We start from the raw sequence: 110643 nt of genomic DNA, 5'->3' as shown, positions 1-110643 counted from the left end.
AGCGTGGCAGTGACAGGAAGGGATTACCAGAGGGTCCTCTGGCTACAGCCTTCCCCTCCCACTCCCACCACACCGCACCCCTGCTGAGTATCCAGGGGAATCACCTGGATGCTCTCTGGTGCTCCAGAGACCAGGCTGACCCATGGAAAGCAGCGCAACAGGTTCACAGATGTTTTCCAACACACGCAAACGCGCACTCACACCTGCAGGGAGGAGCGGCTCCTCTACTGTCAGCGTGGGAGCCAGCCTGCCCCAAGTTGCCCAGGCAACAGCCATCTCATCTCACCCACACAGAGGGGATTTAACGCTGTTGGAGTTGGGCTGAGGGATATAACTCAGCTGGACTGCAAGGCCCTGGGTTCCATCGCTACAACAGAAAAAAAAAATGAGGGAAAAAGTTTCACAGGATTCCAGGGTGACTAATAGGCTCCTACCAGCCCAGCCCAACATTCATTTTTTTTTTTGGTTCCCAAGAAATTAAATAGGTAGGAGGGTAGCTGGGTAGATGAGTAAGTGGGTGGGAGGGTAGGTAGGTGGGTGGGTGGGAAGGGATTCTACAAGACTTAAGTACATATTCTATCTGAAATCTGAAAGTGGAGTCATGAGATGAGGGTGGGAGGGAGAGAGAGGAGAATACATAAATTGACAAAAATATTTAAACTAGCAAGGGGACCCCAAGAATTAGCCCATGAACATAAAACAAAAGTGACACATAGCAATGCACACACACCTTCAATCCCAGCACAGGCAAGGCAGAGAAGCCAGGACTGTTTCACGGAGAAAAGAAAAAAGAAAAACAGGCAAAAATACCCCCCCGCATGCACCCCCAAACTTATTTCTAGGGTCAGAAAGAGGAAGCCTGGGCAGTCTATTTTTTCTGCAGACAGTGGCTTCAGGGGCTTTGGGGAGAGACAATACTAAGGGGACTGTTGAAAAAGGCGCTTGCTGCTACCTTGACAAAACAGTCTTCTCTCTACAGCATCAAACCATCTGTGTTAATCCACTCAGGCGAATGTTTTCCCGTCCTTGGGGAAAGAACTGGGTGTGGTCTGAGACTGGCTGTGACGGGTTAGGAAGTCCAGATCACGACACACGTGGTCTGAGGTCAAGGTGCTGGATGCCACTTGGATGCTTCGTGGCTCTGGAGCTCCCGGCACCTGCGGTGTGCGTCACTGTGTTGAGACACTGCTGAGCATTCGTCAGCCTTGCAACACGTCCTGGGGGAGGACACCTGAAACCGAGGGATGAGGAAAGGCTGATGTGCCTAGTCCTGCTTGAACACGGGTGGTCTGTGTCTCAGCTGAGAAACCAGCGATGGACCCAGGACCAGATCGCACTGACAGACGAGGGGAGGCAATAGCTCAGTCCATGGAAAACTTGCATCTGGAGCTCGGGCTGGCGTCCGGAGGAGTGGACCCTCACACTTGCCGGCCTACAGGACTGTGGCATCACTTGAACCCATGTAATTCCTTCCAGCCAGCATTCTTCTGCCCTCTTTTGCGGGCTTCCCCAAGACTGTGGTGGAGTGTTCAGAAGTGTCTGTGACTTTGCCCATGACACCATTCTTCCTATAATTCTCATTTCCTCACATTTGTTTTGTTATTTAAGCGTGAAGACATGCTGGGGTGTTGTGCAGTGGCAGAACACTTTCATGATGTGTCTGAGGCCCTGGCTTTAACTCGCAACACTTCAAAATAAATAAATCAGTAAGTCATCCACACTGGCTATGGTGGTGCACACCTGTGACCCTAGTGCTTGGGAGTCCGAGGAAGGGGGATTTTGAGTTCCTGGTCATCCTGGACTTCACAGTGAGGCCCTACCTTAGGTACACATCCATGTATACATGTGTGAATACAATTTTAAAGTCAAATATCCCTGGGAAGTCTGATGGAGAAACCCATAAAGAACTGTTGAGCTCTGTGCCCTTTTCCACAGCTCTCCATTCAAAGCCTTAACTCCTAGCCTTTTACCATCAAGTCCTTTCTTTTTGTTTTTTGTTTTTTGTTTGTTTTGTGTTTGGAGACAGGGTTTCTCCATGTAACAGTTCTGGCTGTCCTGGAACTCGCTTTGTAGACCAGGCTGGCTTTGAACTCACTGGGATTTGCCTGCCTCTGTCTCCTGAATTCTGGGATTAAAAGCTTATGTCATCATCGTTCAGCCAATTGCTTTTTAAGATTTGCTTTTATTTTATATGTGTGGATGTTTTACTTGCAGGCATGTCTGCACCACTCCCATGCAGTGTCTTTGGGCGCTCCACACGCCATAGGTCCATCTCTCCAGCCCTATGGTCAATTTCTTGTTCAACATCTACATTCGCAATGGATTTACCCTTTCAGGACAGGCTCTGAAGCTACAGAGAAACCCTAATCTAAAACAAAAACAAAAACAACCCTGTCCCCACTAATAAAAAACCTTTACAATGGAGATACCTACTGCTTTTGAGGGCAACTTGACTTTTTCTCTGTAACTTTTCTTCTGCTTACAAAGACACTTCAGGGCTTATTACAAAGATTTGGAAAATTGAGTAAGGTGGTACCTGTTTGTAATAACCAAAGTTTAGGCAGCAGGATAGCAAATTCCAGGTCTGACTGGGCTATGTAACATGGCCCTGTCTCCAAACACTGATACAAAATTATATATACATAATATATATAATGCTAAAAATACTCTACAGTCCTGTGGTCCCGTGTATGAAAATTTGTTGCTGGTTACCCTGCTCAGACACTTGGGGGAGGGTTGAGAAGACCCAACACCAATGACTCAGGCCCTGGGAGTCAGTGAGTAGCAGAGCATGCTGCACACTCATTTATTAAGGAAGTTAGACCCGCCTTTATTCCCCCTCCCAAGGTCCTATTGGCTCAGGCGGCTGACTCTGCTGCGTTGTCCTTTCCTCATTGGTGTCTCTGGACATTGAAGCAGGCTTGGCAGCTTGGCTCAGGGAGGAAGTGCCCTGGGTATGCTGGCCACAGTTTCTCCTACAAAACAGTTTCACCACTGTTCACACATAAATTCTTTTAGTTTTAATACATATTCTATATGCAGATGTAGACATTTTTGTATGATTTCGTTTATATGATGAACTTCATGTCTAGCATCTTGCTATCTGTGGTGTGGGGTGTGTGTGTGTGTGTGTGTGTGTGTAAGGTGTGTTCTCATGGATATGCAGGTATTCACAGAGGCCAAAAGTCAACCTTGGAAATCATCTTCAGGTGCCTTCCACTCTGGTTTCTGAGGCAGACTCATCACTGACTCAGCTAGGCCACCTGGTCAGGGAGCCCTCCGGATCCTTTCTTCTTCACCTGCCCAGGGCTGAGATTACAAAACCATGACACCGCAATAGGCTTTTTTCTTCCTTCCTTCCTTCCTTTCTCTCTTTCTTTCATCTTTTTTTGGTATGTTCTGGCAATTAAGCTCAGGTCCTCAAGCTTGCCAGACAGGCAGTTCACAGAATGAGCTAGGGAGTGAGTCTTGTTGATTGCTGTTTTAAGGGTTAGCAAATTACCATATGTCAGTGAAGGACAATCAATGTCATCACAACAGCTCAGGATGAGTCAGATTTCTCTCTCTCTCTCTCTCTCTCTCTCTCTCTCTCTCTCTCTCTCTCTCCCTTTCTCTCTCTGTTTTTTTTTTGTTTGCTTGTTTTTTTATTTTGGAGACAGGGTTTCTCCGTGTCAACAGTCCTGACCATCCTGGAACTCACTTTCATGACCAGGCTGCCTCTGCCTCCCAAGTGGTGGGTCTAAAGGCATGCGCTACCACACTGCCTTGAGTCAGATTTCAAAGCAAATAAAGCATCTTGCTAGAGAACTTATATCTTGCGGGTGGGGGGGTTAAGTGAGTCTTGAGGTTTTGAGTCATCAGAGAACATATATCTTGGTGTGTGTGGTGGTGGGGTGAATCTTGCCCAAGAGGGGGGCACTTGTGGCTCTCGAGGAGAAACATTAGTATCCATTAGTTCCCCTATCACCTTAACCCTGAAATCAGAAGCCAGCTGAGAGTCATGGGTCTCACTTCCTTGTTACCCAAAGAGTTTAGTTAAAGTGTAGCCTTCCACTCCACAGGCAAAGTGTTCCTCTTCCATGCCCGCCATAGTCCCTTTTCTCTCCCCTTCCCCACACATCCGTAGAGTGTCTGAAATCCACTAGTAAGGCACTGGCTGTTCATGGTCACCGCTTTGACAACACTCCCCAGGATGCAAGCCATGAAGAGCACCGGGTTTTGTGAGCCCTGCGGCTTCCTACGCATTTCCAGGTCGTTTCAGTGTGTTAGCCGAGTCACCGAGTCACCCACCTTGATCATCTCCAGCCTGCTATGAATTTGACTTTGGTGAGATATTCCTGAAATGTTGGCAAGGCTCGTGCACTGAGCCGGCAAGGTCTGTGCAAGATCGAACAGTCCCTTCAGGTTTGGGAACCAGAAGGACAAGGCTGGCCTATTTAGTCTGTTGTTCTCTGGCCACTCCCAGATGGCAGGCCGGAGGACTTCTTTATTTCCTCGTGCAGACTGGCATCTGAGAACTGAGGATGTACTTTAGAAACACAGAACTGCGTCTTGGGGGGCTTGTGGGTGCCTCTGGGCTTTACTGAGAAGAACCTCAGGAAGGTTTTTCTTGTCCACTCTTTGGTGGGGGACAAGGGAATGGGGCTGACCCACAAGAGTGGATCTGGTAAAAGATCTCAGGCTTTAGAATCAGACAATCGGATAAATGGATAAATTGCTAACCCAAGCTGCGGCTCAGATTTCCCACTTGGGAAGGGAGTTCGGTGACGCCCACATTTCCTGCCTATCATGGGACTGTGAGAGAGAAGTGTATTTCTGGCAAGAACACCTGAGTCACAGTCCCCTCGGTGACCACTCTTCTACACCCTTGCAAACCCAGCAGAGTTTTACCTGCTTCGTGTGACACGCTGTGGTTATGCCTCAGAAAGCACAAGGACTCAACTTTGCTCTATAGTTTCTCCTTCAGCAGAAACCTCTTGGTTTTAGGAAAGCCATCGGGTATCTTTGTCATTTGCTGTTGTTGTTTCATTTTGTTGTTTTGAGACAGGGTCTTACTATGCAGCTCCAGTTGGCTTTGAACTCACTATGTTCACCAGGCTGCCTCCTGCCTCTGCCTCCCAGATGCTAGAATTAAAGGCGAGGGCCACCATGCCTGGTTCGCCCTTATCTTTTCCTCCAGTACTGGGGACTGAACTCAGAGACTCACTTTTACCAGGGATTACTCTACCACTGAGCCATATCTCCAGGCCTAACATCACGTTCTGTTGGAGAGTCTTGTGACTTCTTTTCCCAGTCGTCGGTGGGCTCCTCCACTCAGATCCCCACCTAACATGTTTTCCTCCCTCGTGTTTGAGGCATGCAGAAATAATCCAGCTTTTAAGACTACAGCAGAGCAGAGTAGGCTTAGTAACAGAATAGTGAGCAGCCCCAGCTCTCTACGGTATGAACACCAGGTAGGAAGTGATACCTGCATAAAAATGAGGTATAAATATTCAAGAAATGCCGTGATCCTCATTTCACAGATGAGGAAACAGGCTCAAGGAGATTAAGGGCTCTCTCCGAGCTGGAGCACAGATGGCAGGTCACCTAGGTCGCGAAATTCATCCTTCTACTTCCAAGTTCCTGTTGTTCTGCAAGAGCTAAAATGTGCAGGGCGATGGTGGTGCATGCCTTTAGTATCAGCATTCAAGAGGCAGAGGCAGAGGCAGGGGCAGGGGTAGGGGCAGAGGCAGGGGCAGGGGCAGGGGCAGAGGCAGAGGCAGAGGCATCTCTGAGGCCAGTCCCATCTACAGAGTGAATTCCAAGACATCCAGGGCTACACAGAGAAACCCTATCTTGGAAAACCAACCCCCTCCCAAAGAGCTAAAATATCCCTCTTTGGCCTTGTCCAAAGAACGCATATGTGCAGTTATGTGCCAGTTTTCACACACACTCACTAACTCTCTAGACTTTAGTGGACTTCTGAAGTGGGCTCTAAAGTGTGGAAGATAATAAGCACCTGTCTATTATCAGTGCTTTGTTTTGTTTTGTTTTGTTTTTGAGACAGGGTTTCTCTGTCTAACAGCCCTGGCTGTCCTGGAACTTACTTTGTAGACCAGATTGAACTCACAAAGATCTGCCTACTCCACCTCCTGAGTGCTGGGATTAAAAGTGTGCGCCACCACTGCCTGGCTAGTACTTTTTTTTTAATTTTATGTTCATTGATGTTTTGCCTGAATGTTTGTCTATGTGAGGGTATCAGAAGCCCCAGAACTGGAGTTACAGACAGGCTGAGCTGCCATGTGGGTGCTGGGAATGTAGCTCAGCCTAGCACACAGGAATCTTGGGGTTCAGTCTCTAGCACTGTATAAAATGGAGAATGTGGTGTGGTGCATGACTATAACCTCAGCACTCAGAAGGTGGAAACACCTCTCCCCCAGGTCATTAATTAAAGGTCATCCTTGCCTATAGAGTGAGTTTGAGTCTCCTAGAGGTCAGAAGAGGGCATTGGATGACCTAGAACTGGAGGTACAGGCAGCTGTGAGCTTACTAAAATATCTCTCTAGTGCAGGGACAGAAAGATTTTAAAACTGCAGTCTGAGGCTGGCAGGATGGCTCACTGGCTAAAGGTGTTCGCTGCTGAGCCTAATGACTTGGGTAATCCTCTGGGCCCACACAATGGAAGGAGAATTTATTGCCACATGTTGTCTTCTGACCTCCACACATGCACAGCCAGACATACATACATACACACACACACACACACACACACACACACACACACACACACAGCAAATAAGTATTTTAAAAACTAGCAGTTTGACTAAAAAAAAAAAGGATGAAGTTATAGACAAGGAGGGCATGGTTGTGAAAGAAATTAGGGCCTTTAAAAAGAAACCAATGAGCCGGGCGGTGGTGGCGCACGCCTTTAATCCCAGCACTCGGGAGGCAGAGGCAGGTGGATCTCTGTGAGTTCGAGGCCGGGCTGGACTGATAGCCTCCAAAACAATATAGAGAAACCTTGTCTCGTAAAACCAAAAAAAAAAAAAAAAAAAAAAAAAAAAGAAGAAGAAGAAGAAAAGAAACCAATGAATTTGCATTGAGACAATTGAAAAGACACTTTGAGGTCACCTCAAGAAGTGCCCACATTAGACCCCACATATTGCAGACTCATGGGTATGAAACAGAAAGATTCTGGGCTGGGAGATCCAGGGGTCCTGCTCACACTGGGCCACCTATGGGAGCTTTCCCCAAGGGTTAGTCTTTCAGGCACTCAGAGAAAACTCTAGTCAAGGTCCGAAGGAAGCCTGGCAGACTATTCTATCTTCACATAATGATTGTTTTGCAAACATGCAAAACTCATGAGTTATGATGTCATGGAGATTTCTACCTCTATTTCAAAGGAAGGCTTGAAGGCCAGGCACCATGTGACAATCAGGGTCCTACAGACAGTCCCCAAGAGGACATGTAAAGTTATGGATGTGAAGCCTAAGCTGAAGTGGAGAAATGCCAGGAATTCCAGAAACACAGGACAACTGGCCAGTAAAACCATAGGGAATGAGTTGATCCTGCCTGAAGGGAAGGGCGTACGCACTGTAAGTGGCAAGACCACATGGCTGGAACCAGAAGTCACATCATGACACCATGTGGCCTAGTAGGGTGAGACATGGAGCTACAGGAATTAACATTTGTTTTTCAAGTTTTGGTCTTTCTTTAATCAAACTATTCCTTCCTGTGTCCCCATTCTTCTGGTTGAGACAGGGAAGTTTATGTTGCCTTATTGTATATTGGGAGCATGCAAGTTTTGGGTTTCATTTTTGTTTTTCTTTTTTTTCTAGACAGGGTTTCTCTGGGTAACAGTCCTGGATGTCCTGGAACTCACATTGTAGACAAGGCTGGCCTCAAACTCACTGAGATCCCCATGCCTCTGCCACCTGAGTGCTGGGATTAAAGGTGTATGCCACCACTGCCCATCATTTGTACAGAGGTTTAAAGCCAATGTTGCCTTGAGTCTCAGAGGAGACTTTGGACTTCATTTAGTTGGTTTTGTTGCTGTTTGTTTTTCTATTTTATGTGTTTGTATGAGTGTGGGCATTGTTGTACCTTGTGTATAGAGGTCAGAGGACGACTCTCCTTCCTACTATGTGAGTTCTAGGGATCAAACCCTGGTTGTCAGGCTTGGTAGCAGGTGCCTTTCTTAGCTGAGCCAGCCCTGGACTTGGGCTTTTGGGTAATGTTGGAACTGTAAAGATTATGGGATTTCTTGGAGACCAACTGAATACAGTTTGCATTACAAAGCAATTACAATGGCTTTGGGGAAGATCACAGTGGATGCTATAAACGGCTACGTTTGGGTATCAGACTGACAAAAGGACCAGTGATGGCTATCTTAATGTCAACTTGAGAATCCTGAAAAGCACCCAGGACACTGGTGAAACTACGGTGGCATGCTGAAACCATGAATCAAAACAAGCCCTCCCTGATTAAGTTGTTTCTATTGGCTACTTTGGTCACAGAATGCAGAAGTAACCAATAAGCTGTCCCCTGACCGGTTCCCAGGAACTGAAGGAAAGGAAGTGAGCCATTCACACTCAGCAATGGACAAAGGTGAGCTCTTGGCACGCACTGTCTAGAGGAGCTCCATCCTTCCTGGCTTCTTTTCCTCTTCTTGTTTCTCATTCCCACCTTCCTTTCTTTCCTCTCTTCTCTTGGGGATCCTGGATCAGCCTTGGTATAAACATAATGCAGGTCTGTCATTCACCAATCCAGACACTTCAGCTATCTTTGATGACCTTCACTTGGAAGGTTAACTAAACCCTGGAGGACCATAGTGAAGACGGGAGGTCTCTGACTTCAAGGTCTGAGTCCTGAGGTAGAGAAAGCCACACCTCGTCTCAAAAGTATCAGTCAGAAAAAAGCATGGGGGAAAAAAAGAAAGAAAAACAATGTGAGTGTGGCTATCAAGGGCCACTTCTCTGGGCAATGGTAGGCCAGGTTGGAGCTGCTGGAGCCTTCACGGTGCAGCTAAATACTCGCGCCTCCATTCTCAGCAAATAGAACTAGGAGATTACCTGTTTTCCACCCTGTTCCCCACTCTCCAACCCACAGCTTTGTCTTTTCTTTTCTGTGTCTGCATGCTGTTGTGTGTGGTAGGTGTGAGTGTTGTATATTCATTCAGAAAGCAGAGCAGGACACTGGATGCCTTCCTCTGTCACTCTGCAGATTATGGCTTTGATGTGGATGTGGTCTTTTACTGTGTCAGTGAGGATGGCTGGTCAGAGAATTCTTGAAATCTGCCTATCTCTACTCCCCTAGGGCTGAAGGATGAATGTGGGTTCTACTTGGTCTGGGATAGTTAGTGGTGGAAATCGTGTCTGTGGCTCCCTGTGGTAGCCTCAGGGTGGAGAGGAAGGCCAACAGTGGAGAAGGATGCCTGCTCTGTACGCAATAGTACTTGAACTTGAATCCCCAGAACCCATGTGGAAAACCAAGTATGGCTATGTCATCCTTCCTGTGGGAGTCACCTGTCTCTTGCCTTCATTTCTAGGTCTTCTCCAGCATGCTATCCTAATTTGCTTTGTTTCAGGACTGGGCAAATAGCCAGCATTGGGGAAATACGCCCATGTGCTTGTCCCACACTGCTATCAGGCCAGCTGCCCGTGGCTAAGGGACCATAACTATATTCACTCATCTCCTTTATGTTTTTGATTTGGGATTATATCCAGGCTTTGATATAGTTCATAAACAAGTTACCCAGAATTTCTCCCATCCATTCTATTCCCACCCCTCCTCTTTTCATGTACACTATGCCTCTTCTCCAGCTCCACTCTCGTTAGAAGACTTGGGTGACTGAGTCTTTGAGAAAAACTAAGTCGCAGTAGATGTTGTTCTTTTGTTTAAGTTCCAGTGGTTTGATCTCGATGGCACATGAACCAAGAGATACACCAACCATGGAGTTTATTAAAGTGGGGGAAGCAAGAGGGGACGAAGGTAGATACTAAAGGAGAGAGGGAGGCAAAGGGTGAGAGAGAAGGGGGCAAAAGGAAAGAGCGAGCGAGCGAAAGAGACACAGAGACACAGAGTGAGAGGGTAAGAGAAGAGAGCAAAGACAGCGTAAGTGGGTGGGGGTCTGTCTTTTAAAGGGGTCCTTTGCACCTGTGTGCAGACTAGAACTCATGGAACCCTGGGCTGACCAGGGCATTGCTAGTGCATTCTGCCACGTCACAGGGGCAGGTCAGCATAATGCCTGAATCCTTACTTTTTCACCTTTACATATTATTAAAAAGGTGAGGAGTTAGGCATGGCAGGTTAGGGAATAAGGATGTTGAGTTCTCAAGACTACTTCCTGCTGACCTGGGGGGCATTGACCAACTTTGGGGGACCTGAGAAAGCTGGGGTGCTGCCACGTCCTGGGGTAACTGGTTGTTTCATCGTAGTTCAGGCTGTATAGAACACTCTGGCGCCTCTTAGACCTGGCAAGATGTTGGCAGAGCAGAGTACAAAGTTAAGGAAAAAATTTCTTAGGTCCTAGTACTTGAGGGGAGGAGGATCATAAGATGAGGAAGGAGTTCCCGAGATACGGGAAGGGAGTCCCAGGACCAGGGAAAGGTTGAATGATATTTATTTGGAGTGAACCTGACCTGTTTGGATGGGTCCAATTCAGCTCCCTGGAACTTTGTAAAAACATAAGTATTAGACACATTAGCAGCATATTTATGTTAGAAGCAACTTGGCTGAAAGCATTAACATTTTAGAAACTGACAGATGTCTTTAGGACAATGAAAAGCACCTTAATTTTGACCTTGCAGTTATCGTATAGTGGTATAGCATGTAGTTTAGTACCCTATTAGAGTTTTGGCTGAAAGCATTATCATTTTTTGAACTGACAAATGTCTTTAGGACACTGAAAAGCACCTTAATTTTGATTTTACAGTTATCGTATAGTAGTATAATATAGTGTTTTGTACTCTGTCAGAGTTGGATTAGTAGCTTATTAAAACTTTATTGATCAGCCGGGCGGTGGTGGTGCACGCCTTTAATCCCAGCACTCGGGAGGCAGAGGCAGGCGGATCTCTGTGAGTTCGAGGCCGGGCTGGACCGACAGCCTCCAAAACAATACAGAGAAACCCTGTCTCATAAAACCAAAAAAAAAAAAACAACAACAACAACAACAACAAAAAACTTTACTGATCAATGTTAAGACTATGAGCAGCAGCATGACGAAAGAGAGAAATCTGGAACATGTTTCTTTTGGATGACTCACCTCACTTTATTTGTCATGACTTAAGCCTTTTTATCCTCAGACTTCATAACTTTAATTCATACACCTTACACTTTCACATAGGTAAACCCTAAAATACCTGTTCCTGAAATCTGTTTTGTGACAGTTGGAGCTTTGGCTGCTGCTTTAAGCTGGCAAAACTATCAGTTGTCAAAAGTATCAGAGATCTTGAGAAGGACAAAATTTTACCTGAGTTAATGATTAAAGAATGACAGAGATTTAGTAGCTGGCTGCATGTACAGCCAACTCCAAGGTCCTCCATAATTGTTGAGGATGGGGGCTTTAAGGACACCTGCCTTCTGCTGATAGTGTGGGACCTGTGGATTAGGAACTTTAAGAAGACTTGCTACTGTTGGCCCAAGCAACGTGGAGAAAGTTGATTCTACTGTCCTCTTGTCCATGGCTTGAAGAGTCCTTTGAGGCAGTTGAGGTAAAAGGCAGGATTTCTCAGTGACTAGTGTTACCACTTTTGTGGGTGGAGTTCTTTAGTGCCCACCAGTCTTCTTGGAGGAAATGGGCTGATGCCAACTGCTGGCCTGTCTCTCTGTTATAAAACACTTTTTAATAAAACATTTAAAATGTCATATTCTCTAGATCTCTGAGCATTTGAGGGCTATCTGTCTGTTTAGTATATCTCAGCAGACAAAATTTGTCTTTAGTTACTTGCCATAAACACATAGGTGGCTAGGTAAGGCTTTATCCCTGTAATTAATTTGTATGGCTACAAAGTAGAGAAAAATTCCCTTTTGTAATAGAAGCTTAACCTTTGTAAACAGCTTACAGGAGGATTGGGTGGTATAAATATTTTGTTAATTTGAAATATATCTTTATAACCTTAAATATTTACCATCATTTAAAGTTTTATAACAATTTGGAAATATTTGAGACTTAGCGCAGTTGAATTTAAGTTGCATAGTTAGCTTACATTTTTAAACAGCAGCTACATGTATGCATACACATGGATATATTAAACAGGACTGGGTAAAAGTAAGAAGAGCCAGAGTGTGATCTCAGATTCTTAAGTTGCAACAAACAGACAGGACATTTAAAGAAACAGTAGACAAAACCACTGCAGATGGAACAGGCAAAGTCTCTTCACTGTAATCATAAACTGAGTTGTTAAGAGTATAATAATAAAACTCGTACAGAAGGTATACAAATAAATACTTATGACTTTGAATAGGACATGGTTTCAATGTAACCTCATAATTCACAAATGGAAGAAAGATAAAAAAGAACTTCATTCAGAAATTTTTGTTGGGGGCTGAGGAGAAGGCTTGTTGGTTGTGTAAGCATGAGGACCCGAGTTCAAATCTCTGGTACCCACGTAGAAAGTCGGGTGTGGCTGCGCATCTGCAACCCCAGTGCTGGGCTGCATAGGAGCACTGCTAACTTAGTTCCTGCCTCAAGGAAATACGGTAGTGAGGGAGCGCAATGGGAACCACAGGGCAACCCATCTGTGTCTTACCTACTTAGGTCATTACCATGCCTGACACAAAACTGGTAACTGGTATATGTTTGCTTAATGAATAAGTTCTTGTCCTAATTTTGCTGAACATTGTAATATTTAATAAATATATAATTAATGATTTAACAAATGCATATTACTCACTGCCCTAATGCTATACCTTTAATTTACCAATGGCTGACTGTGCTGGCTGGTTTTATGTCAATTTGACACAAGCTATTAGAATTATCTGAAAGGAGGAAACCTCAATTGAGAAAATGCCTCTGTAAGATCTGGCTATAGGGCATTTTCTCAATTAGTGAATCAATGGGGGAAGGCTCAGCCCATGGTGGGTGGTGCCATCCCTGGGCTGGTGGTCCTGGGTTCTATAAGGAAGCAGGCTGAGCAAGCCATGAGGAACAAGCCAGTAAGCAGCACCCTCCATGGCCTCTGCATCAGCTCCTGCCTCCAGGTCCCTGCCCTGTTTAGTTCCTGTCCTGACTTCCTTCGATGATGAACAGCGATGTGGAAGTGTAACCCTAATAAATCCTTTGCTCCCCAACTTGCTTTTGGTCATGGTGTTTTATCACAGCAACAGAAACCCTACGACATGATAAACATTGCTGGAACAAAGATTCTGGGAACATACTACAATTAATAACCGCAGAGGTCAGGAATGTCAGATTCTCCAAATACTTAACCCTGCTGGTCACAACACTGTGTGGCCAACATTTCTAGAGGGCAGCTGGCCAGCATGAAGGTAGCTGAAGTAGAGCGAGGCCTGGTCACTGGAACCCTGCTGTTCAGTTCCCAGTTCCCTCCCTGAGGTCAGCTCTGATGGCCACACAGCTCCTCCTGATCCTGCTTCTGAATTGTCCCTGTGCCCTGGTGTTGGTACAACATCCTACATGGAGCAGACTTTCCAGAAAGCCACAACTGTGGGTTGTTCCACCTGACCTGATGGAAGGAGACATCCATCTGGCCAAGGTCCAATGGGAGGGAATCCATGGACAGAGGCCAAGAACTATGGGTGGGGAGGAGGTAGCAGGTCCTGTCATCCTTGTCTTCTGTTCCACTGGGTGGGAGACCACACCCCACTTATCCAAGCACCTTGAGAGGTCAACTTAGGCAGCTCCTTAGGGTGCTGGATAAGGCTCTTCCTTGCAAATCTCTCTGTATGTTCAATGTGGCATGCTGGTGTGCACGAGTGAGGTCAGAGGTCAATGTCAGGTGTTCTCCTTGATGGCTCTCCACCCTCCATGGCCTCTGCGTCAGCCCCTTGAGGTAGTCTCTTGAAATCTGGAGCTGCCAAGGCAGCTAGAGTGCCTATGAAGCCCCCAAAACCCCCTGTCTCTCCCTTCCCAGGGCTGGGATTACAGGCATGGGCTGCAGTGAGCAGCTTTCTAAGATGCAGAGCAAGCACTTTACGGACAGAACCACCTCTCCAGCTCTCACACTGGTCCCTTAGAAAAGCTTCTAAGACTCCTTTTAGAATTGCTGCAGTCACCTGCAAGCATCTTCCTAATGGGAGCAACTTCTCTCTGCTAAGTCGTTTAGCAGAGTGGCGCCTTGGTGCATGGGTGATGTACAGTGCCATGGACCACAGCATCTCTCCCTTTTTGTGAAGGAGAGCTAGAGATACAGCTCAGAGGCGGAATGCTCTTACCTAGCACACGTGAAGTTCTAGGTTTGATTACAAGTACAAGGGGGAAAGAAGGAGAGGAAGGGGAGAGGGAGGGAAGGAGGGAGGGAGAGAGAGATTGAAGTCATGGAACAGCAACAGTTTTCTTAGTCTCTGCTAGGGTGTGGGTAGGTGGCTGTTTAAAACACACCAACAGACAAAACAGACTTCTGCGACCTCAGTGAGAGAGGGCAAGTTCTCCTGAGGGGATAAAAGGTGTTTGCTTTCAGACTGGGCCTGACCTGAAGTCCTATATCCACCAGCAAAGGTCTGGAGGGTGTTTGGGGATGTTTTGTTCCCAGGTCTGTCTGGTTGCCTACTTTCCAGTTATCCCTGCCTTTCCACCACTCTGCTTCCTCGCCCTCCTTCTTCCTAGGGTGCCATACCAAGACCAGGGCTCCATGGACCAACCTCCATGGTGAGCAGCTCCACCCTATCTTCCACTTGCCTCTGCTTCGTGGTGAGGTCCTTGCCTGAGGCACCGTGGGGAATTGTAGAGACAACACATTCTGGCCCCTTCTCATCTCTTAACCAGACTATCATGGTTTCACTCATGCCTGTGCAGAAGCCCCTACTTGGCAAGAACCCTGCCATCTTTTTTAACCCCTCTGTTCCCACTAGGAAGGGATGAGAGAAAGCCACAGAGGGAATTTACACAGAATAGACCCATGGCTGCCTGGTTCACTGTGGGCTGAAGTTAATTAAAAACAATACATGTTTTCTGAATGAAGGAATGGCTAATGAAGGGAGGAAATGTTTCCATTCAGTCACTCGCCCTGTGCAGTATAGACTCAGCTGTCTGGCACTGATCAATTGTTTCTCTCTAACCTAAAAAGGGGAGGCTGAGCGCTCCCACGGACATCTCACCCCCTGCATCTGAACTGCATTCTCCAAGGACCTTGTCCTCCCGTTCTTCCAGCTGCCCACTCCTGTGACCACACCCTGTGCCTCGTCATCAGATGAAACTGCTCCACCTCTGAAATCTGAAATTCCTGTATCCCACTCTCACCACAACCTGCCGCTCCTCCCACTTCCGGCTTGCCTGTCTCTGCATCTCCCCTTACCGTGTACACAGACCTCTGCATTCTGTTACCGTCAGCTCATCCCTTACCATGGGGCTTGAGCCTGGGTGGACTGGGCCACCCTCAGTACACGGATGCCAGCAGCCTCCAACCACTGTCTCTTCAGCACACAGCTCCCATGCACCTACTCTGCCAGTCACCCCGCCTTGGTCCAGCAAAGGCCTCTTATTTAGGGCTCTCCTCCTGCATCTTGGCCAAGCCGGAAAGAGCCACACTGCTGGGCCAACTGGCTCCACTTTTGGCACAGGACCTTTCCCCTACCCGTCCCTTTCCCTCGGCCACTTAGCTATTCATGCATTCAGCAAATACATGCTGCACACTTGCTTTGGGTCAGCACTGAGACTGTGGGAACACAGTTATTGGCATCACAGGCCCTGATCTTGGGACTGACCTCTTGATGGGAGAGGCAGTAAACAGATGCATAATCACCATCAAAGAGCAAAATTAAGGGATGTAGCTCAGTGGTTACCGGAACTTTAAAAAGGGCAGAGGAAGACTCACAATTTCTGAGAGATTCAGTCTCTTTAGTGTGGAGGGCTTGGTGGCATGCCTGGGTGGCAGTGGGAATCTGGGTGGGAGGGTCTTACTTTTCTTTACAATTATTTTTATTTTATTCTTCAATGTTGGAGTTTTGCCTGCATTGATGTCTGTGAAGCGTGTGCATGCAAGTGCCTGAGGAGACCAGAAGAAGGTGATGGAACCGGAGTCACAGAGGGTTGTGAGCCATCATGTGGATTCTGGGAACCAAACTTGGTCCCCTGCAAGGTCAACGAGTGCTCTCAGCCACTGGGCCATCTCTCCAGTCCCCAAGGTTTCTCATTTGTTGAGGACCAGGAAGTTAAAAGAGCTGACAGAACCAGGCACAGGTCCCAGTCAGAGAGGCAAGGGCAACTTTTAAAGTCCAGGCTGCAGTGACCTGCACCTGCCAGTCAGTCCACACCCCTCAAAGGCTTCAAAACCAATGTCACAAGTTAGGGACTATGTTCAAACCCTGAGTCTGTCACAGGGAACATTTCTGACTTGAACATAAAACCATTTCTGGAACTCGGGACCTTCTTGCCTTCCATTTGCTAAGTTCTGGGATTACAGGCATGAGTCATCATGCCAAGCTGAGGCCCTGGGTTTGATCTTATCATGGCAACCACAGAACAGTGGCTTCCTGCAATTGTGTGTGTGTGTGTGTTTTAAAAACTGGTTTATTTATTTTTTTGGTTTGAGTGTTCGGCCTACATGCATACTGTATGCCAAAAGAAGGTGCTGGAAACCCTGGGACTGGATTTAAGGACAATTGTGAGTCTCCATGTGGATGCTGGCAACCTAACCTGGGTCCTCCACAAGAGTAGCAAGTGCTCTTAGCCACCGAGCCATCCCTCCTCTCCGGCCCTATTTTGTTTGAGACAGGGTCTCAGATAGGCTGGGCTGGCCTTTGAAGTGTTTTACAGCAGAGGATGACCTTGAACTCCTAATCCTCTTGCCTCAGTTTCCTAAGTGTTCATATTACATACTGGAGCTATGGAGTCAGGCCAAAGCAAACAATAAGCAAACAACAGAAGAGTGGCTTCCTGAATTTAAGAATATTTAATTTAATGTTATTACTATTGTGTGTAAGTGTATGTGATGTGTGCATCTATTGTGTGTGTGGAAGGTGGGGCATGCATGCTACTGTGTGTGTGGAAAGTTAGAGGACAAATTTTGGAGTCTGTTCTACTTTTTTGTTTGTTTGTTTTTTGAGTCAGGGTTTCCTAGTAGCTATGCCTCTTTCTACTTTTATATGGGTTCTAGGGATTGAACCTAGATTGTCAGTTTTGGCAGCAAATACTTTTATCCACTGAGCCCTCTCAATGGCCTTTTTTTTTTTTTTTTTTAGTTTTAGCCAACCAGATGTTTATGTACTTGTTGTGGTTAGCTTCCCAATCCCAATGACCACTCATGTAGAAGACATTCGCATGTTTTTATTGGCCTTACATATACTGACTGACATTACTTTATTAGACTATTTTATCTTTATTGAGTACGAGGAGTTCTGTTTGGTTTTGACTTTATAAGCTCTATTTTTGTTTTTTTACAGTCCTGGAGATTGGCCTCAAGATCTTACATACTAGGCAAGGATTCCACCACCAATTACAGGCATTTTTATTTTTTTTTTCAATATTGAGGCAGTATCTCTCAAGGTTACCTAGGATGGCTTTAAACTTGTGATGTATATCAGATTGGCCTCAAACTTGCAATTCTCCTCCTCCAGCCTCCTAAGTAGTTAGGGTTATTGGTCTGTGTCATCAAGGCTGGCTTTCCTTCCTTTCTTTCTCTTTTTTCTTTCTTTTCCTTCCTCCCTCACTCCTTGCCTCCCTTCCCCTCCTCCCTCAATTTCTTTACAACCCCCCAATAGGATTTCTCTGTGTATACCTGTCTTAGAACTCACTTGGTAGACTAGGCTGGCCTTGAACTCAAGAGATCCACCTGCCTCCTGAGTACTGGAATTAAGGGCATGCACCACCATGCCCAGCTTAATTTTATTTTTAATTTTTGTATGCACGTGTTTCTGTGTGGGGGAAATGTGTGCCTGAGATCAGATGCCCTTGGAAGTTAGAAGAGGGTATCAGATCCCCTGGAGCTGGGGCTTCAGTTGTGAACTGCTATTTGTAGTTTCTGGGAACAGAAAAACAGCAAGGGCAAGCACTCTTTACCACTGATCATCTCTCCAGCCTTCCCTGGTGACCTAAGTTAGCCACGGACTCAGTACTGTCTTGCCTTAGCCTCCTCAGGGTTGGGATTACGGGATACACTACCATGCCCAGCTAGGACCTCTTCAAAGGGCCCAAATACTAGTCTTTTTTTTTTTTTGTAGTCTTTTGTTAGATGTTTTTCATAAATAGTTTCTCCCAGTCTTGATACATCTTTTTTCCATTTATTTTTATTTATTTACATATGTATCTGTGTGAATGCCATGTGTACATGTTTGTGCAGGTGAACAGGTCTTTGAGCACACAGAGATTAGGAGAAGGAATCAGATACCCAGGAACCAGAGTTGCAGGTGTTTTGCCAGATGGCTGGTTTGTTGTGCAGCTGCTGGGATTGAAAGCCTGGTCCTCATGACTGTGCTGCTAGTGCTCTTAAATGCTGAGCCCCTGGTCTTGAGATACCTATTTTTTTTAAAAATAAGATTTATTTATTTATTGTGTATACAGTGTTCTGTTTGCATGTATCGCTGCAGGCCAGAAGACGGCGCCAGATCTTATTACAGATGGTTGTGAGCCACCATGTGGTTGCTGGGAATTGAATTCAGGACCTCTGGAAGAGCAGCTAGTGTTTTAAGCCACTGAGCCTTCTCTCCAGCCCCCTGGTCTTGAGATATCTTTATTCATTTTCTTAAACATGCCCTTTCATGATCACTAGCTATCATTGCTCTTTACAGCAGTAGTGGTGGGCAAGTGTTAAGCCATGTGTAGGCCCCTGTTATCATCTCTGCCCAACCAAGTCATCCAGGAAACAATTTGCATTCTGTCTTTTGTCATCAACTGTTCACTATGATTAGTCTTGTTAAGTTAAACATTCACAGTTGGTCCAGTTACTCAGACCTGACCACCACAATTAAATGGTGTTGATGGACCAGGGTTCTGTACATTGAACTAATAAATTGCCAACCTGTTTACACTTGTTTAAAGTTGTCTCTGTGAGCAAGGAGGCCCTCCCTTGTCTCCACCAAAACTCTCTGTCCTGGGTCAGGCTGGTCTCCTGACTCTGTGAAGGTGTAGAAGAGAAAAACACAAACACCTAAGAGAATTACAAACACTGCATCAGGCTGGAGAGAGGGATCAGCGATTAAAAGCAAAAATTGCTCTTGCAGAGGACCTGGGATTGATGTCTAGCACCCATGTTAGGCAGTTTATAACTGCCTGTAGTTCCAGCCCTGCAAGATCCACTACCTCTAGCCTTTGTGGGCATTCAAACACACACACCTATACAGTCACAACCATAGATTAAAAGAACAAAATATTTTTAAAGAATTTGTATGACTGAAAACAGCTACACAGTAAAGACTTTCCAACAGATATTACTGTTGTTTATCTCATCTGCAGTGGAAAGAGACCCACAGCACATCAGTGGGAAAGTCCGGCTGTCTGCCTCCACCTCCCTACTTGACATCCTCTGGGTGTTTGTGAACACACAAACATGACCCTTTGTTCTCCCAATTGGGCTGCTCCAGTCATTCTGCCAGGTGTTCGGAACACCCAATTTGATGGTTTTCTCCTTTATTTGCTGCTTCAGTCTGATACTTGCTATTTGTTCTTTTACTTTTGCTTGCTTTATACTTAATAAACATATTCATTCAAACCCAAAGTATGGCTAGCTATTATAGATCATTTTCTGGGCTGTGCAGAACACTCATGACCTTCTGTGGTCTGGCTCTGTAAGTTTTGAGGACACGAATTCAAACGTGGTTACAATGCCGGGAATCGATTTCATTGTAACGGCGGGGGTTGAGGAAAGCACCTTGCACGGCAGTCTTGTGGTCAGACTGTAGTCCGCAGATGTACTTAATTAGTTTATGTTTGTTCTCAGTGAATATCTAACGATCTTTAGCCAAAGGGTTCTTTTTGCTCCTTGCACCTGGGGACCAAACTTTGGTTGTTAGGCTTAGTAGTGAGTACTTTTGCCCTCTGAGCTATTTCTCTGGCCCTTAGTCAAAGGATTCTCCAATTGAGCAGCTCAAGTCTGGCGTGGTGGCATTTTTTTTTTTTTGGTTTTTTTTCGAGACAGGGTTTCTCTGTGGCTTTGGAGACTGTCCTGGAACTCGCTTGGTGGTCCAGGCTGGTCTCGAACTCACAGAGATCCGCCTGCCTCTGCCTCCCCAGTGCTGGGATTAAAGGCGTGCGCCACCAACGCCCGGCTCTGTGTGGTGGCATTTTTAATCCCAGTATTCAGGAGGTAAAGGCAGGGGGTATCTATGAATTCAAGGCCAGCTGGTCTGAGTGACAGACACTCTGGAATCAATGATTCACAGTACAAACACCTTAATTTTCACAACAGCCAGCTGCAGTAGGCCCTATTACAAGTTGTGTGTTTTTCAAAGGTGGAATCAGAGGCAGGGGGTTAATTCTCATTATTCTGTAGCACATGGTAGAGCCAGCAGTGAAGCTCAAGCAGTTTAGCTCAGAAGTCTGTGCTCTGAGCCTCAAGAGTAGGCATGTAACACAGCCTTCCACCCAAGTTCACCGCTCCCTGGGGACTGGGTTGGACACGATGCGGTAAGCACTGAGCAGCCACACTCTGAATCCAGCTAGTGCCTCAGCAGAAGGCTGAGGAGTAAAGGAGGTCGTGCAAGAGGGTGCAGACTTGGCTCACGTTTAAGCAAACCCTGTGCTCTCCTGGGTGCAGTCGCTGACTCTCAACTGCAATGTTCTTGTTGGAGACAAGTGGATGTGTTAGAAGTAAGAAGTCTTTGTGGAGCTGTGCAGTGTCAACAAGAAAGACTGAAGCATATACAACAACATTGAAGGACTTGAGGTCGGTACAGCTTTTTTCTCTTTTTATGTGCGTGCGCTGGGGATCCCACCCACAGCCTTGAGCTTGCAGGCAAGCACTCTCTATCACTGAACAAGTCCCCAGCAAGGAGTGCCATGCTCTGTTTGTCTCTTCCCCCAGATCTCCTCTCAAGGTGATGGTATTAGGGGGAGTCTTGGGGTAGCCAGTAGGCTTTCTGCCGTTTAACAAAATACCTAAGGAAGCTACCCGAAAACAGCACAGGTTTACATGGCTTCATATTTTCCGGGGAGTCAGTCCATGGCTGGCAGGCTCCATGGGCTTCAAGACTGTGGTGAGGCTGACCGACATGGTGGCAGGAACTTGTAGCCAGGGAGGATGTGTGCCTCAAGGTTCGAGGAAGAGCAATATAGAAAGACCGAGAAAAAGTAGGTAGAGAAAGAGGAAGAGGAGGAGAAGAGAGAGCATCCAAAGGAATAGCTCCAGTGACCTACTTCCTCCAAGCAGACTCCATCTTAAAATTTAAAAAAGAATCTTAAAAAAATCTTTGTATTTTATTTACTTTGTGTGGGTAAACATGTGTCTGGAGGTCAGAGAACAATTTGCAGGAATCATTTCTCTCCTTAACGACACAGGTCCTGGGGATGAATCTTAGGTCACCTGGTTTGGTGCAAAGGTCATTATCCGTTGAGCCATTTCTCTGGCCCAAGCCCCAACTCTTAAGACGCTATTCAAGTATTGATCAAGTTGGAGCTGTTATGATCCAATCACTTCTCAATATCACCATCAGCTGGGGACCAGGGTGTTTACCACAGGAACATTTTAGGTGATGGTTCATATTGAAACAATAGTGGGAGATGGCAGGGTGGAGTCCTTATGGTGACTGGTGTTCTTATAAAGTAGTTTTGTCTTTTCTATCACGGGCCTCACTTAGCTGTGAGGAACGCTGGTGAGGGACGTCAGCCCCCTCCAGAGCTTGAGGGGGTCTTGGTCTTGGACTTCATTGCCTCAGAATTGTGAGAAATTTATAAGTTTATAAGTTGCCCAACTGAAGTGTTTCATTACAGCAGTCAGAGTGATCAATTGTTTCATTCTATCAACAAGTATTTACTGAAAGAGTTCTGCAACCAATTATGGCTCAGGTAAGAGCCATAGAGATGTCACTGACTGTAGATGAGGGAGGTCGTCAGAGAATTACAATCCTGGATGCTAATTACCAAAGCTTTGCTTCAAAATATCCAATAATTCAAGGAAGGGAAGGTAACGAAAGGATTGTTGAAACTGGGTGACATATGGAGAGTCAGAGACATTCTTCAATATTTGTATATTACATTTACAGCAGTGGAGATATTATTCAATATTTATATATTACATTTACAGCAGTCTAAAGTAACAAGCATGTGAGGAGAAAGGAAACAGTGACAAATACATAAAGTAGAGTCATTCCCTGGAGGAATAACGATTTATAGGTTCCTTAAAAGTGATAGTTTTGGAGTTGGAGAAACGGCTCAGTGGTTAAGAACATTTACTGCTCTTCCAGAGGACCCAACTTTTGGTTCCCAGCACCCTCAAACCATCTGTAACTTCACCTCCATGGGATCTAATGCCTTTGGGTAGGCAGCTGAACTCTTGTGCACATACACACATGCACACACAATTTTAAATAAATAAATAAATAAATAAATAAGGGCTGGAGAGATGGCTCAGAGGTTAAGAGCACTGGTTGCTCTTCCGAGAACCTGAGTTCAATTCCCAGTAACCACATGGTGGCTCACAACTATCTAAAATGAGATCTGGTGCCTTCTTCTGGCACGTAGACATCATGCTGGTGGAACACTATATATGTATGATATATATATTTGATATATGTGTCAAATAAATCTTAAAAATAAATAAAAATTGTCACGGAAACTATAGTGTCTGAGAAAAAACAGCCAAGTTTAGAAACAAAACACAGCTTTACTTTTGGGCTCAACACTATCGACCTTGCAGGGTGTTTTAAGTAACTGTGTTTTGCTCATAAAAATGGGCCAGTCAGAAAAAAAAAAACATCCAAAATCTATTGTTAATAGCATTTATACAACAAAGTAAAGTCCTGTGTTGTATAAGTCCGCTTTGCCCAGAAAGAAAGGCAGACAAGGGTAAACAAGCCCTCTCAAAGTCAACAGGTATTAGTAAGCGACGGCCCGAAGACAAACGAAGATGAAGCACCCCCCCCCCCCCCGCAGCCGAGATGTACACACCGAGGGATCTCGAGGAGGAGAGTGCCTGCTTCTTCTCCCGAAGGACTTGGGGGTGGTTTCGCAGGACTTTGGAGAAGGCATAACTTAACCTTTCTCTCTTTCCCACATTCCTCTTCTCACAACGTGTTTAGAGGAACGAGGACAGAGAAAGCCTGGAGAGGGCCCTCCCTAGCAGCCAGCCTCTTCGGTAAAGAAGCCGTCCGAGTCCTCAGATCTGCACAACAGCGAGCCCGTTCTGAGAGAGCAACACAACGGAGCGTTCTACAAACGTTACTTAACTGCTGTTGTTACTGCCACATTCTCATCTCAGAGGCTATCAGGTTCATCTTACTCCCTCACCTCACGCTTTCTCGTACAACTTTCCTTTTCCTTTTTTGTTTTTCCGCCCCCACAGACACTGCACGTCTCTCCAGACTGGCGCCGCTTTCCTTCAGCACCTCGACCCTCCGCGAGGCCAAATGAGCGTGCGCTTCCGGCGGCCGGAAGTGCGTCATCGCCGCGCGCCAGTCCCCGCACGCTGCCCCGGTGCGCCTGAGATTCGGATGCCCGAGGTACTGGAGTGGCCCGCGTTCTGTGTGTGTGACTGCTTGCCGGGTCCCGGCTGCTCCGCGCCACGATGCAGGTCTCGAGCCTCAACGAGGTGAAGATTTACAGCCTCAGCTGCGGCAAGTCCCTCCCTGAGGTGAGTCCTCTTCCCCTCGCCGCCGCCGCCGCCACCCCTCTCATTGCCCTCATCATGTATCTTTAATTTACCAATGGCTGACTGCTGGTTGGTTTTATGGCAGCTTGACACAAGCCAGAGTTATCTGAGAGGAGGGAGCCTCAGTTGAGAACGTGCCTCCATAAAATCCAGCTGGAGGGCATTTTCTTAATTAGTGACTGATGGGGGAGGCCCAGCCCACTGTGGGTGGTGTCACCCTTGGGCTGTGGGTCCTGGGTTCGATAAGAAAGCAGGCCGAACAAGCCACGAGGAAGCCAGTAAGCAGCACCCTCCATGGCCTCTGCATCAGCTCCTGTCTCCTGGATCCTGCCCTGTTTGAGTTCCTGTCCCGACTTCCTTTAGTGATGGACCGGGCTATGGAACTGTAGCTGAAATCGGTCATGGTGTGATTTATCACAGCATAGGAACCTTAAGACAGCTTTGTTCTGCTTGTGTTAGGTTCATGTGAGAACATGGTGTCTAGAAACGGGTCTCCATCCTTTAATTAAAACTTCATTGCCCAAAATACGGTCAGAGAGAGTGTCATCCTGATGCACACAATGCCTCAGTGTGTACTTGAGAGGTGAGTCTGCATGACCAGAGACTCCTAAAGATTATTCTGCCGTGTCTACTGAGAATAGTACATAGGCTCTGCCCTTTTAGAAGTGACATATGTATCCGGGAGGCGGTGGTACACGCCTTTAATCCCAGCATTTGGGAGGCAGAGGCAGGGGGATCTTTGAGTTCCAGGACAGCCAGAACTGTTACACAGAGAAACCATGTCTCAGAAAACAACAACAACAACAAAAATAGCGTATATTTATTTTTCATTTCTTTGAGACTCTTTTTTTGTTTGTTTGTTTTTGTTTTAGGAGACAGGGTTTCTCTGTATTGTTTTGGAGGCTGTAGGTCCAGCCCGGCCTCGAACTCACAGAGATCCGCCTGCCTCTGCCTCCCGAGTGCTGGGATTAAAGGTGTGCGCCACCACTGCCCGGCTCTTTGAGACTCTTAACTTTGAATTTATTAACATTTTGAGCTGGACAATTCCCTGTTTCTGGTATTGTCTTATAGACTGTTTGCCAGTATCCCTGGCCTATACCCACTAGATACCAGGGTTACACCTTCAGTTGTGGTGACAAACTAAATCTTTAAGGATTGCCATAAAGCCCTCTGGGGAGCAAAATTACCCCAGTAGAGACCCATTTACTGAATGTCACTGTAATTGACAAGAACTTCATCATTGCTGTTCATCCATCTGCCAGCCATAGAACAAAATCTGCTTTCAATGAATGTGTGAGTAAAAACATCACTTCTTATCCATGGTTGGCTATCAGGCCAGTCATGTAGCTGTTCTTAGTCATTGCAGGAAATAGATTTCAATCGGCAAAGGGATCCATTTATAATCGCAGTGTGTGGGAGGCTGAGACTGGAAGATTGTGAGTTTGTGGGGTTCAGTGTGGGGTACATAGCTACAAAGTATGACTGTCTCAACGCATGGGAACAGGCACACATGTGGGGGTGTTCAAAGTATGACTGTCTCAACGCATGGGAACAGGCACACATGTGGGGGTGTTCAAAGCCTCTCTATATAGAAATAAAACCCATCATTGAGAGTTTAGCTTAGACAGATTAGTTCTGTTCTTTTTTTTTATGCTTTGTAAAACAGCTGTCCAAAATATTTTGTTTAGTGTGTGTAAATGTATCTTTAAAATTTCAGAAAATATGCTAGCATGGAAAGTGGGACTATTGCTGGGCAGTGGTGGCACACGCCTTTAATCCCAGCACTCAGGCGGTAGAGACGGGCGGGTCTCTGTGAGTTCAAGACCAGCCTGGTCTACTGAATGTGTTCCAGGACAGGCTTCAAAGCTACAGAGAAACCCTGTCTCAAAAAGAAAAAAAAAAAAGTGAAGAAAGAAACTATAGTCCCATTTTCCGTTTTATTGATTCCTATAAGCTTGTGTTTCATAAAATGAACTTTATTATTTTGCGAGCAGAGAACAGTTGGGGTGCGTTTTAAAGCGTGGCATCTGTTTTCTCCTAGTGGCTTTCTGACAGGAAGAAGAGAGCACTGCAGAAGAAGGATGTCGGTGAGTATTCACGGTGCTCCTGCTCCAGCTGTCAGTGTGACAGGGTCCTCAGCTGTCTAGCTTCCCAATGTGGGGTGTGGGAATAAGCTTTTTGACCTTCTCTCTTGGATGTTATTTGTGTCTGACACTGTGGAACTTAGTTTCACCTCCCTTCCAAGCTAACGACGAGTTAGCCTCTCCCAGTTTCATGGGTGGCATCAAGGCTCCTAGGTCAGAGACGCAGACTTGGATACTCACGACACTGCACAGATTGGCGCGGCCATCGGCGTGTTTGTCCCAGTTGCCACTTGCGCCCCTTGGGAGGGCTTGAGCTGGGCTTGGAGGAGACATGCGCCCAGTGGGTCTGTGTTTCAGGGAGGAGCCCCGAGGTGGGAAGACCACTGCTTTGCTAGTAGGCAGTAAACAGGCCTGCCTTTCGGTCAGCGTTCTCAGCCTCCAGTAACCCTGAGCCATGGCTGCGGCAAAAGTGGCTAGACTCTTGCTGGACTGCCTGCCACACCAAGCAAGGTGTGCAGGGACACAAGAGGCACAAGGAGGACTGGCTTTCCCGACATTGCATAACTGCTTTGTTCCTAGTGTGTCAGAGTCTTCATCTGTTGAATTTCTCAGTTTTGCAATAGAGATGATAAACTTTATTTTTTTATAAATGAAAGAACTTCACACATTAAATGTCTGAGTAAACAATGAGATTGGTTTGCAACTTAACTGACTTTGGTCACTTTATTTCTATTACATGTTTTCCAGTTCAGGTGCCTTAGAAACTTGCCTTCCTGTAGATTTCACCTAACCGAGTCTCTAAAAATTGAGCATGGGGAGGTTTCTGGCTGTGAGATTGAGATCTTTGGGCAAGCTTCTTGGAAAAATGGGCCTTATGTAAGTTCTAAAGTCAGTAGAAAATGACACTTTTAACTCAGGAGGAAACAAAGGCTGTTCAGAGCTTACAGATTTGGATTTTATCTGACCCCCCTCCTCCAGTGTGCTCTTGTGTAACAAAATGGATTCAGATTATTTGTGGGAAGAACTGTTTTCTGACCTGCTCAGGACTAGTAGGTGTCTAACAAGGCAAGTGCTAAGCATGCTATCTACCACAGAGCCACGCCCCCAGGCCTTCCTCTAATCCCAATATTTAGGTTTCATAAACAGAACATAAGCACGTCATAGATAAGCAGTCTTCACAGTAGTCGTGTTCACATAGCAACCGGTCAGAATTCTTACGCTGGTAGAAAAGATGTGCTTTTTTGTGAGAGTGGGTGTCAGTACTGTGTCCCTTACCCTAGCCTGGGCTCTCTTCACCAAAGGTAAGCATCACCATGAGCTCTATGCTGTTTCTTTTCTTTCTTTCTTTCTTTCTTTCTTTCTTTCTTTCTTTCTTTTTTTTTTTTGGTTTTTTGAGATAGCGTTTCTCTGTATTGCTTTGGAGGCTGTCTTGCAACTCGCTCTGTAGACTAGGCTGCCCTCAAACTCACAGAGATCCACCTGCCTCCCGAGTGCTGTGATTAAAGACCTGTGCCACCACTGCCCGGCTCTTTTCTTTTCTTTTCTTTTCTTTTTTTTTTTTTTTTGAGACAGGGTTTCTCTGTTCTGGACTGTCCTGAACTCACTTTGTAGATCAGCCTGGCCTCGAACTCACAGAAATCCACCTGCCTCTGCCTCCCAAGTGGTGGGACTACAGGCATGCTCTACCATGCCCATCTTTCCATGCTAATTTCTTATATTTTGATATATAAGATTTTGAAGACTTAGGCCTAGGACACACTGATTTTTGTTGCATCTGTGACTAATGGTTTAGTATGTCCTCTGTTCCTCCTTGACCTCATCTTAAAGCTGTGCCTGATATCACTGTGGGCTCTTCCTTCCCAGTTAAAGAAGATTCCCCTTCTTTATAAAAAATGAAAGGAATATATAATTTGCCAACTTTCTGTTACTGTACCTGATGAAGCAAACAACTAAAAACAAGGAAAGGTTTTGGAGTTTTCTGTCCATGTGCCACCGGTTTTGTTGCTTTGGGGCCTGTGGTGGGACAGCACATTGTGGTGGGAGCTCCTGGTGGAAGGGATTGCTCACTAAGCAGGAAACGAGGAGATGAAATAAACAAGTGTCCTATAGTCTTCTTTGAGGGTATGACGCCAGTGGCCTAAGACCTCACTGGGTTCCATGACTCAAAAGTTTTACCACCTCCCAATTAAACCATGAGCCCAGGAATCAGACCCTGGGCTACTTGGGCCTTTGGGGGCGTTTCAGATTCAGATTATTAACAGGGAGGAGCTAAGGAGAAAGCTGGGTGGGTGTGATGGGTTTGTTGTCAGGGCTAGGAGTCTTCGGGTTATAATTGTGCCTCTCCGGCACGCTCTGTCCTCCCTTGATTCCCATGCTGAACTAGTTTTCACCGCTTCTCTCTTTGTAGATGTTCGTAGGAGAATTGAACTTATTCAGGACTTTGAAATGCCTACTGTGTGTACCACTATCAAGGTGTCCAAAGATGGACAATATATCTTAGCGACAGGTAAGCTTCCTTGTGGTTACTGTCTGCTTGTGTGCCATCCATTACAGGATGTGCTCTAGTAGGAAGGCTCACCCTCCTTGTTTAGCCCAGTGTTTCCTTACAAACATTTTCAGACACACACAGATGCTCAGGGGAATTAAATGACCACCTCTTTAACTGAGACCTACATTCTGCTGTGAATAGTTTACCGTGTTTATCTGTCAATACTTATTTTTTTTAATGAGTTTTCAGAATAGGTCACAGATAGCATCTTTGCTCTTTTGTCTGCTTGTTTTTTGAGACAGGATTTCTCTTGTGTAGCTTTGGAACCTGTCCTGGAACTCGCTTCATAAACCATGCTAGTCTTGAACTCACAGAGATCCACCTACCAGTGCCTCTGAGAGGGGGATTTTAGGCGTGCGCCACCATTGCTCGGGTGAAGGTTTGATTTTAATTGCTTTTAATTTGAAGAGCTATATGCACAACTAGTGGCTGTCATGGGACTGTGGTTAGTTGCAGAATCTTTCCTGGTACCTCCCCTCTGGCCCTTTCCTTGGAACTCATATAGGAAGTGGACTTGCTGTCTGCTTACGTTAGCAGAGCTTGTCCTTTCATCTCTGGCTCTGCCACTGTCTCTGTCTTTGTCACTCTTCCAGGACTTGTGGCTAAAATAAGTGGGATAAAATTTGTCCTCGAAGATGCAAAAATAGAAAGGAAAAATGAACACCAGGAGCAAATGCCCTGCATATGTTAATAGCTTTTCCTAATGCCTGCCACACACACACACCATTGTCCGGCGAGGGGTTGCTGCTGCTTTGGGAGCCAGGGTGTCTTCTCTGGCCTAGACCTTGTATCTTCTGCTTCAGCCTCCTATTTGCTGGGACAATGAGCATGCATCACTGTGCTAGGTACATTTTGGAGTTTTCCTTTATAAATGAAATCCTAGGTTTTGATGAATGCTAGAAAACAGGATTTCCTCTTTTTTCCTCATTGCAAGTATGGCATGTTTGTCTGGATTGCTTGTGTGGGGCTGCTGTTACAGCCCTTTCTTTGATTTGATAACAACTATCTTTACCTCAGGACAGAAAGAATATGCACCAGTTCTGTAGGGAGTGACTGTGTAACGTTTATCCTTAGGTTTTGCATGACATTAATTTTTTTTATAGGAACTTATAAACCTCGGGTTCGGTGTTATGACACCTATCAGTTATCCTTGAAATTTGAAAGGTGCTTGGATTCAGAAGGTAAGAGGCTACCTGTGAGCTCAGATAGCTTTTTATATTTGTCTGTCACTCTGCTTTGTAAAATGGGAATAGGTTGTGTGGTGGGTTTTCATTTCTACAGATTAAGTAGTTAAATGTAGTGCTGCACTTACCAGGCTGTAACCCACACTGGTTGGGCCCTCGGCTCTTCTCTGCACAGGGCTGCCCTCAGTGGGTCATAAACAAACTGATACAACCTCCCTGATACTCTCCAATACCTGTAAGGTATGTGATAGAAAACCATTTTGCAACTGTATTTCAACTTCCACAAGCACACCACTGATGGGAAGAATGTCCACTGCTGCTTTTGTCACACATGGCGAGAGATTAAAAGCAAAGAACTCATTGATCCATCCACGCCAAGACACAGGAAGCACACGGAGTTGAGCAGAGCTGCTGCACCAGCAACAGGCCCCCAAAGTGTGCTGTACTGTGGGTGGGTTCTTTCCCTCCTCCGCGTGGGTTCCAGGATGCAGCTCAGGCTGTCACACTTGGCAGCAAGCACCTTTACCTGCTAAGCCGCCTCGGCAGCCCCTAAAACCTGTTACAAAAAGAAGTGAGTTCAGAGACTGGAGGAGGTGACGACTGCAACACCCAGCTTATGATCCCAACTCTGTACAGCTAACGGCTGCAGCATAGCAATGGTGGGGGATAAGTACAGACACAGCAACATGTCAGTCTTCTGTATTTTATCAGTTAGTCTTGTGTTTAGGATCAAGGGAAAAGAAATTAATGGGATACAGTGTTGTGTGGTCCCACCCTTTGCCCCGCTAAAGAAGTGCTAAAGGGCCGGGTGTTGGTGGCGCACACCTTTAATCCCAGCACTCGGGAGGCAGAGGCAGTGGATCTCTGTGAGTTCGAGACCAGCCTGGTCTACAACAGCTAGTTCCAGGACAGCCTCCAAAGCCACAGAGAAATCCTGTCTCAACAACAACAAAAACAAAACAACAAAAACAAAAAAAAAACAAGAAAAAAAGAAGGGCTAGCCGGGCCGTGGTGGCGCACGCCTTTAATCCCAGCACTCGGGAGGCAGAGGCAGGCAGATCTCTGTGAGTTCGAGACTGGGCTGGGCCGACAGCCTCCAAAACAATACAGAGAAATCCTGTCTCGTAAAAACCAAAAAAAAAAGTGCTAAAAGATACTCTTTAGTTTCTATTTGAAAGTTTTAAGAACTGTTTAGGACGTCTCAGCAAAGCAGTGGCAAACATTTTTAGGAATCATAGTTTGTAAATTTTCTTTAGTTCTATAAAAAAAATCTAGTGGGAATTTTCTTCTTGTTTTACATAGAGGTGGGACAAGCACAGCAATTGTGTCAAGTTATTCCCCAGTTAAAACCAACTAGAATCCTCGAAAGAAGCTTGTGTTTTTGTTAGATCTCTGGATGATAATTGTGGTTTCTTTTTTATATTTTCCAGTCGTCACCTTTGAGATTTTATCTGATGACTATTCAAAGGTATTTCCTTTTTATTCTTATTTATATGTGTGTATGAATGAATGCAGTTGCCCTTGAAGGTCAGAAGAAGGCATCAGATTTCCCCCAGGTGGTTGTGAGCTGCTGGGTGGGTGGTGGGAGCTGAACTCAGGACCTCAAGAGCGGCAAGTGCTCTCAACAGCTGAGCTGTCTCTGTAGCCCTGGACTTATTTTTCTGATAAATATTTCTGTTACAGTCTCAGCATTTAAAAATCACTGTGTAGTAATAGATAATTTATCATTTTCCATTTTTTTTTTTTGGGTCAGGTGCATTTGTGATGTATAGTGTGTTTTAAAACAACATTGGGAGAGAGCGCCTTTGATCAGCTAATACCAAGTTGATTCTCAGCATCATGGGGCCTCACCTTTTTTCTAAGGAACCAGTTGCAGTTGCCCTTTGTCAGATGCCTGTGCTTCTGATGCCTGATGTTAGCCTAGGCTGCCTTCATCTATATGAGATAGGAAGCCATCAGTTTGTTCAGTCCTTGTAACCCAGCTAGAGCTTGTAGTGTACGCTAGTACAGCTCTGAGTGCTGCCAAACAGACGTCTTTCCCCTCTCTTCCTAATACCATTGGTCCAGTTTTCAGCTGTATGGTCATTTCGGCACTCACAAGTTGTCAGGGAAGCCCTTACTTAATTTAAAATGGAGATGTAAAGTGTCACAGTGCCCTTTAGTTATTCTCCAGTTAAAACCAATTCAACCAAACAATGTCAAATGCTATGTTGGAAGAAACTTGAATTTTACAGCTGACATGGCTTTTCCCGCTGGCTTCACTTCCTCCAAATACAAGGTACAGAGTAACATTTCAGCTGCAGTGGCTGTTTATCCTGGATTTTAGTATGGTAATTTCTTTTTTCTCAATATATTTTTTTATTTAACTTAGAAACAAGCTTGCTTCACATGTCGATCCCAGCTCCCTCTCCCACCCCTCCTCCCTTGTCTCTCTACCAGCACCCCCAACTCCTCTCCCAGTCCCCACACCATTCCCTAGGGAGGTGAGGCCCTCCATGAGTGATCTCCAGAGCCTGTCACTTCATCTGGGGCAGGGCCTAGGCCCTCCCCCATGTGCCCAGGCTGAGAGAAGTTCCCTCCATATGGAATGGGCTCCCAAAGTTCATTTGTACACCATGGTAAACACTGATCTACTACCCCAGACCCCAGAGATTGCTGAGGCCTCCTCACTGACACCATATTTAGGGGGGTCTGGATCAGTCCCGTGCTGGCCTCTCAGCCATCATCAGTCTTGGGTCCAAGAGCTCCCCACTATATCTGTGGGTTTCACCAGCACCATCTTGACCCCTTGGCTTATCACTCCTCCCTCTCTGTCACTGGGTTCCAGGAGTTCAGTTCAGTGTTTAGCTGTGGCTATCTGCCTCTGCTTCCATTAGTTACTGGATGAAGGTTATAGGATGGCATATAAGGTAGTCGTCAGTCTCATTATCAGGGAGGGGAAATTAAGGTAGTCTCTCCACTATTGCTTAGTTTTCCAGTTGATGTCATTCTTGTAGATCTCTGGAAATCCCACTAGTGTTAGCTCTCTCCTCAAGCCTATAACGACTCTCTCTATTATAGTATCTCTCATCCTGGTCTCCTCCATTCTTACTCCAACTCAACCTTACTGCTCCCCCATATCTTCCTCTTCTCTTCTCTTCTCCTCCTCTTTTTTCCAGTCCCCTCTTCCCTCCCCCCATGCTCCCAATCTGCTCATGAGATTTTGCCTCATTACCCTTCCCTGGGGTATCTTGCATGTCTCTCTTTTGGGAACCTCTGTGTTTCCCAGACACTTTGGCAGTGGGATTGTAGGCTGACACTCCCCTGATCCATGTTTAAAATCCATATATGAGTGAGTACATATCATGTTTGTCTTTTTGTGACTGGGCTACCTCACTTAGGATGTTTTTTTTCTAGTGCCATCCATTTGCCTGCAAATTTCAAGATTCCATTGATTTTTTTCCGCTGAGTAATACTCCATTGTGTAAATGTACCACATTTTCTCTATGAACTCTTCAGTTGTGGGGCATGTAGGTTGCTTCCAGGATCTGGCTATTACAAATAGTGCTGCTATGAACATAGTGGAACAGACATCCTTGTTGTATGAATGGGCATCTTTTGGGTATATGGGTGGAATTGCTGGATCTTGTGGGAGACTGAGTCCCATTTTCCTGAGGAATTTCCATACTGATTTCCAAAGTGGCTGTACAAGTTTGCACTCCCACCAGCAATGGAGGAGTGTTCCCCTTTCTCCACATCCTCTCCAGCATAAGCTGTCATTGGTGTTTTTGATTTTAGCCATTCTGACAGGAGTAAGATGATATCTCAGAGTTGTTTTAATTTGCATTTCCCTAATGGCTAAGGATGTTGAGCACTTTCCTAAGTGTCTCTCAGCCATTTTAGACTTCTCTATTGAGAATTCTCTATTTAGTTCTGTAGCCCACTTTTTAATTGGATCCTTTGGTGTTTTGGAGACTTGTTTCTTGAGGTCTTTGTAAATTTTGGAGATTAGCCCTCTGTCAGATGTGGGGTTAGTGACTATCTTTTCCCAGTCTGTGAACTGCCTTTTTGTCTTGCTGACTGTGACTTTTGCCTTACAGAAGCTTCACAGTTTCCGGAGGTCCCATTTATTAATTGTCGATTTCAGTGTCTGTGCTACTGGAGTTATATTCAGGAAGCTGTCTCCTGTACTAATTCGTTCAAGGGTACCACCCACTTCTCTTCTAAGAGGTTCAGTGTGGCTGATTTATGTTGAGGTCTTTGATCCATTTGGACTTATGTTTTGTGCATGGCAGTAGACATGGCTCTATCTGAAGTCTTTTATATGCCAATATCCAGTTATGTCAGCACCATTTGTTGAAGGTGCTATCTTTTTTCCATTGTATAATTTTAGCTTTTTTGTCAAAAATCAGGTGTTCATAGGTATGTGGGTTAATATCAGTGTGTTCAGTTCCATTCCATTGGTCTACCTGTCTATTTTTGTGTCAATACCAAGCTGTTTTCAGGACTATAACTCTATGATGGAGCTTGAAGTTAGGGATGGTGATGCCTCTGGACGTTGCTTTGTTGAACAGGGTTGTCTTGACTATCCTTGGGTCTTTTGTTTTTCCATATAAAGTTGAGAATTGTTATTTCAAGGTCTGTGAAGAATTATGCTGGAATTTTGATGGGGATTGCATTGATTCTGTAGATTGCTTTTGGCAGGATTGCCATTTTTACTACATTGATCCTACCTATCCAAGAGCATGGGAGATCTTTCCATTTTCTGGTGTCTTCTTTAATTTCTTTCTTTAATGACTCAGTGTTCTTGTGATACAGGTCTTTCACTTGTTTGGTTAGTGTTACCTCAAGGTATTTTATGTTGTTTGTGGCAATTGCAAAGGGTGATGTTTCTTTGATTTCTTTATCAGCCGTTTTATTGTCTGTATATAGTAGGCCTACTGATTTTCTTGAGTTGATCTTGTATCCTGCCACTTTGATGAAGGTTTTGATCAGCTGTAAGAGTTCCCTGATAGAGTTTTTTGGGTCACTTATGTAAACTATCATATCATCTGCAAATAGTGCAAGTTTGACCTTTTCCTTTCCAATTTGTATCCCCTTGATCTCCTTTTGTTGTCATATTGCTCTAGCTAGAACTTCAAGTACAATATTGAAGAGGTATGGGGAGAGGGGACAGCCTTGTCTTGTTCCTGGTTTTAGAGGAAATGCCTTGAGTTTCTCTCCATTCAGTTTGCTGCTGGCTGTTAGTTTGCTGTATATAGCTTTTATTATGTTGAGGTAAGTTCCTGTTATCCCAGATCTCTCCAAGACCTTTATCATGAAGGGGTGTTGGATTTTGTCAAAGGCTTTTTCAGCATCTAGTGAGATGATCATGTGATTTTTGTTTCCTCAGCTTGTTTATATGGTGAATTACATTGACAGATTTTCGTATGTTGAACCATCCTTGCATCCCTGGGATGAAACCTACTTGATCATGGTGATTTTTCTGATGTGTTCTTGGATTTGATTTGCCTGTATTTTATTGAGTATTTTTGCGTCAATGTTCATGAAGGATATTGGCCTGAGGTTCTCTTTCTTAGTTGTGTCTTTGTGTGGCTTGGGTATCAATGCTATTGAAGCCTCGTAAAAAGAGTTTGGCAAAGACCCTTCTGCTTCTATTGTGTAGAATACTTTGAGGAGAATTGGTATGAGCTGTTCTTTGAATTTCTGATAAAATTCTTCATTGAGGCCATCTGGCCCTGGGCTTTTTTTTTTTTTGGTTGGGAGACTTTTGATAACTGCTTCTATTTCCTTAGGTGTTATAGGACTATTTAAATTGCTTATCTCTTCTTGATTTAATTTTGATAAGTGATATCTATCCAGAAAATTGTCCACTTCCTTTAAATTTTTGAATTTTGTGGAGTATAGGTTTTCAAAATATGACCTGATGATTCTCTGGATTTCCTCTCTGTCCATTGTTATGCCCACCTTTTCATTTCTGATTTTGTTAATTTGCATGTTCACAATCTGCCTTTTGGTAAGTTTGGATAAAGGTTTGTCTATCTTGTTGATTTTTCTCAAAGAACCAACTCTTTGTTGCATTGATTCTTTGTATTTTCCTAGTTTCTACTTTATTGATTTCAGCCCTCAATTATTTCCTGGCATCTGTTCTGCCGGGGTGAGTTTGCTTCCTTTGTTCTAGAGCTTTCAGTTGTGCTGTTAATTGTCTAGTGTGAGTATTCTCCAGTTTCTTCACGTGGGTACTTAGTGCTATGAACTTTCCTCTTAGCACTGCTTTCTAAGTCTCCCATTGGTTTGGGTATGTTGTGTCTTCATTCTCATTGAATTCTAGAAATTCTTTAATTTCTTTTTTTATTTCTTCTTTGACCCATGAATGGTGCAATGGCGCATTATTTAATTTCCATGAGTTTGCAGGGTTTCTGCAATGTGTGTTGTTGTTGAATTCTAATTTTAGAGCATGGTGGTCTGACAAGATACATGGAGTTATTCCAATTTTTTGAACCTGTTGAGGTTTGCTATGTTGCCAAGCATGTGGTCAGTTTTTGAGAAGGTTCCATGTTGCACTGAGAAGCAGGTATATTCTTTTGTGTTTGGTTGGAATGTTCTATAGATGTCTGTTAGACCCAACTGGGTCATAACTTCTATTAGTTCCTTTGTTTCCTTGTTAAGTTTCTGTCTGGTAGTTCTGTCTAATGGTGAGAGTAGGATGTTGAAGTCTCCCACTATAAATGTGTGAGGTTTTATATGTGATTTGAGTTTTAGTAATGTTTCTTTTACAAACATGGATGCCTTTGTATTTGGAGTGTAGATGTTCAGAATTGAGACTTCATCTTGGTCGATTTCTCCTGTGATGAGTATGAAATGCCCTCCTTTATCTCTTTTGATTGATTTTAAAGTCTAATTTGTTAGATATTAGGATTGCTACCCCTGCTTGTTTCTTGGGTCCATTTGATTGGAGCATCTTTTCCTAACCCGTAACTCTGATGTAGCGTCTGTCTTTGAGGGTGAGGTGTGTTTCTTGTATGCAGCAGAAGGATGGATTCTGTCTTTGAATCCATTCTGTTAGCCTGTGTCTTTTTATAGGTAAGTTAAGACCATTAATATTGAGGGATACTAAGGACCATTGATTGCTCATTCTTGTTTGTTTTGGAATGGTTGTTGTTGGTAGAATTGTATGTGGATTTCCACCCATTGTTTCTTTTGGAATTATCTATTGCCTATGTTTTTTTTGGTTGTAGTTAACTTCCTTGCATTAGAGTTTCCTTCCAGAACTTTCTGTAGGACTGGGTTAGTGGATATGTATTGTTTTAATCTGGTTTTGTTGTGAAATATCTTGTTTTTTCCTTCTATAGTGATTGAGAGCTTTGCTGGGTATGGTAGTCTGGGCTGGCTTCTCTTAGTGTTGGTAGAATATCTATCCAGGACCTTCTGGCTTTCAGAGTTTCCATGGAGAAGTCAGGTGTATTCTGATATGTTTGTCTTTATATGTTACTTGGCCTTTTTCCTTAGCTGCTCTTAATATTCTTTATTCTGTATATTTGGGGTCTTGATTATTATGTGGCAAGGGGACTTTTTTTGTGGTCCACTCTATTTGGTGTTCTGTAAGCGTCTTGTACCTTCATTGGCATGTCTTTCTTTAGGTGGGAAAGTTTTCTTCTATGATTTTGTTGAATATGTTTTCTGCCCCTTTGAGGTGGGTTTCTTCCCTTTCTTCTATGCCTATTATTCTTAAGTTTGGTCTTTTCACGGTGTCCTGTATTTCCTGGATATTTTGTGCTAGGTATTTGTTGGACTTAAAATTTTCTTTGGTGGATGAATCCATTTCTCCTAGTGAATCTTCAACACCTGCGATTCTCTTTTCCATTTCTTGTATTCTGTTGGTTATGCTTGCAACTGTAGTACCTGACCATTTGCCCAGCTTTTCTATTTCCAGCATTCCTTCAGACTGTGTTTTTTTTTTTTTTATCGTTTCTATTTCAGATTTCAGCCCTTGCGCTGTTTGAATTTTTGCTTTGTTTTCCTCCATTTCTTGCATTTTTGGGGTTGTTTCTTCCATCTCTTTAAGGGATTTGCTCATATCCTCTTTGACGGCCTCTATCATTTTTATGAAGTTGTTTTTAATGTCATTCTCTTCTTCTTCATTTACATTGGGATGTTCAGGTCTTATTGGTGTAGGGTCTCTAGACTCTGGCAGTGTCATAATTTTTTCTGTTGCTGCGTGTGGTTTTATATTGTCACCTTCCCATTCCTTCTTCCAGTGGGTGCAGAAGGAGTCTCTTCCTCTCCTGGTGGGTGCGGGACCAGGGTTCCCTTCAGGTGGGTGTTGGCAAGTCCAATGCTCTGGTAGCTCTCTTCTGCCTGGTCTCGTGGGTGGAGAAATGGAGTAGGATGCTGGGGTGCTTTGGATCACGCAGGAATGGATAGAGGCCGCCAGTGGCAGACCCCAAGCACAGGCAGGCAGTCCAGGAATGGGGCCTGGTTTACCTAGTCCAGTGGGTGGAGCAGGAAACTAGGATGGTGGGGGTGGGTGACTCCCACCGCTGGGATGGAAGCTGCAGTGGTGGACCCCAAGCACAGACAGGCTAGTATGGTAATTTTTTATACTTTGTTTTCTCTTGTACTGATAGATTTGCATTTAAACACTATGGAAGCCTCGGACATACCTTTGCAGTGTGCTAAGTATGAGTGTGCACACAGGTCTGTGTGTGTGAATGCAGAGAGTGAGTGGGGGAGATGCAAGGTTTTCTTACCTGGTAGTTTTAGTGATGCTGAAAGTTAAGCAGACTGACTTTGATTGTTTCCTTTTCAGATCGTCTTCTTGCATAACGACCGATACATTGAATTTCATTCACAATCAGGTTTTTACTACAAAACCAGAATTCCCAAGTTTGGCAGAGACTTCTCTTACCACTACCCGTCCTGCGACCTGTACTTCGTTGGTGCGAGGTATTCTTCAATATCTTTCTTCTTCCCACCTCTTACACAGCTAGCTTCACTCAGATTGTTTATAGACTTTATCTGCTTAAATGTCCTTAATAGAGAAAGTGATATGTCATTACTGTGAAAGGCATCTATTTTAGAAAAGGGGATTAGCAAAAAAAAAATTTCAGAAGTCTATGTGTTGATCCTTTGTGTTTAGTAGGTGGTATTACTGTAATGTTTCAGCATCTGCTATTTTGCTTACTGAGGTCTTTTTAAAGGCCTGGCTTTAAAATATGTGCATGTGGAATGTTTAAGCTGGGACCCACACAAGCCTCACAGGGTAGCCACATTGCTGCAGTCTACAAGACACCACTGTTTATTTTTCTTTTTGTTCCCCGACTTTTTCTTTATCTCCCAAGTTTATAGTGCCTGCTTTAAGCTTGTTCAGTATTTGTCACTAATATCATATGTAGTTGTGGACTTGGGCTAAAAACTATTTAGGGGGCTGGGGACATGGCTCAGTGGGTAAAATTCTTTGTGTGCAAGCATGGGGACCTGACTTTAGATCCCCACTGTAATATAAAGCCAGGAGTGGAGTGCAGGTCAGTAACCCCAGTGCTGAGCTGTGGAGGGAGGTCCTCGGAGCAGTGTGGCAGGTGGTTGTGAGTGGTTTGAAGGAGGTGCTGGGGGCTGCAAGAGTCCCCGCTCTCCACCACCAAGACTTGGCAAATCCTTGAGCAAAGTGAATATATTTAGAGTAAGGTTTCTATCAGCTTTTCAGAGAGAAGTGATGGCTTACGGGTGATAGCTTTGCATGTGCTTCTGAAGTGTATATTTACTCACAGGAAAATGCTTGTAGTTTATCAGGTTCTTTTGCTTCTTGCAGCTCTGAAGTATATAGATTAAACTTAGAACAAGGGCGGTACCTGAATCCTCTCCAAACAGACGCAGCGTGAGTATTTCAGTCCTGTTGCTGCATTGACTTTGCCCAGGAGATGGAGCCAGAGGCTCGTGTTGTCATCAAATGACCTAGTTGCGTTCAACCAGCCTGCTGGGCAGTCATTTAATAGGATATCATGTTCTTAATCCGAACTGAAGGGTTGTTCAGTTTCTTTCCTTTTTCTAATACCATCAGTCCATCTTGTGAACTTAGTGTACACAAGACACTAGGTTTGCTGCTCAGCAGATAAATAAATGAAGGAATCAAAGTTTTCTGTTGTTAACAAGGAGATTTGCTGAGAAGATCAAATGATACCTTACAAGTTTAAGTTCTCATATGAAAAGACTTGTAATTTAATCCCAGCACTCAGGAGGTAGAATTGGTGGATCTCTGAGTTCCAGACCAGCCTGCTCTACATAGCAAGTTTAAGACCAGCCAGGGCCATATAGAGAAACACGGTCTTAATGAAACAACAACAAAACTTCTGACTGACTTTTAACGTGCTGTTTATTATTTTTTTAGTTGTAGCATTAAGTTTTCACCCATGCTTTGTTTTGTGGTACTTTTATTTTTTGAATTCAGCTTTTAATGACTGCTGGTTCTGGCAGATCCTGTTCTGTCTCCATACACTGGGATAGGTGGCTTCTCCGGGGCCCTGCAGCTAGGCAGGCATGGAAGCTTGAGTCCTACCCATCTGTACTTACAGAACTAACTTTGCCTTGTCTCTGTGAGACGATTCTAAGAGGAGAACATAGAGTGGTAAAACTTCCAAGCTGGCAAGATGGTTTTTTCTGCCGTGGCTTAAAATACTTTTAATTTAAAAAATGTGTAGCTTTGTAATACATTATTGTATAATTACCTGCTCTTCAGCTGCTTAAATTTTTGTTTACAATCTCTGTTATTTATTACGTATCTTTTATACTCTGGACACTGTTGAACATTTTGTTCTTTAATCCTCACAATACCCCATTGAGGTAGGTCAAAATTCACTTCAGTGAGTAAGAAAATGAGGCTTTGTTTGCACTCCCAGGTCTTGAGATTGTCATAGTGATGGCCTGTGTTCTTAAGAATGCAACTTTGCCTTGGAGGAAATAGAGGGCCTTTCTTCTCATGGTGGAATAGAATTTCCGAGGGAGGGCCTCTCCTGTCTGGCATCTACCAAGTAGTGTCACCCTGGGTATCCGAGGCTCTAGTGACTGAGCCAAGCCTTAACTCCCCATGCCTTGATGCATTTCACGTAGGTGAGAGCCTGCATGCTGTCTGTCCACAGTGTTTGGGTGGGCTACAGACTTAGAAGGGTCATGGGGGCCTCTTCCCTGAACTAGATGCTCCCTAACACTTCTTTCCTGTTTGCTTCACTGTTTCAGGGAGAACAATGTTTGTGACATAAATGCCGTGCATGGTTTGTTCGCCACAGGAACAATAGAGGTTAGCACCTATTGACTTCATTTGTGTAGATGTGTTTTCATCTGTTTGCAGTTCCATTTTTTTCTTTAAAACTTTTTTTACATTTATTTATGTTGTGTGCTTGTGTATTTTGTGTGACCATGTTCGCACTTGCCATAGTGCTTAGAGATAAGAAGGCAACTTACTGGAATTGATTTTCTTCTTTCATATGTGTCCTGGGGATTGAACTCAGGTTGTCAGGCTTGGTGGTGAGTTCCCTTGCCAAGCCTGCAGTTCTATTTTCATTCAAAATTGAATTTTTTGGGACTGGAGAAATGGTTCAGCAGTTGCAAGTGTGTATTGTTCTTGTAGAGGACCCAGATTTGGTTTCTACCTCCCAGATAGGGCAGCTCACAACTGTCTGTGACTCAGGCTCTGGGGGAATCTGACACCATCTTCTGGTCTCTTTGGATATATGCACCCACAAGCTCATACCTGTACACAGACATACACATGTATATAATTAAAATAGAGACCTAGCATTGTGAAGCCTAGGTTTGGTCCCTAACTGTGCCAATAATTAATCAATCCTCAGTGCTTAATTTCTGAAAAAATATTTATATCTTTAGAAATGTTGAATACAGCCAGGCAGCAGTGACACTCAGGAGGAAGAGGCAGGTGGGATCTCTGTTCATTTCCCAGCACCCACATGACAGCTCCCAATTGTCTGTAACTCCAGTTTCAGGGGTTCCAGCATGCTCTCATATATGTAGGCAAAACACCAATGCACATAAAATAAAAATAAATAGTTAAAAAAAAGACTCAAGCCAAGAATGGTAGATCACACCCCAGCACTGGATATTGGAGAGTCAGAAGTTGAAGGCCAGCCTTGGCTACACAGTGAGTGCCTGGCTAATCTAGGCTATACAAGTCTTCATCTCAAAAAGCCCAAAAAAAAAAAAAAAAAAAAGAGTACAGAGTAGTACAGATTAAAGACATGTTTATCCTATCGTCTTAGCTACTCAGGAGGCTGATATAGGAAGATCACTTGAGCCCAGGAAATAGAGCAAGCCTAGATAACAGTAAGGTTCTTATTCAGACAGACAGACAAAACCATAAAGACCTTTTTCATAAAGTGGTAATACTTTTATTATTACTGAGAAATTTAACACTGATATGATGATTTGTATAAAATACCAATGTCTTCATTGCTCCTTCTGTCCATAGGAGCCAATCCAAGATTCATGTGCATAGTTGGGACTTTTTCATTACTCGTTTCCTTAATTATGAAAGTAAGTCACCTCTCGGTGAAACGTGACAGTGCCAAGATTATAGAGTAAAAGCTAAGCTTTGATTCTTTGTGAAATTAGTGGCAATAAATCTTATTTTTGATAAACTTTTGAAATTTTTCTAGTAGTAGCTTTCACTTAAAATTGGTTTTTCCTTTGTTTAGGGTCGAGTGGAATGCTGGGATCCGAGAGTAAGAAAAAGAGTCGGAGTGTTGGACTGTGCATTAAATAGCGTCACAGCAGATTCAGAGTAAGTAGCCATCAGTTGTTGTCGAACCGTCAGTCAACCTTCTGATTTATGTCAGCGTGTCCGTGTGACATTAACTGCTAGAGGATGGAACTCTTTGTGGCTCACATCTGAAACTGGTGTCTGTGATTGTTCCTGTAAAGCCGTGGGCAAGCGAGGCAGATGCCTCTTACAACACTGCACAGAACGGCACGTTTCTTTAGTTGCTGTGGGATTTGTCAAATCTGTTGTAAGAACTGATGTTTCAACTCTGCAGGATCAGTGGTTGGGTGAGACCTGCTACTTCAGTTAGTAGACTGGAAAGTGTTTGAATGCCCTGGTAGAGGAAGCAAATGATGATTTTTTTTTTCTTGTTCTTGTTGGTCTAATTTCTAAACATTTAGAGAGTGGTACATTCTTGGAGAAACCTGTAACACCATAGTGGATTGAAAGCATCTTTGTGTGCTGGCTTCCCAGGCTGGCACCACTGCCCTGTGTTTGCTGTGGGATGTATGGACAGATCACCCACCCTCAGGCAGACCCTTGCCCTGGGCTTGTCTGCTGCAATCGTTTCAGACATGCCTTCCTCTGGGCTCGTGGTATTCACCATCTTCTGCTTCCCCAGTACATCCTCATGTACTTCAGAGAGGATTGACACACTCTCTGTTGACATACCATGTGGGGGGGGGTGAAGTGTCTGATGGTCACAGGCTGCAGTGACACCAAGCACCCTTTAAATTATGGCAAGGTTTTCCTACCTTTAGGGTAGGCATTTATGGTTCCTTTGAGAAATGGAATATCATTAGTCTAAGATTAAAAATAACTCAGTTAGCTGATGCAGTGCAGTGGGAGTGTGCAGTGACTATGGAGTGTGCAAGGCTGTGTGCAGTGTGCGAGGCTGTGCAGTGTGCGGTGCTTGTGCAGTGTGCGAGGCTGTGCAGTGTGCGAGGCTGTGCAGTGTGCGGTGCTTGTGCAGTGTGCAGTGTGCAGTGCTTGTGCAGTGTGCAGTGTGCAGTGCTTGTGCAGTGTGCGAGGCTGTGCAGTGTGCAGTGCTTGTGCAGTGCTTGTGCAGTGTGCAGTGCTTGTGCAGTGTGCAGCGCTTGTGCAGTGTGCGAGGCTGTGCAGTGTGCAGTGCTTGTGCAGTGTGCAAGGCTACAGGTTCAATTCTCAGTATCGTCGTTTTTTTTTAAACAAACTAGAAAGAAGAGAATTAGAAAGATATGTCTTTCTAAATATATAAATCTTACTCTGTGCTAAGAAATAAATTTTAAAGCAAACAGATCTGTAGGAGTCACTGATAATATATCTTAAGGCTGTTTACTTCAAATAGACATGCAGTGACTATAGGAGATGTGATACTAGACAATCTAGTAGGAGAGTTGTGAAAAAAAAGTCATCTTTAGAAATATGGAAACACTTTTTTTCTTTTTCTTTTTTTGGTTTATCAAGACAGGGTTTCTTTATGTAACCTGGAACTCATTCTGTAGACCAGGCTGGCCTTGATTGGGAAAGCTGTCTCTGCCTCTCCAGTACTGGGATTAAAGGCATGGACTACCACATATGGCTGAAATATACACTTTTTAAAAATAAAATAGACTCCCAGGATACCTAGGGTTGTTACACAGAGAAACCTTGTCTTAGAAAAAAGTTGACTCTCATTTTAGAGGTAAGGCATTTTCAGCTGTTGAGGTATAGAGCATATCAAGACAGGGTGTCTCTGTGTAACAAACAGCCTTGACTTTCCTGAATCTCACTCTGTAGACCAGGCTGGCCTTGAACTCACAGAGATCTGCCTGTCTCTGCCTCCAGAGTACTGGAATCAAAGGTGTGCGCCACCATGCCTGACTATTTTTTTCTTTTTTTATATTAAGAGCTTGTTTAGTTTTGAGACAAAGCTCTCTTGTAGCTTCAGGCTGTCCTGGAACTCACTGAGAGCTGAGAACGCCTTGAACTCCCAGTGCTCTCCCTGTCCAGTGCTGGGATTGTACCACCCACCCTACCATAGCACTTTATATTTGCCAGAGACTTTGGTGAGTTCTCTACATACAGAAAGATGTTTTTGTTGGGTCCTTTGGCTTGATGTGCTTTGTAGAAGAAAACTCTTCATCAGTGGCATGCTCAGTATTTGGCTTTTGAGAATTATGTTTCAGAAGCGTGTTCATGTAGGGAAGGGTCTGTAAATACACATTTTCAGATGCACTTTTCAGTGGGAAAGAAAAACCACAGTTGGCAGAATTTCATTACATTTTTGTCACCTGTTTATAAAAAGGACAATGACCTTGCATGTGGATAGTCATGGATTTTATCATTTCTATAAAGATTTATTTTTATTTGTGTGTATGTGTACCTGCCCTTGAAGGCCAGAAGAGAGTGTTAGATCCTCTGAAACTGGAGTTGTGGACAGTTGTGAGCCACTATCTGTGTTCTGCGAAATTGAAACTTGGTCCTCTAGACTAGCAGCTAGTGTTCTTAACCACTGACCTGTCTCTCTAGCCCCTGTATTTTATTTTTTATGTTTGGCTTTATGTTTCTCTTACAAACCTTGTAGCTTGTCCGTCACTTGTTACTTAAACTCTAGAAGGTGAAGGAGACAGAAACATTGACAGAGGGGAGGGCTGGTGTCCACTTCTTTTGTGAGATGTGATCTCACTATGTAGCCCTTCTTCAGCCTCCTCAGTGCTGTGGTTACAGGCGTGCGTCACCACAGCCAGCTGTTGCTTACTTCTGACCTAACGTCTTTTGTTTTCCCAGCTTGGTCTTTTGGTGCTAGTGTTCATAGGTGGTGTGTGAGAGTTCTGTTCTAGAACTGGCACCATACCCTTTGTTCTGCCTCCAGTACTTTAGAGATCCTAGGGTCTTCATTTGGGTATTAATCTTTTATTTTCGATGGATGAAATTGATCTATTTCATTTTTAAACACTTTTAAATTATGGGTATATGTGTATGTGTATATGCCCATGTGTACAAGTGCTTGCAGAGGTCAAAGGTATCAGATCCCCTGGAACTGGAGTTATAGGTGGTTGCGAGCCACCTGACATGGGTGCTGGGACTTGATCTCGGGTCCTCTGCAAGATCAGTACATGTTCTTAACCACTAAACCATCTCTCCTTGCCTTAGTGAAGTTGGTTTTACATCAGAAGTAAGCATAACCATGTCCCAAGATAAGTTGTTCCCTGAGTAAAGATGGGGATGTTTGGGGGCTGGGGGAGATGGCTTGCTAGCTGTACAAGGCATGACTCAGTTCAGATCCCAGTATTCATGTACACCCGTCACAGCAGCCACACACAGGTAATCCCAGAGCTGGAGACGTACAAATGGGAAGATCCCGGAGGTTCCTGACTAGCAAGCTCCAGAATTACCCAATATCCTATTTCAAAAGTGCAATAGGTTGAAGTTGAGGAAGATAACTGATGCTGATCTCTGGCTCACATACATGAACATGTACACATATTTAAGCGTGTGCTCTTGCGCACACACAAAGATGTTTCTAAAAACAACCTTCTATTATCTGAACAGAATGGAAGGTAAAGGTGGGTTAGGGGATTACATTTGTATGTGAAGTGTCAAGTTTGTATGCTGCCAAGGCACACACCTTTAATCCCAGCACTCGGGAGGCGGAGGCAAGTGGATCTCTGTGAGTTGGAGGCCAGCCTGGTCTACAACAGCGAGTTCCAGGACAGCCTCCAAAACTACACAGAGAAATCCTGTCTTGGAAAAACCAAAAAAAAAAAAAAAAGTTTGGCTGCTGTTAGACTGTAAACAAATACTTGGATGTGTGATTTTCCTTGTCAGATTTGAAGTGAAGATAAATGATGAGCCTGTTATTTAGTAAAAGGTTTGGTCACATAGTCACAGAGAACAAACATTTTCCTTCCAGGATAAACAGCTTGCCTACCATCTCTGCATTGAAGTTTAATGGTGCCCTGACCATGGCGGTTGGAACATCCACAGGGCAGGTAAATACGTTCGAGGTGGAAACTTCACATGTAAGCCAATGTTTTGGATATGTATTGGGAGACACATACTTGGGACAGGGAGTGAGGCTGTTCCCTTTTGGCCAGAGTGGAGAGAGTGTTCCAGAAAACCAGGCCCTTCTAGCACCTGGGGAGATTGGTCTAGGTCCTTTAGAATTGAAATTGAAGTGGGGTAGTATCCTAAGACACGTGTGTGTGTGTGTGTGTGTGTGTGTGTGTGTGTGTGTGTGTGTGTGTGTGTGTGTGTGTGATTTTTTTCCAAGATGTTTCTCTGTAACAGTCCTGGCTGTCCTGGAACTTGCTCTGTAGACGAGTCTGGCCTCGAACTCACAGAGATCCATCTACCTCTGCCTCCCCAGTATTGATATTAAAGGCATGTACCACCACACCGATTCAAGGTGCCTTTTTTTCCCATGTAGTCCTTAGAATTCATCCTGCAGTGTCCACTGAGTTTGCCTTCATCTTTCCAGTCTGTTCTAAACCGCTCCTTCCTTGTAAGTTGTCTGACCACAAAGAGATCGGAGATAGCCTGTAAGAGATTTACTGCCTCTCATTCAGGACTACAGGGGATCTGTTACCTGAGATGGTAAAAAGACTTTCTGGGATCTCCTGACTCTAATGATGGAAGTCAGGAGAGTCTCCCCAAATCATAGCCTTGCCGCTGCCTCCTGTCTTGGATCTGCCAGGTCCTTTCCTACAGAGGAATGCAGTGGCTGCATTCTCTGTCACGTCACTGCGCAGCAGTGCCTGCTGTGTCCCAGGCCGTCATACGGATTTGCTAATTAAGAAGTGAAACACTTAACGGACTTCTGTTCCTTTCTTAGTGTAGATCAGTACTTATCAAATCAGGGTACCTAAAAACTATTCCTGGGGTTGAAGTTCTAAAACTACTCTGAGGGCTGACATTCCCATTAGGCTTTGAGTAAATGTGTTTGTTGAGTTAATAGAAGATTATGAAAGATGTGGCACTCATTATTCCAGGTATTATTTATTCGTTTATTTATCTCTGAGATCTTCTCCTGTAGCCCAGATTGGCTTCAAACCCCATATGTAGCCAGAATGACCTTGAATTCCCGATTGATTCTTTTGCATCCATATCCTAGGTGCTGAAGTTACCGGCATGTGCCACCATGCCTGGCTTTTGTTATACTGGGAGTGAACTGGGAGCCTGTACTTCTTGGGTCAGTCCTCTCCTAGCTAAGCCACCTACCTAGCTCCCAGTATTCCTACTTTCAAATGTGTTGTTTTGAAAACTGCTTGTTTGACTAGAATGAACTATTTTCTCTTTTAGGTATTGCTGTATGATCTTCGCTCAGACAAGCCATTGCTAGTTAAGGATCACCAATACGGGCTGCCCATTAAGTCAATTCATTTCCAGGATTCATTAGATTTGGTCTTGTCTTCAGACTCCAGAATTGTCAAAATGTGGAACAGGAACTCTGTACGTATTTTCCATTGAAAGTGCTCCCCGTTTTCTTTGCCTCTTCCCAGTGCTTCTTTCCTTACCGTTGTGTTTTGGAGGCTTTTGTGAGGTCTTGAGAAAAGGTGCTGAGTGACCATCTGGGAACCAGCAGGTTCATCACTTTAGGGCAGGCACATCTGTGCTCGGTAAGGCTGAAGTGAGTCTGTCTGCAGTTAAGGAGCACTCTCTTGGCTAGCCGTGGCTGGTGTGCTTTTTACCTACATGCACTTGTGCTGTCATGTGCATGAGGAAGTCAGAGGACTACTTGGGGGATTGAACTTAGGTCATCAGGCTTGGCGGCAAGGGTCTGTACCCCGTCAGCCAGCTTGCTGTGCCCCTGGCATGCATTGTAGAAGTATGTTAGATGGAGAAAAATCGTGAAAGAGAACGATTTTATTTTATTGTCGCCTGTGAGGGTATGTGTGCTGTATCGCACATGGGGATCAGAAGGCAGCTTGGGTTCCGGGGAGTGATGCAGGGCCTCGGGGTGCGCAGAACTTTGACCTAGTGGGTCATCTTGCCAGCTCCATTCTGAGAGCCAGAGGCGGAGTTCTGGGGGCTGCTAATTGCCTTTCTGTGCCAGTTACACTGCATGGCCCAGGTTCATAGCACCTCAGACAAGTAGGGTTAGAGGTGTCACCTGTACAGTAATTCCATATGTCTGCCTGCCTGCCCACCTGCCTGCCTGTCTGCCTACCTGCCTGTCTGTCTGTCCGCCCACCTGCCCGCCCACCTGCATGCCTGCCTGCCCACCTGCCTGCCCGCCCGCCCACCTGCCTGCCTGTCTGCCTACCTGCCTGCCTGTCTGTCCGCCCGCCCGCCTGCCTGCCTGCCTGTCTGCCTGTCTGCCTGTCTGTCTTTAGTGATACTAGGATCGAGCCCTGGCCTGGTGCGTGCTTAGCAAACACCGTAGCGATGAGTTACATCCTCAGTGTACGTTTTCTTTTATTTCGAGAGGGTTGTGGTAACAAGTAGTGTTTCCTTAAGAATATTTGGATGCTAGGCAGTGGTGGAGCACACCTTTAATCCCAGCAGAGAGAGAGGGATCTCAGTGAGTTTGAGGCCAACCTGGTCTATAGAACAAGTTCCAGGACAGCCAGGGCTATGCAGAGAAACCCTGTCTCAAAAAAAAAAAAAAAAAAAAAAAAGAAATTAAAAAATAATTGGTGTTTTCCTTCAACTCCAAGTGTTAAAAGTAACACACTTCTGCATTGCTAATTTTAATCTACCTTCTCTGTTTTTTTCATTAGTTAAATGATTTTTGTATGTCTGTTTGTTTTAGGCAGGGTCTCATATAGCTCAGGATAGCATCAAATTTGCTATGGGTGACCTTTAACTCCTGATCTGTCAGCTGGGCCTCCAGAGTACATAATTGTAGGTGCATTCCACCATGCCTAGGCTCCCTCCCTCCCCATTTTAAAACCTAAGTATTAGGTGGGTATGATGGCTCTTGCCTGTCACCTCAGTACTTAGGAAATAAGGTAGGAAAATCAAGTTCAAGGCCACCCTGGGCTAAATTGAGACTCTGTGTCAAAGCCATTTTGAGAGGACTGAAGGTAGTTCCATTACATCAATAAAACAAATTCAGTACAGCAATTACTTCTGTTACTCTGTTTTTACAAATTAAAAAGTAGATTAAAGTTGTATTCATGTGTGTGCAGGTGTATCTGTGTTTCTGGTTTCTGCCATGTTGTTCAGGTGACCCCCTTGGAACAGGAATTAAAGGCATTTATGAGCTGCCCAACCAGGGTGGTGGGAACAGAACTCAGGTTCTTTGGAAGAGCAGTAAGTGCTCTTAACTTCTGAGCCATCTCTCCAGCCCTATAACTTGTAATAATTTTGTTTTCACTATATATACACTAATTCTGTAGGCTAAAAGGTGTTCATTTAAAAACAGTCCTGAGATGGTACTGGGCAAGAGGCCCATGCCCTCTGCACTCACTTCCTAGAGCAGGCGATGGGTCCTGTGGGCACATGCTGTGCATGGGGCAGAGGACTACAGGCCGCTCAGTCACACTCCAGCCACCGGTCACTCTGACTTTTCTAGCCAGTTCTTTAGGTTTTTTTTAAATTTTGCATTTTTGGAGCTAGAGAGGTAGCTCAGTGGTTCAGAGCACCGGCTGCTCTTCCAGAGGACCCAAGTTCAATTCCCAGCAGGATAGCTCACAGCTTCCTGCAACTTCAGTCCCAGAGGGTCAGACGCCCTCTTCTGGACCCCCCAACACTGCATGTACATGTGGTATAGTCATACATTCAGGTTAACACTCGTACACAGAAGAGTAAGTTCTCAAGATTTTATTTTTAATTTTTGCATTTTTATCTCCAGAGGTGGTGACCTTACTTTCTGTAATCTTCTGGCTCCATCTTGGTGTTTACAGCTCTTCTTGAGATGTAGCCATTCCAGTGACTGATGAGAAGTGGACCAGCTTACAGCATTTCTGAATTCTTAGAAATATTACCCTGATGCTTGCAGGGGCATTGATTATGCTTTCTGCTTTGTAGAATTTGAGTTTGAGGGGTTTGAGGATTCTTGGAGGACTTGGCATATTTTAGGTGAATAGTTTTTCTGGCTATCCTAGCTATTGGAAAAACTTTTTAACTGGGGAGGGTGTGTTGCCTGTAACTTCCCCACATAAGAGCCTGACTGAGGCAGGAGGACCAAGAGTTTGAGGTCAACTTGGACTATGCAATGAGACCCTGGATCAAACAACAACAATAATAATAAAATTTAAAAGCCTGCTGATTGCTTTTAATTGTGCACACATTTTGTTTACTTAGAGATAATCTCACTATGTAGATAAGGCTGGCTGGAACTCACTATGTAACTCGGTCTAGCCTCAAACTCACCTTCCTACCTCCACTTTCTGAATGCTGGGACTATAGCTATGTGTACCACAGCTGGCTCCTTCTTCTGAAAACTCCCAAGAGACTGTAAAGAAGGTGTGCCCTTGACCTGGCTTCTGTACTGCCTAAGCTAGTGATGAATTCAGTTTGGATATGTCCTTCCAGACCCCTGTGCTGCAGGTTCTGTGACCTGTGGAGCCCTTTGTCTCTGCTCTGTGTGCTCCATGTGTCTGTCACTCCATGCCATCATCGTGTTCTCTGGCTTTTCCTTGCCCTCTCCTTCCCACTTGAGTGTGAGATAGCTGGGCGAGTTTCACTGCCCTGATGAGCAAGAACTTGGCTACCATTTTTCATGAACCATGAAAAAACCACCCTGCCTGGGCTTCAGCTCCACCCACCTCTGCCCTGGCAGTACCACATCCTGGTGTCAGTCTTCTGGACATGACTTATGACTGCAAGAGCTGGCAGAACTTGTCAGCATCCCCACTGAAGACATCGTGCCTTAATTACAGCAATCAATTTTTATTTTGGCACTTTTTGTTTCTTAAGACGAAATGCTTCCTCTTGACTAACAGATTACCCGGCTCTGTTCCTTGTTTATCTTTCTCCTTGTCTTCTCCACGCCTACCCCCTTCTGTGTCTTTTTCTTCTCTCTCTCTCTCTCTCTCTCTCTCTCTCTCTCTCTCTCTCTCTCTCTCTCTCTCTCTCTGTTTTATTTATTTGTTTATTCTTTTTTTTTTTTTTCCTGAAATAGGGTTTCTCTGTGTAACTTTGGAGCCTGTCCTGGAATTCGCTCTGTATGCCATGCTGGCCTCGAACTCACAAAGATCCTCCTACCTCTGCCTCCCAAGTGCCTGGATTAAAAGCATGAGCCACCAATGCCCAGCCCCTTCTCTTATTTTTACTAATGGTACAGTAGGCCACTCCCCACCTTTAATAGAATGTTTTAGCTTCTCAGTGTACTTTGTGTCCCCAGGGTCCCCTGTTGTGCTTCATGGTCTTTTGGGCTTTGGTGACGCTGCTGCACGGTTCACCTCTAACTCTGTCGTCTGCCATGTACCGGCATCTCTAAGACATTTAATCTTCTGTTTTGTTTAAAGAACTCAACTCTGCCACAGCTTCTTCATTTCTAAAATGAGAATATCTGATACGCTGATAAGATTTTTAAGTATAAATTCTTTCAATTGGGTTATTTCTCTTATATAGCACTAGGTGGGTTTTGTCTCCATTTTATTTTCCTTGTGTGCCATTGATAAAAAGCTGTCTTTGATGATCTCAGTCATTCATGTTTGCTTGCTGTTTTAGGGGAAAATATTTACTTCATTGGAGCCAGAACATGACCTGAATGATGTTTGCCTCTATCCCAACTCAGGTGGGTTCTGGAGTTCCTGTGTTGGGGTTTTAAGCTACATTTGCTTCCTAAGCTCACATTTGGCGTGGTCAGGACAGTTTTGAGTTTTCACTCACTTGGGAGAGGGAAGAGCAGGAAGTGGTGAGGATGATTCAGAAAGGGACACTCTTCATGACTCAGTGCTCAGCTTGCCTAGCTCTGGGTAGAAACCGGTAGCAAAGTGCGGGTGGGCGGCAGGTGAGAGCTATTTTGGTGTATTCTTTTATGTGATTAGTAATAGTATGTGGAAATTGAGGTTAGGGACTTGGAGGCGGCTGCAGTCACCTGGCAGTACAGATGGTTATAAAGGGTTGGGATATTCTGCATCATGTACTGCTCAGCAAATTATATGATGGGTTTCAGAATCCAGGAACACGTTCAGGGCAGATCCTGAATGTGGTCTGAGAGAGTGAGAACCCTCCCAGTCTCAGGCCGTGTCCTCTGAAGACAGGCACACACAATTCTGCTGACAGGAATGTCTCATTACATATGTGTCCGAATCAGAGCCACAGAGGACAGGCAGAGAAGCCTGTCAGGGACTTACGTAGAGGGATTTATTAAATGGGATGAGAATGGCTTTGTGGGTGAGGTGATTCACTGAGCAGACAATGTTAGAAGAGTAACAAGGAGGGTTATGGCAGGGCTGGTGACCTGAGTGCCTGGGCTCCATCTGTCACCAGAGGGCCCACACAGATGAAGGTGGACTGACTTGGAACTGCAGTGCCTAGAAAGTAGTGTTCTGAGTTAAGGTAGCAAGCACATGTGACATCTATGTATCAAGCAGTGACAGGAGAGACCTAGTGTCTGTTTGCCACAGGCCAGCACCTGGAGCCACCTAGTGCACCATCGCATATGTGGTCTCCGGGTAAGCAGGTGTGCCGAGAGTGTTCTTCGACAAGGATACAGACGGATCATTGAAGAAGTGGTAGTAGGTGTGGTCACCACAGGAAGCATGAGACTGTAGATAGCAGGAGCGCTTCTGTTAAGAGCGATGGGGAGAAAGCCAGTGGAGAACCTTGGCAGGGCTGGATACAGTAGAGAAGCACAGGCGTTCTGACCGTGGGGAGAATCCGAGGCAGTGTGTGCTTGCAGCGGGGGCCTGGAGGGAAGAGCAGACTGCCATTTTCAGTGCAAAAATTGAAGGCTCTCACTTACTTACTGTAACCTTGTAGTCAGTGACCCACAGTTTGTTTGTTTTTTCCTCTGTCTAGCTTTTGAGCTTGTTTTGTGTGTGTGTGGGGGGGCGTGTGAGAATCTCCCTCTGCGTTTCAGCAGCTTCCCTGTAGCACAACTTGTGGCCCAGCCTGGATTCAAACTCAGGCTTTTCCTTCTGGGTCCTGGGGTTGTAGTGGGCAACACCACAGTCGGCTTGGCTTTCTTTCTTGCTCCGTGAGAGGTCATAGCAGTTGTGTAGTCTACCAGGGTTATTTACCTGGCCTGGCCTTGGCTAGAAGCTTCTGAAAGAGACTCCAGTTACATGCTACTAGGGAGGGGGATGGGCAATGGAGGATCCTGTCATTCGCATGTCATCTGTAAGAATGGCAGGGTCTTGTGCTGATGCATGTAAAGTCACCTCTGCAGAGGTGAGGGACTCGTAGAGAAGGTGCTGAGGTCCTAGGTGAGGTGTTGAAACGAACTAACATGGATTCTCGGCTACAGTGGCAGCTCAGTGAGGGGGGAGGGGAGAGGAGAGGCTGGCAGGGGAGGGACAGTCTGAAAGGGTGCATACCACCCACCACACACCATGCTATCCCCCTCTTCTTCATTTGTAAGGTCAGGCCAATCTTGTGGTAGAATGTCCGTCCCTTGGATGTATGTGGTTGCTCTTCTGGGTGTCATGTAGCTTGTTTACTGTCCTGTCCTGGATCTAGAATAGCAGTGGAGGATTGATTGATTGATTGATTGATTGATTGATTGACTGATTGAGCTTAACAGTGACGTCCCCAACTTGATGGAACTTAGTGAGACCACTAGCTCTATGGAGTGTGCCGAGTATGGTGGCATATACCTTTAATCTCAGCACTTGGGAGGCAGAGGCAGGCGAATATCTGAGTTTGAGGCTACCTGGTCTACAGACCTAGTTCCAGGATAGCCATGACTATAGAGAAATTCTCCTGTCTTTTGAAAAACCAAGAACTAAGAAGAATCACAGACAAGCCTCATGCCAGACTTCAGGCCCTGACTGTCAGATCTCATTCCACAGGTTACCCATGTGGGGAGGATAAGGCTGGTTCAGTGTGTTGGGGAATCTCCTTTACCATGTGTGGTTTGGATGAGAAACAACTTTTTTCGGTCAGATGACTTGCAAGAGGCAAAGTGGTTAGGTGTGCACCAACCAGGCCAGTAATTGTTTCATGAGACCATGGTGTAGTTAGGTGCTGGCCTCGGCCTGTTGGCTTGGGCCCCTTGCTGTGCTTGGAGGCTGTGTGCTGCCCTTGCTTTACCATACTGGTCTTCCCCTCCGCTCTGTGCTGTGGTCTTCATCACCAGGTACCTAGTCATAGTTTAGAAAAGCTAAAATCCCCTTTTCATATGTCCACATACTCATTTTTGGAGTAATAGAGCCTAATCATGAGTAGTGATGTTTCTCTGTTTGCAAGGCAGCTCCAAATACTGAGAAATGATTTTGCCTTCCTAGCTCATCTTCTGGTCCTTGTCTGGCTACTCTGGCAGCCTCTTGCACAGCCTCCATGCATTGAGCAGCCATTCTGCACAGGTCAGGGCACTGTCAGGCAGCCCAGCTCTGGGACCTGGTGTGCATGGCTCGATGACTCGTGTCTGAGTCCTGCCCCAGCCTGTAAAGGCAGGATTAGAGGTTCAGAGCCGTTGACAGGAAGAGAAGAAGGTGATCCTTGGACTTGAGAAAGACCCACTTTAGGCTTAGTTCTGCTCATTATGCCCCTCAGCTTTCTCACCTGCCGTACAGAGCTTCAGGACCACCTAGACTGTGGAAAAGGCCAGTCGCTCTCCATCTCCCTCAGCAGAGTGTGACTGAAGCTGTGTGTTTTACTGTGGTGCTTTTTACACACGCTTGATCAGCCAGCCAGCCAGCCTGCCTGCCTGCCTGCCTGCCTGCCTGCCTGCCTGCCTGCCTGCCTGCCTGCCTGCCTGCCTGCCTGCCTGCCTGCCTGCCTGCCTTTCTTTCTTTCTGTGCTTTTCACCTTCGACCCCTTGCAGATTGGTACTTTTGTACAGAACAGTGAAGATGACTTACTAGCAAAATGGTGACACATGGAGATAACACTGCTGTGGTTTGATTTTGTCCTCTTTTGACACTGCTGTGTTAAGCTGCCTACAGGCTTTTAGGTCCCTTTCATTTTCTGTACTTTTATCACCAGCCTGGTAGCAGGTGTAGATGGCTCAGGGAGCTCACCCTAAGTAGCACTGCTATAGAACACTGTTTCTAGATTTGTGTCTTAAGCCTGATGAGCCCTTTCCCTGAAGTATACCCACATGAGTTCTGATACGCACACGTGTGTGTGTAAGGGGGGGGGTGCATGTGTACCCACATGTGCTGTTTTATCGGATCTCTGACACCACTCACATCAGAGGAGTGTCTTTGACTCCAGATGCTCATGTCTTTTCTCCCTCTGAACAGTTTTTTTCCTCTTGGGAACCATAAGCAGCAGCATCTTGAAAAATTGAGTGGAAATACTGTCCCTAATTCCAGTCTCCTCAAAAGAACTGTTACTGCTCATAGAGAAAATGGCTACACCAAGCCCATGGTCCTCGTTCTGCTCTTTGAATCACTGTTGCTCTTTAGTTTGGTGTTACGTTAGAAACAGAAAGCAGGCTGAGGAAGGCGTGTTGGCAGCTACACATAGGTGGCAGAATTGTTTTTCATTTTGTTGGTGATATTTAGACTATTAGTGGTTTATTTGACAATGTAAGAAACCTATTCATCTTATCTGTTTTGAGTGTAGTTTTCATGTTCCACATTGTATGGGCTGGAGATGTTTATTTTAAAGGGTACCATGCTCACTGAGATCATATTTGAGCTGGTCAAGAATCATGCATTACCTTCTAAGGGGTCAGGAAGATGTTGGCTGAGTTCATGTGTAGTCATGAGAGGCATGGCTGTAGTACATCTTGTGCAGAGCTGAATGCCTCTCTGAAACCTTCTTATGGCCTTGGCCCATGAAATTTATAGATAGGGAGCCAGAAAGGCAGCTTGCAAATACTGGCAACTCAGGCCTTTGAAAATGTAAAACAAGTAGAAAGGGTAATTCTTGTCATGTGTTTAACTTCTCATTGTGTTTGTTTTCAGGGATGCTTCTCACTGCCAATGAGGCCCCCAAGATGGGCATCTACTACATTCCGGTAAGAGCCAACAGTAGCAGGCACAGGGTGTGACTGGTTGTGTTGACAGCCTTTGGGCTTGTGTGGCTGTGCTCACTGTAGACTCAGAGTGTTCTGCGGCCGAGTAAAAGTCTCAGCATTCTGCTGCGCGGATTGTTTCGTGCTGTCTTAGCGCAGGCGTGAAAAAAACGACATGCTTTGTTTGTTTTGCTGTGAAGTATTTCCGAATCTAGAACTTCCAGCTACTTACAAAGCGGAGGTCTAAATCAAACTGAGAATCTGGTGCAATGCTAGTTGCCTCACTGTGGTTTGTTTCTGTCACAAATCAGTCCTGCATGAGAGAGGCCATCTTAGATGGTAAGGATTATCGGTGATGACATGTAGCTTACAATCTATTAGTTTTTTGTTTTGTTTTGTTTTTTGTTTTGTTTTGTTTTTTGTTTTTCGAGACAGGGTTTCTCTGTATTGTTTTGGAGGCTGTCCTGGAACTCGCTCTGTAGACCAGGCTGGCCTCAAACTCACAGAGATCCGCCTGCCTCTGCCTCCCGAGTGCTGGGATTAAAGGCGTGTGCCACCAACCCCCGGCTTACAATCTATTGTTATGTTGTCGTCCTTAAAGAATTGTTCTTCTGCATCAGGAGTTTCCACATTTTGCCCTTTAGTCTATAGGAGGAGAGAAAAGGAATATGTTCTCTTAGGAAGGCAGCCTTCGTGTAGAACTGGCATAGCCATTCTGGGGTCTGGGGGAGGAGGGGGTGTTGGGCCTTGCAGATAGGAAGATTTGAGAGCAGTGGACTCTAGGACTGCTGTGGGCTGCTAGTCATGGAAAGTCTTCCTTGGACTGGATCAGCTGTATGTGACTTGGTTTTTCCCACTCCACCTGCTGTTGAGCTCTGTGTCTTGGGGAATTGATGCTGCAGCACTCTGTAGTGTTTGTTCTGAGTGATAGTAAAGTGAGGCTGTTCAAACCGGAAGCTGCTGCTGTTCCTGCATTGTTGTCTGCTTCTCCCACCCAGCCTCACAGATACTGGTTCCTTTATTCCCATGGTTCACTCATCTTCCTGTGTTTCTGTTGTTGAATAGCCGTGTGCCAGGTACCACACTGACTCCAGCCAACATTTGTGGCGTGTGGAGTTGTTATGAGTAATGGAGACTTTGAATGCAGGAGCAAGAGGGGCTGATGGTAGCTGAACGATGAGAAGTTGTTGTCCTGACTCACAAGGCCCCTGAGTTTCAGCTTAGTAGCTGAGATTGGCAGGCAGCTGTGAAATGGGCTCAAAGCTCAGGTAGTGAATGTAGTGTGCACAGAGGCCTTGCTAGGCCGAGCACCGAGCTGCAGCCTGTCCTCTGCTTGTCTTCCTGAGCCCCGTCTGCCCTGCCACTCTTGCACCAAGTCATGTTCTTCAGTGCCATTTGTCTCTACTTGGCACCTGCTCTTTCTACTGCTCCTTCAAAGCGCAGCGCGAGCCCCAGGGCTGAAAGCTTGTCATTTACCGGAAGATTAATATCAAACTTAAGGGCTCGAGGGCTCGTTTGAGGCCTATAGAACCAGAGAAGTGTGTGTTTAGGCCGTGGCTGCTGCCAAGTTGAGGAGGTCTGGCCTGTGATTTGTATGAACATCTTATAAATCAGGATAGCTGTCCCCACATCCCTGCAGGCTGTGCTGCAGAGAAGGCGGCATGCTGTTCTCTCAGCGTGTTCGTTTTTGCCCTTCTAGCTGATAACATCTTTCTGAATACGTGCATTCTCCGGAGACTAACAGTTCCTAACTTTAGCTCCCTGCACCCTTCCTTACCTATGCTAACCCTTTGAGACCAAATGGGTTTCCCCTCATCTCCATCCCACTTTCCCCGTCCTTTCCTTTGTCCTCTCGCGGGGAGTTAGGTGTGTTTGTTTCCTCACTTGCTTCAGCATCTTATTTGTCAGTAGTTCCAGAAACAGGACAAGGACTTGGTTCTCTGCAGGGTGGGCTCAGTCTCAGGTTAGTCCTGTGTGGTGATCGCCGTTGGCAACTGTAGGCTCCTGTGGGAATCTAAGTGCTCTGTGACACACCTCAGAGCCCAGCCCTGAGGCTGGTGCTGCAGTGGGAGAGTCCCTGACTTCCAAGCCTCTGTGTATGGCAAGCTCCTTCAGTTGCTGGCTTTGCCGTCTCTGGCTTCCGCAACCAGGAGCCCCTGAGTCCCGAGTTGCCTGCATACCCCATACTGGGTGTGCATGCATATCAGAGGAAAATGTATCACTTGTTTTGAAAGCTGTTTGATTTAGAAAAAAACTCATTTAATTAATGGTACATGTTTTCAGTGTTGTTTGAAATAAATTTAAGTTTCTATAAAGATTATATGAAATTCTATTTAGCCTACCTTTCAGTCCTGACAGTTATTTTATTTCAAAACAGTTTATTAGGAAAAATATTCTGTACTTTCTATATCTTTGACTGCCTATCAAATCAGCAAAATATACTATTTTGACATTGACTATTTAGTTTAAAAATTGGAGGGTATTTTCTGGAATACCTAGTCCCTGCAAATAGGGCAGAGTTAAAAATGTGAAGGAAGGGGTAGGAATGCTAGGGAGATGACTCACTGGACAAATACTTGCTGTACGAGATCCTTAGCATCCGTATAAATGCCAGTGCAGTGGTGTGCGCCTGCAGTCCTAGTCCTGGGTTGCAGAGACAGGCAGATTCCAAAGGCATGCCGGCCAGCCGGTCCAGCCCCAAATCCAAGGTACAGTGAGAGACTAAAAAAGTAAGGTGACAAGTGTGTTCCTGCCATTGCCCTCTGTCCTTTATATGTCTGTGCACTTACAGACATACACACACACACACACTCACTAATAGTAATGAAGTATGCAAGTCATTTAAAGGCAAAACTAAACCCAAAGACTACTGGCTAACCTGCACTAGCATTTCTGTTTCTGGTAAATGTCATTTGAACTTGAGCAAAACTGACTTGACACATAGAGGGGCTGGGATACTCAGCAGCAGAACTGTGTCTCAGTTTCTGTCGTATAGAAATATTAACCAGCATCCCTCTTATAGATAGTATACAGTTTCTAAGGCCCAAGGTTTGATCTTGGTCTGTGACCACAGTGTAAACCTGGGTCGATATTGTAAATGCTGTGGTCCACAGCAGCAGGACGATGGTGGCCAGCAGTCTAGCCTGTGCTCTTCCTGGACGGCCAGGTGTGCAGAGACAGTCTAGTTCCCTTATTAGTCTTTCTCCATGGTGTCACCATGTAGCTTTATGTAGTATGTGGAACATGATATTCCCATCTGACCGTGTCTGCTGCCTCCATCTCCCAGTGTGTCCCAGTGTCTGGGCCTTGGCGGTCTTCCCTCCGTCTCAAGGCTAGGAGTGCTTGGCTCAGAGCCTGCCTTTCTGTCTGCATCCACTGTGGCAGCAGCCCATCGCCCAGTGCTTTGTGAGCAGCTGCCAGACTCCTCTCCAGCTTCTCCTCGCCTGCTATGTGTCTCCTCGTTGCTTCCGTGTGGACGTCTTAACTGTACCATGAGTCCATGCGGAGCCTCAGCTGCAGCCCTTCGCCTGTGCTTGGCTCCCACAGGCTCGCCTAGGGTCATCATCTTGACCTCTTAACCCATGTTTCTTCTTTGTCCGGTGTTCAGTCTGCCTTAAAAAAAAAAAAAAAAAAAGATAGGGTCTTCCTCTTATTGTCCAGACTGGCCAAGAACTTGAAGTTGTCCTTACTGCGGCCGCCAGTATTCTAGGATTACATGTGTGCACTCCCATAACCGGGTTGCAGTCTGTTTTCCATACAACAACTAGATTATACAAATACCATAGTAAAAGTACAAGTATAAATCAGTTCTGTAATCTGCTGAAGACAGGTCCAGTAGATGGTCTGTTTGCTCAGAACCATGTCCTATCTCCTCGTACAGTTTACGATGTCCTGTATGGCAGGCAAAAGGGCTAGAGACCAGATTCTCTGTCCCATCTCACCCTGCTCAGAATAGATCTTGGTAAAGCCATTTCTAGTTACAGGAATCGCCAAGTGGTCAGACTGTATTGCCAGCCAAACCAGCTGTATATTAGCCAAAACCCAAACATGAAGTTATTAGAGAGGACATTGTTTTCTGGGTGGGTAGTGACTTCTGGTGAGCTGGTTAGGTTTTGTTGGCTTGCCACCAGCTGGAGTGACCTAGGAAGAGGAACCTCTATTGAGGGATTCATTGCCTTTATTAGATTTGCTCATTGGCAAGGCTGTGGGCATTTTCTTAATTATGTGGGAGAGTTCAACCCTCTGTGGGCAGTGCTCCCCCAGGCAGATGCTCCTGGATGGGGTGTGCAGGCATGGTGGCACACAGATTCATCCCAGCACTTGGGAGGCAGAAGCAGGCAGGTGGGTCTCTATGAATCCAAAGCCTATCTTGTTTCCATGGTGAGTTCTAAGCTAGCTGTGCTACATAGTGAGACCCTGTCTCAGAAAGAAAGGAAGAGGGAAAGATAGAGGGGAGGAGTGAAGAAAGGTAACCAAGCAAGCCATGAGGAGCAAGCCAGTAAACAGCATTTCTCCATGCTTCCTGTCCTGCTCTCTTGAGTCCTTCCTGCTTTCCTTCAGGGTTGAACTGTGGTCGGGACATGTAAGCCAAACAAGCCCTGTTCTCCCCGCGTTGCTTTCAGTCATGGTGTTTTATCACAGCAGCACAAAGTAAACGGGACACCTGGGGACTGCACATATGGCCTTGTGCATGCTGGCCCCACGCTCTGTCACTGCTCATCCTCAACAGTCTCAACAGGAAAACAAAAGTTGGAACAAAGAGCTGAGCTCTGCTGTTTCCTTGAAGTCACCTGTGGAGCCAAGGTGCACGGAGCCTGGGCTAGCCTGACGTTTAGGGGACGATTATCCACGTCTGTCAGAGCATCTCCAAGAGACCTCCAGAACTGTTCAAGAATAATTTTTCAGAAGTCTGTGTGGTTGACCCTTGCCCAGATATAGTACAAGAAAAAAAGCACTTGGAAAATTTAACAACCCACTAATTAAATGAGGGAGCAGGTATATTTCATAACCAGATCCTAGGAGAAGTCTAGGGAGGTAGAAGTTCACATGGATCAAGTTACACTGAGTGGAAATGTGCAGGCACAGAAGCTTTTCCAGAGCTGTGGATGCTGACTGACCACCGGACAGCCTCGGCAGTCATTCCTATCCCAGCCACAGAGCGGATCCCATCACACCGGAGTCAGATCACCTTGAAGGCTGGACTCTAGACCAGGGATCTCGTGAGCATCAGCTCTCTCTCTCTGACGCTGCTGTAAGCAGGGCTTTGTTAAAAGAAAGCAGTGCAATCCAGCAGTCTCCCTGAACACAACTGAGTGGCTGTGATACAGACCACGGGGCCTTCGTGGCCTCACATACCCACTGTGCGTACTTATCTATTTCTCTGTGTGTATTTCCCTGTGTGTCCTTCCCCAACTACATAAAACACGGGTGGAGGGAAGAAGGTGTTTCTTTTCCCCAGCACCCAAAGCAGTTTTGTCTCACTGTGAATCTTCCGGGTTGAGTCCATGAACAGCATACTCGTGGGAAGTCTGACAACCAGATGTTGGGAGCGCTAGACAGTGGCTGTATATTTTGACAAGGATGGTTTGCAGTGCTTTAGCTGTCTCTAGACCAGATTGACTAGTTTCTCTTGCTAGTGTTACTGAAGTACAGAGACGATGGAGCCTGTTCTTGTATCAGAGCGCTCTTCCTGTGGTCTGAGCAGCTTGGCATGTTTGGTACAGTCTGATCAAGCATGGAGCAGCTTCAGGTGGTGTAGTGCCTGTGTTTGGAGGTGCCAACAGATTTCTACAGCTAAGACTCTATTCCAAAGACTTGGTGGTGATTCTGTTTGTAAAAGATTCAACCCTTTTCTTTTGCTACCTGGGGGCTAGCCTGCAGCAGCACAGGGTGCAAAGGGAAATCCACAGAGTGGCTATACTGTGACTTTTTTATCTGAGGGGGTAAAGGAAAAAGACACACTCTTGACAGTTTCCTTTAGATCTTTTCTTTCTTCTTTTTTATTCTGATTCTGTGTTCTCTATTCTCTTTTCTTATCTCTATCCAGAAATGTCCCTTCTGGTTTTCTTGATGTTTTCCTTCTCTCTTTATCTTTTTTCTTCCTTATTCTCTGTCTTTATTTTCCCTCTACAGCTTATGGACCTGAACAAAATCTTTCAGGCAGTTTAGAAATTACAATGCGGTAACATTCTGTTTTTTCAAGTGAATTATTACAATGAATACAAGTAAAAAACCCATGTTTTCCATATCCCTATCATGATTAAACATTTTATATATTACAGGTGAAAAACAAATTATCTCCAAGAGCCCATATACCTAAGCAACTTGTTATAGATTAACAGAGTGTAAACAAGCAAGATATTCTTCTCAGGCAGGTCTGACTGGCAGGCTGTGTTCTACAGTAACAAAGAAGGAACCAATCACTTCATTGCTTATCTTGAAAGGTAATCTTACAAGAAATCTTAAAGGAATCACAAACCTAAAATTTTATACATGAGAAAGAATCAGTCAGCTCTACTTTAATTCTTTAGGCTGCATACCCACTCATCAATAGTTTTTTATATCAGGAGATTTGAGGGCAGAAATGGGTACAAGGAATTAATCATCACCTTTGGTCATCAAGCAATCCTAGCAAGAAAGGCAAGTTAGCTAATGATAATTGGGCTGCCTTGTTCTTTCCCCAACCTTGAAGAGTTCCTCGTTCACCTGTGGGCCTTTCTAAAACTGTGGGTTGTCTTCTTGGCTTTTCACCTCAAGACTTTCACAAAAGCATCTGAGTCTAACTTAGTTTACATTTTCAAAGCTTTGTTTCAGCTATGATGCATTGTGAAACCTATGAACACATCTCCCAAAATTAAGGTTAAATTTTTTTAAACTAACTGGGCTACTGGGACTCAATTGTTTTTCTTAATCATTAACCTAAGCCACAGTCTGTGTGGCTCCTCAAGAGAAACTCATGTGTTCTAACTGTGTGACACTTCCTTGTTGTGTTTTTTTATCACCAAAACTCTATTTAAACTAACATTGCTATCAATTAGTACAGCTTAGGAAGAAATCCTCTTTATAATAATCCACAAGTAAGAAACCCAGTAGAATGGGATATTTCCTTGAGGTAAACACTACATTATAGTCAGTGTGGATCTCCCCACACACATTCACATCATGCCAGAAGGCACATGTGAAGGCACGGCAGAAGCAAAAGGCGTTCCAAGCTCTGTGGTCTGGGGCCTTGCCTAGCCGAGATTAACCCGTTACAGATTTGCCTCCTGGTGGGCCGACACCTCAACTTCATTGCCACCAGCAGCTCCTCCGGCATGGCCACCTGCACTTTTCCTATGAAACTGCGAAAGGAAACTGAAAGCCAAAGCTATGTAGCCTTTGTTATCTGTAAGGCTATGTGACTTTTGTTGTCTGTAAGGATATGTAACTTTTGCTGTCATCTATAAGGATATATAGCTTTTGCTGTGTGTAAGGATTTGTAGTTTATGCTGTCTGTAAGGATTTGTGTCCTTTGCTGTCTGTTAGGATATGTAGTTTTTGCTGTTGTCTGTGAGGATTTATAACTTTTGCTGTCTGTTGATGAGTTTCTGCAAAAGTTACTTTGTGTGCAGGGCACAGTTGTCACTGTGGTACATGTGTGTGGATCTGTACTGTTCCCTGGAGTTGCTGGAAGTGCTTGCTCTTCCGTCTCCTTCCTAAGATCTGGGGTCCAGTCTGCCTGATGGGCCCTGCGTATTTGATTCAGCTAACTCCATCAACATGAGCTTACTACTCCAGAGAGCTGTCATTGACACAGTAGTATGTGCTGAAACTGCTGCTGCTGTAGTAGTGTGCATGTAAATTGTGGAAATGATTGATGACATTTTCCTATAAAAGGCTCATCGAATCAGGGAAGTGTTGATACAGTAACAGAAGTAATTATGTCAGAAATTGCTATCTTATAGGACTAGTGGCAGCATCGTCCCTGTTTTGGGGGAAGTAGTGCCATAGGCAAAAGCACTGTCCTCCAGAGACTGTGCCAGCAAGCAGAGGGTGTACAAGACAGAACACAAGCAGACGAGTAGCTGCTGAAGTGCCCCACCCCCACTACAGGTGGGCCGAGTGCCCTTTGAAGGGAGGAGGAAGCTTTTGAAGCCCAGAACAGAGAGCAGGAAGGACTCTTTGAGGTCGCTAAGCCAGCTCCTTGATTTATAGTTGAGACTCAGCTTGTTTGTTCAAGGCCAGATAACCATTTGTTAGCAGAGCTGGATCTAGGGGTGGTTTCCTTATTCTGTGTCACTCAAGGGAAGGAGCTCAGATTTTAGAGTTGGGTACAGCTCAGTGACTGGCCTGGCCAGTGAGTCACTTTCCTTGCTAAGCCTGTTTCCCAATCAGGGTGACAGTGGGGGGCCAGAGCAGGCACTAGTCTTTAGAGCATTGTCAGATAGGGGTTGTCTCTTGCTGTTCCTAGGCACCTGTCTCGGCCTCACTTACCTGGGAGAGCGTTTCCGGTGCAGGATATTTGGCTGATTCCTAGTTCTCTTCTAGTCTGCATCCAGGATGGTGCTAGCGATGCCGCAGCATCATTGTGAACTTGGAGAAAGCAGCTGTGCAGTGACTTCTGCTGTGCTCTGTGGTCGAGATGAACCGCAGGACCAGGGAAAATACTGGTGCTTCCCCACATTCTCATGATGACATCACACTGAGAAGGCCCCTGGTCATTTCAGATAATGGAGTTTTGGGCATGACTCATCACTGGACACAAGTCATCTGCTTGTGTAGTATTGCTCCCAGAGGGAATGCTCCAAAGGTTTTTTAAAGTTTGGTTGTGTTTGTTTGTAGTAATGGGGGTGGAACCTGGACTCCTACGTATGCTAGGAAGCCTGTAACTGCTGAACTGTAGCTCCCTCCAGTCCTTGCCATATGTTTTATTTTGAGATATGTTCCTGCTAAGTGTCCAGGCCAGCTATGGACTGGATCTGTAGTCCAGACTGAACTTAATCTCCAGATCCCTCTGCCTCATTCAGCCAGGTGGCTGGCATAGTAGGTCTGTGCTGTCAGGACGAGCTTGTTCTTTGTGAGACAGGGTCTTCCCATGCTGACAGCTCTCGATCCTCCTGCGGCTACCTTCCACGTGCTGGCATTACAGGCATATGCTTCTACCACAACACCTACGACATTTCAGATTAATTTTCCTGTTCCACTTGGTTGTAGCCTCTTGACTTTAAAATCCACTGTCTGGGTACGAGTTTACATTTTTTAAAGATTTATTTATTTTGTACATTTGGGTTTTGCCTATATGTATGTCTGTGTGAGAATGCCAGATATTGGAACTGGAGTTATAGACAGTTGTGAACTGCTATGGGGTCCTAAGTGGGGATTGAAGAGCAGCTAGTGCTCTTAACTGCTTAGCCTTCTCTCCTGCCCCTAAGTTTAAACCAATAGGATTAAAGCTAAGAAACATTCAAATTAATGGCTAGAATACAAAAGGGGGAAGATTTATAAGATCCAGTTAGAAAGTTCAGCAGGAGCAGGAAGACCTTAGCAACCATATCTGTGCAAAACAGCAGAGGGCTTTGTTCAGCTGCTGAAGCCCAAGAGCCTTCGAGACTCCCCATGTGGGCCGGATATGTGACAAGGTGGAGCAGTGAGGAGTTCTCCCAAGATCCCTGGTGGGCATTGAGAAGCATTTCTGGTAGTTATAGATTGGTGAACAGTCAGAACATAGTTTAGAAAGCACCTTGTCAAAATGTTAAGGCAAGTGGATTCTTAAAGACAGCATGTGTGAGGTGAGAAAAACACCAGCCTACTGGACTGAAGAAATCCTCCATCACTGAGTGTGCAGGAAGAGCTCTTGGACCATTCGAGGGACAGACACACATCAGAGCTACCAGAGCAAAGAGAAGGCAAGTTTGAATGAAAAACCATGATGATTGACTTTCATTTGAGTTCAGATTTGTCATGAGAGATGGGTGGTTTTCAGATGTCTTGCTATCCGGTACATATGAAGGAGCATCTGCTGAATTTTAACCTCCAGGGAAGGTGTAGAGGTGAAGCCCAGGTCCATGGGAAGATTTGGGAGGACAGATGGGACGCACCAATAGGCAGTTCTAGGCTATTGAAGAGTTGGAGTCCAAGTTCTAAATGTTTTCACTAACTTTTCCAGCCAGCAAAAGCAGAGAAGTGTTCTTTTGTTTTTCCTTGCTAGCTCACATTCATGGTATTTCTCTTGGGAGTGAATTTGGTCCAAGGCAAGCTCTCGTTTGGTGCTGTTGTCCATTTATGTTTATAACTGTGAGTAAGAGGTAACACTTGGTGTTAGGTGGCAGTGTGTGCTTTGTTTTCAACTTCACACAGAGGAAACGGAGCTTCCCGTTCTTTCTAATCTAAACACTTGGGCAGTGATAGTATCTGAGACGTTTTTCTTAGCAGAGGAAGCCCCCTCCACTTCCCATCACAATTATTGGGCCACAAAAATAGCAGGCATACCTAAGGCATTAATGTGTGGCGATCCGGAAGCAATTCTCTAAGCATCCTGCCACATTTTGAAATGTTAATTTCAGTTCTGAGTGGGCTAAAACATGTAATTTATAAGTGTGATTTGTATTTGATACACTTATGGCATGTGTCGTGTTAATGTAATCAGGTAGTCTTGTTTTTGCTTAAGTGGGGCACATGCCATGCTGTTTGTTCATTCATTAAATGAATGACTTCCTGTCGGACTCTGGTTTGAATCTGATGACACCCAAGGCTGTGCCTGTGAGCTCTGTTCTTCCCTCCATCTTGGGGCTTCCCGGGCTTATCACTCCGCCGTTCTCGGTCAGTTTGCTGTGAGCAAGGTCACTTAGTCGGCAGAGGTAGAGTGCAGTGTCTGCACAGCGACTGGATTCACTGAGAACGCTGGACTGAAGTCAGTGGCATTGTCTTTGATTAATGTGCCCAGTAGCTGAGTTTTCTTTTCGTAGAAATAGAATGCAGAGGGCCAGTGACACAGCCAAATTATAGAGAAAATTGGGCTTATATATAACAAAGTAATAGAGCTATGGGATTTATTTGTCCTGTCCATCCCGCCATCAGTGTTCCCAGTCCCAGCAAATCCCCACTTCAAGATTTGTCCCCGTGAGAGATCAGCTTTGTGTGGCTTTGCTTTTTTTTGTTTATTAATAATAATTATTATTATTATCATTATAAGACAGGGTCTTACTGAGTAGGTTGGCTAACCTTGAACTCTGTGTCCACTGCTTTCTGTGTTTTGTCTCAGTAGTGTTGCCCAGGCTGATTTCAAACTCCAGCTCTGAAGTAGCAGTGACTAAGGTGCACACCTCTACACCCAGCTTAATACAATACAGTGTTACTCTCCTATGGAACAGAATGGTACTCTTGAAGGAAAGGTCAGTGTGCCTTCCCTGTTTCTTGCATGTCTGTCTGCCCATGGTCATATGCCCTCCTCACCTGGTCATCACTAGTTTCTGGGCTGCTTTCTAGATCCCAGCAGAGCAGTGAGAAGGACCTCATTCTCCATCTGCCCTCCTGCCAGCATCTATGGCAAGTGGCCCATCTCTAACCCGTTCCCAGGCGTCCCTGACTTTCCAGCATCAGCCTGTGTCCACACTTGACTGTGTGGGTCACGCGAGGTGTTGTGCATTTGGTAGACTTTTCACAAATGTACGATGTCGTTGGTGACCTATTAAAACCCATGTGCTCCATCTGTTCCTCCTTCTCTCAGTCTTGCAGGTCCCCAGGAGTCCCAGACCTCTTAATTGTCTTCATAGTTTTGCCTTTTTCTAGAATATGCAGCAGCCATCCACTACACAGTTGTTTAACAGTCTTTCCATAGTGCTTTGCTTTTAGCATTCCTGAACCCCTTCTTGTGACTTACTAGCTTATTCCTGTTAAGTCAAAACCTGTTGCATGGATGTGCAACAGTTTTATACCTGCTGACCAGTTAGTTATTTGCCTATTTGCTGTGACCAAAAGCTAGTCATTATGACCATGGACACTATTGGTCCTCTTTACTCAGCCCCACTGTGGGATGCCTGCCAGCATTCATGTGGATCCTTCTCAGTACACACACACACACACACACACACACACACACACACACACACACACACACACACACGGGGGGGGTATGTGCCCAGGGTGCCCTGAGATGTGATCAGGATGCCTAAAGGACTGAACTTTTAAATTGTGTTTTCATTTTAATTTTTCCTTAAGTAACCACATGTGGCTAGCAGTGACCATGTTGGAATGCTTCACGGTACAGCCTTAAATACCCCAGAGACAGGCTTGGCCATTAAGCCACTTAACTTAGGACTAATTACGTAGCTTTGATCATCATAAGTGATAGTTCAAGTCAGATGAAGTTTCTTTTGTAAACCCCCTTTAAAGGGTGCTCTACATCCAGAGAGACCCTGGCAGGTCTGTGATAGCCTGCTTCAGTTCAGCTTCCAGAGTGGCTTCTCCTTGGGTCTGTTGGTGCCTCCTTCACCGGCTCCTCTTCCTTCCTGCACATTTCCTTTTGCCCTGGGGCTAAGTCTTTGCTTTATCCAGAACAGCTGGTTCCCACCAAATTGCATAGTTCCTTCCCTGCCCAATGTCTCTCTCCCTTCCCCTCCCCACTGCCTCTCTCCCACCCCCTTTCTCTTCTTCCTTCACCTTCCTCTCTTTCCTTTGATTCTGAGTGGAAGATTTGATTATGAGCTGCTGCTGTTGTTGTTTGGAATGTTTTAACATAAAGCTTTGTGGTCATAATGGTTGATTTTTGCATGGTGTCTGGGATCTAGCTTGAGACATAACTAAGAAAGATTATTAGAACACATTCTCTTCCCTTTCCATGACCTGCAAACAACTCCCTATTCTCAGATCTCTGATACAGTCAGGTGTGGAGGTCTCCAGTAACCTGAGGAAACTCTTGAGTGTTTAAGATCTCTCTAGTGCCTTAGAAATTGGCCACATTTTATCCCATTGAATCCAGATTGTTGTTGTTTATTGATTGGTTTGTTGCCATTTTGCCTTTGGCTTTATTTGAAGAACATGGAAATCTTTTGCTAGGTTTGAAATGTCATCTTCAGGGTTTCCTGGCCACCATGCACGTCCCCCTGGAGGTAATAAGTAATCACCAAGGGGGGGGGTTGACTTTTCTAGGATAGTACTGTTAAAATGTGCGACTTTGAGAAAGTGTTGTAGAATTTTTAATGGTTTTATTCTTCCTTTGTTTTTCCAAAGTTCCTTTCCCTGAGTGTTTTTGTATATTATATATAGTGCCCTTGGTTTTACAGACTCTAGGATTAATTTGGAAAGCCCAGAGACTGTGCCCAATGCTTATTAACATATCCTTTGCTGGCAAGGAAGTCAGGTAGAAAGGAAGCAACTGGTGTGCTGACAACCAAGGCCAGCATACTAAACCATCTGTGATTCTTGGCAGAATGAAAGGACAAAGCAAGATCTTGGGGGAGGGCTCACTTCCAGGTGCATGATCAAAGGAATAACTCCATTCTGCAGGGGTGAGGCTGGCTTGGTGCCTCCCAGTCCACGGGGCGTGTGAGGTCAGCCTGAACGTTTCGGAAGGTGTAAGAGGAAAAGGCTGCAGGCAGAGGACATCGCTCGGCTTCTTGTTACTGCAGGCTCTGGGTGGAAACTCTAGGAAACCTCTGGAATTCAAGTGCAATATGATACAAACATCAGACTGATTTGGAGGCAAGATGCAAGGCCAGGCTCCTCAGGAAAGAGTGGACAGGCCCTTTAAAAATCTGTCCGTCTCATCCAGCTAACAGTGGACTTGAAAATGAGACCATATTGACATTGCCCTCCTCCCCCTCATTTGTTTTTTCAGTCCATGTTGAAGGAAAATAGAAGCTGAGGAGGTTTTCATGTTATTTAATGTGATGGTTCAGCAATTAAATGCCATACTGCTCTTCCAGTGACCCCGAGTTTGGTTGGGCGGCTCACAACCACCTGTAACTCCTGCTCCAGAGGTTCCCTCCTAGCCTTCATAATACTGCACTCGTGTGCAGACCCATACCTAGACACACACACATACACAGGCTCACACAGACACACACACAAGATTAAAAATTTTAACTATGCCATTTTTAAATGCAAAGCAGAAAGAGATTAATACTTTCCATTTTTACTTCATGAGTTAGGTTTGAATCTCTCTCTAAATCTATTCCTTTGTTTTGTTTTTTTGAGACAAGGTCTCTATTTACCCTTGTTGTTCTAGAACTCTCTGTATAAACGGGACTGGCCTCAGGCTCACAGAGCTCTCCTTCCCTCTGCCTCCTGAGTGCAGGTGACTCCCGTGTGCCTCAACTAAAGACATGCTCTACCATGCCTGTCTCTAAAAAATATGTCTAATTTTAAGTATCTGAGAGAGATGACTTGATGAAGGCATTTCATGTTTTTTAATAAGATATTTCTTCATGTAAACTAAGGGCTTCACTGGAGTGTCACTATGCTTCCCCGCTTTCTAGTTTAGCAGGAGCATCTGAGCTCACTTTCTAAACGCTGTTTGGCTCCAGGTTCTTAACACTCTGATAGAGCAGCCTGCGATGGATGCTTTTTAAAAGCTTCCTTGACAAAGCCCGAGCCTTCAAGTAATGTTCAAACCTAAAAATGCAAAGGGGTGTGTGGGCTGCTTCTGTGTCCTTCTAATGAGCTAGCACGGACTGTTTCTCCAGGCAGTCTTCCTAGGGATGGGCTGGGACCTTGGAAGTACTTGGGGCTTTCTCCAGGCAGTCTTCCTAGGGATGGGCTGGGACCTGGGAAGTACGTGGGGCTTTCTGGCCTCTGTGGCTCAGCTTTGCCAGGGATGACTCCTGGAATTTGGTTCCTAGAACCAACTTTCTGTCCCCCACCCAATTTAGTACCAAGATTTGAAAACAAATGAAAAGATTTAATGATTGATGCAAATAGAAGTCCCACAAAGCCAAACACTTAAGGCAGAAGGTGTTTCAGTACTCTTCAAATAAATGAATGATTTGGTTTTTACCAAGTTTCAGGGTTCATCTGTGCTGTGGTGTATGTTAGAAAGTTACTTTCTAACTAAATCTACATGGATTTAGTTCTTTCTGTGTGTACAGCGCATACCACCCCCCCATTTGTCAGCCGCTGAGTGTCTTTATGACTGCAGGCCGGAAGCTGTTCCTATTCCCCCATCTCCAGCACACAGTATACACACACACACACACACACACACACACACACACACACACACACACACACACACACACACACATCTTATCATTTTGTTGTTATTGTTGAAAACTAGAAACTTTAAAGAGAATGGTTCCTTTTTGCTTGTGTGTTAAGGCTCCTGGCTAACCATAAAGTCTGGTCTCTTTGTTATGCAGAGCCCCAGAAGTCTCTGTTTGCCTTGCTTAATTGTTGGTTAATGACTGAAAAGAGATTTCTTTAAATGCCTGGAACCAGCAAGTCTCCAGCCTCTATCTGAGGGATCTTGTAAAGCAAGTTGGATCCTGTCAGTCCTGTGCCAGTGCCTCTGATGGCTTCTGTCCCACTCAGTGAAAGAGAAGTGAGGCTCGAAATGGCCTGCAAGAAGACCCCTTTGGGCAGGTCTTTTTGCTGACCTCACACAGGACAAGCAGTTGTAGCCAGAAGGGCTCTGCAGTTTCTATATGCAGTCACTTCAGTTAAGATGGCCTTCGCTCCCCTTCCTCCTCTCGTTTCTCCTCCCATTTGACCCACAGTGCCTGTTCACAGGGTAACTGTTTCTTCTATTGTCTTAGCGGGATTTAGTTGGGGGGGCAGGGTTTCTGCTTAGCTTTGCTTTCTTTCTCTACAGTGGAAGGTGTTTCACTTGATGGTCTTAGACATCTTAGCTGTCCATTCTTGTATGAGAGTGAGGCCGTGGGATGCTGCCTGGGAATCACTCTGTGCCTTGTCTTGTCCTGGAAGTTTTCCTGTTGACTCTTTGAACCAGTTTCCAGACACAAATGCCTCAGGACCTTCTGGGCCCTTTGGCTTTCTGCAGAGAACACTTCTGGATTCTTCCTGAGGTAGAAGCACAGCTGTGCACACTGTGCCTCTGCCTTTCAAGGGACAAAGGATGGCCCTGATATCTAACCCAGTTGTCATTTCAGCCCCATAGCCTGAGCCTCTGCCCCTTTGTTCCGTACAGCCCCACAGCCATGTGGTGCAGCTCAGGCTTCTCCTCCAGAGCGCTATTCTCTGGTCTCCTCAGAGGTGTGGGATTAGGTGTTTACTAGCCCCGGCACCTGCTTTCTTCTGTCGCAGATGCTCTGTGAGGGACTGTCTCTGCCCCCCCCCCCCCTACTCACCCTGTGCATGCTCCTGTAGACCAGGTGCACTCTCAGTGTACTCCAGCCTCTTCATGCTTCAGTCCTTTTCATATTCGTTTACTGCCATTCTAACAAGGCTTGGGGTTGGGAGCTGCCATTACTAGCTGAAAGCACCTTGTAGTTGTTAGTTTTGGTTTGCTGTTTGCCTGGGATGTCAAGTCTCCCATGGCTCTTGAATGCAGACATGCTGCCCAGTGCTCATTTGTGCTTTTCAGAGCCATGCATAGATTAGCGGTCCCTTGACCGCAAACAAGGCCTGTTTGCTTCACTTGGCCTTATTTCTTATTATTTCAGTCTAAACTATACCTCTAAACCAAATCAAAGTTAAATCATAGAAGATAATATTTCCCCTTTTCAAAAGAAAGCCTTGCTGTGAGGTAGCGCACATCTGTGATCCTAGCACCTGAGAGGCAAGGATAGGATGATGAGGAATTGAAGGTCATCTTCATGAACATTAAAGAGATGAGGCCAGCCTGGGCTAACCTTGTTCCCAAGAAATAAAATAAAGTAAATCTTAAGCACTGAGATTAAATCATGGTGATGTTAACCCAAGTTTTAGGAACAGGGGACAAAGGCTACAGCAGAGCGGTGCACCTTTGGATGACTCATAATTACTCAGGCTAATGCATGTAAACTTGGATGTGCAATTAGGCAGCTCATTATGCTGCAAATGCAATTACATGCTTGAAGACAGTCCCTCCCTTTGGCTCACCTAGTCTGTGATCGCTCATTATTAACCCTCAGCAGTCAGAATTGAATACACATGCCGGTGATGGTAGGCTGTGGAACCAACATGGAGTAAGCTGTAAGTTTTAGGAGGAAATACAAAAAATCTATTCTCTCCCTAAAGAATAGTGCAGTACAAGCATAAAAGTTATCATGGATAAAAATAGTGGCCCACGATATTTATATTATAGCTTATCTAAGTTTGGTCTATATTCACTACATGAAGCTGTATTTAGTATGTATATTTATGTTGTAGTACAGTGCCATCATCTCTTTCTGACCTGTAAATTTTTGTTTTGTCTTACTTTTGGTTTTTTGTGACAGAGTTTCTCTGTATTGCTTTGTTTTCTGTTTTGGAACTCACCTTGTAGACCAGGCTGGCCTCCAACTCACAGAGATCTGCATGCCTCTGGCTCCTGAGTGCTGGGATTAAAGGTCTGTACCACCAACACCCATCAAGTAATATTTATATTTAAAAAAAAAAACAAAAAACTCCTTTTTGAAATTTTTTGTAACTGACCTGACTCTTTAGGGTGCAAACTTGACCTAGATTGACATTGATGAGGTGCTGTATTATCTTCTTTGTCCCAAATATGTGGTGCAAATATATATGATTCTTCTGTAGACATTCTTAATGGGTTTAATAGTGGACTACTAACCCACAATCCACTGGAAGTTGCTTACAGGAATATGGGTGAAGAGTTATTTACAGGAGCAGAAATTTCTCAAAAGACAACTGTATCACCAAAGACCACCCCAGCACAGGTGACAGTCACTAAGCTGGAACCTAGAGCACATTGCAGAGCCTACAGGCAGCTCACCAGGTTGGAGAGTGTCCTTCCCAGGTGCCTCAATTGGTCTAAACTTCAGGCAGCTCAGCTGGCTTCTGCTGCTTCCAGGCAGCTGTCTGGTCTCAGAGTCATCTTTGTACCTTAGCTTGTCTGAGAGGGACTCCCAGCTTCTGTAGTTTACTCTGACAGGGAGGGAGGGACCTACTGAATCCAGTCAATTTCAGGAACTTCCTGGGGCTCCCCTGCTTCCCCCAGTGTAGCTTTGGAGGTTGTCCTGGAAGCTCTGTAGACCAGGCTGGCCTGGAACTCACAGAGGTCCACCTGCCTCTACCTCCCGAGTGCTGGGATTAAAGGCGTGTGCCACTGATGCCCAGCCTTCCTGGGGCTATTTGAGTTGTAGAGCTTCCCTTCAGAATAGACTGCTTCAATCTTGGAGGAAACTGTTGTCTGACACTTGCACTTTGGGGGGTGGGGGTTTGCAGCTACTAAAAGAGCTCTTGTGCTTGCAAGTGCAGAAGCTCTTACTCTTACCAGTTCTTCCAAGGGGCCTGAGCTTCTAACTTGTCACTGGGTTCATTTCAGCTGAAGTCCCTGAGATGTAACTCTCCTTTGGACCCAGTTCATTGCTGAGTGTGACTAGGGCTTGTGTGCGTGCGTGCGTGCGTGCGTGCGTGCGTGCGTGCGTGCGTGCGTGTGTGTACACCATCTATATCTTTCCTCTGGGGGTAAAGTTTAAAATTCAGAGGGATCATGGCCAAAAAGTGCTTTATCCATTGTAATGTTGAGCATAGGTGTCTGTTGATTTCAAGCTACTACCCCACAATTACTTAAACCACAGTGGTTCCTTTAAGAGAGTCCCTTGTGATTTTTTTAAAAAATGCGCTGTATTTCTTGAAGAAATGTCTGGAATCAAACCATTTTGTTTATCATTTAAAATATAAACTGTAGAAATGGTGAACTGGTCTGTAAGGTCCCTCTGCTTGTAAGACTTGATTTCCATGTTCTCAGCCCCACAGCCTCTATGCTAGTGCACTGGGGCCTTTTCCCTCCTTTAATTGAAGAAGATGTTAACAAGGGCTGTTCTCCTTTGCTATAGCTGGCTCTTCCTCTACCTTTTCAAAAAGTTCAAACTTGAGTTCATAACTTTGATTATGATTTTGGTTTTTCCTCCTGTGTAATTACTGCTGAAGTAAACAGGTAAGTTGTCATTGGAAGTTCCATTTTGCTGACCCAGGTTCTCTTGTCTGTAGTATCCCCAGGGAATGAGCAAATTTTCCTTGAAATAAGTACTGACCTCAGTGGGTGTGGCATGGGGCAAGGGAAGATACTGTCACCAGTAAAAAGCTACCCCACAATCACAGTGGTATTGTAGGGGAGAGGAGGGTCTCATTACATTAGCTTGCTATAAGCTCTGCTCAATCTCCCAGCCTTTCCCTGGGCTGCCTAATAGGTCTGCCAGAGTCTGTGTATGAAAAAAAAAAAGTAGGTACTAATTATATGCAACATTCTTTGTATACTAATGGTTATTTCAGACTGGCTAGAACCATACTTGGTTTTTTTTTATGAAAACACTTAAAATCTCTTACACTGTCAATAGTTGTTGAGAGTTGTCACATATTGCTATTGTATGTGTTCAGGAGGGGCGAATACCACGTGTGTGCATATGTGTAAAGGCCAGAGGTCGACCTCAGCTATAAATCCTCACGTGTCTTCACTTTTGTTTTAAAGACTCATTTATCGTTGACTTGGGACCCTGTGATGGGGCTCTGTGATTAGGGTTCACTGTCTAGCCAGTGAGTCCCAGGGGCCTGCCTTCTCCATCTCCCCAGTGCTGGACTTGTGAGCACATGCTACCACACTTAGATTTGTCCAGCCAGTGAGTCCCAGGGGCCTGCCTTCTCTATCTCCCCAGTGCTGGACTTGTGAGCACATGCTACCACACTTAGATTTGGGATTTTTTGTTTTGTTTTTTAACACGGGTTCTGAGGATCAAACTGAGATCCTCGTTCTTGTGTGGGCTAGGTACTTTATTGTTATTTCAGTGGGGAGGTCACATAAAATTAGGGTAGGATTATCAAGTAGTGGAAAATGTTGAGAGGAGGTAATTCTTACCTTAGGCTTTTGCTTGTTGTGGTTGACAAGCCTTTTAAAATCTTGGTGCTAAATACATATTGTAGAGCTCTAGCGCTGTTTTCAGTGATGCACATGACAGGTAAATGAATAGAAGTTATTATAAGGTATCCGAATTGCCTGTCTGTCTTTTGATAGTTCTCATGTAACAACACAATACCTTTGCACTATTTCCCTTTCAAGACTAAATTCTTCTGCTTTGTTTATTCCTTTTCCATTTTATTCTCTGCCATGTTTACACATACTGAGCTGTCTTTCTTCTGATTGAAACAAGTACAACTGTGATTAAAGAACCCTGGCAGTAAGGTGTTGTTGGTGACATAGTGACCTTTAGTTATATATCCTGCCCCCCCAGGTTTTGGGTCCTGCTCCCAGGTGGTGTTCCTTCCTGGACAACTTGACAGAAGAATTAGAAGAGAATCCGGAGAGCACGGTGTATGATGATTACAAATTTGTCACCAAGAAAGACCTTGAAAATTTAGGTAAAATGTGATAAAATATTTATGAAATTGTCTTATTTCCATTTTAGGAGTTTCAAACATTAGAATTGACTGAACTATTTTTATCTGATTTTCCTAATGTCCCATTTCTGTCAAATCAAATATCAAAAATATTCTAAGTGACCAAATTTATAATCTCCGCTCAGAAAAAAGGCTTAGGTAAGTTCAACTGGCTGACACTGAGCAGTAAGTGGAAGAGGCTTGCTTTTAGCACACTGAAGACCTGTCCTGAGAGTAGAGCAAGACTTTGAGAATTTGATAAATGGAAGGGTAATAACTTTGAAATCTCGCAGACTGTAACCAGGTGGTTCTTGGGTCTTTTAGATTTACTCATAAAGAACCTAATCTAAAAGTTAGGATTCAACGCGCGGGCGATGGTGGCACATGCCTTTAATCCCAGCACTGGGGAGGCAGAGGCAGGCAGATCTCTGTGAGTTCGAGGCCAGGCTGGACCGACAGCCTCCAAAACACTACAGAGAAACCCTGTCTCGTAAAACAAAAAGAAAAAAAAGTTAGGATTCAAACCTTCCAATAGAAAAGCCTCTTTTTTGTTTGTTGGTTCTGTTTTGTTTATTGAGACAGGGTTTTGCTGTGTAGCCCTGGCTGTCCTGGAACCCGCTGTGTAGACATGCAGACTGAACGTTCCAGCCAGCAATCTGAAGTGCTCCAAAGGTCAGAACGTCCTGAGCACTGACGTGACACTCCAGTGTTTCTGGTATTGAACCTGGATTTTTAAACTAGACATTCACATCTTTCCATCACTGTAGTGAACACCTGACTTAATCAGTTTGCTAAGAGATTTCTTTTGGATCAAGGTTTTTAGATTTTGGAGCGTGTCACTGGAGGGTTACAAATTCCAAGCCTTCCTGGGATACCTAGTGAGACCTCATCTCAGAATAAAAGGAAAAGGCTGACTAGAGTTGTGTCTCAGCAGTAGAGAGCTTGACTAGCATGCACAGGACCCTTCTTGGCTCAGTCTTCAGCACCACCAAGAAAGAAAAGAAAGGGAGTGACTTGCTACTCTACTGAAGCTGGGTTTCATGCCTCACACATGGTTTCTTTTGAAGATACATTGTGTCACAACATCCATGTTTTATTTTTTTGGTCTTTTTTTGTTTGTTTGTTTGTTTTTTCCTCTCTCTGAGTATTTGCACCTAAATAATGTCTAGGAGGTAGAGAATGGCTCAGCAGTTACAAACGCATACTGCTCTTACAGAGGACCCAAGTTGGGTTCCCACACCTACCTTAGGCAGCTCATAGCCACCAGTCACTTAAGCTCCAGCAGATCTGACACCCTCTTCTGGACTATACAGGCACCTGCGCTCACACATATACAGACACATACACACTTCATAAAAACATGTTTTTAAAGTACTAAGTTCTGTGACATAGCAGAGTTCATATGTGTTCGCTAAATGTGTGTACACTTAATGTGTTCCTGCCCTACATTTTTTGTTGTTTTATTACTGCACTTGTGTGTGTGTGTGCACGCACATGATGTGTTTTGTAGTGTGCATGTGGAGGCCAGAGGCCAGCTTTTTTTTTTTTTTTTTTTTTTTTGGTTTTTTGAGACACAGTTTCTCTGAGGCTTTAGAGGCTGTCCTGGAACTCACTCTGTAGACCAGGCTGGTCTTGAACTCACAGAGATCCATCTGCCTCTGCCTCCCGAGTGCTGGGATTAAGGCGTGTGCCACCACCTCCCGGCCAGAGGACAGCTTTATGAAGTTGGTTCTGTCCTTCTACTTTTATGTTGGTTCCATGGTCGAATTCTGGTCATCAGGTGTGCATGACAGTTGGTTTGCCTGATTCTCTTTCTTACAGCTCCTGTATTCCTGTCCTAACCCTAATCTGTTAGGAAAAGCCTACATAAGAGAAGGCTCCCGAAGACTGATAGTGAGCTCCTTAGTCCATGCTGAAACTTTGTGTGAATAATATAGACCTTTGAACAATCTGTCTCTGTAGCCTAGGCTGGCCAGCCCAAAGTCTTCACCTTCCTGTGGTAGCCTCTCTCCTGCATACACACACACACACACACACATACACACATACACACACACACACACACACCAGTGTTGGAGTATTGTAGTCCTGTGTTACTATGCCTGTCAGTGATATAGATGTTTGTGATGCTGAAGTTGACCTCAGAGCCTTTATATACCAGACAAGTGTGACCTATGCCCCTAGCCCCCAGCCCAATAACATAGGTCTTAATGTGCATGAGTACATGAGTACGTGTGTACATGAGTTAACTTTGTCAGCTGGGTTTGGGAAGACCAGGCCTTCCCCATTCCTGCTTAACAGAACATATACTGGTCAACTTACTGTTGGTTTCCAACATACTGCTTCAAAATCAAACTGTTTTAGCCCTGACAGTGGCACATGCCTTTAGTTCCAGCACTCAGGAGACAGAGACATGTAGGTCTGTATGAGTTGGAGGCCATCCTGGTCTACAGAGAGAGTTACAAGACAGCCAAAACTCAACTTTATTGTAATTAAATTGTGTCTAAGAAAAGCTTAAGCTTAAGCTGGGTGTTGATGGCGCATACCTTTAATCCCAGCACTCGGGAGGCAGAGGCAGACGGATCTCTGTGAGTTCAAGACCAGCCTGGTCTACAGAGTGAGTTCCAGGACAGCCTCCAAAACAATACAGAGAAGCCCTGTCTCGGAAAACCAAAAAAAAAAAAGAAAAGAAAAGAAAAGAAAATCTTAAGCTTTAATGACTGGAAAGATGGTTCAGTAGTTAAGCAATTCCCAGCACCCACATGACTGCTCACAATTTTGTGTAATTCCAGTCCCAGGGGATCCGACACCCTCTTCTGGTCTCTACAGGCACTGCATGCATGTGGTGCACAGACATACATGCAGGCAAACACCCACACACGTGAAATAAAAATAAAGGTTAAGAAGGAAGGAAGAAAAACTTAAATTTTATTGAAGGGAGTCATACCCTCCTCTGGTGAACTTTGGCAGGGCTCACACATCTCATTGGATCACCTTTCCTCCGGGCATATATGCATGGATACTTCATGGATATCAGACTCTACCACAAGGTAAGTATGAGCTGCAGGCATTTCAGCCATCCTTAGCTGCTCCTGCCCTGCTTCTGCCTTCATAAAGCATACTTCTGCTCTGTAAGGGACCCACTTCCTCTAGTACAGTACTCGTGGTGTACACATCTCTAAACTTAACTCGCATTCATTTTATTCTTTTGCTCTGAAAAGGTGAAATTGATGGTAAATCCATTTGCTTATGAAGAATATAGGAAGGATAAAATTCGGCAGAAGATAGAAGAAACCCGCGCACAGAGAGTCCAGTTAAAGGTAAAGGTTCTAGTTAGCATTGAGCTCACCAGTGGAAATGGTTAAGAAGTCTGCCATTGTGACCATGGCTCTCCATCTTTTAGTTCCCGCCTTTTGCTTTCTTGGTGTACTTTCTCATGAGGGAGGGCGGCTAGGTATTAGGGGAACAATACATACTTGATCTTAACCAAAGGCCGGCACACTGGTGATGGATGATCTACAGCAGCTCCTGTTAGCACACTAAGGACGCCTGAGATTTTCAGTTTGACAGATGTTAGAAATCCACTTGTCTTGGTCTCCTGGTGTGCTTGGTTCTCATTCGTGGCATCCGTTGTGTTGGAGAGGATTTAGTGTACATAACTGTCCACCAGGCATTGGAGCCCCTGAAACACTGAGGTGGGGATTGGAGGGTGCTCACTGCGGGAAGCCCTGCCACTTTAGGTCCTGGCCGCAAGAAAGATGTGAGGAGGACCCAGACTCCTAAGAGGGGGATGCAGGCTGGTGTCCACCACCGCTGCTGGGGCCACCTGCGGTTCTCATGGCAGAGAACTGCTATTGGGCGTTTCCAGCCAAACCATGAGCAGACAGGGAGGAGCTTCCTGTGTGCCTGTTCCTGCTTTCCTGGCTCTCTGACATCCCATCCATTGAGTCAAATCACTGAGCGATAAAATATTTATAACTGAACATTGCTTTAAAATGTCTGTGTGATATCCATACACTCTCAGTAATAAAAAGACTGGTAACTTTCCTGAGATTACCTCAATTCTTGTTCCATTTTCCACAGTTGTTCAGAATTGATAATAGCAGAGAGAGATAATGGGTATGTGTTTTAGCAGGAGGAGGTGTGTGTCTGCCAGAGTGCATTTCACTTAGTACATTAAATGGAACATGATGTGGAAGAGGGCATTGGGTAGCCCATTGCTTATCTGAGAGTCCTTAAGCTCCCATCTAGAATTTTCGTTAATAATTCACCCTTTAGGGAGCAAGAGTCAGTGCCATGAGCATTTCGGAGGTTCCCACAATTGTGGCAGAGGGTAGGGCAGGTGACTGCAATTCCAGGGGTCCCAGGCTGCCTATGGCTAGCTTCCCAGTAGCTGGAGAGAGCACGCTCCCAGCAACAGGCCCACTCACAACTCCTTCCGTGCCATTTGGCCCACCTGCTGCTAGTCCTCCTGTCATTCTTTCCTGCATGATAAAGTGAGAAATAGGAATGATCGGTCCTTTGTGAACCTAGACTACTAAAAGGCCTGCTAGTCCTTAGTGTTAAGTGCGTTTATCTCAGGGTCTCAGTGCATCGTATTCCCTCTTTACCAGAAACTGCCCAAAGTTAACAAAGAACTGGCTCTTAAATTAATTGAAGAGGAAGAGGAGAAACAGAAGTCCACACTGAAAAAGAAAGTTAAGGTAAGATGTCCTAAGGAAGACAAAACACCAGTAAGTTGCTTTGCATTTAATGGGTAATAATGTATATCTTTTTATCGTTGGGGTATCCCCACCCTTGCTTTTGAGATAAAATGTGCTTAGTGTGGGAAGTTTGGAAAATGGGGGGGGGGATGTCAAGTTGAAAGCCGCTCCCTATAATTTTCATACAAGGAAGGCCTTAGTATTGGGCAGACTCCTGTCTTAGTTCTCTTAAAGTTACATGATGTATGGTTGAGATCATCATGTGTATGCTGAAATGTTACCCTGGTTCTAGAAGATGGGAATGTTAGTTTTTCACATATTCTGTTTTACAGTTTTCTTAAACCTTTTGTTTCTAAAGAGCTGTTGCTGGCTGGGCGGTGGTGGCGCACGCCTTTAATCCCAGCACTCAAGAGACAGAGGCAGGTGGATCTCTGTGAGTTTGAGACCAAGCCTGGTCTACCGAGTAAGTTCCAGGACAGCCTCCAAAACAATACAGAGAAACCCTGTCTCGGAAAACCAAAAAAACAAAACAAAACAAAACCCCAAACAAACAAAAAACCAAACAAACAAACAAAAAGAGCTGTTGCTGTTTTCTATTCTGACTGGGCTTTTATCGTTGTCTCTCTGGCTCTTGCCTGCAATTATTTTTCACTGCACTTACGTCTGTGCAGCCTCCTCTTCTGACTGAGGAACAGTTTGCTCCTGATGGTCAGGGTCATCTGCATGGGGCAGGGGAAGCCGGTGTTGGGCTTAGCTCCCCTGAGCTCTGGACCTCAGTAGTGCACTTGTGCCCCACGGTGTGGTCGGTGACAGACACTCCACATCAGCACCACTGTGCTCCGCATCACCTCAGAACCCAGCACTTTTTGGAGCACCAACTGTGTCCAGTGCCGTTGTGTTCCCAGTACCCCTCATTACTCCATTATGTTGTGGAACGACACACATGACTTCTTTAAAGTGACACCTTTTCAGCTATGCACACCCTTGATGGCCTGGGCGTCTGAAAATGAACATGAAAATTTGAACTTCTCGATCTACATGATTTTGTAGGATTTTCTGGATCAAGGCTTTTTTTAATTTTAGAAGTAGCTGCTTTTTGTTTTTGACACGACATTATGGGAAGATATGTGCTGACATGTAGCTACTACCTGTCTGCCTTTTCTGAGGTGACAGTAGACAAGGGACCAGCCAGAAAATACAAAAGTAAGCACAGTCTTAGTATTGTCCCAAGGTGGGGACATGTGCCCCCTTTTTCCAGATTCCTAATGACTCTGGAGTCCTTGAAGTTCTGTTCCCCCTCCCGCTGACAGCAAACAGTCAGGAAACCAGTGTGCTATATACTACACACACGCACACGCGCGCGCACGCCCCCGAGAGAGCACACAGGGCCTGAGTCTGGTTGCTTATTCTTTCTCTCTGTGCTCCAGCCAGCTGAGTGAGTGCAAGCTTCAGCTGCACGAGCCCCACTGCATTCTGGCCTCTCTGCCTTCCTCAGAACCCAGGCTCTTACCTGCGGCTGTCTTATGCACTGGTTGTGACTAAATGCTACCTCAGCTTCACCGTCACCTGTAATGTGTAAGGACAGGTGCGGCCACTTTAGTCCTGTGATTTCTGTGGGAATTCACACTCACTGTTCCATTTTACTGCCTCCTCTCCCTCAGCCTCTTCTGGCAGCCTTTTATCCTGGCCTATTGCATTCTTTAAGTAAATTATTTAAATCTTAGGACGCCCAAAATACATAGATGGATTTATGTTTCCGTTTCTATTACATGAACCAGTACTGATCAATGTCATAAGTTTACTCATTTAAACTTACATGTTTATGTTGTTGCTGTGTATGACCATGTGTGTTACAGGGTGGAAACGTGTGGCTTCTTGCTCTGCTGGTGTTCTCCCTGAGTATCACATTGATCTTGTTGATTGAGCCTGGGGGTGATGAGCCTATGACTTTTTCAGCTTCACAGTGTCATTTACAGGTCATGTGAAGCCACCATTGTCCTTTCTTGGTCTGAAGCTCCTGGAAGAAGAGACTGGAGCTAATTTAGACTATAGATGCCTGTGCTTAGGGTGTACTTTGTGCTCAGAGCCTTGGCGCAGTGGTGTTACAGGGTACTTGGACTAAATTCAGATGTGCTGTTTTGAGCAGCATGGTATACAGCAGAGCCTTCTCACAGGGCTGTGATGACAGAGGTAGAGGTCCGCTCATCCCCTTTCGGAGACTCTGTGTCTTTGTGTATGTGTTCATGCATTTGTGCATTCCTCGGGGGCTGTCCACGCTAGTTTTGAGACAAAAATTCTCTTGCTGGTGCCTAGGGATCATTGATTAGGCGAGAGGCCAGTGAGCCCCAGGGATCTGTTTGTCTCTGCCTCCTCAGTACTAAAATTACAGTGACACACCGCCATGCCCAGGTCCTCATGTAGGTCCTAGGAACACTTTTAACCAGCTGAGCCATCTCTTCAGCCCTTCCTTCCTTCCTTTTGTTGAGCTTGGATGGAGGCGGGTCGTACAGAAAGATAGACATGACTATGAAAGCTGGGCGCAGGCACACAACAGTGCTCCCAGTGGAAGAATTACCACAGCAGTGCTCCTCCCCAGTGCTTTCTTCAGAACTTCAGAAACTCTTCCTGGTCTAGAGAAACAGGCAAACTGAAGCCTGTGTATTTTTTTACTTACTTTATAATAACTGTTGAATAGTTTGAAAAATACTTGCTGTCTTCCCACACTTTCAATATGGACCTACTGTTTGCCTGTTTTCTTCCCACACTTTCAGTATGGACCTACTGTTTTCCTTTGTTCTAGCAAATTGTCGTGCTTGTCTAAGTTTAGGTGGCTTCCAAAGTTTCATCCTCGGCCCTGTTAATATCATTAACTGTCTCCAAGAGCATATTCATTTCTGCAGTGGCGAGGATTAAACCTAGGGTCTCATGTGCGCCAGGCCAGCTCTGTGCCACTGAGCCCCATCCCAGCCATTTGATGTCATTCCAAGTGAGATATTTGCCTTCTAGTACAACTGCTTTCTGATGTGTTTTGAGACATTCGCCTCACAGTTTTCTCAATTGCATCTGAAGTCCTAGCTAGTGCCAGTGTCCCTTTTCCAACCCCAGCTCTTTGTTCCCCTGTACCTCCCCTCCCCTCCCTCCCCCTCCCCTCCCTCCCTCCCTCCCTCCCCTCCCTCCCTCCCTCCCTCCCTCCCTCGCATCTTCATCTTCTGTGAAGTGAGCTTATCCTTGGGATACCAGTGACAGCATGGCCACACCCTGCTCCTGGGCTGTGTAAACTGGTGACCATGGGGACACATCACTGCGGGGATGGAAAGAAGCACCATGGTGGCCCCGGTCATGAACCTGGCTCTTATTCACAGAAGAGAGAAAGTTTGTGGGAGTTTATGCTGATACCACAGTTGAGTAATTTCAGAGGTCACTGAAATTGTAATCCCATTGTTAGAGGCCTGACGTTTTTTAACTTACTGTGGGTTCCCTCCGAACAGATTTTCTATCCTGTACTTCACAACCAGAACAGTGTGTGTGTGCTTTACACTCTGTCTTGAGGGCTAATGTTGGGCTTTACTGTTTGTGCTGCATTCAGAGAGGGCAAAGCTTAGAAACTATTACATTCTTCTGTCACCTGCCGCCTCTCTTCCTGGCCTTTAGAGACAGTTGTATCTTTATAGCTAAATCACTGACCACCAAATTCTTCTAGGAAGGAAGCTCTGCTAGTAAAATGTCCTGATTTTATTCTTGAAATACATAGTATGTAGTCTCCTGAAATTCTGTTCTTAGACAAGTTATATAATTTGTCATCTAGTGGTTTTAGCTTCAAACCGAATTGCTCACAAATTAAGGGAAGAGCCCCCCTCCCCCAATCAGTAAAGAATGCTTGAAAGAGTTTCAGGTTACTGCAGACCATCAGCCTGCCTGTACCTGTTAGTAGGAGTGAGCTCCTGACAGAACTCTGCCGTGCCTGCTCCTGGAACTTAACGAAGCAGATGTGAAAGCTGTTCCCAGTTACTGTTCCCACTGATAATGTAATCGAGTCTAATAAGCTGCTTACCCTACAGTCGGTTGATTGAGCACATACTGGGAAGCGGCCTACTGTGTAGTATATGTAGGTCAGTGCAATGTGATGCTCTAGAACTTGGTGCTGTGATTATGATTACCTTTCAACAAACACAAATTGAGCTTCCCATATGCACAAGCAGCATTATATTAAAGTGATAATTCATTGCTCTTGGGATGCAATATGACTGTGTGCAAACATACTGGGTTATATCAGATAGGGTTTTTTTTTGTTTTGTTTTGTTTTTGTTTTGGTGTTTTGTTTGGTTTTTCGAGACAGGGTTTCTCTGTATTGTTTTGGAGGCTGTCCTGGAACTTGCTCTGTAGACCAGGCTGGCCTCGAACTCACAGAGATCCACCTACCTCTGCCTCCCCAGTGCTGGGATTAAAGGCGTGCGCTACCAATGCCCGGCTTAGATAGTTTTAACATTAGAATTTTACCATTTACAGCTTTTTTTCAATTGCCAATTAAAATTTGTGTGATTCTTTTTAGTCACAGCAATATGAACCCTTAAGCTAGATGTTTCTGTAGGCTGCTGGGCGTGCTGGCCCTCACCCTCATCTTTCCTCGCCTCCCCTTCCTGCCCTCTGTGCCTCTGTGGGGACCCATGTTCCACCTTTGTGCTTGTTGTTTTGTAAAAAACTCTTGCCTGCCGCTGCCTTCATGCTGCTTCCTGACTGTTTCCTTCCCACTGAAGCTGGCTAGTAATGTTGGTTAAGCAGAATTGAGTGTTTATAGTGAGTATCTATATAAATGCTGTTGGTAGCCGAGCTACCTCGGATGACTGATTTCCCCTGGAGTTAGGAACCGTCCTGTGTTGTTATGACCTATCAGTCCCTTGCTCTCTAGCACAAGATGTGTGCTGCAGAGCAGATGTGTCTGTGCATTCCTGAAGAACTGACTCACTTCTAAGGCTCTCTGGGCTGATTACCTTCAAATCTCAGGGTCTCCCTGTACTGTTTCTTGTCCTCCTCTACGCTGAACAAAAACATCAGAAGAACTCTGGGTTTCTGAAGGAATGTAGTTTCTACCTGAACACTTTGCAGTCCCGGGTGAGTGCCCAGTAAGGGCTCATGAGGGTAAACCCAAAGCTCAGGTTCTCACAGCAGCCTCACACTGCATTGGCCTGTGCGCTCCCAAGTCAGTGATGGGGCGGGTTACTCCTGAAATAGGAGAGGCAGTATCCCAGCAATGCTCTCGGGGCCACTGTGCTATACGGGGTACACTTCCAGGCTGCAGTCTGGCCCAGATGGGTTGCTGGCTGCTTGCTGAGTCACTCAGCCTAGAAACCTAGGTCTTTAGTGTTGGGAGAATTCTCTTAGGGGAAAATTACATTTTTGATTATTTGTTGTTCGTAGTTGGGGTAGAGGACTAGAGAGCTACAGGAAAATGCAAAGATGTGGACAAGCTGAGGTATTTGGGAGATGACCCACATCAGCAGCTCTCAGGGGAGGGAGGCCCTAGTGTCAGCACCCTGAGCATTGTCATCTGCAGGCTAGGAGAGCATCGCCACCTCAGTTCCTCTCCTGTCACTGCACTTTTCCCTCCCTCCCAGTGCTCCCCACCCTGCTAGACTCCCCACCTTCTTCTTTGGGCTAGAGGTGGGATAGCAGGGATTCCTTGTATGTTTCTATATTGGGACAAGGTAATAGCAGTGTTTTCTCAGATCTACAAATGTGAGCTCTGAGGTAGTGCTGAACACTGCTTTCGTGTGTTTTCCAAACCCTGATGCGTGTGTGTGTGTGTGTGTGTGTGTGTGTGTGTGTGTGTGTGTGTGTGTGTGTGTTTATAAGGTAGATCACTAGCCAGACACTTGTAAACTACTTCAAGAACATTTTTATCTTATTCTTTTTTTTTTTCTTAAAGACAGATGTGAAAACACGCAATTAGACAAGTGTTCCCTAGGGGAAATACTTTTACAGCTGGGTCAAAGGAGTTTTCATTTTATAATCATTCATCTAAAGCATGCTTACCTTTAAGCAGGATAATTTGTTTATTGTAAATTAAGGAGGTAAATCTTTAAAATACCAGCAATATATTCTATTTAACAGTCTGTTATTTTAAATATAAGAACTTTGGTAAATATAACAAGGTATTAAATTTCTTCCTTGTTTTTTTTATAACCTAAAAATGGGCACATAGCCATTGACTTGAAACATTGGTTGATCGCCAATATCAGCTTTCACACATTTACAGGTGACTCTTAAAATTTACCTGGTAGCCTCCTCCTGTCTTCTGAGTAAGCCCTGGTGTGAGTTATTGCTCCCAAGACACCTAATGGTGTCATTCGGAATGTGGATGATGTCTATGTCACACTTAGTCTTAAATGAACACCATTTCCTGCTCTTTGCTCTAGTACACACCTCTCATCCTGATGCCTAATGATGGCTCCAGACTCTTCATTCCCAGTAGACTGTCCACTGAGGCTTGACAGCTAAGAGCTGTTGCCATCATTCCTTGCGGTCTGCCCACTCAGGTCCTGGGATGCCTCTGAGTCTTCCTTGGGGCTTCAGTTTATTCCTTAGCTCTGTGCTATGCAGCACGCTGCTGCCACTCTCGCCACAGTTTGCCTTGTCCGCTGCAGTCCCTAACACACTCTTCGGTTTATCATCCCGTCTTCCTTCTTTCCTGCCTCTTTCTCTGAATAGTGGCGCCCCCAGACCTTCAGAAGAGCAGTCATAGAGTAGTGAGAGTATTTTTGTTTTTTCAGATGCCTTTTTCAAGTTGCTGGTCTGCTGTTGTCATAGGATCCCCTACTCCTCAGTCAGTTGAAATGCTCTCTTCATGTTTCTTTTTTTTTTTAAATTAAAAATGTTTCTATTGTGTGTATGAGTGTGGCTTGAGGATACATATTCACCATGTGCATGCAGTACCCACAGAGGCCAGAAGACGTTGGCTCCTCTGTAACTAGAGTTACAGATGGTTGTGAGCCGCCGAGTGTGAATGCTGGGAACAGAAGAACTTAGACCTCTGCCCCGGTAGCCAGTTATCTTAACTGCTGAGCCATCCAGCCCCTCTCTTCAGATTTCTGTTTGCTGACACCAGTTTGTCTTTTCAGTCCCCAGGATACATTCATAAATATTTCTATTGGAATAATTTCTTTTCCTGATTACCTTCGAACATCTGAACATCCCTCTTAAATCTGAACATCCTTCATACATCTACATATCCTTCATAAATCTACATATCCCTCATACATCTACATATCCCTCATACATCTGAACATCCCTCAAAAATTTGAACATCCTTCATTCATTCTGAACATCATACATTTTGAATGTTTTTTCATATAGTGCCTTGTAGCAAACACATTGTTTTGTTTTTCTTCCCTTTGAAGATGGGCTCAGGAACTAGAGCTTTCTTTCCTTGGTCTGTTTTAGAAATGGTATTTACTAAAGGAAGACTTTTGAACTTGGTGTCTCTTGAAATTTTAGTTAAGGGCTTATCAATTCAGAGTCTCATATAAGTAGTAAACAGGCCATACTGCCCCATGTCTTATGCTTAGGCATGTTTTTATGTAGCTCTGCCGCACAGCTGTGGCATCCAGGACTTAGTTCAGAGGTAGAGCATCAGCCAGTGAAACGAAGTCTGTTCTGTAAAGCAAGAACCATCACAAGCAAGCTGGCCTGTCCCCTCTGGTCCAGGCTGTCACTGATTTATAATCGTCCCTGGGTGGCTGCTTTCCTCTGCCTTCCAGGCCCTGATCATGAAATAATCATCATCTGTGTCATGAGCAGATGTGTTTATTGTACATGTTAGGGAGCTTGCTATTTAAAAAAGTACAAATGAAAAGTAATTTAATGTCAGTTCTAAGCTATGCAAATGAATCTGAACAGCCAAAGCTTTATTATGTAGTGATTTACTGTGTCCTTTAAGGATAAGTCATGGTCCAAGGAAGAAAACTAATGAAGTGTCCGAGCTTCTAGGTAACTGAGTTGAAGTCAGCAAACTGCCACTGCCAGCTCTCCCTACACTTCTATGCTAACAGCTAACCCTTCCGTTGTAAAGCATGAGGTTGGAAAGCTTCCTTAGTTTAGTTTAATATGGTAGCTGTGCTTCAAAACCCATACCCTAAAGTTTTATGTATTTCCTTGAAAAATGTTGGGTTGTTCGTGTTTGTTTTGCACTAGAAATAGCAATTGAAGAAAATTCTTTCCTAATTATTAAACAGAAAATTAGCTCAAAAGATCTTAGATCATCATGTGTAATGACCAGGAATTATCAATCAGCTGCTAAGTATGCCAATAGAATTTGTTTTGTTGGTGGGAAGTAAAACCTAGAATCAACTAGGAAGTTCTAGAAACCAGTTCTAAGGAAGTTTTGGACATTTTACAATGTTAGTCTATGCCTTATGTGACTTGTTGGTTTATCATAGAGAAGTGTTGTAAAGCCATCTTCTGATGAGATTCCACTGACTTAAACTGGTCCCGTGTCTCCTTCAGAGCCTCCCGAATATCCTCACAGATGACCGATTTAAAGTTATGTTTGAGAACCCCGACTTCCAGGTGGATGAAGAGAGTGAAGAGTTCCGGCTTCTCAACCCGCTTGTCTCGAGGATCAGTGAGAAGAGGAAGAAGCAGCTGAGACTCTTGGAGCAGCAAGAGCTTCAAGCCAAGAATGTAAAGCATGCCCTGTCTCTTAGCTGGGGACAGCTTATTGTTGTTTGCCCGTCTTAAAGACCTTTAGTTCTGTCCTGTATGTGGTACTGTGTTGCGTAAGGACACTTGGACACAAGTCCACCTCCACCTTCCCTTCCTCATCCACCTCTACTCTCTTGTCATATGTGCATACACGATTCTGTGTGTTTACATAAAATCTAAGAACCTCAAATGAAAGAGAACATACGACATTTCGCAGAGACAGATACTGTGTGATAACTACTTCTTTAACATACAGCTTCTGTGAATTACAAAGCCTTTGATTGTACATGAGAGGTAATTAGTTGCATGCTAATTGCTTGACATTCACCCTAGAGTGTATCTGTTAATTAAAGGCAGTTTTCTTCTGGTGTGCGATGGAACAGCTATCAGGTACTCTGATGGGCTGCTATCTCTAATGAGCTATGTTTGGCTGGGGGAACTAGCTCTTCTTGCTGTTTTAATTTCAGGAAGAAGAGGAAGAACCGGAAGGAAAACCCAGCGATGCGGAAAGTTCGGAAAGTTCAGACGATGAGAAGGCCTGGGTTGAAGAGGTCAGGAAGCAGCGCAGACTCCTGCAGCAGGAGGAGAGAGCGAAGCGGCAGGAGCAGCTGAGGGAGGACCGGCAGACCGTCCTGAAGCCCCAGTTCTATGAGATCAAAGCAGGAGAAGAGTTCAGAAGCTTCAAAGAGTCTGCCACTAAACAGAAACTGATGAAGTGAGTATTGACTGCTGTGCTGTGCCAGCCACGCTCTCCCTCCTTGCACACGGCCCTAGAGATGGTACCTGCCCTCTCGGTGACGGGTACCAAAGGACAGTGTGGGGATGTGAGGTAGGGGATCTTCTGCTAAGATTACGCCAAAGCCCCCTGGGCCCCAGCTGCTTATTAAACAGCCTTTGACGTTTTTATAGATTAATATATGTTAGAGCACTTTCAACCTTCAAATGCCACACTCTGGTCCCTGTGCTTTCCATTGGGCTCCCCAACCTATAGTCACTTGCCTTGTTCCATGCCCTGGAGGTCAGACAGCAACAATAGGGACAATACCTTTTTTGCCTCTTAACAAAAAGTAATGTTTAATTAGTTTGTTTTGAGAACATTTTAACAGTCCTGACTGTCCTAAGAACTTGCTCTGTAGACCAAGCTGACCTTGAACTCACAGATCCACCTGCCTTTGCCTCCCAAGTACTGGAATTAAAGGCATACGCCATCACTGCCAGACCAGAAATTATTTTTAACAACCAGGTCAAGGGCTGGGGGAATTCCTCAGTTGGTTAAAGTTTGCTGTTCCGGTGTGAGGGCCTGAGTTTGATTCCCAGCACCATGCAAAAGAGCTGGATGCAGTTATTCATGCCCGGGAGCAGACTGCTCCTTGGTCAGATCTGCAAACACCAAGTTCAGTAGAGATCAAGTCTTACAAAAGATAAAGTGGAAGCCAGGTGTAGTGGCAGATGCAGAGGCAGGAGGATTGCAAATTCAAGGCCAACCTGGGCTCATAGTAAGTTCCAGAGTAGCCAGGGCTATGTGGAGAGACCCTGTCTCAAAATTAATTAATTAACTAATTAATTAATAGTCAAAAGTAAAGTAGAGAGTGACTGAAGGTACTCAGCTTTGGCTGCCAGCCTCTGCATACATGTGCACACATGTGAATGTGCACTTACACACACATAGGCAAATAAACCAAACACACATAAGATGCTTGGTCATGTTTACCCTATCTCAGTTACCTGATTATTGGAAAACTACTCAGAAATTTGCTAGAAATTTGAAGACCTTTACAACTCAATGGAAAGATGAGAAGAACAATAGATTAGTCAAATTTGAGAGACAAAGAGAGAGGTGGCTTCCAGGGCCTATGCGAGAGAGGAGTTAGAGTCCGTGTTCAGTGGGTGCAGCTTCAATGCAGACACTGTCTGTCAGTTACCCCTTCAAGTTTACTCAGAAAAGCTCGTTTCCCTGGTAACTACCGCTAGGAAGCTGGAGTGGTTGTTTTCAGTGTAACCATTGAATTAGGGTGGGAGTGTGACTAAGCTTACTAACATTCTTCCTGTGGGCTAGAGCTGGATATTAATGGAAAAAGCAAACAGGATAAGAATTTGTATTTAGGAGTTGAAGAGATGGCTCAGTAGAGAACATGTTATTTTTGCAGTAGATGGGTTCCAGTTCCCAGCACCAACGGTAGTTCACAGCCTTCTGAAAGGCCAGTTCAGGGGATGTGATACTGTCTTCTGACCACTACAGAACCAGGCCTGCACATGGTACACATATATGTATGTACGTGAAACACGCATGCACATAAATACATTCTTTAATTTATAAACGTTTTTCTCTAATTCTTATTTAGTGGAGCTGGAGAAAGGCTCCATGGCAGAGAGTGCTTTCTGTCCTTTCAGAGAACCTGAGTTCATTTCTGCCTTGACATCAGGAGGCTCACAACCAGGTGACTCCAGCTCTAGGGAAATCTGACTCCCTCCTCTGGCCTGTGTGGATGTCCCCACACACAATACACACTCACCCAGATTACAGCAGATCTGGCGAGGTGGCTCTGTGATAAAATCACTTGTGACAACCTGAGTTTGAGGCCACGGTCTACATAGTGGCTCAGAAAGAACTGGCCACTGTAAGTTGTTTGAATATCACACCAGATAAATTTAGTAAACTACATTTTTGAAAATAAAACATAAGCAATACTGAGTGAACCCACTGTAGTAAAACACTTTTAGTAAGGTAAACATTTATTTTGAAAAGAGCTGAGGAAGTGGCATTGCTTCTGTGAGCCTGCAGAGTCCTGCTTCATGAAGAACTAACCCACTGGAGTTTGCTGGCATGGCAGAAGCAGCTCATTGAATGCTAGTCTTGACTGGATTATTGTAGCAAACCCTGATCTTGCAGGTCTTCATATTGTCTTATAAAGCACTGAACTATTACCTTTCAGAGAGCTGGAGTGACTCCTTGTGTTTACTCCATGAGTCACTGCAAGGCAGTTCAGAAACAATAGCACCAAAGCGGGAAAATCATTTTTGTGACAGAGAAAGCAAATGCAGTCAGTAGTAGCGGGTTTGAGACAAATGCCTGTGCCTGTCAACACAGATGTCATGCTTTGCATGTAGCTAACTGTATTTGTGAGTTATTCACCCACTTATCAACTTCCCCACCTACTCTCCATTCATCAAACATCCAGGGAGTGCCAGGTGTGAGCTAAGACCCTCCTAGACCCTGAGGACAGGAAGGAAGGAGGGAGGGAGGGAGGAAGGAAGGAAGGAAGGACGGAAGGACGGAAGGACGGACACGTGGCTGTGTAGCTCTTATCCCAGCAGATGTCCTCTGAGTCACAGAGGTGTGGGAGAGGGACAGAGGAAAGAAGGGCTTAATTTAGGGAAAATTCAAGAAAGTCTTTGTGAGAGTCACATTGGAACTGGTTTTTGAAAGGTGTAAGGCTGAGCACTCAGTGGGGCAGGGACAGTCCCACCAGGCCCCTGGAGAGCCATAGAGAACCATCCAGCTAAGATTAACATCATCAGATCTATCCCAGTCTCTCCCTCAGTCCTACAAACACTGGGACCCATAGTGCAGTACCTCTGCTCTACGACAGTGGTGTGGGAGAATCTGCACTCCAGAGGAATCACTCAGTCTTAGAAGAGATGGAGCCTAAGCTTCCAGGCAAGAGGAGCTGACAGACTCCAAGCCAGGTTATTACCCAAAAGTGGGGGAATGGACACCAACCACCGCACTGGCTACTGATTTAATCCAAAAGCAGAATGGAACAGTCAAGCTGGCATTGAAGTATCTAGCATGTTCCCTGTGACGTGGTGCAAATCTAACACTGAAGTATGGAGCTGGGTTCTCGGCATACAAACTCTAGTCTGTCTCTCAGTGGTGGTCAGTGGGCAGATGGAGACTTTCTGGGACTGTTTCTCAAACCCAATGCCTGACTGCACTGGACTGGTTACTGCTCAGGAAATCGTAAACCTATTTTAACCAGGGTAGTCAATCCCAGAGATCTGGCGGTGAAAGGGTCACAGTCAGTAGCCCATGGGGACTGTTTTAGACTTGAGAGCATGTGTGCTGTGAACAGGGAAGACTCAACCTCAGGAAGTGGGTAGTAGAGCAGTGAGAGAAGGGAGTTGATAGACAGTGGGTTTAGTCAGGAAGCAGGTAGTGATGGTGCAGGGCCAAGTCAAGAGACTAGCCTCACAGGGCGGGTGTGCATCCTCAGAGCTGAGGGACCAGGAGGGTAGAAAGATGTGAACTGTGCTTGCTGGCCTCAGGTGGGGTATAGGCACATAGACTCTTTAGGTGTGTGGGGCAGCAGAGACCTGCAGGACATAACATGGAGGAACAAAAGCCAAATGGAGTCCTTGGGTAGCTACTGGGTGGCTCTCCTGGTCCAATGTGTAAGTGTTTGTTCTTTGAGTTGGAACTCAGTGGGTTCTGGGAATTCAGAGATTTTCTAAAGTAGTTCCTGCCTTTGAGGACCTCATCTGCAGTAGGTACTTTAGTAGATCTTAGTGGCTTGTGGGGACCTTCAGCCTGCACAGGTCTTGTCAGTCACATTGCTTGGCTCGTTCTTGTAGCCGTCTTGGAAGTCTTGGCTGTGAGTATCATGCGTCTACTTTGTTCTACTTTGTGGCTACCTAGAAGTCGTTAGGATGAGCGTGTGGCTTCACGTAGCCTTTCCTCTTGGTGTGTGTCTTTAGGTTGTTTGCACCTTTCCGTTGCTCACGGCTACGAATGTACTCATATACAAGCATTTCTTCAGAAGCTGCTCTGTCAGGCTGTCCTTGGCAGAGGCCTGTTTCCCCATAACTGCAGCAACTGTTGAGCCATTGAGTCTGCTGACAGGCGAGGCATTGAATTTCTGGCTTTTGAATTGATCTTCAAAGCTCCATATGCAAACTAGAAATATAGAGTGTTTATAGCTTTGGTAGGAAAGGCAGAGATTTGTCAGTTGTTAAGACTTACTTTTTCAGTGTACATGCCAAGTGTACGTTCAGATACCTGTGGGGGCTACAAGTTCAGGTCCCCTGGAACTGGCGTTTTAGGCAGGTATGAGCTGTGACATGGTTGCTGGGAATTGGACTCAGGTCCTCTGCAAGAATAGAGAATGCTCTTAACCACTGAGCCCCAAAGTTAGTTATTTAGGAGGACCAAAAATTAAAATTTTAATATACTAAGCACTGTTTATGTTTGGACTCCATTTGCCGTGTAACTGGATTCTGAGCTGAGGGATACTCTTCTACAATGCCCTCTGCTCTTCAGCTTGCCCTCCCTGTAAAGGGATTTAAAAAAACACGAATGGGGGGTGATTTTTAATTAAATGTTGCTAATTAAAGAAATTACAAAGCATGTGTGCATTTTAAACCTCAAAGAAGTATGTCATTCTCCTTTCCTGGAGCAGTAATGAATATCTCGTTTGATTTTCCCCTTGTAGTTTATGCCCATTTTTCTCTTTCATACCAAGGTATCCTTACTAATCATTTACTCTTCCTCTGAGCAGCCTCTGTGTGCCACCCTAGGTAGCTGTGTCTGTCCTTCCTCGACTCTGACCAGTCACACTCAAGCAGCCCACTGACTGCTGGGTGCCAGCCACACTCAGCAAGCTGACGTTCAAAGGGAGGGAAGTCGAGCTTTAATGTAGAAGTCTGCACACCAGCCCCAGCTGTCTCTGATCTTCTGCCATGGCTTGTCCTAAAACTCAGCTTGCCTCTCCAAGCAGCCTAGACAGAACAAGTTTTTACAGGCGCAGGAGAGAACACTGGGAGAAAAGCAGTTATGTGCCGTAGCATGGAGGAAGTCGGGGCATTCTTAGAAGAGTAGTAATTTCCCACAATTGACTTGAAAAGTCTTTTACTTCACAAATTAAGGTTCTCTGTGGCCCACTTGGTCTCTGTGGCTCCGTAGTTGTTCAGAGTTCCTGTTGACTTTGAAGCTCACCCTTCAGAGTTGTAAAAAGAACAAAGTGAGCAGGCTGAGGAATCTGCCGAGGTGGACAGTTTGCCACACTGCAGTCAGCCTGTGCCTCACATGAGTTGTTTTAAAAAGTGAAACTAGAGTTTCCTTTCTCCCAACTTGTCCTGTGGAAACTTGTCACTGGGAACACTTGATGGACATGTCTCCTGAAGAGATGTGCATACATCAAGTGCGGTCTGACACACACCCGAAAGGCAAGGCTCCCTCCCCTGGAACCCAGGCTTTAGACTTCATGAGCATACGGCCCGGGGCGAGTCATTTAACACTTACCTCCCTTTGCCATCTATAAAGCATAAATGCTCCTGTCTCAGGGATGTTGAAAGGATTAATTAGTTAGTCTGTAAAGAACTTTGAAGATGACAAGTGCTTTCAGAGTGCTTCTTAATGACATTAGCGCCTAGGAAAGAGTGCCCGGCTTCGGTGCTAGCCACTTAGCCTCAGACTGGCTTCAGACTAACGAAGGTGTGCTTAGCACATTACTGGAGTTACAAAGTGAGATCAATTTCTCATGGTATGAACATCAAACATCGGCTTCAAAGGACCATCACTGGGTAGCAGCTCCCTCAGGAGCAGGGTGCTAGTCCATAATTAGTCACAGAGATCATTTCAGGGTAGAGAGGACGTCACACAATGACCTTTGATTTTTGGTCTGTCAGGTTCTTAGGAGTGTGTCCTTCACCTTGTTTTATTTTTATGCCCTGGTGTTTTTGGGAGTGTAGGAAACAGAATTGTGAAGGAAACTGTTTTCTTCCCTTCTGGTTCCCTCCTCTGTTCTCCGGTCTCCTCAGAGGGCTGTGCATGTGCTGCAACCATTCTGAAGCAGTCAGTGAACCATAGTACATGTATCTAGGCTTACTTCAGTTTTCTCCCTCTAAAACAAGTTAACAATGTTTGTGGGGGGGGTCTGACTTATGATAGAACATTCTAGTAATTTGCAAGTAAGTTTTATGTATCATTGCTGCTTCAGAATCTGAATGTAATATTGGTCCTGGAGACTGGGACATGGTAGTGCACACCTGTAATCCCAGAACCAAAGAGGCTGAGGCAGGTTTGCCTAGCATTCAAGACCAGCTTGGACTATGGAATAAAAGTCTCTGTCTCAGTACAGGCATACACACACACACACACACACACACACACACACACACACACACACATGCAGCACAGGAGTTCACATGAAGGAGTTTTAGTTATAAAGAAGAAAATTAATTACAGATCAGCCTACAGTAGTAGAGATTCCCATTGTATAGAATAGTTTAGAAAACCTAATGAAGCAGTGAATTGAGATTTAACTCTGGAATAAAATGTGTTAAAACTTTAAGATCCCAGCCAATGTCTCAGTGAAAAGAAATTGGGTACAATTTACCCAGAGTATTCCAGGACTGTTACATGGAGAAACCCTGTGTTAAAAAAAGAAAAACAAAGGAATTTACCCAAAGTGCAAATTGTTTCTGTTCCCAGACAGTATGAACAGATGGATTGTATTCAAGTTGTCCATGCAGGAGATGGGGACTGCCTACAGCTGAGGATAGGAACACAGACGTGTCAGAGCAGCCCTCTGGGGCTGAGAACTGTTTGCACATACTGCTTTGTAGAAGGTGAACAAGGGGCCGCGTGTCCACCCATCTCACCGGCTTACATACAGAGTGAATTAGAATCACCATCACTGCAGACTGGCACAGGAAATCGTGCACCAGAAACATTGCTTCTTTCGTTTTAGCTTTAGAAATACAATCCAGGAAGATAAGTGCAGCCACTGAGGCCTAGTTCCTTGACTATTGGATTAATTGGCGTTTTTGTCAGCCATTGTTTTTACAGTGTGCTAATGGAGAATGATAGTGTGAGGGCAGCCGCCTCTTCCTCTGGGTTCTGCTACACAAGTGTTACTGTTCACCGTGTGCATGAAAGACTGCATGCGATCATCAAAGTGTGGTAACTAATGCATCATCCTTTTAAATCTACAGCAAAACTCTTGAAGATCGTTTGAGACTTGAAGCAAAGCATGGGACGTTGAATGTCTCGGACACCACTGTTGGCAGCAAGCAGTTGACATTTACACTCAAGAGGGTGAGTTGTTTCCTGACATCACTTTTTAATTTGCAAAGAAAGCAGTGGGTGTGCGTCTGTCTCTGGGACTGCTTTCCCAAGCTTCCATCATAGAGGAAGATCTGTCCCCTCCTCCAGTGACTCTCTTCCAGAGCCCCTGCTGGTGACAGCTGAGGAAGAGTGGCTAGCGTGTTAGTGATAATGTGGGGAGGGGGCCTCATGCTGCAGACAGCCCTGCTTGGTCTCTGTGGCCTCCTGGCTGAGGGAGGGGCTAAACACACCCAACATCTACCTGGAAAAGGCTAGGAAGTGACTAGGAATGCCTCATGACAATCCCATCTGGCTCACCCAAATACAGCCATTTCTGGGTGCTTTCTCAGCCAGTGGTAGTCTCTTGTCAGTTGTCTTGAAGATGTCTTAACCTAGCTGCAGTGATAAAGCCTTTGCTCATTGCGGAAGGAATGAGTTGTTAAGTAGCTGCCATTAGCTAATACATGAAACAACATGGTCTCCTTCCCCAGAAAATAATTTTCTCATTCCCAGTCATTCCCCTCAACAAAGTCATCCAGTAAAAGGGTGACCCACCTGTGGTCCTTTTGTGAACTGGCATGTCACTTACATGCCATAAAATTACACGCCCTGGTTTTTCTTTTTAAGTGTGTATTTGTTTAATTGTTAGCAATAGAGAAGGAGAAACTGTGTTTCACATAGGAGCACTCTTTAGCAGTGTGTTTTATACGGTCTTCTAAAACTCAATCTGTAACTTATCAGAATTTTAAGCTAAAATGACTTGATATGTTGCTATGTTATTTTTTTTTCCAAAACCAAATGAGTAGAATTTAACTTGTTAACAAGGCTTATAGTTAGCTTATTATCTATACTCTGTAAGCAGCAGCTTTATGTCAGCTTTGCCAGCAGGGTCCTCTCAGAAGCAGACCCACAGTTTCTCTGTGTAGCCCCGCATGGCCCTGTGTGGCCGACTGCAGTGGGAAGACAGGACGCAGCCTGAGCCAACCTCAAGTGAAGGTGGAAAACACAGGCCGCGTGCACTCATGCCATTCCCTGTGGTGTGCAGCATTGGTCCTGCAGGTCTGTGCGCATGCCAGGCAGCACTCTACTGATTTACATCCCCATCACTTTCTAGTCTGTCCACTAAGCCTGCAACCATCGTGCTCTAACCTGCCGCCTCAGAGCTGGGGAGATGGCGTAGTGGAGAACACTGGCCAAGAGGCCCTGGTCATTTCCCACCACCACACCTCACCACACCACACAGAACTCTTACATCACAAGAAACCAAGTTGAATGTCACTTCATAAGTTTCTGGTAAAATGAAACCATGAGAAGGTGCCCTAAGAATTGCGTGAAGTGACCTCAGAGTCAAGTGGAGGCTTTGAAACTATTTGGGAGAATGTTCTCATGGAGCTGCCCCATAGATGCTGCCTGCAGTGTGGGTAGAGTTCACAGGGAGACTGTCTGCACTAGTGCTCTATGCATGTTCCCCCCCTGCTCCTTCAGGGCTGTGGGCTGCAGCGGGGTAGTCAGCAGGAACTAGGAGGAGGAGCAGCTGACTTGGAAAGAGCTAATTGCCCCATAAATCTTGATGAGTGGGTGACACAGTGGCAGGGTCTGCAGTGCAGCCTTGGGGAAGGAGGCTAATGATAGACTTTTGTGTGAAAGCTTTGTCTGCAGAACAATGGTGGCCTCCTCCCAGCTCCCCCTGCTGAGTGCTGTAACAACAGGGCCACACTCTCACACACACACACACACACACACACACTCTCTCTCTCTCTCTCTCTCTCTCTCTCTCTCTCTCTCTCTCTCTCTCTCTCTCTCTCTCTCTCTCTCTCTCTCGGCATATCATTTTCCAACAGTATGTAAAGAAATGCATTTTATACATTTTTTTATTTTTGTATGCGTGTGTGTGTGTATGTTTGTGTTTGTATGTTCATCTGTGTGTGCCATATCATGCATGTGAAGGTCAGAGGGCAGCATGTGTCGCCAGTTCTCTCCTACCCCAGGTGGACCAGGGGAATCGAACTCAGCTGGTCGGGCTTGGTGGCAAGCACCTTTACCCACTGTGCCATCAAAGCAGCCTGATGCCATGTTTTTGTTTTGGTTTACTTTTTTATCATTTTTTGCCTTCTAGCTTTTTTAATTATTATTAATTTGTTTTTTACATTCTAATCCCAGTTTCCCCTCCCTCTTCTCCTCCCATATGCTCCACAGAGAGGGTAAGGCCTCCCCTAGGAAGTCTACTAAGTCTGTCCCATCATCTAGTTGAGGCAGGACCAAGGCACCTCTCCACCCCCACACCCTTGTGTCTAGGCTGGGCATGATATCTCTTCATATAGAATGGGCTCCACTAAGTCAGTTTGTGTATTAGTGTTAGGTCTTGGATCCACTGCCAATGGCCTCATATATTGTCCCAGTCACACCATTGTCACTTATATTAAGGGAGTCTACTTTGGTCTAATGCTTTTATTTTTAAAAATGCATGCCAGCCATAGCCAGAGGAGTAACCAGGAGGATGTGATTGCATCACCATTCCCTACCCCCACTCAGTGAGGAGGGTAGCCTCCGAGTAGAGAGTTCTGGGTAACTTCCACACTAAGTTGGAGAGCACACTGGGCGTGGCTTACTCTGACAATGCACAAGAGATGCTGATTATCCTAACGGACCTGGAGAAACAGTTAGAGACCCAGACAGAGCACTCCAAAGATGCGAGACGGGCTCTTTTTGACATCTTCGGTTGCTTTCCTTCCCTCACCTTCCCATACCCAGTTTAAACTCGGGTGGTTTCTTCAAGAGGGAAACACTGGTGAATGTCTGCATTTTATCAAAGTGTGTTAGAAAGCGCCAAGCACAGCAGCAGCCGCTGGAGTCTGTGAGGCCAGGCCCCACCACCAAGCACTGGTGTGTGTCATACCCTATAGCTCCTCTGTCCAGCTGGCCTTCTGCTGAGAGGGGCGCCACTGGGGAGCCCTCTCAAGTGAAGACGGAGAACTCAGTAGAAACCATCCTCTCCATCAATCAGCCTGGTGCATCCCAGAGCTGTGAACCTGGAGCCATCTGCCAAGCCTGTTCTTTCCAGGGAGGCAGGGTTAATCTGTGCTCCTTCCCACCCATCCTCCCTCCCTCCCCTCCTCCCTCCTCAGCACCCAAAAACTCTTTGGAACTAATCCTAATGAGTGAGTTCATCAGGTTTGGGTCATAACAGTTTTTAATAAACTATGATATTTTTTGTTTGATTTTAAGTCTGTGTGAATGAATTCACAGTTCATATGTGCAGGCTGAATAAGCTTGAGTGGTTTTCTGCTCACTAAAGCATCCTACTGTGTGCTCAGGCTGCTGTGTGTATGCTTCTCCCTTAGGACATCCCAGAGTTTGTGTGTGGCTCTGTGTGTGTGTGTGTGTGGCTGTCTGTCTGTCTGTCTTGTGTGTGTGTGGCTGTCTGTGTGTGTGTCTGTGTGCGTGTGTCGGTGTGTGGCTGTCTGTCTGTGTGTGTGTCTGTCTGTCTGTCTGTCTGTATGTGTGTGTGTCTGTCTGTGTGTGTGTGTCTGTATGTCTGTGTGTCTGTCTGTCTGTCTGTCTGTCTGTCTGTCTGTGTCTGTGTGTGTGTGTGTCCAGCAGCAGCCAGATCAGGATGCTGACCTGCACGGCATTTGTCCCAGGACTCCGTGACTGGCAGCCCTTCCTTTGCTGCTCTCTGAAGGTTCCAGGTGATCATTGGCCTCTTCTTTTCCTTCCCTCTACTCACTTCACTCTCTTTTAGTCTGAACAGCAAAAGAAGCAACAGGAGGCTGAGAAACTACATCGCCAGGAGAGGAAGAAGTTGCGACGGTCTGCTGGTCACCTGAGGTCCAGACCCAGAAGAGGCCGGCCCTTTCACTGACCAGGAAGTCTGCCTGTGTGTGGCTAGGAAACAAGGCTTCTCCTGTGGACTCAGAAGAGAGTCAGACCAGGCGAGGGAACAGCGTGGTAGTTAAATCTCCACGTAGATGTATGTGCCATGATGGTCTGACTTCACCTACCCACCACCCTGCCCGAGCAGTGCCAGGGTGTTTTTTCTAAGTTGTTGCCCCCTTAAATACTGTGTCCTCTGGGGGTAGTTAGGGAAAGCAGCCTCATTTCTAATAATAGAGGGTCTACATGAAATGAAAACAAGAGATTATCATGTTTGCAGGAATGTCCTTTTTGGTTTAGTTTGGTTTTGGTTTTTCCAGACAGGGTTTCTCTCTGTAACCCTGGTTGTTCTGGAACTTGCTCTATAGACCAGCATGGCCTCTAACTCACAGAGATCCTGTGCCTCCTGAGTGTTGGGATTAAAGATGCCCCAGCACTGCCCAGCCAAAATGTCCTTGTTCAGTGTCTTCTGCTTCTCAGGACTGAGCCACACACAGTTTCACTCCTGTTTGCCTGGCATCTGCTGGTTGGCCCTGTTTCTATGCATGGGTTTATGCTGGCAGGGTTACTGTGCTTGCTTTTGTGTTCCCTAGGTATACTTCCTTAGCTATTTTTATATGGAGAGTATAAGTTAATGGTAATCAATAACAAGCGGATGCTGCTGGCTGTTTTAACTTGGCACAAAACCCCGTTGTGATGCGGTTCTATCTGAGATGGCAAATGCTTATAGGAGGACCTTTCATGTGCACAGCTTCTCCAAGGAGGACTCCTTCCTGCCTGTGGAAAGTTGAACACTTCACTCTGCTCCCATAGTTAGGAGTTTCTTATGTGTGCAAGTGAAATGGGAGCTCTCTGGACTGTGTCTGTGTCAAGTCCACGAGGTGGAACACGTTAATTATCACGGTCTGATGGTGATGTGCAAAAGTCAGAGCACGCCACCCCGTCGGTGTCACGGACTTGCTTCACTGTCCCTCCTTCATTGTGGCCCCTTGTGTCTTCAGCCTGCAATGTGAACTCAAGAACTTGCTGGCTGGTGGTATATGAATCTACCCCTGGTCCACACCCACACACCCCTCCCGTCCTACCTGTTAACTCCTAAAGCAGACCCCTCTCCAGGCTGAGTCCTGGCGCCCTCCCTTCCCTGTCATGGAGTTTTTTGTGCATGCTCAGAGTGCTACTCTGCCATTTTTCTGTGTTTATAGTTGCTTTTGTACTCGAGACGGAACCTAAGGGAGTTGGCTCTTGGTTTCTGAGGCTGGTAGCATGTGCAAAACTGTGCACCCCACTGCAGGCTAGGAAATGGAATCCAGGCCAGGCCATGGCCTTAAAGGGCTTGCCTGAGAACCTGGGACTGGTTTCTGCCAGCTCGCCCCCACCTCCAAAAGCACCCAGCCTCCAAGATAGCACCACTGCCTGGAGAGTTAGGGGCCTGTGGAGGACATATCGATTCAAACCCTACCCTACATTGCTGGTTACCAGCCCTAGGACACAGGACCAGGGCTGAGAGGCTCGGGAGGGCTCTGGGAAGGTTAGTTCAGACCAACCCCCCTTCTCAGAGTCCCGGAGGCTCCCTTATTATCCATAACACCCTGAGTCCCCGAAGGCACCTCGCCTGGCACAGATTCCCTCGTTTGTGGTCACCACACTGACCTTCCTCTCTGTAGAGCATTCCAGGCATTCTCTCAGCCCTTACACATTCCACTCCTTCAACTCAGAAACTCCTAGGCCTCTCAGGTTACTTTTTCCCTGTCTGCTCGATTCTTCCCTGTTTAATTTGTCACGCCCCAATGCCAGCATGCCAAGATTACAGATGACACTCCATATAAATAAGCTTTTAAAACCTTACCGTGGGGTCACAGAGATGGTTCAGTGAGTAGAGGCACCAGCTGGCTTCCTGAGTGGAAGAAGAAACCAGTTTCAGTAAGTCATCCTCTGGGCATGTGCACAGGAGCGTGTGTGTGTGTGTGTGTGTGTGTGTGTGTGTGTGTGTGTGTGTGTGTGTACACATGCACGTGCACATGAACACACATGTACACATACACACACACTAATAAACAAATATTTATAAACCTTGCTATGGAAAATGCCAAGTACATACAAAAACTGGAGGACTCTTAAAGGACCCAGCCTGTCCCACTGGTGGCTGCCACCTCCTGCTTGGAGGCAACAGATCCCAGCAGCAGCATGCACCTTGCTCACCACGAATGTTCTAGGCTGACTTGTCCAATGTTGGCTCCTGTTCCCAGAATGTCAGCTCAGTCAGGGTTGGGGAGGATGTTTAATTTGTATGTTTTGTTTTAGAACAGTGTCTGCCACATCACAGATACCTAGTTTTGCTGTTATGGGGGACCCACCAGAGAAGACCACTCAGATATAGTCTGTAGCCAGTTGAAATTCTTTATTCCATCCACTGAGACCACACTCAGGTATGCGGGCCGCAAGTACAGCGCCAAGCCTTAGGGGGTTTTCAAGTCCAGTTGACCAGAACACTACTCAGTTGCATTTCCCTATCTACAAGCACCCCAACCCCCACCAACCCCGGCCAGCTCACACCCAGTTTCGCTCACACACCCATGTGACCCCAGGCCTATAACCTTCTCTGCCTCTGGACCCTCACCCCAGTGGCCACTATTTCTCTGTTGTGTCCCTGTGTCCCTCCAGTTCTGCCCAGCAGCACCTGGTCAGTGGTGGCCTGTCTCTGAGAATCTCCTTGTGGCCTGGGTCTGCCTGCCCCTCGCGGTTCCCTTTCACACAGCAGACAGGGGTCCGTGTGTCCCTTCCACAAGCCTCCATTCCTCTCCTGTGCAGTGTCTGCCATCTCTTCCTAATGTTCTAGAGCCACCTACCAGGTTCCTGGCTTCTGGTCCTCAAGTCCAGGCACTCAAAGTAAAGCTCCCTGTCCCCAGTGCTGTCCCTCTTCCCTCTTCACCACTGGCCCCGTGACAGCCATGGTTTGCTCTCCTTACAAGGGCCTGCTCTTGTGGGCTTTCCGTTTTCACGGGATGACAGAAGAGTCCCAAGAATACAGGCCCAGGACTCTGGAGTGAGGCCACCTAAAATCGGAGCAGACCCCAGAGCTTGTATCAGATGCCCCCCAAGGCCTGTCACTGAGGGGTGCGGGGCTGACCTGGGGGTCCCGGGACCACAGCAGAAACTCAAGGGTGAGCTTTGCTGTGGTCCTGCGGGAGCATGGAGAATTAGCCACTGTGACGGGCACAGAAGAGGGGACGCAGGCTAGGACAGGTGTGGCTTGATGTCAGCTTTGTGTCCCCTGGGACATCAGGATGAGTGACGTCCACAGTCTTAGGTCATGTTAGCCCTCATAGGTAGGTGTGCCCTCTGCAGATCTTCCCATTTCTACGGTGTCACGGCCACTGCCCCTGCTCCCCCCTTTCCCCTCTGTACCCCATCAGTTGGCAGAGTCGGATCCTCAGACCAGGCCGTGAGAAACTGTAATCCTTTAATAATGGAGGGCTTTCCAAAGCTAGCATGGAGTCTGTTAGCGAAGACAGCAGAGGAAGCAAGAGGAAACCTGGATCTGGCCTGGACTTGTTCATGGCTAAGCTGCCAGTTAGTGGCCCAGCCACTTAACCTGCTGTGCCTTGGTGTGTGCATCTGTAAAATGGGTTTAATAGTATCTGTCCCCTGAAGACTTCAGAGAGAGTTTGTGGAGCTTAATGAGTGAGGTCCATTAAACCCCTCAGAAGAAAGGCGGAGCTAAATACAAAGCACTATTGTAATTACCCTGAAGGTTCTCCAAGCCAGGTTGGATCTTGTTTTAAGAGGGTTACCATGACGATGGGTTTGTCTTAAAAACTTGAGTTTCAAAGGCATAGCTGTAAGTCTCCAATGTGGAGTGAATTTCATCCTGCTGGTTTGTGTTGGGAGGGGGACACTCATTCGACGACAGCCACTGTTGCCGTTGAGGGTGACCTCTGTGCTCTGAGTGCAAAGACACTGAGAAGCCTCCAGGGTCTGTAGTTTGCAAGCTGGAGATCCAGGGCAGCTAATGACAGAAGCCGAAGTCCACTGGCCACCGTTTGCAGACCTGTGAAGAAGTGGGGTTTCAGACCCGCCCTGCCTGAAGAAAGGGCCGGTGTCCCAGACAGACAGATGGCACTCCACTGCCTGCCGTGCCGCTCAGGCCTTTGGGTTGGATGAGGCCAAGCGCTGCTGGTCGCAGCCATCACTTTAGTCAGCGTGGGGACAGGGCCGTCAAGTTCTCTTAGACTTCCACTCAGCATGTGCCGTGCTCCAGTGACAGGACCGTCTGGAGCTAAGTGGGTTACAGACGTCTCATCTGGTGTTGGTCAGATTAGAACTGTTCAGTGGCCTGAGGCAAAGTTCTTTCCTGTCTGGGCCTTCATCTCCTCACCTGAAAGATGGCACTAGTAATAGTACCTACCTCACAAGTCACGTCCAACAACAGAGTCGTCACTCAAGGTGTCCACAGCAGGTCAGCTCACCAGCCTGGTGTGTCACAGGATCAGAGCCTTGCCCAAGGGCCCGTTTCTCCTCCACAAACCTAGAACCACAGGCCCCTTTATGGCCCTATAGGGTCATCTCTGCCATTAGTGACTGCCGCCTTGGGTCGGCCGAGGCCAGATGTGTCATCGTGCTTTCTCAAATACCTCAGCAACATCCCTACTGTCACCCTATATCACCACTGTGATACTGTGGTAACAGTCTGGGGTGGCGGGAGGCTGGACTCCACAGTTGATGTTAGAGGGATGTGTTAGTATGGAAGGCGGAGGCTAGAGGTGTGTGGCTCAGTCCTGACGTCACATAAAATAAAAGGTAGGTACCTAAGGAAGTTGGTGAAAAGCCAGGCAGAGGCAGCTGGTGTGGTTGTTGGGCAGCTTTTACACAGGGAACCCTTCAGCTACCACTGTGGAGGGGGTAAGAGACCTCCCAACCCACCCCTGCCGTCTGCACATGGCACATCCCCATCGGCTGTAGAAGGTCACGCCTGAAAACGGCTCCCAACAAGAAAACTCAACGTGTCACACTCACATCTCTTAGTGACAGTCCCCACACCACAGGACACCCCGCCTGTTGCCTGCCTATCCTGGGCAGCCTTTCCTCAGGCCCTGTGCTCCACACATGGCGGGTTCTCCCTCTACTGGGGCTCCTTTAATCTGTGGGTCAGCGCGCTCTAGTGAGACTGGGACTTCAGCAGTTACCGGCGCTTTGGCGTTGTCCAGATGAAGCAGTGAAGGAGGTTTGAGGACCAGCTGCATGATGTGGGAATCAGTACTGCTTGTTAACAGCCTGAGAAGGATGACAGGGCCTCCCGCCTAGTTAGTGACATTGAGGATATAGTAAGGTCAGGGTCGGAGATAAAGAAGAGTGGTGTTCACGCCCACTGGATCCTGATGTGGCTACAGAATGTGTTCTGTGCACATGAACACATTATGACAGTGCAGACTTCACAAGGCTCAAAGGCTAGAGCTGTAATCACAAGCCATCCCGGAGCACTTTCCACAGAGCAGAGCACTCTCCACAGAGCACTCTCAGCAAGCAGAGCACTCTCCACAGAGCACTCCCAAAGAGCACTCCAGCAAGCAGAGCATTTTCTACAGAGCACTTTCCACAAGTAGGTATGCTGCTCTGCTCTCAAGAAGGACCCAGAGGCTTCTTGCCCTTGGCTGTGCGGCTGTGCAGACTACAGTGGGACTTGGGGCTCATGCATGGGAAACTTGGACACATCTCTGGTACTCCCTGGAAGGAGGGAGGGGACCCCGGAGTGTCTGTGCTCAGGCTCTGATGGCTAGGTGGTGGGCTTGATGCTGCCTGGCACAGTCTGTGAGGTGGCTATGCCAAAAAACCAAAACAAAACAAAAAAAACTGAATTCCAGTGGGAGACTAGGAAGTAACTGGCTGGTAAATGACAGAGCTGGGATTTGAAAGCGGTGAGGCTGACTGGCAAGTCCCCAGGGACTGGACAGAGCAATAAAGTCCCTTATGTGTCTGGGACCCACATGGAAGCGGTGCTTCAGAGAGAACTGAGTGAGCACAGAACCCTGGGGCTCCCTAGACCCAAGAAGCGGGGTAGGGTCGGCTTTCACTGGCAACGATGTGGGAGAGCCTCCTTTACGGGGGCACCAGCCCAGTAATCACTGGCCTACAGTAGATTGCTCCAGTGCTGTGAGCCTACCCAGTGGGGAGAGCCAGACACCACAAGTCTCTGGAGATATTTCTGCTGGAAAAGAATAATTCCCCTCGGGTCGGCCTAGCAAGTAGGGTCATTGTCTTGAATGTAACCAAGCAGGGCTCCATGTGAAGAGAGGCCAGGACTCTGCACACCCATCGCCCCACACTGCCCTCAGGCCGGGAGCTCGGGGCCACATTCAAAGTATAGGATGCTACCCCAGAGTGGCCCATCTCCTGCTGCTGTCACCTAAAATCTGAGCTCTTCTCTTGGCAGGCCTGACTTAACCCTCACTGTAGCTGCTCCCGCCCCGGCAGGAAGAACACTGTGCTTGGCTCCTGACTAAGTGATACACACTAGGTGACATAGTGACAGTGAATGACACTAGGTGACAGTGATAGTGATGACACTAGGTGACTGACAGTGATGACACTAGGTGACAGTGATGACACTAGGTGACAGTGACAGTGATGACACTAGGTGACAGTGATGACACTAGGTGACAGTGACAGTGATGACACTAGGTGACAGTGACAGTGATGACACTAGGTGACAGTGATGACACTAGGTGACATAGTGACAGTGAATGACACTAGGTGACAGTGATAGTGATGACACTAGGTGACAGTGACAGTGATGACACTAGGTGACAGTGACAGTGATGGACACTAGGTGACATAGTGACAGTGATGACACTAGGTGACAGTGACAGTGATGACACTAGGTGACAGTGATGACACTAGGTGACAGTGACAGTGATGACACTAGGTGACAGTGATGACACTAGGTGACAGTGACAGTGATGACACTAGGTGACAGTGATGACACTAGGTGACAGTGACAGTGATGACACTAGGTGACAGTGATGACACTAGGTGACATAGTGACAGTGAATGACACTAGGTGACAGTGATAGTGATGACACTAGGTGACAGTGACAGTGATGACACTAGGTGACAGTGACAGTGATGGACACTAGGTGACAGTGACAGTGATGACACTAGGTGACAGTGACAGTGATGGACACTAGGTGACAGTGATGACACTAGGTGACAGTGACAGTGATGACACTAGGTGACAGTGATGACACTAGGTGACAGTGATGGACACTAGGTGACAGTGACAGTGATGGACACTAGGTGACATAGTGACAGTGATGACACTAGGTGACAGTGACAGTGATGACACTAGGTGACAGTGATGGACACTAGGTAACAGTGACAGTGATGACACTAGGTGACATAGTGACAGTGATGACACTAGGTGACAGTGATGACACTAGGTGACAGTGACAGTGATGACACTAGGTGACAGTGATGGACACTAGGTGACAGTGACAGTGATGACACTAGGTGACAGTGACAGTGAATGACTCTAGGTGACACAGTGACAATGGTCAAGGCAGGCGCATCTCCTGGGGTGCTGAGGGTCCTGGAAAGGCCCGCGTGGAAAGCCATCGGTCTGCCTGAGTTAGGTGAGGGTTACCAACTGTGTGAACCGTTGTGACCCCCTTGACAGCACTGCCGCTACCCACCCTGTGCCCTCACCAGCAAAGCCCCTAGCACCATGATGGCCACACACCGTTCTAAGAAAATGAGCAGCTTCGGTGCTTGCCTTTGCATTTAGCTGAGGGTATGTCAGGGGAGGATAAGGAGATGCCCATTTGGATACTGTCCTCAGCCTTCCTGCTCCCACCCTGACTGGGGGTAGGGCATGCAACGTCTGTGGCCTTGAAAATTCGGAAAGAGCAAGGATGAGATGGGGCAGCGAGGAGACTGGTGGGGGCTAGAGCAGAGGCTGAGACTGTTGCTTGTGTTGTAGATTTTCAGTGCTGCCGGGCACTTGTGGGGGGCCCATGAGGATCTCTGGGTTTCCCACAAACAGGATCCCCCGGGCATCGCAATTTCATTGGAGCAGGTGGAGTGTGCGCCCTTTGGAGACTGGTGGCCCTCTCCATTCTGGTTCTTTTTTTTTTTTTTTTTTTTAAGCTCAGGTCAATTCCAGAAAGCAACCTAGGAGACCCCAGGCTTCCTGGCAGCTGCAGCCTTTTCCTGTGGAAGCCCTGGGCCCCAGAGATGGAGCATGGCAGGCTCCTCCCGGATATGTTTGCAGAAGGGCTCAGAAGTGCTGGCCAGCATACCCCATTTGGAAACGTCTTAAGATAGGAAACACAGTTGTCCCTGATGAGCATCTAGGTGACAGGGGAGGCTGCAAAACAAAATCATTTCCTCCAAGGCTGCCAAGTTTGGGGGTCCTGCCCTGCCTGTGCACATCCTGCAATAATGACT

General features: G+C 45.6%; 1 protein-coding gene and 1 long non-coding RNA gene across 3 annotated transcripts; one reads left to right on the top strand and one right to left on the bottom strand.

Moving 5' to 3' along the window:
* The first annotated feature begins 23697 nt into the window (after positions 1 to 23697).
* On the top strand, positions 23698 to 104049 carry Nol10 (nucleolar protein 10). 2 transcript variants are annotated; one of them, XM_005084937.4, is made up of 21 exons: positions 23698 to 23876; positions 25936 to 25981; positions 28386 to 28484; positions 29630 to 29707; positions 31141 to 31178; positions 38499 to 38635; positions 39498 to 39563; positions 40919 to 40979; positions 42391 to 42476; positions 46330 to 46408; positions 47718 to 47867; positions 52038 to 52104; positions 56390 to 56442; positions 76743 to 76869; positions 79858 to 79937; positions 80109 to 80207; positions 81501 to 81590; positions 90090 to 90266; positions 90755 to 91002; positions 98220 to 98322; positions 102074 to 104049. In XM_005084937.4, the coding sequence occupies exons 1-21, from the start codon at positions 23811 to 23813 to the stop codon at positions 102191 to 102193; spliced, it is 2070 nt and encodes a 689-aa protein (XP_005084994.1). In that variant the 5' UTR covers positions 23698 to 23810; the 3' UTR covers positions 102194 to 104049. The 2 variants fall into 2 exon arrangements, with proteins under 2 accessions (XP_005084994.1, XP_005084995.1); XM_005084938.4 differs by lacking the exon at positions 29630 to 29707.
* Positions 52662 to 65188, bottom strand: LOC121133783. Its single transcript, XR_005870759.1, has 2 exons — positions 64912 to 65188; positions 52662 to 53221 (listed from the first exon to the last, which is right to left on the bottom strand). It is a non-coding gene; the product is annotated as an uncharacterized LOC121133783 (long non-coding RNA).
* Positions 104050 to 110643: the final 6594 nt, after the last annotated feature.

This window comes from Mesocricetus auratus, unplaced genomic scaffold (assembly GCF_017639785.1).
Source record: "Mesocricetus auratus isolate SY011 unplaced genomic scaffold, BCM_Maur_2.0 Super-Scaffold_100024, whole genome shotgun sequence".
Lineage (NCBI taxonomy): Eukaryota > Metazoa > Chordata > Mammalia > Rodentia > Cricetidae > Mesocricetus > Mesocricetus auratus.
The sequence above is the reverse complement of the archived record's forward strand: the minus strand, read 5'-3'. Positions and strand labels throughout refer to the sequence as shown.

Excerpts from the sequence above, each read along its gene's own strand:
- Nol10 (XM_005084937.4), top strand. The coding sequence starts at position 23,811 with ATGCAGGTCTCGAGCCTCAACGAGGTGAAGATTTACAGCCTCAGCTGC. Across the intron at positions 29,708-31,140 it reads AAGGTGCTTGGATTCAGAAG|TCGTCACCTTTGAGATTTTA; the intron begins GTAAGAGGCTAC and ends TATATTTTCCAG. Across the intron at positions 38,636-39,497 it reads CTGTACTTCGTTGGTGCGAG|CTCTGAAGTATATAGATTAA; the intron begins GTATTCTTCAAT and ends TGCTTCTTGCAG.